This window comes from Gopherus evgoodei, chromosome 1 (genome assembly GCF_007399415.2).
Source record: "Gopherus evgoodei ecotype Sinaloan lineage chromosome 1, rGopEvg1_v1.p, whole genome shotgun sequence".
Taxonomy (NCBI): Eukaryota; Metazoa; Chordata; order Testudines; family Testudinidae; genus Gopherus; species Gopherus evgoodei.
In genome coordinates, this window is record NC_044322.1 from 279,343,779 (window position 1) to 279,487,957 (window position 144,179).

The window sequence follows — 144,179 nt, forward strand, 5'->3', positions numbered from 1 at the left end:
ACGATTTAAAACCCAAGGTGTACAACTTAAAGAAGGATTTTGCCCGTTTGGAACCAATGATAAATGAGCTAACATTAAGAATAGGAAGGTTGGTTGATGATATATTACAAAGAGAGAAAGAAATTGTTTTCTTGAATGAAAAACTGTCCAATTTAACTACAGTTCAGACTGAGATCAAGGATATGAAAGATGAAATAACCAAGATTTTAGATATAAATTAATTACTTCCTGAAACTATAGATGGCCTAAAATGCAGTAGCATTTGAAGAGCGATAACCTAATCAAGCTTAGTACTAAGACACTGAAAGAGAGGTGTAATTTAAAGGCTTCTTTTCAAAGCATACTGAAACAAATTTAGAGGTCAAGCCTCCTTCTTTTGAAGTGATGAAAGTCCCATTTACATCAGAGGGACCCAGAACAGGTTCTTCTTAGCGAAGCAGGGTTTTTTTCATAACTAAAGTAGAATATTTTTACATAATTTTAAAAATGTAAACGATTTAACTGATATTTTTGTTCTTACCTACAAGTTTGCTTTCTTGTCTCAGATAGGCCTACAGATTGACAAGTGGGTCTTCAACCTTCCCTACTGCTTTGAAGTCAGGGATAGAATTGTGGATTCCAGATTCAGGCTTAAACACAAGTTCACAAAACTGTAGCTTCATTTGATTTTCCCAAAATGTCTGGGGTTTCATTTTTATTTTAAATCGATCAGTGTGTTATGGATATAGAAAGGAGTAATGGCCAGAAATAAATTAGTGTTATCTCTGAAAAGGGAAGATGGTTAGACATTTTCCATGTTAAATGCACAATATTATTTTTAGCAAACTAAATGGAATCCTTTATTCAGGACTGTAGTCACAACGGAGTAGAGCTCTAGGATTTCTTTCTACAGCAGAGCAGAACTCTGTGTAGGGACAGTGTCGTGAAAGAGGTACTAACCCTAGCAGAGGGCCCTCATTCCAATGTCTTTGGGCTCCCTGTCTGAGAGGCCTCTGCTCTTCATTTGTCCCCTACATGCACTATCACTTGATCTGTAAAAGTGCTAGACTGAAGACCAAATTTAGCACAGGAGACATTGTCTAGGCTCAGAAACATCAAAACATCCCCCATCCGATGTGATATTGCTCTGGTAAGAGAAGCATTTATAGAGCCATTGAGATTTGAGAAGGGCAGGTAAGAGTAAGAGATGGAAGAGGTGTACTAAAGGCAAGAGAATGTGAATAGATGTACCAGAGGCGAGGAAATAAAAAGCCATGGTATAAGAACAGCAATGTTTATGAAGGAAATAGATTGAGAGAGGTAAGGTACAGCACTTGAGAAAATCCTTGTAAGACCAAATCACAGCCAGAAGTCTTAGGGAATGCTAAGGCCCCCAGAACTTGATTGTTTAGCAGTTAGTAAGTGCTAGTTGACTTTTTTTGAAGTTACTATATATGGATCCATTGAAAATTCCAGTCATTCTCCCCCTATATTTTCATCCTCTTTCCATTGTCTCTGTCTTTTTTATTCCATGTCCCTTCCCATATGGTTGCTCCATCTAGCTTTTTCCTCTTTCACTGGTACCTCTCCACTACTCTGCTTCCCTTATCTTTCCTTCAAATAATACTCTAAATAAGTTGGTTATTTTTCCTAAAGTCATACAATAAATTATTTTGAAATGAAGGTTTTCATTCTTTGACCCACTCCAATCAAAAAAGTCATTGCTAGAACAAACACACACGATCAAAACACAAAAAACATCCTTGAAACAACAGGTAAAAATATAAAATATCTGGGTTTGTTTGACTTTGGGGAGTTCCCATCTGTTGATTTCTTGTGCAGCAGTTAGGTTCTCTTCTCTATAAAACCAATCATATATGTAGAAATCACCACCCATTGAAAGCCACTACTCTTGCCTCTGGAGGGCACCAAAGTCTTAAAGGAATTTTAAGATTTTTTTAAATTTTGTTTAAAGGCAATCACACAAGAGGAGTCATACCAAAAGAAAAAGGTCCTTGCTCCCAACAGGAAATTAAAATTGAGTATCTGTTATCCACATTAGCTGGAGAAAGTTATGTTTGTGAAGATCAAGTAAATGCCTCAGAAGTGAGGTGGCAGCAGCTAGTGTATAGTGAAACTTGTGTTAAAAGACTTTCTGAAAGAAAAACAAGTTGCTTAGTAGAAGTGATCTTTAACTAAAGGTTGATCAAAATATTAGATGCTCTGATAATTTTGTCAGGTGGTTACTCAAAGCAAAGGACTGCTTCTTAGACTCTGCCATATATGCATGTTCTATTATATTTTATCAAACTTTTTCATGTATATAGTCTCATGGCAGTCAGTAGTATTAGGACATATTCCAAAGGCTATGATCTCTTCCTCAGACTTATTTCATCATTTGTATTCTAGTAGTACCTCCAATATGCTAGGCACTGTACACACCCCAAAAGTGCAGCCCATACCCAAAAGACCTTACAACCTAAGCTATAAAGTGAGTGCAAAATTAATACACTGGGGACTTTTCTAAGCTGGCTCAGGTGGGTGATGAGGATTTCAACGCCAGACTTTCAGAGGTCACATGAGATCTATCAACAGTGTAGAGATACTATTCAATTCTAGATCAAATGTATTTACACAATCCCTTATCTTGTAACATACGTACAGTTCTCAGTGTGAAAGTGGGAAATTGTATGATCATGATGAAAAATTAGAAGTTCATTTGGGTCTGGGTTGAAGGAATATTGACAAGTCAGCTGACCTCTGAGACGCTTATCTAACATTTTGGTATTTGCTCATTGCAGATGGTAAGTGGAAAATAAAGAGGCTCAGGCAGATCCAGGGGGGACGGCATAGGCAACTATCTGGGCAGAAGAGAAAGCTCTCTGCAAGGGGTCAACAGTAGGACTATTATGAGTTGAACCAGGCATAGTCATATAAATAAGAAGAAAACAAAGAAGTGGGATCACTAAACACTGAGGATGGAGTGGGGGTTAAGGATAATCTAGGCATGACTCAATATCTAAACAAATACTTTGCCTCAGTCTTTAATGAGGCTAATGAGCTTACGGATAATGGTAGGATGACAAATAGGATACGGAAGTAGATATTACCACATCCACGGTAGAAGCCAAACGCGAACAGCTTAATGGGATGAAATCAGGGGGCCCAGATAATCTTCATCCAAGAATATTAAAGCAACTGGCACATGAAATTGCAAGTCCATTACCAAGAATTTTTAATGCATCTGTAAACTCAGGGGTTGTACTGTATGACTAGAGAATTGATAACATAGTTCCTATCTTTAAGAAAGGGACAAAACGTGATCCGGGCAACTACGGGCCTGTCAGTTTGACATCTGTAGTATGCAAGGTCTTGGAAAAAAAATTGAAGGAAAAAGTAGTCAAGGACATTGAGGTCAATAGTAATTGGGACAAAATACAACATGGTTTTACAAAAGGTAGACCATGCCAAACCAACCCAATCTCCTTCGAGAAGGTAACATTTTTTAGACAAAGGAAATACAGTGGCTCTAATTTACCTTGATTTTAGTAATGCATTTGATACAGTTCCACATGGGGAATTAGCTAAATTGGAAAAGATGGGGATCAATATGAAAATTTAAAGGTGGATAAGGAACTGGTTAAAGGGGAGACTACAACGGGTCATACTAAAGGTGAATTGTTAAGCTGAAGGGAGGTTACTAGTGGAGTTCCTGAAGGATCAGTTTTGGGACCAGTCTTATTTCATCTTTTTATTACTGACCTTGGAACAAAAAGTGGGAATGTGCTAATAAAGTTTGCAGATGACACAAAGCCGGGAGGTATTGCCAATACAAAGGACCAGGATACCATACAGGAAGATCTGGATGACCTTGTAAACTGGAGTAATAGTAATAGAATGAAATTTAATAGTGAAAAGTGCAAGGTCATGCATTTTGGGATTAATAACAAGAAGAACTATTGTTATAAGCCAGGGAGGCATCAGTTGGAAGTAACAGAGGAGAAGGACCTCAGAGTATTGGTTGATCACAAGATGACTATGAGCTGCCAATGTGATAAGCTAATGCGGTCTTGGGATGCATGAGGCGAGGTACTTCCAGTATAAGGAGGTGTTAGTACCGTTATAGAAGGTACTAGTGAGATCTCATCTGGAATACTGTGTGCAGTTCTGGTCTCCCATGTTTAAGAAGGATGAATTCAAACTGGAACAGGTTCAGAGGTGGTCTACTAGGATGATCCGAGGAATGGAAAACCTGTCATATGAAAGGAGACTCAAAGAGTTTGGCTTGTTTAGCCTAACCAAAAGATGGCTGAGGGGGAGATATGATTGCTCTCTATAAATATATCAGAGGAATAAATACTAGGAAGGGAGAGGAATTATTTAAGCTCAGTACCAAGGTAGACACAAGAACAAATGGATATAAACTGGCTATCAGGAAGTTTAGACTTGAAATTAGATGAAGGTTTCTAACCATCAGAGGAGTGAAGTTTTGGAACAGCCTTCCAAGGGGAGTAGTGGGGGCAAAAGACATATCTGGCTTCAAGACTAAGCTTGATAAGCTATTGGAGGGGATAGTATAATGGGATAGCCTATTTCTGGCAATTAATTAGTCTGACTACTAGTGTAAACATTCCCAAAGGCTTGTGATGGGATGGGATCTGAGTTACTAGAGAATTCTTTCAGGGGTGTCTAGCTGGTGAGTCTTGCCCACATGCTCAGGGTTTAGCTGGGGTCAGGAAGGAATTTTCCTCCAGGGCAGATTGGCAGAAGCCCTGGGTTTTTTTTTGCCTTCCTCTGCAGCATGGGGCACAGGTCACTTGCTGGAAGGCTCTCTGCAGCTTGAAGTAAGTCCTCAAATCATGGTTTAAGACAGGTTTGATACAGGAGTGGGTGGGTAAGATTCTGTGGCCTGCATTGTACAGGTCAGACTAGATAATCATAATGGTTCTGTCTGACCTTAAAGTCTATGATTCTAGGGACAATAATGAAATGGTGAATATTAGGCTTTAGGGAATAGGTATCTGTCACAGTTAATGTTCCTGCCAGAGAATGGTTCTGGGTGTTCAAGGAGCTATTTTCAACTTAGGCCAGGTCTTCACTGGCAATGTTAAAGTGCTACCACAGCAATGCATTAACATGGCTTGCGTAGTGGTGGCATAGAGCACTCTCCCAGTGCTCTAAAGAAAACCACCTCCACAAGGGGAGTAGTTACCAGCACTGATGCAGTCTACACTGGCACTTTACAGTGCTGAAACTTGCAGGGCTCAGGGTTCCCCCCCCCCCCCCCCCCAGCTGCTACCAGGAAGAAAGTAGCTCAAATCTACCCCGTTCTTCAGCTAGTAACTTCAACTGGAGCAAGTTTCTTCCAGTTCTCCCACCACCACTCTTCTATTCACGTTTTGGAAGAGTATCATACAACAAAAAAATTAAAATTTTTGAGAGGTATTATTCACTACCAGGAATGAAGCTAGATGTTTATTATATTTTTATCATTGTGCACTGCATCATCTCTAGCTGAAAAGATAAATGAATTACAACTCTCCATACTGTCTGTAACCAGACTTATTCTTACAGTACATACTTTCAAATAAATACTAGCAGCATTCTTTAAGCAGACATCTAGTAACTTCAACACTGTGCTAGTGGAAAGCAGGCATATTTGACAGGTACAGCATAGTCTTTGATATACATAAAATGAAAGCAGTTTTCTGTACTTCTAAGCCAGCATATGCATAAGCAAATCTGGTTGCCATGCCCATGGTAGCAACAAAATGGGGCTAGAATTGCTCCTCTCCCCTCTAGACAGTACACAAGAAGAGTGGCAGGGAGAACCCTCCCACCCCTGGGTTCGCCCCTCTACTCCACAATGGGATTAGAGTTGCAGTGCTGGGGCAGAGGGTGCTACTGTGGGTGGTTGATGCACCTTTAGTGGAGTGATGAGGCAGTGGCAGCAACAGCAGAGGATGACAACACTGGCCTATGACTAAGACCCCCTCCTTAACTCCCCCCCCCCAATTGAATTCACAGCTGGGTGGGTTGAAAGAGAAAAATGCTCCTTACTGAAGTTGGGAATCACTGAAATAGGTAGTTGTGAGAGTCCACACATGAATTGTGCACCATTCCAAAAGCAGAATCTGGTCAACAAGCCAGCAGAAGTTACCTGGGCTGCTACAAGTGAAAGCCCTACTGGGTAAGTGGCTGATGACACTATGGCAATGAAGAGGTAGCCTCTATGCTGCACTTCCTTGGCTGCCATTTCAGTCAGAACTGCTGGATGCTCAAAGCTATGGTGTCTTCCTTCAGATCGCCATAAATTACGGGACAGTCTCTTGAAATCAGTCAGCAGCCCCCATGTCACGAGAAAGCAAAAATCAAGTTTATGCCACCTTTGTATCATAACAGCATTTGTGCTCAGACATTGCTAGTGACATGGTGCTTACCATTTCCCTCAAGATCTGAGAGAGACTCTTAGAGACCTTTATGAGATGCCAGTTCTTGCATTTCAAGAGCTAAGCTTTTCGCTCACTTAAGATTCAAGGTATAATATTTGCTCTTGCAAAAAGTTTTAAGTTTACATGTATGATACCAAAATGAAACACTAATCACTCTAGTTCCCATTTATTTAAACAGATGACAATAGAAGTTTTTGAATCCTCACTGGGGTAAGGACACAACCAATAATTGCATCAGATACATAATTTTAGTCTCCTACATGGTCAAATATATAAAAGTTTAATGAGCAAAGTTTCTCATTAATGCTGGTCAACCAGAAAAGTCAGTCCATGATTTGTCTATTCAGTTAGAGCAAGCTTCTTCTTTAGGGATTCTGGCATTTCAGGTGGTGGTGGACGAGGAAGTCTGAAGTAAACTTTAACAGAATCGTAGATGAACCACTGTAGTGCAGTCAGAGTACCAATCATAATAATACGGGCAAACAGACCCTTCCATACGCCTGTTGAGTAAAGCACAAGCATTAGCAACTGGGAGAGATTACTATATAGTAAAGTGAACATGAGTTTTAAGTTACCTCTGAATCCAAGCCTCACTAGAACCTGTGAAGCCGAACTGCCCTTTTCCTTGTTCAGCACAGACACCACAGAGTCAGCAGGATGAGAAACAATGGCACAGAAAACACCAGCTGAAAGAAATTTACCAATACAGTATTTAGTGTTTGCTGTAGTACCATCAAAGGAACTTCCATTAGCACAAATGCTGTTAAGGAAAACAGTGCCACATTTATGTGCAACTTAGTAGCCATGTAGCAGGGAGAAGGTGGTTGCCATAGCTCTTAAATCCTACCAGAGCTGTGTCTGCTCTTGCATGCCTTAGGAGCACTGGACTGCAGTCATATGCAAGCCTCACCTCTTGTGATAACCTCTACCTTATCCCAACAGTGGGACTCTGTGCAGATGATCCCCTACCTTATCCCAACAGTGGGACTCTGTGCAGATGATCCCCTAACTGGGCAGCCCTGTGCAATACTGCTCTGCTTCTGTGAATCTCCTCTGTAGTGCAGATATGGAGTGTCATTCTGACAACTTTAAGGGAGTCAATTATGTAGTCACTTCCTTCGCTGTGCTCAGCTAGTGCTCCTTCTGCCAAAACCTGCACCTCTTTCAGTTTCGGAGCCACAAAGTACATGATTGCACTTTACATAAGGAGCAATGTTCATGGTCTTTCATAATTCAGTTAAGAGTCAATAAAACCAAGACAATTTTTCATTCAGCTACTCATTCTTTTCAAAACTTCAAAAGCTTTGTAATTTTTCCCTACCTAATCTCATTAAGAGTATCTAAGTCCCTATGTTCAGTTACTACAGTGATTCCAGAAACTATGTAAAAACCCAGGACATAAGTTTCCTCATACTTGGAAGAATCAGCATTCAAAGGCTTCCTTACCAATATAGCCAGCTATAAATGTGACAACCAATTGTTCTGGCTTGGAACATTCACTCCGGGGCTTGGGAACGACATACTTGTAAAGAGCTTCAACTGTACGTTCAAAGCAGGCAAATTTCATCATTGTGTATGGAATCTGTCTCATCCATAAAGGAACAACGCCTTTGTAGAACCTTAAAAGTGGAGAGAGTAAAAATTGTAGCAAATACTAGCCTACTTTGGAGTGCAATTCTACTTGGAAAAGCAACTCGACAGCACTGAAGCTGTTTCAATTTACTCTCTCAGCAGCCTGTATATCTATCGAAGTTGTTAGATTTCCTAACTGTAAAAATAAGCAAACTGCCAGACCTGCAAAGTGAAGCAGTGTTTTTGGCTTGTGCCATCTGACAGAATTTAAACTATTGTACAGGCTCAAGTGTTTATCAGAAAGATAAGCAGCTATAACAGGAAGGAGAAAAATTAAGGTGATGACATTTTGTAATCATTTCCCTGTAAGTGCAAGTTAACTCATGTCTGCATACCAGCCAAGTCCTGATAGTGAGAAATGACATGTAGATCTACAGCCACTGATATCAGAACATAAAAGGCAAATGTGCAGGTATAATACTCTGACATGCCAATGACTCAAGCATCTTTGACTGTACAACAAAAAGTTGCTGAATATCAGTTGACTGGAACTACCAGAAACTAAAGTTTACAAGCAGAACTCAGCACAAAAGATATCCACAAAGATGGATCTAAGGAGCATGTCGATTACATTAATCAGGCTGGTTTGCAATGTAATGGTTTCCCGATATTCCATTTTGATATACAGAATCTTCAAAGTACCCTTCACTACTTGTATACAATATGACAAGGTAGAAAGCATCAAAGATTTTACTTAATGCTATAGCCACTATTAAGGCTAACCAGAAGAATTTTCCTTCACTAATAAGGATCAAGAACTTCTTATATTCCAGCAAAGAGAAACGGATACCAATACTTACGCCCATACACCTTCTTCTGCAAACATTTTTGGAGCAGCTTGTCTCAAGGTGTTAGCATACCCAGGCTGTGTCTGAATGCGAACCTTTGCAGCTTCCATTGGAGCTAGAGCAATATCAGCAAAAAACTCCGCACTGGCAGAGGCAGCCAAGTATAGTGATGTACGCCACAAATATGCATTCTCCTGAAATGCAAATGGAGCCAAAGATTTTATACTGAAGTATTCTTTCAAACTGAATTCAGTATTTCCATTCAACAGTAAAGCAAATAAGCCACACAAATATGCAACATACAAACTGGATTTCAAAAAAAGCGGTAGACAAAGCTTACCTCTCCTAGTAGGTTGCCATATAGGACTTTGAACACTTCATAAAAACCAAATTTGCAGAGCCCTTGCATAGAATATCCAAAGAAAGTTGGAGCCCATCCCTTAGCCAGACCACGAAAGCCATCTTCTTTAACTGTAACTGAGAATCCATTGAAGATGCTTTTGTATTTTTGTGGGTCCACCTAAACAAATCGGAAAGTTAGTTGCATGGTACAGGCAGTAGGATCTCTCACACAAACCCATCAGCAGTAAGCTTTCTACCCTCTTCCCATAGCACCATGATATAGATTTCTACAGTAAATTACCGTTACTTATAATCTTAATGGTCATTAGTCTTAATTATTAGGCTTGCTGCTGGCAGCTGAAATTCATAGTCTTCAGATACTGACATGAGAAATTATGCTTATTCCAGTTATTTTTACTGTTTGTTCTGCATATATATAGTCTCAGATGTGGCTCTGACTACATTAGGAATTTCACTTGGTAGCTTTCCACACAACCATTCATGTGTGTGAACATTTATACTGGCGTAACTGCTTATTTCAGTTCCCCCAACTAGAATAAGCAGTTACGTCGTCAGTATAACCATGTCCACACTTGAAGGGATATGCCAGAATAGCAATGTCAGTTAAGGATATGATTATTGGACATGGCTATGCTGGTATAAAATTTAAGTGTAGACTGAGCCTTAAAGCTCACCTCACCATTTGCTAAGCAACAGAAGTAGTATTCTTCAGTTACTAGGTTTTTTTTGAAACTACAAATCTTAGGTCTAACTTGTTGCTCACCTCACTATGGAGGTATCAAGGTCTCACCTTCCCTCTGTCTTATTTCCTGTTCCTATTTTTACCCAGAATTGCAGAAGATGTAAATTTTGTACTGTGAAAATATGTTTGAGTGATATTTCAGTAATAATCCAGTATTCAATTCAGTAACATTCTGAGAGCTAGTCTAGCTTTTTAATGTTGTAAATAACTAAAGGAAGCCAATCAATTTAATACTACTGCTACATCAGATTGATAAAGATTTAGAGGAAGTCTCACTATCTCTTGCTTTTGTGCACTTAACACTTGACAGTTTCTCTTATTTGAGACTCACGGCAATATGAAAGAAGGAAAATGCCATACAAAGCCACAGGAACTGATAGGGATGACTACAGGGCAAGTGGAGCACAGATCTCATACTGACTGTCCCTTTAGTATACAAGGGAATAACTCAGAAGTGTCAAGCATATCTATTTACTTTAAAATTCAGGATCTGATGCCTCTTTAGAGCCTGTTTTATGGAAGTGATTTCAGAGTACAATGTTACAGAAGTGTTGTTACCTGCATACTTTATAAATGACTATTCCTCTATTTAGAGTAGACGTTTACTTTAAGTAAAACATTTAAAGCGAATTGCAGGTTTTACTTGGTAAAACATGAATCTTTACTTGAGTCCAGTGGTTTCAACCCAAACCATTTACATGAGCTTATGATGCCTTCACCTGAAGCATAACTAGCATTCAGTCAAATGCATTAAGTTCACCATATCTTTCATAATGGGATCACAACTTCCCAAAACAGTACACCAGCTTCCAGCCTTAAAGGAGGTTTAGAGATCTCTGAATGACATGCAATTCTAAATGAAAGGATATCAAGACTGGTACAAAGTTCACATCCATTTCTCCCAGTCTCAGTTCTATCACCACTAGATGTCTGCTAGCTCTAGAAACGTTGCTCACCTCACATAGTAACCTGAAAGCCAGTTAATTTCTAGCAATTTAGAGATGCGCTTTAATCTACCTTGTTCTTGGAACATAAGCCTTTGGCCGAACAGCCACTTAGTTGTGCCATTAATCAATGAATGTGCAACAGATTCTTATATTTTTGTGTAAATAATTTAAACATTCAAATTGAATAGGCATTCAGTCTCCTCAAGTCTGCTTAATCATGTTTTACCATTTGACTGCTGGCCTATACCACACTTTTCTTATAGTCACTGATAGCTAACCATGCAAGCATTAATTTAATATTGCAACACAAGTAATTGCAAGTTTTAGTATCATTTTAACGTAAGTGTTGGCTTCCAATTGCTATGCATTTTCCATTTGTTCATAAGGAAGGCTCTAATTAAAAACTTAATCCAGAGTCCATGCACAGAGGTTCTCTATATTAATTTTCATTTCTCTTATATATGCACATCATGCATCTCATACTCTTAAGGTAATTTCCCCCTACTTCCAGAATGCTAAGAAACAGGTATCAGTCCAACGCTCCCCACAGAAGTGTGACCAAAAACTAGCAAAACAAGATACTTAAGACAACTGGTGGCAAACTTTTGCCATGAGTTACTCAAAAGCATGTTTCTCAACTGTAATTGAGATTTCAGCCTTGATTTGTTTTAGCCAAAGTGGTTAAAAGTTCTCTATTCACCTATGCTGTCATTCATCTGCATCACAAGGATGCAAAGTTTTTTATTAATCCAAATGGATGTTCATGTAATCCAAAAAACATTAAAGCTTGATTATTTTCTCTTTCCACCAAGCACTAGTGTTGAGTTTTACAGTGGGTATAGTGTAATACCTTATGTGACATACAGCCTCTGGACTAAATATGAAAATAGATTAAATTAAAGAAGATTTGGAGTTTGTTTTATTCAGATACAAACCTGGATACGACATTTCACTAAATCCAGAGGTACGACTGCAGTGTGCGTCAGGCCACAACTTAGGACCCCACCAAAACCACAGAGAGCATAAAACTTGAGCGAGCCATATTCACAACTGTATTCCTCTGTAGCAAAACAAAGACACCATGCTTTTATATAAAGCCCCATGCACAGCTGGAGAACATCTTGCATGACAGATAACTTACTCCTCCAGCTTCTGTTAGCAGACGTATCACACTTCATAACCATGCTTTATGAGTTTTCACCACATTCAACATGCAAAACAAACCTGAATTCTGCATTTAACCAGGTCTAGGGGAACCAATGCTGTATGTGTTGTACCACAGCTAATAATCCCACCAAGGCCACAAAGGAGAAAGAATCTGCCTGAGCCATATGCACAGCTATAGTCCTCTGTTTAATCAGAAAGAAAAGCATTAAAGTTTGTACACTTAACTGTACATGTCTGAAGACTACTTAGTATTTCATGTTTAAAATCCATTTCCAATAATCCTCAGGCATATTAGATAGAAATCATGGGCAATCACTTCAATCTTTTGATACAGATACTAGCTGGTTAATGGGTTGCTCAAATACTATGGTACTGGCTCCTGGCTTCACTCCTAATTTTCTGGACAAAATAAAGAGCAGCTAGGTTGAGTTCCAGGCCTGCCAACTTGAAAGTGTCCATTCACATTCTCATTTGTCAACGTTTTCACTGAGTGAGCTTTTCCTTTTAATGAAATATTGAGCCAACTATTTATGTTTTTAATTTAGTGGAGCACCTCAGTCTTTACATTTGACTTTTATTTAGGTGCAAGCACAAATTTAACACAGATCGAAGAAAGCCATTTGAAGAGATAGAAAGTGCAACAGTTAGGACTCTAGTCTGCACAAAGCTGTACTGGTCATTAGACCAGGTAAGTTGAATCAGTGCAGCTTTGGTAAGGACACTTACATAAGCATGATTAAACATATGTAAGAGAACCAATATACATGAAGTCACACTGGTTTAACACAATACCTCTAGTTCAGTGGTCTCCAACCTTTTCACACACAAAATCACTTTTGAATTTAAGTGCAACCCAGGATCTACCCTACCCCAGGATCTACTCAGAGGCTCTGCCCCACTCACTCCACCTCCCCCACCCCCAACCCAATTGCTTGCTCTCCTCAACTCTCACTGGGCTCAGGGTTGGGTTGTGGGATGAGGTGTGGGTCTGGGTTGGAGCCATGGGGTTTGAAGTATGGGAGGGGGTTCTGGGCTGAGGCAGAGGTTTGGGGTGCAGGAAGAGGTGAGGCGTGCAAGCTCTGGGAGGGAGTTATGGTGCAGAAGGGGGCTCTGAGCTGGGGCAGGGGTTCAGGTTGCAGGAGGAGTTATGGAGGGCTGACTCCAGGAGGGAGCTCTGGGCTGGGATCCCACCAGGCAGCACTTACCTCAGGCAGCTCCTGGTCAGCAGCACAGCAGGGCTGAGACAGGCTTTCTGCCTGCCCCAGCCTCACATCACTCCACGAAGCAGGCATCACACCTCTGTGGCCCTCCCTGCAGGGACTGCCTCTGAAGCTCCCATTGGCCATATTTCCCCATTCCCGGAAAATGGGAGCTGCGGGGGCAGTCCCTGCCAGGAGGAACAGCATGAGGCACCACAAGCACACCCTCTCCCCCCGCTTCGCCCTCCAAGGGGCCACAGGGACAGAAATACACAAAGTAGTCTTAAATCCAAAAGTTACACTTTGAGTCTTATTCTGAGATGTTTCCTTCACATGAAGCCATACTTAAAGTTCATTAAGTATTTTCATCTTTGTTACTGTATAATAAAATTATTCAGCACAGAGACAATGACAAGTGTTACATTTCTTCAGTTTACTTGGATGTGAAGAACCAGAGACAGTATCAAGTGGCATCCAAACAAAAGAAAGATGAATTTTTAACCTAACCTAAATAGAATAAAGCAAATAACTTAAAGGACAACTTTCCAGAAGAATACTGTTGCCAATACCACCACCTCAAAAATAGGCAAGTACAGTTTCTCAGGAATAATCCAGAGTCTTAGTTAGAACAAAGTCAAAGGTACACTAGTTACATTCTCAGGAACCAAATAAAGCCTCTCTGAAATGATAATAGGACAGAATTGATAAGCCAGTACTAATATAAGGCATATTCTACAAAAGTCATGTACTTCACTCTTAAGAATAGTCTTGACAGAGAAAGCATGATCTTATGCTAGGTGCACTTGACTAACATCAAGACTAATGGGTTCGGCTCCCAGTGTGTCTGTGTGCAGCCTTGGGAAAGCCACTGTTACTTATGCAGCTCAATTACATATCTATAAAGTGGTTAGTACACTTTTCTACATCCTGGAATATAAATTAGTATGTGAAGTGCTCAGTTGAAAAGCCTGTATTTATCCCTCTATGGCATTCTTAGTCTCTTTGCAGCCATTAATGTCTGCAGCCAAGAAGGGAGAAAAGTAAATAAAGTAGGAGACCATCTTTTCTTTAAGAAAAGATGTCTTCATTTTATATACTAAAGCCCAGCGTTTTTTAAATGGGAAACAGAGTGGTTGAGAGGCTAGAGCAGCAAGCCACAAATCAGGAGACCTGGGTTCTATTTCCAGCTCAGCTACTGGCCTGTCAAGTGTTCTTGGACAAATCACCTCACCTCTGACTTAGTTTCCCAGTCTATAAAATGGAGATAGTGATATAAACCTCCTTTGTAAAGAGGATGGAGATCTAATTAAGAAAAAAGTGCTGATATTAACCAGAAACTTTCCTGATATAAGAATGTGATTTTTAATTACTATTGTTACACACACAAGATTATGGTCGTGACATGATAGAAATTTTTCATTTGCCACACTGCAGAGTTTGACAGCACTTTATGTATAGGAAGATACCTTTATAATGATTTCTTAAAAAAGAAAAAAGCATGAATGAGACACATTGAAAATTTGGCTAGGATATTCAGAGAGAAGGGTGGTAGTACTTTGACTAATTGATGAAGTTGTCCAGATTTCCAGTTTCCATCCAATTATTTTTAAACATTTGCAGATTTTGTAATTCCTTCAAATGGAGTTCACAATACAGAAAAAAATTCCAAGCCATTCAGGATTTTCAATACAGGCCAGATCTATTCCCTTTATTAAAGGGAAGAGGAAGATCTTGCTAAAAGCTCTGGTGGGCACCATACGAGATTTACTTTTTACAGGGAACATGCCCTTGCTTTAAGACATGGATGGTGAGTACAGATGGTGATGTGTGCCAGGAAAATACCCAGAGGAAGGAATAAGTGACTGGCAGCCCTTGTAGTCTTTACCAGCGCTTTCCTAGGTGGCTGTGAACCAGCCGCAGCAACACTGCCCGGTGCCCCAGCACAGCTTTCCGGGGCTCACGCACTGGAGAAGAGGGCAGCTCTGGCTCTCCCAGAAGCGGGGGGACACAGGCCTGCGGCCTGGCCGCACCAAGGTTACAGCGGTAGAGCCAGGCCCGGGGCGCCCCGGCCGTGACGCGCTAGGGGTGACAGTGAGCTACCCGGGCGCGGGGCGGGGCAATCGGACCCGGAGCACCTGGGACCCGCCACAAGCCGGGAAGGAGCCGAGACTGGGCGCGTCTCCCCCGCCCTGTGCCCTTCCTTGCCCTCCAAACAGCACCGGAGAGGCCCGCTGGAGGCGGCCCCTCCCCAGCCAGGCCGACGTGCAGAGTGAGGGCGGTCCCCAGCCCCAAGCTCCGGCGGGCAGACCTCGTTCCACCCCCACGACTGAGGGACTCGGGACGGCGGCAGCGGCCTCCCTTCCAGCTGCTCCATTTACCTTCCGCGACAGCGGCGGCCGCTAGGCTCCTCCTGGGGCTGGGCGGCTCGGCGGGGTCCGGGCGCTTCCTCACGCCGTCCTGGAGCAGCTGCAGCTGGGGCGCGTGGAATGGATTGAGGCGGGCGAGCGGCGCGACGGACGAGAACATGGCGGCCTGGGGGGGAGAGGCGGACACGGAGCGGGAGTTAGCGGGGGCCGCGCGCTCGCAGGGGCACAGACCGCAGCCAGCAGGACCCAGAAGCCCAGTCCCGCGCGCTCCGGGGAAGAGCACGCGCCGGCTCGGCTCGGCCCAGCTTACTGACACTCACCCTCTAAAATGGCGGCGGCGCCAGCTCCAAGTTCCGCTGCTCCACCGGCAGCTCAGCTCAGAGACTGACTATCGACCCTGCTCAATGACTTTGTCCTTCTCCGGCGCAGGGGGCGGGGCAGCCGGCCAACAAGCGGCGATGTGATTGGTGGAGAAGCTCCGCGGACAGGCGTCACCACGTTGACGTCTTCGAAAAAAAAAACACCAATCCTGTCTTCTCACGCGTGCGCACTCCTGGCCGGTGGGAGGGGCAGAGCGAGTGATTGACTTTCCTCGGACCATTGAGGCCCTGGGACGAGCCCAAACTGTTGCGTGCGCGGGGCTGATGGGGTGACGCTGGTGGCGTCAATGGAAGCGGAAAGGAAAGTGTCGTGGTCCTCGTCCACTTCTGTGTCTACACGGGTGACATCTTCCTGGTGGTTTTAAAGCCATCGTGGCGCGGGCTCTAACGGGCCGTTCCTGCGGCCTTGGCCGGTTGTGACTTCCGTGTAGTTGGGCCAGATGTAGAACCAGGCAGAAAATGCCCCGCCCCTGCCGATTAGCCAGACTGGAAAGGCCGGTGCAAGGTACCCCAGTAAAAATGTACCTGATTGTTAGCTCCAGTGTCTGCCCCCCAGAAGCCCGTCTGGCCAGGCCGGCCAGTCCACTCATCCTGAGTATGGAGAAAACCTAGGACCTTGCTACCTTGTATACCTCTGGACTGGACAGCCCCTGAGTTAGGAAATGTTGAGTTTATCATCGCTTTTGTGTTATAACAATGTAATCATGCCCAAGGTGTTTACTAAGGCTGCCAGAAATAAGTTGCAAAGAAATATCTCTGTTATTTGAAGTGTGCGAGTGTTCTTGGGAACCTCCAAAACTAGAGCCTGAAGAGCCTAATACTTGGAGCACCACAGTATTCATCGCCAAGGTTGTGATAAATCTATCACGGTACCAGATAGCTACAGGCTGCCGTACTGTACTGCACGCACAGCAATGACCTGAGATCAGTTACAATATCTGTTATGCATTCCCCTTCCCTGTCATCTTTTATTGTCTGTTTCTATTATCCTCTCATATTTCTTTCTGTCCAGTTTATATTACTTCACTCTCTGGCCCTGTTTACACTAAGGGAAAAGAGCAATGAAAAAAAAAAAAAAACCAGAGAAAAAAAAAAAACACCAAACCCATAAGCTGAAACAACTTCATTTTGTGTCTACAGCACCTTGTATCAACATATAACTGTCAGACATTTTACAAGAGTCAATTGGAAGCAGTTGGTTCAGTGCCAAAACCAAGAGCCTAATTCTTCACTGCTTTGCACCTTGTGTGGTCATTTGCACCTGTGAAAAGTAAGTGTAAAATTAGAATTCTCCACTCACATATACTAGTGGTAGTATTTTACATCCACTTTGTATTCACTTTTGCACAGATGTAAATGACTACCTCAGGAACCAGTAGTGGAGAATCAGTTCCAATGTCTTTAGTTCATTTCAGGTCTGAAGCAATGCATTCTGCAGCTATTTCTGCCCACTGTAAACAGGAAGCTGTAAGCTGCACAATTTCAGATTGTCCTCCTGATCTCCTTGCCCCATCAGATCTTTTGGTAAACCACGCTTATGTTGACATAAGAGTATTCACATGAGAGGTTATACCAGTATAATTATATCTCTGTAACTTGGTAACATTTCCCCATATATACAAGACCTTATTCTAATGTCCAGAACATATCCCATGGATAAGAAAGAACTGTTAAATATTAGAGGCCAACTGAGGTGATTAAGAAAATGTTTTTTTATCACAAGGAAGCACTTTAGAGCTAACATTCTAGATTGGCTCTGGCACAGAAATCACAGTTATTGTGATTACAGAAAAATAGCTCATGGGCTTTAAGTGAGATGCATTTCCAGCTTTTTTATGGACCAAGTCTATGTAACCTATAATAAAATATATGCAAGTATCAGGAAAAAATGGATGAGACTGAGCTGGATTCCTTGACATATTGTACAGACTGAAAAATTCATAGTTAAAGCTGTTATAGAACACCAGCTTTGCAGCACAATTTACTGTTTGGTTCTATTAACAGAAGGTGGTGTTACATAAAGTAGGGAAAATATTCATATATCTACTGTGAACTAAATACACTGCAAGTTACTCAAACACTGAGAATTTCCTCCCATGTTTATTATTTTTTTGCCTCTACTGATAAATCTGTTTGGGATTTACTTTCTGTGTATGTAGCCAATTTGCAGACCTCCTCATTCTGTATATATTTTATTAAAAACAAAAAGTAAATATCTATTATAACAGTTATAGGTATCATCCTATTCAGCCTCAGCTAACCCTCACCTTCAAACTGGTGCACAATAGCAAGTACTGTAAGTACCAAGGAGGAGCACAAGTACAGTTGTGTTTACTGTTATGTTTATTTTGCTAGGGGAATTCTCCAGGGAGGGTAGAAACAAAGGGTAAGGGAAGGGAATAAAGATACACAAATACAATTAAAAATGGTAGGCACTGAGTACCTGATCCTGACCCACTGAAATCAATAGGAGATATATCAGTGACCTTCATGGTTGCAAAATAGAGCTCTAAGAGAGAGTGAAAAATAACAGGTGGAGAAATGCATAAGAAAGAAAGGGCAGAGAAGGGTAAAACAGAAATTCAAGAGGAAAAAGATGAGAGACTGCAAAGAGAGACAGCCAAAGAGCAACTGTTAATGGTAACTACTGATACTGATTTACTTTAACACGCACATAATTTGTGCTCCTCACAAAAAAACTGGCCTTTTGTGTTCAAAATGCATCAGCCTGACATCACTATTTGGTGACACCCTTCTTGCTCTCTGTCTGTCAGGTACAAAACTAGGCACGATGGTTGGTGAATCAGTTTTTTCAGACTTTTCTGCATTACAAATTTTATTTTTTTGGAAGCAACGTATTATAGCACAGTTTAGTTTTGCCGATATGGACAGACCAAACTTTTTTTAACTTATGAAACAAAAGACGGTTACTCACCTTTGTAACTGTTGTTCTTCGAGATGTGTTGCTCATATCCATTCCAGTTAGGTGTACGCGCCGCGCGTGCACATTCGTCGGAAAACTTTTACCCTAGCAACTCAGTGGGCCGGCAGGTCGCCCCCTAGAGTGGCGCCACCATGGCGCTCCATATATACTCCTGCCGGCCCACCCGCTCCTCAGTTCCTTCTTGCCGGCTACTCCGACAGTGGGGAAGGAGGGCGGGTGTGGAATGGATATGAGCAACACATCTCGAAGAACAACAGTTACAAAGGTGAGTAACCGTCTTTTCTTCTTCGAGTGATTGCTCATATCCATTCCAGTTAGGTGAATCCCAAGCCTTACAAAGGCGGTGGGGTCGGAGTGAAATGTGGCAGAATAAAACTGCTGAGCCAGAGGCTACAGCCTCTCTTGACTGCTGAACCAGGGCCTACTGCGAAGCAAAGGTATGGACCGAGGACCAATGGAGCTTCACGACAGATCTCGTGGGTAGAAACACGAGCCAGCAAGGCGGCAGATGAAGCCTGAGCCCTGGTAGAATGCATGTTGATGTGGCTTGGGGAAATATGAGCCAAATCATAACAAGTGGGGATGTCCGCCATCACCCCAGATGAGATCCTCTGAGAGGAGAACAAGCAAGCCCTCCCTTTGGCCCGCTACCGGGATAGAGCTGGGGCACCTTAGGAAATGGTTCTGTCAGCACAATATAATGCGAGCACTCCACAGATGTCCAAGGAGTGCAACGGTTGTGCCCATTGCGTTGAACTGTGGGTAACATGAAAAGCCAAAACCACCTTAGGGAGGAAAGCCGGGTGCGGTCATAACTGCACCTTGTCATTGTGAAACCTAGTGTACGGCGGAACCCCCGTAAGAGCTCTGATCTCAGAGACCCGTCTGGCCAAGACTAGGTTGAGGTCCCAGGTCGGGGCTGGGCGGCGCACCCGAGGGTGCAAGCGCTCCAAGCCCTTGAGGGACCTCGAACCCATAGAGCGTGAGAACACTGAACGTCCATCTCAGCCTGCTGGAAGGTAGAGATGGCTGCTGAGTGTATCCTCAGCGCTGATACCGCCAGGTCCTGCCGCTGAAGGCCAGAGGCAGGCCAAACAGAGGGGATCGAGACCTCAGCAGGAGCAAGATCGAGCGTATTGCAGCTGTAAAAGAAACGCTTCCACCTGGCCCGGTACGTTGACCAGGTGGAAGGCTGCCTGTCACCCCGACTCAGGTACGCAGCAGCCACCGTGAGGCGAAGAGGCTGCAGGTCCGAGTGACGAAGCCTGTCGTTGCCCTGAGTGATGAGGTCTGGGCTGACAGGCTGAGTAACGTGGTATGTCAGCGCTGCCTGGACCATTCTGGAGTGATCATGATGATGCACGCTCTGCCCCTGCGGAGTTTGAGCAGGACCTAATGAACCAGTGGGAACAGTGGGAAGGCATAATGCAGTTGGCCTTTCCACGGCATCAGGAATGCGTCCAAGATCGATTCCGAGGAGAGATCTTGGAAGGAGCAGAACACCTGGCATTTCCTGCTCTCGCGGTGAGCGAACAGGTCTGTGTGAGGAAACATCTCCACTTCCGGAAAGCGGGACGCCTCACATGGGGCAGAGTGATCACTCGTAAGGCAGGAAAGACCTGCTGAGGCAAAGAGTTAGGACGTTCCAAACGCCTGGGAGAAAGGACGTCGCCAGCTCCATCGAGTGGGCCATGCCAAAGACCCGGAAATGGATGGCCTCCTGACAAAAAAGGGGGGGGAGGACTATGTCCCCCCTGAATACTTATGAAGCACCTGGTCGTTGTGTTGGCTGTAAACACCGAGATACAACGGCCTCGCAGCTGCCGCTGGAACCCCTGGCATGCCAGGCGGACTACTCTCAATTTTTGGGGCATTGATGAGGAATGCCAGCTCCCTAGAAGACCAAAGGCCTTAAGCCCAGAGGTGACTATGAACACTCGAGCAGAGAGATGAGGCGTCCGCCGTCAGGGGCAGTGAGCCGGACTTGGAGAGGACGGAGGCGGAGCTTGGCGTGTTTGGTTACAAACTTGCGGGCAACCATGGACCCAGGAGACTGAGACAAGAACGAGCTGAGGTCGTTGGGAAAGCCTTCAGACCTCAGATGATTGTTGCCATCGCCTAAAATCTCAGTTGCGATAAGCAGGCTCCGGCTAGGTAGGAGACCAGGATAGCCCCTAGGGAGCCCAACCTCTGCGTGGGGACCAGAGTGGATTGCTCTATAATAAACAGCAGGCCTTGACCTGTGAATAAGACCGTGGCGATGCCCACGCGCTGAGTGGTTTGTGTCTCAGAGTCTCCGTGGATAAGCGAATCGTCCAGATACGGAAAAACGCATATCCGACATCAGCGACGGTAGGCGGCGACTATGGCCGTAAACCGGGAGTATTGACAGTCGGCTATAGAGCGGAGGCATCTCCCGTGCGGAGGGAAGATGGCATTGCGAAAGTACGCGTCCTTCATATCCAGGGCGGCACAGTAGCCCCCAGGAGGCAAGGATGGAATAATGGTTCCCAGGGATACCATGCAGAACTCCAACCTTATCCTAACCCGGTTGAGTCCGTGCAGGACCAAGAAGGTCTGAGACCTGTGTTCGAGTGGGGGACTAGGGCATAACGGGGGTAAAACCCCTTACCTCTTTCGTCCGCTGAAGTGGGACAGGGCTGGAGCAAATTAAAGGTGGTACCTATGCTCCATCGTGCGCAGGACCCAGCGATCTGAAAGTAACTGGGGCCATGCCAGGAGAAAGCGGGATCGGGATCCCGTCCTGCGACTGGTACACCGCCCTCAGGTGAACCTTGGAAGGTCCGACTTTGGTCCCAGTGGTAATTGCGAGGGACCTTGACTTTGGCTCTTTAGGGGTCTTGACGTTCGTCTGCGACCACCTTGGCCCTGCCGTTTGCCAGAGTTCTGCCTCTGGCTAGGCACAGAGTATGGCGGCTGGGGCCAGAAAGGCCTGCGTTTGGTCGCTGGCGTATACATGCTGAGACGCATTAGGACCCTATTGCCCACCAGACTTCGCAGTCTGGGGCTGTCTCTGCCGCGAAGATGCCTTTACCAACAAGGGGTAAATCCTGAATGGCATACCGCAGCTCCGGCCGGAGGTTTAAAACCTGAAGCCATGAAATGCACCTCACGGCGACACTCAAGGCCAGAGTGCTGGCCGCAGAGTCTGCTGCGTCCAACGAGGCCTGGAGGGACGCTCTGGGAACCTTCTTTCCCCCCGTCCTCCAAGACGGCAGCGAACTCCAGGTGGAAGTTTTGAGGGAGAAACTCCTTCACTCAGGTGCTATAATTATCGCAGCTAAGCAAGGCTTGTTGCTTTGCTACCCCGAGCTGCAGGGCCCCTGCAGAGTACACCTGGCGGCCAAGCCTGTTCATTCGCCAAGCCTCTTTCTGCTTCGGGGCTGGCGCCCGCTGGCCATCATATCAGGATCGTGGTCCTGAGCATAAAATCTGCGCATATGGGATGACACGGATGCGTGTCCGGACGGCCATGGAAGTACTAAAAGAAGGCACAGGCAGAGTCTCTGACTCACTCGGACCTTGCCCAACTCGGCACCGGGGACCGGCATCGGGAGGCGTATCGGTACCTGGAACGAGATCCAGACCCGCAACCAGAACGGTGTCGGGAGGTCGACCGAGATCTCGAGGCTCGGAGAAGGGCTACAGGAGTCAAGGTACCTGCCCCGGTGCCAGAGGTCGGAACGGTGCCGATAGCGGGTCGGCGAACGGGATACCGACCGGTGCAGCGAGTGCGACCAGTACCGAGGAAAACAGCACCGGGACTGCCAGTGGTGTCCGGCGTGCCGACAGGACTTGGAGTGTCTGCGGGACCGTGATCATGAACGGTGCCGCTCTGCTGTGCTGACAGGGGACAGTCCCCTGAAGAGTCTGTATTACCCGTACCGGCGGTGCCCGGGTCAGGCAGCACTGACTCTGTCATGGCGCTGAGAGCCCTCGCCGTTGGTAACATCTCCGGCGTGAAGGGAACAGCAGGCTCAACCACAGTGCGTACTGGGGAGCTGTCAGGCACCGGATTCGACGGCCCTCGTGGGACCGGGATCCACGGTACCGAGGTCATCAGAGCTTCGGTAGGTGTCGGTGCCGGGCGATCTGAGTTAGATAAGCTGTCTGGCCGCGGTGCCGTCAGCACTGAAGCAGCGGGAGTAATACGCTCAACCACGGCGCGTGCCGGGGAGCCGTCGGGCACCGGATTCGATAGCCCTTGTGGGACTGGAATCGACGGTGCCGATGTTGTCGGTGCCTCAGAGGCGTCGGTGCCGGGCAATCTGACTTAGACTAGCCCTCTGGCTGCGGTGCCGTTGGCATGGAAGCAGCCGGAGCAGGAGCTCAACCACGGCGCGTGCCGGGGAGCCGTCAGGCACCGGATTCTACGGCCCTTGCGGGACCGGGATCGACAGTGCCGACGTCGTCGGTGCCGGGCGAGCCATCTTAGACGAGCTCTCTAGCTGTGGTGCAGTTGGCACAGAAGCAGCAGGAGCAGTAAGCTCTACCACGGCGCGAGCCGGGGAGCTGCCAGGCACTGGATTCCGTGGTCCTGGGGGACTGGAATCGACGGAGCCGAAGTCATCGGTGCCTCTGCAGGTGTCGGTGCCGGGTAACGCAACTTAGGCGAGCTCTCTGGCTGCGATGCAGGTGGCACGGAAGCAGCGGGAGCAGGGGGCTCAACCACGGCGCGTGCCTGGGAGCCGCCAGGCACCAGCAGGAATCGTAGGCTCTCTCGACCTCGGAAGAAGGGAGCGGTGCCGAGTCGACATCGGTGCCGGCGACGGTCGGTGCCGAAAGGCCTTGGTAGTACCGGCGGGGTCCGGTGCCGAGGAGGCGCTTCTGCCCGCCGCTTGAACATCGCTCGGCGCCCAAGGTGGAGGGGTAAGTGAAAGTCCCGCACCTTTTTGTTCTCGGCTTAAAAGCCTTGCAAATGGGGCACTTATCTGTCAAGTGTGATTCCCTGAGGCACTTCAAACAGGAGTCATGTAGATCTCTCTTCGGCCGCGGCTTCTGGCAGGCCGGGCCCCTTTTAAAACCCGGTGAGCCATGCATGGCTCCGGCACTGGGCTCATGGAAGGGGCTACTTCCTGAACCCCGCTAACTAAACTAACCATGTTAGCAAAGAAAACACGTATAACCATACAAATATATATATAAAAGGGTTATAACTGCATAATTATATACGAGAAAACGAGTAGCTAGGGAAGTGGAGGTCAGCTAAGCCGCGCTCCACTGTTCCAACGACCGACACGGGCGGTAAGAAGGAACTGAGGAGCGGGTGGGCCGGCAGGAGTATATATGGAGCGCCATGGTGGCGCCACTCTAGGGGGCGACCTGCCGGCCCACTGAGTTGCTAGGGTAAAAGTTTTCCGACGAATGTGCACGCGCGGCGCGTACACCTAACTGGAATGGATATGAGCAATCACTCGAAGAAGAACATAACAATACTGTAAAGACTTGGGCAATAGCCTGAATCTGCAACATCTTTTTAACAGCCAATCCCAACCCCACCTCACCCCTAGTACAAACTGTTATAAACACAGTGGCCAGAAATGGTAACAGTTGTAGTACACAGACAAGTGTCACAGGAGGATGAAAGATAATTGCTAACCTTTCTTCTGAAAACTTCCAACTGGTTTGATTTTAAATTAAATTTAATGTTAATTGCCTTAGAATCACAGTGTTGTTGTTTTCTGTATTTCTTTTGATTGGTGTAAATTTTTAGCTGTTACATTATCTGGAAATACTATTTTGCGGAGGTATGCTCCAACATGAGCCTTGTACTTCCATTAAAACCTTGCAGGTTTCTCCTGGAGAGTGGGCAGAAGGTAGGAGCATGTGTTTTTATTATTTATGCATACCCTATATATTTCTTAGGTTTTAGGAGCAGATAGCTTCTCCTTCCATTGTCAGGAGGGGATATTGAGTTTTGGGGTATTTGAGCTGACCATTTGACTGCTTTAAGTGTGGATTTGGAAAGGCTGGTCACTGAATTTGAAAATTTCTGTCTGTATCTGCATTAACTTTGTTTATTACAAAGGCATTCCGTCAAAATGTAGATACAGGAAAGGAGGACACAGGAACAGCTATAATGCAAGATTTAAAATAAGATTCTTCTTTCTATTTGCTATTCTTTGTTAAAATTCATATTCTGATGTTACCTTTCACTCTTCTTCCTCCTCCTTAAAGCAGTTGATTTTCAAACGACACCCCTCTCAGAGGATTTCTTGGTTGTTGACCAAAATAACTAAAATCATATGTACTGAAATTTGATTGTCTTCAGAGATGGCTTTTGTAGACCTTAAAACTCCAGTCCTGTATCTCATACCCCTACCCCAAGTTGAAATGTAAAGGGAAAATATCACCTATCATGTTGGGGGAGGAGGAGGGTGAGAGAGCAAGAGAATGTTTCTAGCCCTTGCAATGATAACCTTGAACATGCTAAACAGTACAAGCCTGGGTCACTGATTTCCCTTGAGAAGGTTATTCACAGTCTCCTCACAGTGACTCAGGGCTGTCCTTTGGGAACTGGAAAAAACATAGTAATAGGTCCCTTGGTTTTTAGGAAGACCTCATCTTAGTTCACAGCTGCAGGAGGCAGTGCCACCCAGACTACTGCTGTGGTGGTAGTGCTGCCACAAACACCCTGCCAATCGAGGCATGTCCTCTGCTGAGCAGCTATATGACCTCCAGCCACAAACAGGGGCCTTTCTATAGGATGAGAGGCAGCATGGTCTAACGGAATAAAAACAGGATTGGGAACAGGGAACTAATCTCAGTTCTAATACAAATCCCCACTGGAGCCTTTGTGAAATCACGTAGGTCAAACTTCTCAAGCAAGGGAGCCTAAAGTTAGGAGCCTGAATTCAAATATGCTGAGCACCCATGGTTCCTATAAGTAGGTCTGATCACACTGGCCAAAATTCCTGTACAGTTAGGGACAGGTGACAAAAATGTTCTTTTTAATCCATTCTCCTGACCTTGACAGAACTATGATGCTAAGACCCCATATCAGCTTCACACTGATGCATTGCAGAGACTGCCTTGAGCCCTAGCAGTCACAGAGATGAGTGGGATATGGCTGGTGGAAATTCTAAGCCATTTCTTGGTATGGAGTGGTTCACACATCAGCCATGCAAGCTGCTGCAGTCCTGAGGGTGTAGTAACAGCAATGGCACACCTCTGTTGCCAATCTGCAGCAAGATCCTTTCATCTCACTGGGTCCCAGGGAACTTCCCAGTGTGCAGCCTGATTAACTCATAAGTGCCTTAACTTCAGGGCAAAGTCAGACTGCATTGCCGGAGCAAGATGACGTGTAGGTGAACAGCCAGCCAGAAAATGTGGTACTGTCAAGGCTATCTTGAGTGAACCAGATTGGGCAGGTTCCAGTGTGCTCCAAGTAAGGCAAGGTCAGCTGAAATAGAGCTGAATTCTGTGCATAGTTCACTTCTGGCAGGGGGATAGCGTGTCATGCAATTCAAATTGTGAGGTTTAAAATACAGCAGGCTGTTTTGGTACTCAGTACACGGTAAAGAAAACTTTGAAATGAACTCTTCTATCCTGTAATGAGTTCTCTTGCATGTCCTGGTGTAGTCATGTGCATCCCAGGAACTCTAGGAAACATAGTTTTATCCAACAGGGAAATGCTGATTTTCTCACTCACAAAACAGTGGAATAGTTTAGTAACTGCTAACTGTAATGAGTATTAGGGCTGTGATTCTATAAGTTACAGATAAAACAAACAAACCAAACCAGATCCACTTAATTTATTTGGAGAAGTTTACCTGTTAAACATGTTAATTTTGTCCATGATCACTCAGATTTAGTGTCTGATTTGATAAAAATATGGTGTGTTCTCGAAAGTTGTAATTTGAGCTTTATAAAAAATCCATACTATTCTTTGCTTTCTTACACACAGAGCAAAGGTAGTTATTTATGTGATGAGGACATGAAAACATATTAACTTGTGATATCAAAAGCAGTAAGGTTCACAGTGAGAGCAGCTATATTAAATCAAAATTGTATTTGTATCCATTCAGATATGTAATGAGCAGAGCCAATATAATTTAATATTTTGTACATGTAGATTTCCATAAACTTATCTTCTGATTAGTAGAGGTCATATTTCAACTGCAAAGGACATTCAAATTACTTTGAATGTCTTTACATTGAATATTATGTATTGCACTATGCAATTTGGTGGATCTATGACTAGGAAAAAATGGACATCCATATTTACAACATATACTTGGTTTAATTTAATACTATTCTTTATCATAGGTGTCAATAGGAAAGAGGAATTCTTGCGGAGTTTGCAGCTTAGTAGATTTTACGTTGTGGGCTTTGCCAAACACATGAGTTTGCAAACTTCCTCCTTGCAAACCTTTTTTTTCTTCCAAAGGAACATGATTTTCGTTACAGGAGCTCTGTGCAATGCATTCAAATCTATCTTCCCAAGTAGCCCACCTCTCACCTGTTGTATAAATACTTTTTAAGACATTCTCTCCCCTACTCCTAATTTTCCCACCCTGTGAGTTTCTCTGTATTTGTTTTTCCTACTCTGCATCCTTTTTGCTTCATCTTCCTCCCTAATTTTATACTGCATTTTCTGCCATGAAAAAAAAGGAGTCTTGCCTAGCTTGCATACAAAGTCAAGACGGTTATACCTTAAGTCAAGCTTTTGGACCCACAATGTTAGAGAGTTTAGTTAAGCAAATGAGTTTGACCATCCCTAGTAATTTGAAAAATAAGGTTTGTTAGATGTTTATATGAAGCGTATGGGTATTCTATTGTGCCACATTTATGGCCATTTCAATGTCAGTTAGACTTAGACAAGTCCTAAGTTATACCTTTGACCGTGTTTATGCATCTGTGAAGACTTGCTGTTCCATAGGCAAAAGGCAACCCTAGCTTTCTTCCTACAGATAAAATAGACTTCTAGCAGAAAGGAGAAATATATTTTGCTTATTAAGGAATAGCATAACAGGGCTTGTTTGTGATTGTTTTAAGCCGTGTCATTAAATCAGGCTGGTAACCAATGTTAATTGTGGACTCACATTATGGAATTGAAGTTTTGGCAATGTAGGGGTTATCCAACCTCCCATGGAGAATTAAAACCAGAAACAAATTGCCAAACACAAGTTTTGACCTGCCCTGAAAATTGCTGATTATACCTAGGTTTTTGGCCTACCTAGTGTGCAATGTTTTGAGAAATCACATGGCTTTTATCTACAGGGTTTGTGTTTGTAAAAATCTGCTCTCAATTTCACAAGATATTTCCTCCCTGAAATGACCTCTGAGGGAAGATTGAAAAAAAATGGATTTGTTTAGTCCGGAAAAGAGAAGACTGAGAGGGGACATGATAACAGTCTTCTAGTACATGAAAGGTTGTTACAAGGTGGAGGGAAAATTGTTGTTCTTAATCTTTGAGGATAGGACAAGAAGCAATGAGTTTAAATTGCAGGGGAGGTTTAGGTTGCACATTGAAAAGCTTCCTGTCAGGGTGGTTAAGCACTGGAATAAATTGCCTCTGGAGGTTGTGGAATCTCCATCACTGGGGATTTTTAAGAGCAGGTTAGACAAACACCTGTCAGCCATAGTCTAGATTATACTTAGTCCTGCCATTACTGCAGGGGACTGGACTCTTGAGGTCCCTCCCAGTCCTATGATTCCCCCATCTACATGCTGAAGACTAAATGAAAGAACCTCCACTGGGCAACTCCCTATCTTAGGCAGTCACTTTATTCTATGCTTGACATTTTCATGCCAGTTTTGACTTTGAGTACCTCTGTTTGCCAGAAGCTGGGAATGTGCAATAGGGGATTGATCACTTGATTACCTGTTCTGTTCATTCCCTCTGGGGCACCTGGCACTGGCCACTGTTGGACACAGGATACTAGGCTAGATGGACTTTTGATCTGACCCAGTAGGGCCATTCTTGTGTACTATATTATGCAATGAATTTTTCTGCTTTGTTTCTTCATAGAAGGTTTCTTTATAGAAGAGGCAATCTAGTATACGCTAATTGTCAGAAATTTACATTTTAGTACCCTAAAAAATGTTGTGGTACATTACCCAGTAGATCAAACAGATCAAGGCAGGAAATGAACTAGGGTGGCCTGTATGACAATGCAGCATACTAACAAGTAGCCTAAGGAACTAATCTCCCACCCTACAATTGACAAATGCCTTCAAGGCTTCAGGACCAGAGTGGGATTTGATCTGAGACCTCTTGGAATAGTAGAGTCCTGACCACTAGGCAATCTCCACACTCCTAAAGTTATTAGTCACTCTATATCAAATGTAGCAGTCCACAAAGTAGTTAAGTTTCAATACAAGTCTGAATATAACTTTTCAGGCTGGGAGCTGTGGGAATCTAGACCAATCATTAGTGAACAACACTGTCATGCATGAATGAATGAAAGCTACACCTTAAAGTGGTAGACTCCAAAGAAAGATACCCCATTCCTTTCATATATATTTTTGCAATAGATTTAGGAGCCTAGTCAATTAGCTGCTTTGGAAAATTTTACCCTAAGCCACTTTTGAAAATGGCACTTGGGCACCTAATACTTCTTGGAAGTCAAGAGGTCTGAGGAGCCTAAATCATTTAGCTGCTTCTGAAAATTTTATTGGCATGGAGACTTTCCCTAAAAGCTTGTAATTTAGGAAGTTTGAGGACTAGATCTACCAAAAACAAAAACTTAGGCACCTGCCACTTTTGGTGACACAAAGATCCTCAAAACACTCTCTCAGCTACTAACTCTGTAGGCAGCTAGAGTTCTACGGCACTTGTTTCTGCCAGTGAACATGCACACAGCCACTTCAGTTTAGGTGCCCATCTCACACATACATCCCAGCAGAATCCTAATTCAGTGTTTCTCCTGCCTAAGTAGTAGGCAAGCATTGCCCATTCCCATACAAAACAGCCAGAGGCTGTGCTTCCCTTATAGATCAGTGGTTAGAACATACATGCTGGTGGGACACCATAGTCAATTGGCCCACTGTCTGATATGGATAAAGGGTTTGAATTTGGGTCTCTTCCCTTCCCCCTCAGGAAAGTACGCTATAGCCCAGTGATTAGGGCATCATGGAGCAGGCCTCATTCTTTCTTGTTTCACAGTGTATAAAATAATCAGAGCACAGGGATTGGAAGCCCAGTCTTCCACATCACTTGAACCACTGGCTAGAAGTTTCTTAAAAAAAAAAAAAAAGTTTGTTGGTTTAAAGTGTACAGGTACTGGGCAGTGTTGGTGGCCTGTACTACATAGGCCAGATTACATGTTTCAGTGGCCGTAACTCCCTGATTAAGGCATTCCAAGATGTAGTAAGTGCTTAACTTCCTCAGGGATGAGGGCCAAGCCCTTTCCTACTGGCTACCTTAGGTGATTTCCCAATCAGTGTTCTGGCTTTCAGAAATCTCATTCTTAGGTGCCTAAATCTCTCCTTGCATTGGGCAAGGTGGTCTGTATATTCTACTGAGGAGCAAGGCTCCTACAAGTTAGGCATTGCAACTCAGCATTGCAGCACTTTAGTCCCTTTATGGATCTAGCCAATAGCCCACTCCTGCATGTTGGAGAAATGAGATGAAGTTGAAGTTGACTAGTATCGGTGTTACTCCTTTGATAGCTGATCTTTACTGGCTTATTTTTCTATAAGTGCTCAAGGACCTTCACTTCTACTGCAATCCTTTGCAAGTGCACATGGTCAGCACCTTTAGAAAGGTTACATGCTAGTTACCTGATAAAGAGTGACTCATCTCATAGATGAAAGTGAGTATACTTAATTATTTGCCTTCTATAAATACTGAATACGTGAAAGGATTCATTCATAATGCCATAAATGAGTGCCATTAATCCAATATAATGTACAGTTATGGTGTTTCTGCTGTAGCTTTAGAAGGTGTATATAAATCTCTAAAGCAAGCACAGCTGAATGAAACGAATTGTACATTCAGTGAATGTCATTTAATTAAAAAAAATTAAACAGTTTGGAGACAGATCAATACACAGTATTTCTTTTTGTAAAGCTACACCAATCCGTAATAGGTTTTCTGTGCCACAGCAAGTGAAGTTAGTTAAACCTCTTGGTTCAGTAAAAGCAAAATGGAGCAAAGCCCATCTTGGTACATATAGGTAAAGAAAGAGGCTCAATTAAGAATTACTGTAAACAAGACATTTCCCCAAAACAAAGAGGGAACTGGAATTTCTGTTAATGATTATTACACAGTGAAATTTTATTTTGGGAATGTTTAAAAATTTTACTTCAGTGGCAGAGAGCTTCAGAATGTTATATATTTCTACACATTTTAGATTAGAAGCAAAAGCAAAGCCCTTCATATAGAATATGTTCCAGCAATACCACAAGACAGCACATTAAAAGTGACTGATTTCAGTTCTTATGAAAATAAGCACTGAAGTACACATTACATCTTTATTTTTCCACAGTTTGACACCAAAAAATTAATGTTTTCTGTTACAATTTTCTAGAGGATGAACACAAGTTTTACTATTTCATTAAAAACAGAAATTAAAAGAATTAAAGCATTTATTTTAGAGACAAAACTAGTGCTTTGCTACCAAAAATAAGTAAAAGTTGCCTCAAGTACATAGCAAAAAAGTTTCCATAAGAGCAACTATGAACTAAATATTACATTGTATCTAGTTACAGTAAAAAAAGAAAGATACAACTATATTAATTTATATCTTAAGCTTTTTAAAAAGTACCACTTTTATAAGGTTACAATTGTAATTTTGTTTAGAATATGTAATATGTTGCAGACTTAAGTGCACCAATTTTATACATTCACTTTATATTCTATTTGTATTTCAGACTTCACTGGGTGTGGAAAAATCAGTTGCCTGTAACTAGGTTATGGAATTTAGAATGTTTAGACACATTTCCACTGAAAAAAGAAAATCAACTGAATCCAAGATGAGTAATTTTAACCTAAATTAAAAGTCAAAGCATAACAATGCCCTTTTCACATCAAACATGAAACTTCATGATATAGGGAGTATCCAAGATGAGTATAGAATCAAAGCATTTTTATGTGAACATCTGCAAGAGTATAATTCTTAAGCTGTGGGAAAGACTTGACAAATTTTGTTTGAAGAACCTAGCCCTGCAGTAATTTTTTCTGCAGTCTGAATCATTCTGGTGAAAGGTTTAAGATGTAGCACAGCGCTTTAGACTTTGAGTCCTTCAATAAACAAAAAACTGATTCACAGAATATTTTGGTAGCAAAATTATATTTGATGCAAATTTTATTTTCACACATTACTAATAAATAAGTTCCTCTATAAAGAGATCTGTTGCCAATTAGATCTGTAATTATTAGGTTCCTACAACAGTATTGAGCACTAAAATTAAGAGCTACAATTAAAAAATGGATGTTATTCTTAAGTGGAGTTAGTAATGTTACTTAGACCTTACAGAAATGAATACAGCAGGGTTAGTTACATTTACTAAAAAGTTACAGTATTACAGAAGAGTTTATTGCCAGACTTTCCCTACAAGCTACAATATATCAAATTCAGCTGAACAGTTACAATAAAATGCATTCAGGAATGCATTTCCCTTTGTCAGGTTAATAATATCTCCTCCCTCCTCACCCCCATGTTGTGTAGTAGAGAAAAAAAGTACAACCTCTTTTCTGTACGTAGTCAAAGCATTTAAACACAGCTTCACATTTTACTACATTTTTGCCCTTTTCAGCTTCCAAGTTTGCAAAAACAAATATACAGTTTTTCAAAAATGAATTTAAAGATGTCCACATTAAAAAAATAAAGACTACAAAAAGTCCCAGAGATCTAAAAAATGTTACTCATATGGCACAAAGTTCTACTAGTCCAGAAAAAGTTACTGATGTCCATTTATACTGTTTATTTATGCTTCATTATTCAATTTGTCAAGTTGCAATCACAGTTGTAAGCAGTTCTTGTGACAACAGTAGGGAAGAAGTGTTTTTTTTTTCCTACAATTAAAAAAAACTGAGACCAAGTTGGGTGTCCCATAGGAGATGATCAATCAGTTGGGATGTCTGCCTCAGAGACACCAAGATATTTAGAAAAAGGATTTCCTTGGTTGGTTTCCATAGATTGATACACCACAAACAAGAAGACTGACACAACAACAAAAAGCAGAATCTTTATCCACATGGGAATGGAGCGTTTTTTTGTTATTGGTTTCTCTGGTTTGTCATCTGCTGAGGGAACATATTTTGAAATATATTTAGATGAAAAGCTTTCCTCCATTCTGAAATCACTGAGCTCTATAGGTCGGCCAGCAGCTCCTTTGATTGGTCTGCGGCAGCTAGCGCTGTTAATTAAAAAGAATAAATTAGTCACATGTTTAAGTGAGCAATCTAAAGTATATAAAAGTTTTAGTTTAAATGGATTAAGGATCTGTTAAGGATCAGAATACATGTCAGATACTCGATGTTAAGGACAGATTTCACTACTGCCCCTGAGTAAGCTTTCGGGCATATAGTTCATATTTTACTTTCTCTCTCTTTCCCAGCACTGGTGAAGGAGGAGTGTCTTTCAAACCCATATGCAGAAAGATTGATAGGATATACAAATAGCCAGACTTAGGTATCACGCAGCGCTGTCAAACAATGGAAAAAAAAATTGTGATTAATTGCTGTTTTATGTTATGGTTAAACAGAATATTAAATATTTTTTGATGTTTTCTACATTTTCAAATATATTCATTTCAATTACACAGAATGCTTGCCAAGGTGGACTGGATGAGGCTCCAGGAGTTGGCAAAAAGATTTTAGTGATCAGTGTCCTCTCTACTTAAGGGACAAAGAACTTTGGTAGAGATCTTAGCTCTCATCACTGTCCTCCTCCCTCAGGGAAGAAGAGTAAAGAGGTGGAGTTAGTCAAACCAGCAGTGCAAACAAGAAAAGCTGCTTTGGGCAGGACTAGTCTCCTTGCCCTACAATGCTACCACAGCAAGCAGATGATTCCATACTGATAAAGAGGAAGTCCCTGATTTTAGGGACATGGGGGCAGACATTCACTGATATCATTTCCTAACTATTAGAACATGTGCTTCTAAGGCATGCAGTGTTTAAAAGTAACTGCCCCATAAGTCCAGTTGTCTCTGTTGGGACATTTTAACTTCCAATAACAATGTCAATGCTTTCTGCACACCAGCAGTGAATACTCAACACTTCATTTCAATGAAGTGCAGTAAAAGCTGTGTTATCTAGCACTTCACCAACTGTAAAGTTCTAGAAATGGGCATGTCTGATATCTCCATTAAAAGTCCAGTTGTTGCAGGGCCGGCGGGCTCCCTACCTGGTTCCTCACAAGCTGCAACATGTCCCTGCTGCTCCTAGGTGGAGGAATGGCCATGGGGGCTTTGTGTGCTGCCCCTGTCCCGCTCCACACACTGGGGCTCTGCAGCTCCCATTGGCCACGAATCGTGGCCAACGGGAACTGTAGGGGCAGTGTCTGTGGGCAGAGGCAGTGCGCAGAATGCCTGGCCACGCCTCCACTTAGGAGCTGCAAGGACATACCACCACTTGCGGGGAGATGCCTGAGATGAGTGCTGCCAGATTTGGCACCCCAAAGCCTCTCCTGTGCCCCCTCCTGCACCCCCTCCTGCACCCATACTCCTTCATCCATCTGAGCCCCCTCCCACACCTAAGCTCCCTCTCTCCATTCATAAATATAACTTAGTTAACCAGAATTTTTGACTAACCGGGACCACCACCACCCCCGCCTATTCCCCCAACATGCCGTAACAAAGCTTTTCCTGTACAACTATTCTTTAAGGAAGAGACATGGGCACCAATACAGGTAGCTCAATGAAAGTCTGTTACTCTGATCTCATTATCTTACACTTCCTGTCTGTGCAGTTGCCAGTGTTGTCTATTTATAAGAGCTCCTGGGCACAGACCACCTTTGTTAGGTGTTTGTAAGATTACTACCACAATAGGGCTCTGGCCTTTCGGTGTTACTGTTGAACAAGCCGACATCAAAAACAAAGCGTTTGGATGCACAAGAATGAGAGAAAAAGAGTATATTAATAAGTGATGGGAATCAGGAAGCATACAAAGTCTTTGGTATGTTGAACCTCAAAAGAGACTAGGGTTACTTAGTTTATAAGATAAATAAGAGGCATATGATAAAAGAATGCAAAATAATGAATGGTATGGAGAAGTCAAGTCAGACATTTCTTTTTACCTTCCTACGTTATACAAGAAGGAAAGGAGATTTAATGGAATTCAAAAGGCAACATACTTTTAGAGTAAAATCCCTTTTAAATTAAAAAAAACACATACACAACTACTGACTCAGGGAACTCTGTCTCAAGACATTGTGGCCAAAAGCTAAAAAGATTTAAGTAGGATTTAGGACTGGAAGTTCTATACAGATAAGAACATCTAGTTACATTAGACCGGATGCCTATACCTTCATGCTTCAGTGCATAAGGCAATCACTAATTGACAGATTAGAAAACAAAGGAATATTTCTCTCTTTTTTGGCACTTTTCCTTTGAAGCAGCTGGTATTGACCAACGTCAGTCCAGTGACTAGTCTCTATATGGACCATTAAGCTGATTTTGGCTACAGAATTCAGTGCTCTGCTGAAGCAGTACTTTTAAAAAATGTGTCCTGGACCTGTGCATATCTTTCTGCCTGGAACACAAACTAACAGGATATTTTTAGCCTCAAATAAGTTTTTAAAGTTTTACCATTTTTATTATTTAAAATCTCATGGTGGAATACTGGACTTCATTTCAGAAGAAAATGTGTCATTTTAAAAAGAAGATTCCTTATCTGAATTAATTCTGTTTATAAAAGGCTTATTTACTTTTAGTATCTGAAGCCTAAATCATACTACATTTCAATAATGTTTGTGATACTAGAGTAAACGCTTGTTAGCCCAGGTAAATTCAGTTTTAGTTCTAATGGGATAAGTTAATTTTAACAGTTATATGCAGAAAGGCATGCCACCTAGCTCTATGGTGTACTGTGAGGTTGAGCCACAGAATACTGATTAATTCTTAGAGATTTCCTAGCCATATAACCTAATTAAACCCAGAAAAAAAATAGTCTTTTTCTATCATAACTAAGTAAAACATAAGATGCTTTTATTGTACCTAATTCCTGTAGGTGTTGATACTTCATATGGGAACATTTCCTTAAGAATATCTCTTTCTACTCTTCGTTCTTCTGCTGGTGTTTTCTCCACCACCTACAGGAACAAATAGAAGAAGAATTATAAATCTTACCAAACAATAGCTTTTTTCCCCCCGTCTAGTATAGATATTTAGAGTGACCATAACCCTACGTGATTTGAAAGGGAGAATTTGGTTCACCCAGTGAATTTTAAGAAGTCTTTCCTGGATTTTAATTGTTGGTTTAAGCTTTGTTACTGGCAGCTGTCTAGTGATTTTTGGTGTCCAGATGCATTCAGCGTTGTCCTCAGTTTCCTTCAACATGAAGAATACTTTGTTGTTACTTATGCAGTACTTATACACCAATCAGACAACAATACAGATGATCAAAAGAGACTAGTCATCACCTCTATCATGGCTGTGTTGAGTAGATCACTGGATTGTGTGTGACCAATGTTAACAGTATGTTTATGAGGACGACCTGTTTCCTCTTGCTGTAGTAAGCGAAAGTGCTGCAATATAGCAAAACACTGACTGCAAAGGCTTATTGGGTTTGAGACAGTAAAGCAAAGCACTCGTTTTTAATAAATGTAATTGGTATCAGTTCAGTGCTCATTTACCAACATGGTGAAATGGTGTCTGATCTCTGTAAGCAAATGAGGTAGCCCATTTCACATGTGGACACGTGAAAGCAGAGCCACTAGTTTTTAATCAAAGATTTCTTATCTATTTTTAAGAATGAGTTGTATTCAAAATGAGCAATGCAAAAGTGATAAATCCTATTGATTTCTATTAGGAAAATAGCAATGCTGCAGAATAGCATACAATATCAGGTCTAAAATTTTTAGCATAGAAAAAGGTTTCCAGAGATAATATAGTCAAACACTCTAGAAGCAGGGGCATTTTAGCTTAAAAAGAAGAGGCAGATCTACTCCAGTAATGTTACACTGGAGGCTTTTGGTTTAAAATAATCCTGCTATTTGATGCTCTAAATTAAGCCACAGACTTGATCAATTTTTCAAAATTCAAGAGCCATGTACTTGACTCTGTCTCTGTTCAACTAACTTGACAAGGAATTGTACAAAAAACCCACACAACATGCTACATTGATGACAGAAGCAGCACAAAACTGCAAACATGACCCCAGAAATGCAGAATGGCTCAAAACTAAGCCAGTGTTTTATTGGCCAAACTTTTAAACTTTACATTCATCAGTCAAGCCATGATATAATGCAAGTTTGATCCAAATACCGTTGTGCCACCTGTTAGAGAACTACACCCTCATTCCCACTTCTGCAGGAATGAATAAATAAATACAAGAACTCTGTCCAGAAACAACAACAATCTAAAATTTAATTCATTTACTTCAGCTGTCATCAATGGTTTCTTTGGTGTTCTTCTGGGCAAGTCTGAGAATTCACTGATTGACAGTGTAGGAGCTGCATGCTTGAAATTTCCAGGCACCCTATTGACAACCTGCTGAGATTCAAATTGTTCAGACTCAATTAGCCAAAATACAAAAGAAAACAAAAATAAGACAAAATCTGTGTTAAACATTTGGGTACTAAAAGTTATCACTCACAAAAAAAAATGATGATTTAAGAGGAGCTACTTTGGAAGAACATTCTAAATACATTAGTGACAGTTTCAGGTTTGTTTTTTTTTCCCCTAAAAGCTGTTTAGTGACAGAACCTCACAAACCCTCAAGACAGGTTTGTTGCACGTGTTAACTAAAAATGGACCCTCCATGAAGGTTGTGGTACTGAAGTTCCCCAATCTTCCACTTTTAAGAAGATAGGAATCATCATACTGGCTCAGACCAGGCCAGCAGCAGAAGGCTTCAGGGGTTGGTGCAAGATCATATCCTTATATAAGACTGATAAAATGGAGAGGGAAGCATATCTTGACAAAGTAAAAATACATTAAGTATTGGGGGCTATCAAGTAGAGTTAGATTTGTTTAAAGTGAAAGCGCTTTCTAGTGTAAGTTAAAAGGTACATTACAGAAGGATATCACTTGTATAATTTATTAGATATATTTACTAGGGTCTCGTTGCTTGAAGCCACTATAGTTTCAGCTATGGGAGTACCCTCTGACATTACTGCATCATCTACAGGCAACTGTGCTGTAGTTTCCACCTGTTTGTTTAAAAAACAAAACAAAAACAGTGAGTGTAAAAAATAGTCTCTAGGGCCCTGACAATCTCAGGAAAAAGTAAAACGAGTCTAGATTGCAATAAGCCTCTCATCACCCTTTTCCTTGGTGTTCTTCTTGATACTCTTGTAGACTCCCTAGAAACTGCCTGAAGAGGTCCACTTTTTGAAGATCCACTTGTCCAGATAGCCTCAGTTACTCCATCTTGAGAATAGTTCTATACAAGCATCAAATACATTAGCAAGCATATAAAAGCCATGTCCCAACACTGAAATGTCCATAACTAAAAGCCACAGAAGTATGCATATTCCAGATGTAGGTGTGTAGCATACTTGCTTTCCAAATATCTTGCCTTCTAGAATACCTGCATTAATATTGGATATCAAGGGATTATACTCAACACTACACTTAAGAGGATTCTTATTTATATGGAGCTGAACAGACAACGTATTATGATTATCAGAACAAAAAGTGACGGCTATCATCTCCAGAAAGTGTAGAGTATAAATGGTTTACATCATCACTGGCTAAAACCTGATCTCTGGCTTGAACCTGGATAACCACTGATGAGCGATATGCCATTTTACATTTAACCCAGATATCTCATCTGCATAGGTAAAAAACAAACTTCTTGTGCATCTGTAGGAAGAGGTGTTACCAAAACCATTTACTCAGATAAAGTTTTGTCTCCTCTGAACACAAGATAGGGAGGTTTCCAAAGACAAATACAGCAGTTTGAAATTCATCAGAAATTGTTTGCCTAACCACCATTTGTGCCTTTGAAAGTCTCCCTCATAACTGTAACAAGTTTTATATCCATAAATTAAGCTTTGCCCATTCCTTATGGCCAAGACTTGAGAGACAATTAGTCAAACCTAAACCAGTCCATTAGATACTAAAGACAAGTGTCATACTAATGTTAGAATAAGATTTAACTTAGGAGTTTTCCCAATGGCTTTATATCCATTGAAGGAATGAGGTCATTCACCACAGTAATAGTATTGTGGGTTTAAGTAACTGGGAACATAATTTTCAGGTTAGGTCTCAAAGAGTGAGGAAAGACCCCAAATCTACAGAAGCAGCATAAAAAGCTGCAGTTTTACACTGGCAACTTGAAACACAATTAAAAATCCCAAATCCATAAAATAGCCAATATTAAACAGTTTAAAAAAAAAAACACAACCCCCCCCCCACCTACTTGAGGAAAAGAAGTTTACACTAGTAAAAAAAAAAAAAAAAAAAAACAACAAAAACCTGAGCAATAATCTGAAGCCAATAGCAAAACAAATGTAACGTGCACATTCTTCTTTTAATTAATTAAATAAATAAATATAAATTCAGGAATTTTGGTAGTTTGTTATCATTTATAAGATAGCTCTTCCTAACACATCAGGGGGCGCGTGGCGGCGGAATTGCTTGTTTATTGTTGCTATAAATTCAGTAGGAGTACAAGTTTTTATGTAGGTAAGACAAGTTAGTCTCCTAAACTTTTCAATTACTAAGTAGTGAACTTTTAATTGGATTTTGAGAAAACAACATCACTTCCCATTAGATCTTAAATTTCATGGGAGTACGCTAAATCTGAGCCTAAACTGTTTGCAATATTTCTGTAAATTGTAAGAAAAAAAAATTCTCAAATTAAACAATTCTTTCCTTCCAAATCTAATCCCATCTTCCTCGCCCCCCACAAATTTTGGTTATGTCCTTTCCTAAAAAGCAGATAATTTTGGAAGCTTACTGTACTTTACTGAAGTTCATTCACAAATCTTTGCCTGTTACAGGTTTTAGATTATATTGTTTGCAGCTTTAACCACTCAAAAGTACTTTTAGCTTCTACTGTGGGCATTCAGCATTTTCATTTACTAGATTTTAAAAGAATATTAATGGGCCAGGTCAGCCTAGCTAAAGAGAGGGTTATGATGGTTTAAACGATTATTTTAAATGATTATTCATCATTTTGAAAGGATGTGTGTGAAGAGTTTTACTATTCTCTTTGAGTCAACCTGGTGAATTGGATAAGATACCAGCTGAATTAGCACTGGATCATATAGGTGCAGATTTCAGACTCAGTGGAGTACTATTGTGGCAGACCAAATGCATTTGAACTACTTAGTTTGCGGTCTTAGATGCCTCAAGAGATCAGGCAAGAAAGTCAAATTAACACCTATTTGTTTAATGTAGGAGGTTGTGAAAGCAGGTTGTTTTCTGAGGGTGTTTTCATATATTTCTCCTGTTGGTTTGACAAACTGCTAAGATAAAAAGGCATTCAGGTGACACTGCAAGGTCTATTTGATCTCTTGGGGTCCTGGGAAAGAAAGGGTTTGTTCTGAGTACAGGCATGTTTATTTTGCCAAGTAGGTCCATTCAAGGGGCACATTTTAATAAAATGGACATTAAGGCAATGACTTCACAACACTTTGTCTTAACTTAGTTTCCCATTATGGTTCTATGACAGGATGCTACTGATTTCAACAAGATGGAGATGTCAGCGTGGTCTCTCTCGAGAAAAAAAAAATAAAAAAAATATGCACATTCCAGAACAGAGGCCCGATTTTTCAAGAGATTTGGGCACACCAACATCTGTCACATTGAAATTAGTGGGAGCCTGCTGGAAGAGCACCGATCCTTTTATTTATTTATTTATTTATTTTTGAGGGGAGGGAAGGAAATCAGGCACCTTATTTAGGAATCTAACTCGAAGTATTCATTTAAAAAGGATTCTTGGCTAACTGTTTAAATATCCTTTAAAATAATATTGTGCGGTCAACAATTTTGAATTTTTGCTTCAACTAGGAAGAGCAGAAGTGTTTGAGTAGGACTCCTTGATTTTGATTCTCATCAAAGTGAACTGGAACAGTTGTGACAATAAGTTACATTACCATATATCTATGTATGCCCCAGCCCAGACAAAAATTAAGTGGTCCTTGGATGTCTGTTTCAAAAAGGTATCAGACAAAATTAGTAAGAGTTAACCATTTCTGAAACAGGCATTGGTGACAAATTCCAGAGAAGGGAAAGATTCAGAGCAGCGTGCACTAGTATCAGTGGTTGAACCACCATTTTGAAGTAAATTTTTCTATTTTGTCCCCTCATACTGCCAGCCCACCCGATCACAAAGTTCTACAAAAGCCAGTTACTCAAATAGTTGCTCCACAAGGAGTCCACTACCTTTCTTCTGCAAAAAGAAATGTTAGTCAGGCCACTACACTACTACCAGCCAGAACTGGATCATCTGATGAAATACACTAATCTGGACAAAAGGATATTCACACTGATATGCTAACTTCACAAGGGTTGATTAGCTACAGGTATTTGATAAATCAAACTCCTGAAGTCCACATGATCAACTCATTTGTTAAGTAATGAATCTACACACCCTAAAACCCAAACACAAAAAGCCTTCATTAAGCAAGCTAGAGTGTACTAGCATTTCAAAGTGAGGCACTCAAAAGTTAGGAAGTGCCCATGTGTATGCATTGATAGTATTTGACCATACAACTGCAGACTGTTTTTCCCCCACATATGTTCTTCTCTTAGGATAAAATTAGTGGGGAGGTTAAGTCCTCACTCTAAAGCACAGAGGCCCTAAAGCCTCTCAAACAGATACCAGGATATTTTAATTAAGCAAACAATTATTTTCCTTAACTTTGTTCTAAGAGAACTTTACAGAGCTGGTTTTGCTGAAGGTTCCCAAAAAAAACAAAAAAGTTTCTTTGAGACATTCAAAAAGGACATTTCAATAATTTGGCAAATCTATAAGTCATTGAAAATGGTTTTATAATGGAAAGTCTTATGCAACCTTAACTACAGCAGTGCTGCCTATAATATCCTAGAAAAAAGCAAAGGCTAAGATTAGCAGCTATATTTTGCTAAAGTTCAGTGTTACTGAGTAGGCAAAATATTAACAAATAGCTCCAGGATTACCTAAGACTTGGGTTGTGTTTAATTACTGCACGATTCCTGGAAAACTTGTGATAAACAGTTTAGCTCACTTCAGATATTAACCATATGCAAATATTAGTCGAGCAATATTAAAAATTCAGCTACTGCAAGTATACTCACAATTACAAGTTGGTAAGAAAATGCCATTAAAATAAAGATACCTGATTATGTTCAACAACTCTTCTTTGTTTGAGTGTTACTGGTGTCTTTGTCTTGGCTTTCAGTGGTTCTCTCTTCTCAAGTCTGAACTCTACCTTGGGATCTGAGAATAAAAAAGTCAGTCACCATTACTCTTTGGCAACTGAAAGAGCCAAAATCAAACAGAAGAGCCTACTAACATTCTACCTAGAATATTAAAAAAAAAAAAAAAGTAACGGTCAAGACCATAACATAACCCAAATAATGCACTTCATTAAAATAGACCATTTTAGCTGCCAGAATGGTTGAGTTATAACTTGTAATATTCTCTTAATATAACTAATATGGGCAAGTTTGCATTGTGACATACCGCTTGCCAGTATGCGGGTCACTCCAGATGGGTTCGTGTAACCCCAGCCTGCCAGTCTCATCCTTGCTCTCACCAGCCATAGTTATACTGCCGGGTGACTCCAAAATACTCTCAGCCCTGGATTTTCCAGGAAATGTATGTCTTGTACACCCAGCTCTCCAGGGCAGTCCAAATATACAAAGTCCATTATTCCTTTAAGGGAATAATATACACAGACAACTTGCCACCTTAAATGGTGTTACCTACACATTTCAACTTAAACATGCTACATTAGATAAAACAAGTTTATTAACTATAAAAACATTTCTAGTACTCAAAATAAGGAATAAAGGTCAGAAATGATTTTAAAAGATAAAGTGCTTTCTAGTACCCAACTTAAACTATATAGTTTATTAGATTCAAAGCAAAAAGTTTTTCACTATACACTTCCAAGCAGCATTACTGACCAAACTCTTCAGGTCAGGACTCCTCCCCCAAAGTCCAACTCCTCCGCCTCCTGAGCAAGTCCACACTTAAAACATTTAATGAAAATGCTAAACTGACTAGAGAGAGCTCTCCCATTGGCATAGTTAATCCACCTCAGTCCCTCTTTGAAAAGTATTTCCAACTGAGAACCAAGATACCTGGGATCAAGTGAAGGAAGGAAACCTCATGCTGTTTCTTTACTAAGATGCAGATATTTTTGTCCCTGCTCTCCTTTCTTACCAAAGAATGGCCACTTGATGGGTGATGGCCTATCAGCTTTATTTTTAGTTGGCTGGGGTGTCAGTTTGCCCTTTGTCTTTGAAAAAGTGGTTTAGCCACTTCCCAGACTTTTTTAAGAAACACACTTGTCATGCTTTCAGCTGATGTTTGCAACTTCATACATAAGTGTTGCTACACATGCCTTTTGCCATATTAGTAATCAGCAAGTTATGGGTTTTCAAATGATTGTACAAGACATGCCTTATGAGCCAGCATTATTTCAACAGTGAGTCAGGTGTGAATACAGGGGTGCATTCCACCACATGCCTTCCAGCTAACAAGAACATACTTTAAGTGTCCAGACAAATCCTATAAAGCCTGTAGTTACACTCGGAGTACTGTCTGAAATGATGCATTTTCAAAATGTCCTTTAAAAGTCTTTGCTCTGTTGGACAGATTAATAAAAAAACCAAAAAGATGTTTACCTCAAATTATGATATGACATACAATTTTGTAGTTACATTTAAAAGTACGAGGATAAGAGTTTACAAGATGTCACTTGAGGGCCTGTATACCATATCCAGATCTACTGATAAAATACGCAAGTTACACAGTGTTAGAGAGGCTCACTTATCTGCTCTTCTAGTTTAATTTCCCTATTTAAAAGTGTAGGCTACATACTGTAGCTTGTGACATTAATTTACTAGTTGCAGCCTTGTTTCCAAGTTGAAGGAGACAAGGTGGGTGAGAACATCTTTTATTGGACCAACTTCCATTGGTGGGAGGAAGAAGATTCCAAGCTATACAGAGCTCTTCAGGTCTCGGAAAGGTCCTCTATGCTATACAGTTTTGTTGACAAGTCAGCTTTCGTCAACAACAAAAAACAAAACAGTGGAAGTGTACACAATGAAATGCTCCTGCCGATATAACTCCCCGGCTACACTGACATAATAAAATCTCCTCGGCAAGCAGCACAGAGCTTTTTGTGACATAGTTAGAGCAATGCAATGTCAGTATAGACGCTGTACTTGGCTCTGGCCCACAATGCCTATCTTGACTGCTCTGGTCAGCATCTGAACTTATTTATTGACAATTATTTGTGAATTTCTTAAAGGAAGAATTCTTGGTGTAGAGACTGAGTTAGATCCGTTTACATAGCAATTTACATCAGTGAATTTAACTAACCCATTCAGCATTGCTTGTATTTAGTTGTAACATACAACGAATTGGGATTAGGACAGAAGTCATCCAACAAGAAAAAGTAAATGTGACTTATGCAATTAGCCAGTATAATACAAGTTGTGAATTTTACAACTGAACATACAATTTAAAATTAAACTAGGATTATCTGAACTAAGCATTTACCCATTCCATGAGTATTTTTGCTCAAAAAGTTCAAATATTGGAGTCTTTATGGAAAGCAAACACAAGAGAGAGTTGTGAAGATGGTCAAATCCAAGCTAGTTTTTAAATATAAATGAATATTTAAGATGGTTTCCTCCCGCCCTCCCCCCCACTATTCAATCACCTCCAGTATTCAGAAAGATTATTGCATAGTCATTTACCACAAGCATAGCTACAGTACACACAGCAACATCTTAAATTAAGGTGTCATTTAACTATGATTATTTTTAGTAGCATCTTCCAAACTTTTTAAGTTGTACTCTAAGTGAACCAATAGAGACCATTTTATGGCATAGAAAAGATCAAAATATAATTGTTGAAGTTTAAGGAAATTGACAAAGGTAGGTTACAACTTGCAACTTAGAAAGTAGCACATACACTTCTACCCCAATATAACGCTGTCCTCACGAGCCAAAAAGTGTGTATATGTATATATACCTGTGTTATAGGTGAAACTGCTTTATATCGAACTTGCTTTGATCTGCCGGAAAGCACAGCCCCCCCCCCCCGAGTGCTGTTTTACCGCATTATATCCGAATTCATGTTATATCAGGTCGCATTATATCAAGGTAGAGGTGTAGTTTCAAGCTCAGACTGTACAAAAGTTCCCACGTGCAAAGGGTAAGCTCAAAGCCTATTCAATACTTGGATGTTTAAGTGGGACTTTGTGCTGGTTCTCTTCACAGGTGAATCACATCCAAAGTATATATGGTCTACTTTGAGAGGGAAAAAAATAGACTATAGCAATATATTTTAATTGTATTGCTGACACCCCCTTGTTTCATGTGTGATACTCATTTGAAAAGAGTGAAAGAACTGCTCCCTGATCGGATTCAAGTTTAGCATAATGCTGACATAAGTGAATTTACAGAAAGTCCATAGCTGCTCATTTTAGTGTGAACAAAAAGTTTATTTCTGTAATATTCTGAAAGATAATGGAGCAAATAAATAAGCAATCAATTTGAAACCGCCTAGAAGATAAGGTGATAAGCAACAGTCACATGGCTTTGTCAAGAACAAAAATTTTGTCAAACCAACCTAATAGCTTTATTTGACAGGGTAAAATGAGCCTTGTGGATTGGGAGGAGGGGGAGGGTAGATGTGGTATATCTTGACTTTAAGGCTTTTGATACTGTCTTGCATGACCTTTTCATAAATGAGGGAAATACAACTTAGATGGAGCTACTATAAGGTGGGTGCATAACTGGTTGGCACATCGTTCTGAGAGTAGTTATTAATGGTTCAGAGTCAAGCTGGAAGAGCATATCAAGTGAGGTCCCGCAGGGAATATCTTCATCAATAATTTAGATAATGGCACCAAGTACACTCAAAAAGTTTGTGGATCATACCAAGCAGGGAAGGCTTGCAAGTGCTTCAGAGGACAGGATTAAAATTCAAAATGATCTGGATAAACTGGAGAAATGGTTTGAAGTAAACAGGATGAAATTCAATAAGGACAAATGCACAGTACTCTGCTTAGGAAGGAACAATCAGTGGCACACACAAAATGGAAAATGACTACCTTGGAAGGAGTATTGCAGAAAGGGATTGGAGGGTCATAGTGAATCACAAGCTAAATAAGAGTCAACAGTGCAATAGTTACACGCACAAAACCACACAAGCAAACATCCTGAGATGTATTAGCAGAAGTGTTGCAAGCAAGACACGAGAAGTAATTCTTCTGCTCTACTCCACTGATTAGGCCTCAGCTGGAGCACTGTGTCCAGTTCCAGGGAGCATATTTCTCCAGTTTGTCCACATCTTTCCTGAAAGTCCAGAGAAGAGTAATAAAAGTGATAAAAGGACTAGAAGACATGAGGGAAGAAAAAAATTGGGTTGGTTTAGTCTGGAGAAGAGAAGACTGAGTGGGCGGGGTGGGGATGGGGGGACATAAGTTTTCAAGTACATTAAAGGTTGTCACAAGGAGGATGGAGAAAAAAAATTGTTCTCCTTAACCTCTGAGGATAGTACAAGCAATGGGCTTAAAATTGCAGTAAGGATGGTTTAGGTTGGACATTAGGAAAAACTTCCTAGCTCTCAGGGTACTTAAACACTGAAATAAATTGCCTAGGGAGATTGTGTAATCTCCATCATCTAACCTGCTCTTAAAGATCTCCAAACACCTGTCAGGGATGGTCTACAGTAACTCTTCTCTTAATGTTGTAGTTATGTTCCTGAAAAATGCTACTTTAAGTGAAACGATGTTAAGTGAATCCAATTTCCCCATAAGAATTAATGTAAATGGGGTGGGAGGGGGGTTTAGGATCCAGGGAGGAAAAAAAAAGTGTGCGCGCGCACACACACACACACACACACACACTACAAAGTTTTAAACAAATAATTTAATACCGTACACAGCAATGATTGTGAATCTTGGGCCTTGGCTACACTGGCGCTTTACAGCGCTGCAACTTTCTCGCTCAGGGGTGTGGAAAAAAAACAAACACACTGCTGAGCGCAGCAAGTTAACAGCACTGCAAAGCGCCAGAGTAAACAGTGCCCCAGTGCTGGGAGCAAGGCTCCCAGTGCTGCAAGCTAATCTCCACGGGGAGGTGGAGTACCTGCAGCGCTGGGAGAGCTCTCCCCCAGAGCTGGTGCCGCGACCACACTCGCATTTCAAAGTGCTGCCGCGGGAGCGCTCCCACAGCAGCGCTTTGGAGTTTTGAGTGTAGCCAAGCCCTTGGTTGAAGTGATGGAGTCAGATGGTGGAAGAGAGTGGGATATTTCCCAGGGAATGCCTTGCTGCTAAATGATGAACTAGCACTTGGCTGAGCCCTCAAGGGTTAACACATTAACAACAATGTAGCCTCACACTCTGCAAGGCAGCAAAAATGAGGGAGGAGACATAATAGATGCATGGCAGTGGCTACAAATATTCCCTGCAGAAATTGAATGTGATGATGAACCCATGCTATCCCACTGGAGAGCATCACTCCCTCCACTTTCCAAAATGCCAGGGGAAGGGGGAGAAGAGGGAGGAGGAATGTGTGCGTGCATGCGAGACACACACACACACACCCCGTATGTGGAGCACACTACCCCTTTAAGTACACTGCCTTTTTAAGTAGATCAGCAAGCTGAGACAGTGATTTCCCTACATTCCCCCTGAAATTCCCAAAACCCCTCCCCTCAGTTTTGTGAACTAGTTACATGCCAAACCTGGTGAACTTTGCAACTTTGTCCTCACCCACAACTATTTCACATTTAGGAGACAATATATACCTTCAAGTCAGCGGCACTGCTATGGGTACCTGCATAGCCAATAGGATGCCAACATTTTTATGGCTGACTTAGAACAACACTTCCTTAGCTCTCATCCTCTAATGCCCCTACTCTACACTGATGATATCTTCATAATCTGGACCCATGGAAAAGAAGCCCTTGAGGAATTCCACCACGATTTCAACAATTTCCATCCCCACCATCAACCTCAGCCTAGACTAATCCACACAAGCAGTCCATTTCCTTGACACTACTGTGTTAACAAGCAATGGTCACAAACACCACCCTACACCGGAAACCTACCGACCGCTATACTTACCTACCTGCCTCCAGCTTCCATTCAGGACACATCACATGATCCATTGTCTTCAGCCAAGCTCTAAGATACAACCGCATTTGCTCCAATCCCTCGACAGAGACAAACACCTAGAAGATCTCTATCAAGCATTCTTAAAAACTAAAATACCCACCTGCTGAAGCAGAAAAAAAAAAACCCCAAAACCGAAACAGATTGACAGAGCTAGGAGAGTACCCAGAAGTCACCTACTACAGAACAGGCCCAACACAGAAAACAGAACAGAACACCACTAGGCATTACCTTCAGCCCCCAACTAAAACCTCTCCAGCACATCAAAGATCTACAACCTATCCTGAAAGATGATCCCTCACACTCCCAGATCTTGGAGACAGACCTGTCCTTGCTTAGACAGGCCCCCTACCCCCCACAACCTGAAGCAAATACTCACCAGCAGCCACACGCCACAGAAAAGACGGTTACTCACCTTTGTAACTGTTGTTCTTCGAGATGTGTTGCTCATATCCATTCCAGTTAGGTGTGTACGCACCGCGTGCACGTTCAGAGAAACTTTTACCCTAGCAACTCAGGTGGGTCGGCTGGGCGCCCCCTGGAGTGGTGCCGCTATGGCGCCCAATATATATCCCAGCCGACCCGGCCACCCTTCAGTTCCTTCTTGCCGGCTACTCGGACAATGGGGAAGGAGGGTGGGGTTTGGAATGGATATGAGCAACACATCTCGAAGAACAACAGTTACAAAGGTGAGTAACCGTCTTTTCTTCTTCGAGTGATTGCTCATATCCATTCCAGTTAGGTGATTCCCACGCCTTACCTAGGCGGAGGGGTCGGAGTGAGATGTGGCGGTATTTAAAACTGCTATGCCAAAGGCCGCATCATCTCTTGATTGACGGACTAATGCATAGTGTGTGGTGAATGTGTGGACCGATGACCAGGTTGCTGCACGACATATCTCCTGGATAGGCACGTGCGCCAGGAAGGCCGCCGCCGACGCCTGAGCTCTCGTGGAATGTGCTGTGAGGTGGCCAGAGGGGACATGAGCTAGATCGTAGCATGCAAGAATGCATGCAGTCACCCAGGAGGAAATCCTCTGGAAGGAGATAGGTAGACCCCTCATCCATTCTGCGACCGCCACAAACAGCCGAGGAGACTTCCGGAACGGCTTTGTTTGCTCAATGTAGAAAGCGAGCGCTCTGCGTACATCTAAGGAGTGTAGCTGCTGGTCTCTCCGAAAGGAGTTGGGCTTCGGGAAGAAGACCGGGAAGAAGATGTCCTGGTTGGTATGGAAGGCAGACACAACCTTAGGGAGGAACGCCGGGTGGAGTCGCAGGTGTACTTTGTCCTTATGGAAGACGGTGTAGGGTGGGTCCACTGTGAGAGCTCTCAGCTCGGAGACCCGTCTGGCCGATGTAATGGCCACCAAGAAGGCCGTCTTCCATGACAGGTATGTGAGCGAGCAAGTCGCCAGTGGCTCAAATGGTGGGAGCGTGAGCCTGTTTAGGACCAAGTTAAGGTCCCAGGTGGGAGCAGGGCGGCGTGCAGGGGGGTGGGGGGGGTTAGAGACGCTCCAGGCCTTTAACAAATCTAGCGACTAGGAGGTGGGAGAATACGGAGCGACCACCCTCTCCTGGTCGAAAGGCGGATATGGCCGCTAAGTGCACCTTTAAGGAGGATGTCGCCAGGTCCTGCTGCTTAAGGTACCAGAGGTAGTCTAGGACCGTGGGAATCGGGGCCTGCGTAGGGTTCACCCCCTGAGTAGCACACCAGCAAGAGAAGCGCTTCCACTTGGCCTTGTACGTTGAGCGAGTGGAAGGCTTCCTGCTGTTAAGGAGGATATGTTGGATCGGTGCGGAGCAGCTGAGCTCCGCCACGTTCAGCCATGCAGGAGCCACGCTGTGAGGTGAAGGGCTCGTAGGTCCGGGTGACAGAGCCTGCCGTGATCCTGTGTTATCAGGTCTGGGTGGAGAGGGAGGGGGATTGGAGGGTCCACAGACAGGTCCAGCAAGGCAGTGAACCAGTGATGTCTGGGCCACGCAGGTGCGATCAGGATTAGATGCGCTTTGTCCCTGCATAGTTTCAACAGGACTTTGTACACCAGAGGGAACGGAGGGAAGGCATACAATAGGTGGTGGGTCCATGGCAGGAGGAATGCGTCCGTGATCGACCCGGGAGAGAGACTCTGAAAGGAGCAAAACTCCTGGCACTTCCTGTTGGACTTGGTCGCGAAGAGGTCTATGCGGGGAAATCCCCAACTCTGGAAGATGGAATGGATGACATCCGGTCTGACCGACCATTCGTGGCATAGGAAGGATCGGCTGAGTCTGTCGGCCAGTGTGTTCCTGACTCCTGGGAGGAAGGATGCCACCAGATCTATCGACTGGGCTATGCAGAAGTCCCAGAGTCGAATGGCTTCCTGACATAGGGGAGACGAATGGGTTCCCCCCTGTTTGTTGATGTAGTACATGGCCGTTGTGTTGTCCGTGAGTACGGAAACACGACGGCCATGCAGACGTCGTTGAAACGCCTGGCAGGCGAGGCGGACTGTCCTCAACTCCCTGACATTTATGTGGAGTGACAGCTCTTGGGACGACCAGAGGCCCTGGGTACGTAGGTGCCCTAGGTGGGTCCCCCACCCCAGGGATGATGCATCGGTTGTTAGGAGTCATCGACGGTGGCTGTGGATGGAACGGCATCCCCGCGCACACTAGGGATGGGGTCAGCCACCAGTCGAGGGAGCGGAGAGGGTCGGAGGGGACCGTCATCAATACATCTAGGTAGTCCCTGCCCGAGCGGAATACGGAATGAAGCCACGTTTGGAAGGGCCTCATTCGGAGCCTGGCATACTTCGTCACATAAGTATATGCGGCCATATGCCCCAGTAGTGTGAGGCAGGTGCAAGCTGAGGTGATTGTGGAGGCCTGCAAGCTCCGTATGAGCAAGACGATAGTCTGGAAGCGGGGCTGAGGTAAGTAAGCCCTGGCTTGAGTAGAGTCCAGGGTCGCGCCTATGAAGTCCAACCTCTGTGTTGGGACCAGGCTGGATTTCTCAGCATTGAGAAGCAGGCCTAGCTGGGAGAAGAGGTCCGTAACCACCTCGACATGTTGCCGCAACTGCGACTGGGGTCAGTCAGACTGGGACTGGCCAGTCGTCGAGGTATGGAAAACACGTGGATTTTCCGCCGACGGAGGTGGGCGGGGACTGGCCAGTCGTCGAGGTACGGAAAACACGTGGATTTTCCGCCGACGGAGGTGGGCGGCCACAACGGCCATGCACTTGGTAAACACCCTTGGGGCCGTGGAGAGGCCGAAGGGTAGGACTGCGAATTGTAAGTGCTGATGTCTGACCTTGAAGCGAAGGTACTTCCTGTGCGGGGGAAAGATGGCAATATGGAAGTACGCGTCCTTCATGTCGAGGGCGGCATACCAGTCTCCAGGATCCAGGGATGGGATGGGATAACGGTTCCCAGGGAGATCATGCGGAACTTCAACTTGAGCATCGATTTGTTGAGGCCCCGCAGGTCCAGGATGAGTCTGAGACCTCCCTTGGACTTGGGGAATTAGAAAATATCGGGAGTAGAACCCCTTGCCTCTCTCGTCTAGAGGTACCTCCTCTATAGCTCCTGCTGCGAGGAGAGAACAAACCTCCTGCAGAAGGGTTTGCACGTGAGAGGGGTCCCTGAAGAGGGACTGGGAAGGGGGGTGGAAAGGGGGGGAGGAAGCAAATTGTAGGTGGTATCCTTGCTTCACCGTGCGTAGCACCCAACGGTCTGAAGTTAACCGGGACCACGCCGGGAAGAAGTGGGAGAGGCGGCTGGAGAAGGTAGGGGAAGGATCCTGTCTTGAGGCTGGTACGCCGTCCCCGGGTGCACCTTCAAAAGCCGGACTTGGAGCCCGGTGGTGCCTTGGAGGGCCGTTGGTTTTGGCCTCCCTGGGAGCCGGATTGGCGTCTGCGGCCCCCCCGTCTACTGAAGTCCTGCCTCTGGCGGGGTGGGAAGTATGGGCGTCGTGCTTGGAGCCTGAAGGGTCTACGCTGGGTGGAAGGTGTATGCATCCCCAGCGAGCGTATGATGACTGGATTGTCCTTCAGGTTTTGCAATTTGGAGTCCGTTTTGTCTGAGAACAAACCCTTCCCGTCAAAGGGCAAGTCCTGGACGGTATATTGTAGTTCCGGGGGTAGGGTGGAGGCCTGCAGCCAGGAAATGCGCCTCATGGTGATTCCCGAGGCCAAGGTTCTGGCTGCTGAGTCGGCTGCGTCGAGGGAGGCCTGTAGAGAGGTCCTGGCCATCTTACCCTCCCCCAGGAACGCATTAAATTCCAGGCGAGAGTCCTGGGGTAGAAGCTCGGAGAACTTACCCACCTCCGCCCATATATTATAGTTATAACGGCCCAGTAGGGCCTGTTGGTTGGCCACACGGAGTTGCAAGGCCCCAGCTGAGTACACCTTGCGACCCATGATGTCCATTTGCCTAGCTTCCTTGGCTTTGGGGGCTGGTGCCTGTTGGCCGTGCCGTTCCCTGTCGTTGACCGACTGGACAACTAGGGAGGAGGGAGAGGGGGGACATATAGGTACTCGTACCCCTGAGAGGGTACCATGTACTTCCTTTCCACTCCCTTAGCTGTTGGCGGGATGGAGGCTGGCAATTGCCAAAGGTTATAGGCGGTGGACTGGATAGTCTTGATGAATGGGAGGGCTACTCGGGTAGGTGCGTCCGCAGAGAGGATGCTCACTACCGGGTCCTCAACCTCTGGGACCTCCTCCACAGGTAGGTTGATGTTAAGGGCCACTCTACGGAAGAGGTCCTGGTGGGCCCTGAGGTCTATCGGTGGGGGCCCTGACGCTGAAGACCCAGCCATGGCCTCATCTGGCAAGGAGGAGGAGGAGGGGGAGGATACTCCGGGGATGAGGGCATCCTGTGCGGTCTCCTGCTCCTGGACTGGTTCCTGCTCCAGTTGACCCGGGGAGTCTGGTGGCGGCTGTTTATCCGACTCAACCGCGGGGGGGTGGGAAACAGTGGCCTCTGGTACCCGATGTTCTGAGGTGGCAGAATGGGTCTGGGGCACGGGGCCACCCTGGGTCTGATGATATGCCCAGGGTGTCCAAAAACCCCACTGTTGGGAATTCACGTCCTGCGGGCGGGGGTCCTGGAACACTCCCAGCGGTACTTCGGGATCCTGGTGTCGTTCGTAGTAGCTACCTGCCTGGGAGGATGCCGACGTGCCTCTAGACGGCCATGGTGGAGCAGCGAAAGTTGGAGCCGAGGTTCTGACAGACCTTACACCTCTGGGTTGTGGTGACCGGTGTCGGTATTGGTGACGATGTCAAGAGCGAGACCGGGACCTGCAACCAGCTCGGTGCCGAGAGGTCGACCGAGATCTCGAGTCCCTCTGTCTCGATCTGCTCCTGGAGGTGTGGCACCCACTGCGGTGCCGTGAGACGGTGTTGTACCGCGAGTACTGGGTTGACGCTCAAGACGTCGACCGGTGCTGGGAGCCTGACCGGTGCCGGGAGCGTGAGCGGTACCGAGGTGATCGGTGCCGGGAGCCTGAACGGTGCCGAGACCGAGATCGCCGTCGAGAGTATGAGCGACGCCTCGATGCAGAGCGTCCGCGGGACCGCGATCTGGAGCGGTGCCGGTCTGCTACGCTGACCGAAGCAGGTCTGGTCAGGGTCGGTTTGCCCACTGAGTGTAGTACCCGCACCGGCAGTAAGGGCGGTGGCGCATCGGTGATCGCGATCAGATCCCTCGCTGCGGCAAATGTCTCCGGGGTAGATGGCGAAGCAGGCTCTATCGCGGTGGGCACCGGGGAGCCGCCAGCTGCCGGACTCGACGGCCCTCGTGGGGTCAGAGTCAACGGTACCAGCTTAGACGGTGCCGCGGCAGGTATCTGTGCCGGGCGGTCCGTCTTTGGCGCAGGCTCTGACTGCAAGGCAGCTGCTGGTGGGATGATTTGCGCCTTCGCCGTCTTCGACCTCGGGGAGAGGGAGCAGCTCGAAGCCGGTTTCGGCGCCGGCGGAGGCCGGTGCCGTGAGTCCTTGTTGGCAGCGCTCGGTGCCGTGGCGGTGCCCTTGCTTACCGGCTGACTTGTGCTCGGTGCCGCGGGTGGAGGTGTCAGGGCCGCTTCCATAAGGAGTTGTCTTAATCTAATGTCTCGCTCCTTCTTGGTTCTCGGCTTGAAAGACTTGCAGATTGAGCACTTAGCCGATAAGTGCGACTCCCCGAGGCACTTCAAGCAGGAGTCATGGGGGTCTCCAACTGTCATAGGCTTGTGACAAGCCAAGCACTGCTTGAAACCCAATGAGCCAGGCATGAGCTCCGGCTCCCGGTGTGGGGAAGGGGGGGTCCCCGAGCCCCTCAAACTACAACTAATAACTACACTATTAACACTAACTAAATAATTTTGTATATTACACACACACACACACACACACACACACCAATTAACTATAACTACTATATACAACGCTAGCGAAATGAGCTGCTAGGGAGTGTGGAGGTCAGCGAAGCCGCGCTCCACAGTTCCAACGACCGACACGGGCGGTAAGGAGGAACTGAAGGGTGGCCGGGTCGGCTGGGATATATATTGGGCGCCATAGCGGCGCCACTCCAGGGGGCGCCCAGCCGACCCGCCTGGGTTGCTAGGGTAAAAGTTTCTCCAACAAACGTGCACGCGGCGTGTAGACACCTAACTGGAATGGATATGAGCAATCACTCGAAGAAGAACAAAAACACTAACCTAGGATCCTATCCTTGCAACAAAGCCCAATGCCAACTCTGTCCACATATCTATTCAAGTGACAGCATAATAGGACCTAATCACATCAGCCATATCATCAGGGGCTCGTTCACCTGCGCATCTACCAATGTGATATATGCCGTCATGTGCCAGCAATGCCCCTCTGCCATCTACCAGACAGTCTCTATGCAAAAGAATAAATGGACACAAAATCAGACATCAAGAATTATAACATTCAGACACCAGTAGGAGAATACTTCAACTGCTCTGGCCATTCAGTAACAGATTTAAAGGTGGCAATTTTGTAACAGAAAAGCTTCAAAAAACAGACTCCAACAAGAAACTGCTGAACTTGAATTAATATGCAAACTAGATACAATCAATTAAGGCTTAAATAGAGACTGGAAATGGCTGAGCCATTACACACATTGAATCTATTTGCCCATGTTAAGTATCCTCACACCATCTTAAATGAGTCATCTTGATGATCACTACAAAAGTTTTTTTTCCTCCTGCTGAAAGTAGCTCATCTTAATTAATTAGCCTCTTAGAGCTGGTATGGCTACTTTCACCTTTTCACGTTCTCTGTATGTATATATCTCTCGTATTCGAGCAGGCTGCTCGAATAAATGTGTTAGTCTCTAAGGTGCCACATGTACGCCTGTTCTTTTTGTGGATACAGACTAACACGGCTGCTACTCTGAAACATGCCAATTTAGTGACTGTTTGGAAATTTGAACTGAAACTGAAACTTTAATACACACTTTAAAAGCATACACAGTGTATGATAAAATACATATATCTGAAAAAGTATAACAGATTTCAAAAGTATGAACATAGACTAGCTTCCTTATACAACTGTTTTTTATGACAATGTCAGTGCATTCATTTCGGTGATGTTGGCCAACCTAATAATTTCAAATGATTGCTTCTAAGCAAAGTCTAAATGGGCTCTCCCTGACAGCTAGTGATGAGCTGGGGAAAAAGGCTTCAGGACCAGATTGTATTTACATTCACACCAAGTCTACCTAGGTATCCAACAAACTGAGCTGTGTTGCTCAAGTGACAGATTTTGGCTGGAGTTGGGTTACAAATCACTTGAATGCGGGGGGTGGGAAATGAAATGATGTTCTTATTGTATGAAAAAAGATCAGTAGAACTGTACTTAGCCTGTGCTGATTGAGGGCATCAAGAGAGGGTGGGGATCTGCTCCTCTCCACTGTTTAAAGACAGAGCTGATTGGGCTCCATAGATAGTTTTTTGTTCTGTTAAGGGACCACTACAGCTGAAATCCTGAATCAGGTCTAAGTGCTTAGTCCCGCTGTGGGGACAGTGTTTCTGTGGAAGAGATGGCCCACCTGCACTAGCAGCAAGGTTCCCCCACTGAGAGCTCAGCTGAAATCACCGAGAGCTGAGTGGAACCTCAAGAGACCAACTTGCAGAGGTCACAGTGGCAGGTGGCAGCAGAAGGTGACTGCTCAGGGCCATTGGCAACAGAGTGGTAGAATGAAACAGTGGTACAATGAACAGCCGTGGCCAGAGCAAACAGCTGGAGGAATGAGCAAGGTGCCATCTTGCCCCCCACCTGAGAGGTGAAAACGTGTGAAAGCACCTCTGAATTCTGAGTCTCCACTGACCAAGGACACCACCAGTGAGTAGGGTGCGGTGAAGGGAAAGTGAGGGGCACGTTAAACATCTATTTGTTGGACTATATTTTAGTGACTTTGCTCCAGAATGCTAGATTTGTGACTGGGAACTTATATAAATGTTTCCTAGTAAGCCAAGATTTTAAAAATGCATTATGTGCCAAGGCTGTTATCTCACATCGTTGCTATATTGAGTAGTCAGTATGTTGGGGAGTTTCTGTACTAAAAACATTTATTATTATTATAATTAATTCTTACATAAGAATGGTCATACTGGGCAGACCAATGGTCCATATAGCCCAGTATCCTGTCTTCCGACAGTGGTCAAGGCCAGGTGCCCCAGAGGGAATGAATAGAACAGATAATCATCAAGTGATCCATCTCCTGTTGCCCATTCCCAGCTTCCGGCAAATAGGCTAGGGATACTCAGAGCACGGAGTTACATCCCTCCCCATCCTGGCTAATAGCCACTGATGGACCAATTCTCCAGGAATTCATCTAGTTCTTTTTTAAAATCTTGTTATAGTTTTGGGCTTCACAGCATCCCCTGGCAAGGAGTTCCACGGGTTGACTTTATGTTGTGTGAAGAAGTACTTCCTTTTGTTTTTTTTAAAAACCTGCTGCCTATTAATTTAATTGGGTGATTGCTAGTTCTTGTGTTTATGTGAAGGATTAAATAACATTTCCTTATTCACTTTCTTCACACCAGTCAAGATTTTATAGACCTCTATTGTATCCCCCCTTAGTGGTCTCTTTTCTAAGCTGAAAATTCCCAGTCATTTTAATTTCTCCTCCTGTTTCATATCCCTAATCATTTTAGTTGCCCAACTCTGAACCCTTTCCAATTCCAATATATATTTTTTGGGATGGGGTGACCAGATCTGCTCACAGTATTCAAGGTATACACATACCATGGATTTATATACAGGCAATATGATTTTTTCTGTCTTATCTATCCCTTTCTTAATGATTCCCAACATTCTGTTGGCTTTTTTGACTGCCGCTGCACATTGAGTGGATGTTTTCAGAGAACTATCCACAATGACTCCAAGATCTTTCTTGAGTGTCAACAGCTAATTCAGACTCCTTCATTTTGTATGTATAGTTGAGATTGTTTTCCAATGTGCATTACTTTGCATTTATCAACATTGAATTTTGTCTGCCATTTTGTTGCCTAGTCACCCAGTTTTGTGAGATCCTTTTGTAATGCTTCGCAGTCTGCCTGGAACTTATCTTGAATAGTTTTGTATCATCTCTTTACCCATTTTTCCAGATCATTTATGAGTATGTTGAATAGTAATGGTCCCAGTACTGACCCCTCAGGGATACCACTATTTATCTCTCTCCATTCTGAGAACTGATAGTTTATTCCTACTCTTTGTTTCCCATCTTTTAACCAGTTACTGATCCATGAGTGGACTTCCCGCTTATCCCATGATGGCTTACTTTTCAAAAGTCAATTTAGATTAAATACTTTTTTTTTTTTAAATTACATATTTTTTTTACAAATCTAGACCTGTTATGTGTTTTGGTGTAACTTGCATCATCCTTACGTTAAATTTGCATTATCCTAATAAAACATTTACTTTATTCATATCTCATCGGTCCTGACACCTCCTCTGTAAATTCAAACACCCCCTCTAATTTCAATTCCTGGGGAAACTACTGCTGAGATAGCAGGCTCCGGCCATGCCACCCAGGCCGGCCTGCTGGAGCAGACTGTGGCCAGGTCAGATACATTGTCCCTTGGCCCTCCCGCAGATAAGGTGGGAAGGGATGGGATGCGGAGAGTGTGGGGGTCTTTGACTAGAGGTGGGGTCATGGGGAGGGTGATCACAGAGGTTACTCTCTTGACTCCCAGCTCTCCCCCCAGTCAAGGTAAGCAGTTGGTGCGCTGGGACACTTTGTTTACTTAGGTTTGGCTCCTGGGCCATCCTGATGGCCCGGGAGCCGAAGTTTGCTGACCCCTGAATTATAGGGTCAGCTTATAAAAATTTTCCATTTTTACTTATCCATCTTGGGTGGTGTGTGTGTGTGGGGGGGTGTCGACTTATAAACGAACCGGCTTATAGGGTACTTATTCTTAACTTAACTCAAGCAATTTATATTTATTTTGAGTTTCCACTTTAGTTTTACCTTCTTCATTGTCACTATACTGGTCAGAATCATTATTTCCATTCTGTCTGGTGTTCTCAGCTGATGAAGAAACTGTTGGTAGAGGTGTCAAAGACCCCAACTCTGGCCCTTGTTCCTTCAGTTTCTGCAATTTCTTCTCATAGATCTTTCTTGTAGTAGCTGTAACAAGGCAGAAAATATATTCAAAGAATTAAGATAGATTGTGCACCTTTACTTGACTCTAAATGTTGGACCTTCCTAGTTTACAGACCCTTGGCAGTCTTACTGGCTACTTCTCTTACGACTTGCTTCTGTCTGTTTGGCCAAACAGGTTTAGAAAGTAAAAAGCTACTCAACACAGGATGTGCCTGCTTAAAAACATCAATCAACAATGTCAGAGCATTCTACTCACCTGTTTTATCTAAACTTAGATTCCTTGAGACATGCTATAATATGAAGAGAGCATGCTGGATCTTTGCCTGAGCCATAAGTGTCCCTTCCCCAATCAGTCATGCAAGTGACAAGTTAGTTTCATTGTTTAGTTGTTGGTGGGTTAAAAGGAGGATTTATTAATACTGAGCTAAGAATCTCTCTTTTCTTCAACTAGTAAGGCACACAGATCTGCCTGTCAGTCTTCAGCTTGCTCACAGGTTTGGTTCTGCCCCCAGAATTGGTCACTGGAAATCAAGAATGCCACTTGGGCAAATGCCTGACATCCATGGCATAAGAGGAGAAAGTGTGGAAGTATCAAAAAGAATTTGTTCTACTGTTAGGTTATCCATACACAAAATCAACCCCTAGAGGCACAATAATCAAAGGTATCAGAGGGGTAGCGGTGTTAGTCTGGATCTGTAAAAGCAGCAAAGAATCCTCTGGCACCTTATAGACTAACAGACGTTTTGGAGCATGAGCTTTCGTGGGTGAATAACCCACTTCCTCAGATGCATGTAGTGGAAATTTCCAGGGGCAGGTATATATACGCTAGCAAGCAAGTTAGAGATAACGAGGTCAGTTCAATTAGGGAGGATGAGGCCCTGTTCTAGCAGTTGAGGTGTGAAAACCAAGCGAGGAGAAACTGGTTCTGTAGTTGGCAAGCCATTCACAGTCTTTGTTCAATCCTGAGCTGATGGTGTCAAATTTGCAGATGAACTGAAGCTCAGCAGTTTCTCTTTGAAGTCTGGTCCTGAAGTTTTTTTTGCTGCAGGATGGCCACCTTAAGATCTGCTATAGTGTGGCCAGGGAGGTTGAAGTGCTCTCCTACAGGTTTTTGTATATTGCCATTCCTAATGTCTGATTTGTGTCCATTTATCCTTTTCCGTAGAGACTGTCCAGTTTGGCCGATGTACATAGCAGAGGGGCATTGCTGGCATATGATGGCGTATATTACATTGGTGGATGTGCAGGTGAATGAACCAGTGATGGTGTGGCTGATCTGGTTAGGTCCTGTGATGGTGTCGCTGGTGTAGATATGGATCAAAGGAACCATGGACCTCCTAAATAGCAGTTTTCAGCTTCTCCAGGATCTGGTCTGTACACAGTTGGCAGCTATTAGCTAGTTTCTGGGGGCAGGGGCCCTAACTAAACAACTTCCTAGAAGAGGGACAGGCAAATCATTTCCTATCAGGTGCCACTATCAGAAATATCAGCACTTTCATAAAAGTACTCAAGGAGCTGTGGCTAGACAGACAAATGCTGTTTAATGAAGGAACCTCCTGCAAGCGGTATAGATAGGTAGGTAAGGCATATCTCCTTCAGATCTACAGGTGAGAAAATCTCTGGGAGATGGCTAATAGGGTGTACATCAGTGTCTGCCTCTCAGAAGCTTGTTAAAAGTAATTCAGATAATTTATTTCTCTTTTCCCACACAATCAGTTATGAACCAAGATTAGCAAAAAAGAAGACAGTTTCTATTAGAAATATCTAAAGTAGCATTACTGCCTTCCTACTCGCTCTCTTTTATGGACTATGAAGTTTAAATCTGCATTTCAGAGTTTTGATCAATTTTTCTCATATTCCTTCTGGGCTATATCCAGAAGTCATTCATCTAATGTGGTAAGCATCCAGCTTTCTGCAAACAGAAGTATACTAGCAAATCATTCTGTCTGCTTCAAGGAATTTAGCGAGCATCTTATGAGTTTGCCCTGAATCTATTTACCCCTGTTGCATGAGTTCTCTTGTATTTGTTTGCTAAGAAACTTTAGAACTATTGGATTTATAAGATTTTGAGTACGGCTTATATTCTTCTTGTATTGATTCAGACATTACGGCCTTCCTAACTTCTTGTCCAGAGAGCTTTCCCACTTAATACTTAGTAGTGCCAACTGTTTGGCCTGGATGCCCACTTCCATTAGATATAGTATAAATACAAGACAACACTATAGTCCGTTATTCCAGCTATGAAACACAGGATACCTAAAGAGGCAGCTGATGTTATTGTAACTACAGAGATCTTTCAAAGTGGAGTTTCTACCCACAAAAATTTTATAGCCTGAAAATGTATGAGGTCTAGTGCATCTCTTCCATATCAGAGCTACTCATGCAAACCCCATGGAGCCTGTCAATGCCCTGAAAGTAGCTGACGTTGCTTTGTTTCTACTCAAGCATGAGCCTACCAAGTTTTCTGCCAAGATGGAGTGGCAGTGACTTTCTCAAGACAGCGTGATCCATTTTTGGTAGGTCACCATGTCTGTTCCAATTCAAATTAAAGAATCTTCTCAATTATAGGTTAAGCATTTAGATTTTGCAGGTGGCTCTTCCTCCAGCGTTACCTCAAGGGTTTTACATATGTTTTTGCATACTTTGGGACAGAAAATCAGCACAAAAAAAATCTGAGACAGGCCGTGTGGACTAACATCTCTCTGTAGCTAATAGTTCCATTAGAGCTCTGCTGCAGAGGATACGAAACAGGCTGGTGTAGGTATATACTTAGCAATTCAGACGTTTGAACCTATTCCCTATCGACTGGGGAAGGAGTCTTCCAACAGCAAACAGTTTAGAGTACGAAAGTTCAATCTTTGGTGTTTTAAAGAGACTACTGGCACCATCTCACTGCAGTTACATTCTGCGATTTGAATATGCATCCCCAAGACTAGTAAAGGGATTTTTCAGGGAGAGGGAAGGAAAAAAATACAAAAACAAACTTATAACAGGGAATTGCAGTGTGAAAGTGTTTAAATTTGAGTTTCCACCTCTGCTTTCCCAACAGCTCCCTAACATTACTGTGCATCATGTTTTCTTCAAGTCAGCTTGCTGAGTAATGCACATTCTCTCCTGACTGGTCAGTTTGCTGTGCAGGTGACCAATGAAAGTCATGAGCCACAGAAAGATATCTAAATTATTGGATATATGGAGGTCTAATACCAAGTTTCTCAAACCTACTCCATGAACTGTATTTGTTCAGACTATGGGGAGGGGGAGGAAGTGTTCTGAACAAGGCAGATGAAAGTGATTTTTAAAAATCAGATCTAAATATTTTTATAAAAATAAGCCCATTTAAAATTAAATTTGAAAGTATGACAACTTATGTTTAGGCCTAAATTTACTATAATCTATTAACATAATTTACATTAGATAAAATATTATGCAGTAGATGTTTGATGCTGAAGTTTTCAAGGCAGTCAAACGACTGACCTGGTGGAAGTCGCTGGCTAAGCACTTGGAACCAGAGTTTTTTGAAGTACTGAACTATCTTTTGACAACAAGAGCCTCTTCTGCACATGCTCTCTTCATGAATTTGTCAGCTTTGAAGTAGTAACTGAACTGAATAAACTGAAATGGAGTTGAAACAGCAGGAAAGTTTATCTTCCTCTTCCAAACTACAAACATGAACTAGGTGGGAAAGGATGAGAGCTACAGTTCTAAAAATCTTGGAAGGATCTGATGACCAGAAACAAAATCAATTGACCTAACTATAGTCAGTTTTAAATGTAAGATACATTTTGATAAACTTATTTTACCTTGTGTATCCAGCACATTTAAGGTAGCTTTATTTTTTAAACAAAAAAAAGCAAATACTGTGGTTTTGTGCATTTTTAATTGCATTCCAGTTTTCATCCAAACAGAGTTTGACACATATCACAAGTAAAAATAATCTGGCAAATAAATAAAGCATCAGTCACCAAAAGATGGATACAGAGTCTGACTGGGAAATGAAAGGAAATGAGACAATATCAGTCAGCATGAGAGGCAGCACAACAAGAGCCTAACCATTGTCAAATTTTTTTGAGTGGGCCTCTTGGCAATGTAGAGCATGTTTTAATGGATTACAACCAATTAGCCTCTTTTTAGGGAAGTAACTAAAGTACAAAAGCAAAAACAAGATTAAAATAGATTTAAATCAAGGTATGCTAGCTGTTGATTTAAAATCAATCCACTAATTCTAGGGTTGTACAATTAGTCTTCTCATTAATGTAAATTGTTTAATTTTACATGTATGGATATTTTTAAGTTAAATTACCTGTTTGGAGTACAAACTCTGTTTAGCAATGGTTGTTTTAATTACCTTCTGTTAAAGAACCAGAAGTGTATTTTATTTTACTTAAATAATACTTCTCACAGAAAATCTAGACTACCATATTAGCTCTTTACACTGTAAGCTCTGCAGCACAGACCATATATTACTTGTGATGCAACAGTTGTATTTAATTATACATAGTAAATCAGTAGTATTTGATATCTTTTACCTACCTAAAATTGGACCAGGGGTCACTCCATATTTTACAAGTTGCTCTTGAAGGTCTTCATTACTGAGCTCTGTTACATCTAGGTCATCTTTCTCCTCCAGCCTGGGCTTGTCTGTTTTCTTCGTGGCTTTCTGTAAAAAAAGAGGGGGGGGGAGGTACATAATTTCTCCACGCATTACAAAACTGAAGTCTTTGTCCCTATTGAAGGAGTAGAGGGAATGCATGTGGGCTGTGCTGAAGCAATAGAGGACAGCAGTTTTGATATTTACTCTTGTTTAGTAGTGTCACCTTTATCAATACCAGATAAAAATATTTCACACAGCATGGAAGTCTTAAAATGAATATAAGCCAGTTGTCCAGTTTTAGACATGAAAGAACAGTGTGTTTTAAGAGCCTCGGAGATCAGATCCTACACATTTTTCTTATCTCCTATGCTGACTGAGACTAGCACAGGTCATCACAAGTCTTATCTTTCCTACAATGGATAGATCAGGTCTGGAAACTTCCCCAACGCCTATTTTCTTGAAGACTACACTTACTAGCCCACCAAGCTGAAAAATACCCTTGCCATCACACCCCACAAGCTTTGTATTTAGTTTCCAGTGGCATATCTGCACACCCACCCATCCTGACTTTGCAGGACTCCACTACCCATGTGGACACATAGGAAGTCTTGGGCATTCGAGCACCTCTTTCCCCTTTCAGTAGTAGTGGGCTCATGAGCTACTGTGCTCCTGCCACTCCCCACCATTTTTTTTTAAATCTACATTATTGCTGCCACTATTGCTACCATTGGTAAAATTCTAAGTTGGTCACTGCAGACAAAGTCCGGGGCAATCAGCAAACAGTTATAAAAGTTGTAGACAGTAACTCTCTGCCAAGTTGCACTATTCCTCAATAGGAAACGTATTCATATCTCACCTGAAAATGTCCTTTTTTGGAGTAACGAAGCCTGCAGAGCCATAACATTGGGAACTCTGCTCTCTGCAGCCTTGGAGGCTGACTAACCCTGTCAGAGGCAGGAGAGGTGTGGCTTCACCTCTGAAAAACTGCCAGTTGCTACACTTCCATAGCCTAGGAAAAGCTATCTGAGGGGAAAATTAAGTAGTAAGACTAAACAGAAAAAAACCTCCTGCAAAGCGAGGATTTCAGTGAACAACTAACTGAATTCCAATGAATAGCCCATTCAGGGTGGGAAGGATGTGCGGACCTCCTTACTCCAAGAAAGGAAGTTTTCAGGTAAGATACAGATAAATTTTCCTATTCTTGCTTGTAATGAAGTACATGGCAGATCAGTAAAATAAGGATTTTATAGCTGTGTCCACTCAGATGGGGAAAAGAGGACAATATACTACTATGTACAGATGTTAAAGGGGATAACCCTTTCCTGATAGTTTGTGACATTACAGTGAGGAGCACCTATCTACCAAACCAGCATCCAGTGACTGGATGTCCAGTTTGTAGAATTCAAAGGTGATAAACAGATTTTCTTGTGTGAGGCAAATGATATTTCTGCTCATGAAGTTGCCACAGCTCTAGTGGAGTCAGCTCTGATATTGGAAAATGGAATTAGGCTTTTTGACTTTTATAGTATGCTTACGAGATGCAGCATCTCAGCCACCTGGGGGAGGGGAACCCCTAAAAGAACAAAAAAAAAAACCCCTCTTCCCCTTTCACACTGAATAATAAAGTACAAGAACATTTGTCTTTCTGACCTGACCTGTGTGATGAATATGCACTTGAGAGGCCTGCAGCCATCCAATACCAAAATTTGTCTTTGGAGTGCAATAGAGCTGGACAGAGTTCCTAACTCAGCTATCCTGTGCTCAGGTAAGATCATCATCAAAAAAAAGGCCACTTTAATGGTTAGATAATAATGAGACACCTTAATGAGTGGTTCAAATGCAGGGTCTACAATGGCACTGAGATGACCAGGTAAGATTCAGTACGACAACTTTATGCAGATCAGGAAGATGTTGCTCTTGTTAAGAAAAGTGCTAAAAAGCTGGACATCTGGGGAAGATGAAATTCACTACTTATCTACTGCATTAAGGATTCTAGACAAAGCAACAACCTGATCTCTGAGAGCCTGAAGTGCCAGGCCTAATCTAAATACATTTTGAAGGAACCTGAGAAAATGATGCAAATGAGGGGGGCAATCCTAGCATCAGTAGTTTAAACCTCAAATGGGTCCATAAATATGCTGAATTAGTATATTTATTTCTGGAAGCTAAAGCTGTGGATATTGGCACACTAAATAATCTCTTTGGCCTCAGAGGCTCTGTTCAAGAACCAGGCAGCTAGGCTCGGACTGTCTGGATTCTGATCCAGACCTCTTAAAGTGCATATTCACCACACAGATCAGGTCAGAAAGATAAAATGCTCTTGTACTTTATTATCTAGTAGCCCTTGTAAGATCATCTCTTTCCTGAATGGAAAGCACATGGGAGGTATTCATACCTTGTCAAGGAGATCAGAGAACCAGCCCTTCATGGCCAAACTGGGGATACCAGAATTACCAGTGCTACTTTCTCTCCTGAAGCATTCTGGTGAGGAGAGGAAAAGTGGAGGAAAGGTATAAAAGGAACTTTTTGGTCATCTTTTCAACAAAGTATCTGTTGCCTTGGTTGTGAACCAACCAGAAAGAGATCAATGCTAAAACTCTGTGATTCCAGTTGGAGGCAAACACAGCTACTGCTAAGAAACTAAATTTCTTTACCAGGAGATGACACCCTGTCATAACCTTAGTCCCAGATTTGGACCTTAGCGTCCAAAATATGGGGGTTAGCATGAAAACCTCCAAGCTTAGCTACCAGCTTGGACCTGGTACTTGCTGCCACCCCCCAAAAAATTAGAGTGTTTTGGGGCACTCTGGTCCCCCTGAAAAACCTTCCCTGGGGACCCCAAGACCCAAATCCCTTGAGTCTCACAACAAAGGGAAATAATCCTTTTTCCCTTCCCCCCTCTAGGTGCTCCTGGAGAGATACCCAGACACAAGCTCTGTGAAACTACACAGAGTGACTCCCCCTCTCTGTTCCCAATCCTGGAAACAAAAAGTACTTTCCTCTTCACCCAGAGGGAATGCAAAATCAGGCTAGCAAATCCAACACACACAGATCTCCCCCCTGATTTCTTCCTCCCACCAATTCCCTGGTGAGGACAGACTCAATTTTCCTGAAATTTCCCAGTAAAGAAAACTTCAACAGGTCTTAAAAGAAAGCTTTATATAAAAAGAAAGAAAAATACATACAAATGGTCTCTCTGTATTAAGGTGACACAATACAGGGTCAATTGCTTAAAAGAATATTGAATAAACAGCCTTATTCAAAAAGAATACAAATCAAAGCACTCCAGCACTTATATTCATGCAAATACCAAAGAAAAGAAACCATATAACTTACTATCTGATCTCTTTGTCTTTACACTTAGAAACAGAAGACTAGAAAGTAGAAACTACTTCTCCAAAGCTCAGAGAAAGCAGGCAGACAGAAAACAAAGACTCAGACACAAACTTCCCTCCACCCAGAGTTGAAAAAATCCGGTTTCCTGATTGGTCCTCTGGTCAGGTGCTTCAGGTGGAAGAGACATTAACCCTTAGCTATCTGTTTATGACACACCCCTGTGGGCATAATTCCCATTCTCAATTATCTAATTGTGCCTTCAGAGCAGTCAGCTGCAACATTCTATTTTGACTTTAATGTTTAGGGAGCAAATGGGCAAAAGGAATGCGCAGTCAAAGGCATCAGGAGGTGAACTTCTCTCTGGAGAACTGTATCTGCCATTATACTCCATGGATGTGAGCAGGGGAACCAGGTGCTCAGTATTATTTGGCCTGCTACACTCTGCAGAGTTATGCAGCTTGAGGGAAACTGATTTCACTGTATGCCAACTAGAGGAATCTCATGAATCAGACTCTTCAGAAGATGGGATAAGAAAACTTTTTTTTTTTTTGGAGTGTTTTATGTTGGGGCAACTAGAGGGGTCTGAACAGCTGAGAGACCGCTTTCTTATGCCTCCCCTAGATCCTCCTCCTCCTCAGGAGAGAGAAACTTCAGACTTCTGGTTCCTGGGGGTTGGGAAGGGGAGTGGGTGGTCCTTGTGGTTACCCTTTTGCACAGCTGTCTTTTCCTGTAAAAGAGGTTTGTACTGGACTGGGTCAAAAAGGGGGCTTCCCAGGATCTCATGCTTTGTTCAAGTGAGATTCCTGCACATGGTCTAGAGATGTGATGTGTACCAGGCTCCAACCCTGAATGTTCAAAGGGAGTCCTTGGTCCATTTGCTGCAATGGACTACACTGCTGGTAGGATTGGAGGAAGGGGTTGGGCTCAGGGGCCCCGTACTAGGCACACCTTGTCCTTGGATCCCCGTGTCATAAACAGATAGCTAAGGGTTAATGTCTCTTTCACCTGAAGCACCTGACCAGAGGACCAATCAGGAAACCGGATTTTTTCAACTTTGGGTGGAGGGATGTTTGTGTCCGAGTCTTTGTTTTCTGTCTGCCTGCTTTCTCTGAGCTTTGGAGAAATAGTTCTGTTTTCTAATCTTCTGTTTCTAAGTGTAAGGACAAAGAGATCAGATAGTAAGTTATATGGTTTCTTTTCTTTGGTATTTGCATGAATATAAGTGCTGGAGTGCTTTGATTTGTATTCTTTTTGAATAAGGCTGTTTATTCAATATTCTTTTAAGCAATTGACCCTGTATTGTGTCACCTTAATACAGAGAGACCACTTGTATGTATTTTTCTTTCTTTTTATATAAAGCTTTCTTTTAAGACCTGTTGGAGTTTTTCTTTACTTCAGGGAAATTGAGTCTGTACTTACCAGGGAATTGGTGGGAGGAAGAAATCAGGGGAGATCTGTGTGTGTTGAATTTGCTAGCCTGATTTTGCATTTCCTCTGGGTGAAGAGGAAAGTGCTTTTGTTTCCAGGACTGGAAACGGAGAGGGGGAGTCACTCTGTTTGGATTCACAGAGCTTGTGTCTGTGTATCTCTCCAGGAGCACCTGGAGGGGGGAAGGGAAAAAGGATTATTTCCCTTTGTTGTGAGACTCAAGGGATTTGGGTCTTGGGGTCCCCAGGGAAGGTTTTTCAGGGGGACCAGAGTGCCCCAAAACACTCTAATTTTTTGGGTGGTGGCAGCAAGTACCAGGTCCAAGCTGGTAACTAAGCTTGGAGGTTTTCATGCTAACCCCCATATTTTGGACGCTAAGGTCCAAATCTGGGACTAAGGTTATGACACCCCGTCAGTAGCTCTCTGCCACTGCAGCAGCGTGCAGCTGCTCCACAGCCAGACAATGTGGCCGAGAACGTGGACTTTGGTGACTGGGTGTGAAGCTTTGCTGACTCTTTGATACCATGCTTCCGCCTGCTGTGGGGGAGGGAAGAGGAGAAAGGGAGCCACCGTGTGCTGATCTCAGGCCGATGCAGTCATCTGTGCCAGGCCTCAGGGATTCTGCTATTGAGGTACTGTCACTGCTTTCTGGGAGCTGCCCCACTGAGGGAGGAAGGCTGCAGAAACCCTGCTCCTGCCTTAGAACTTCAGAGGCCTGGGTCTCCACAGAACAGGCACAGATTCCATGTAAGCACTTAATCAGCAGAGGAGATGCAGGAGACAATGTCTAGTTTTCCCCACTTAGCCTTCTCTGCCAGAGTCCAAGCAACTGTCCAGCTGTTGATTCAGAGCAGCTTTTAGCTTTCTATAAATTTGCTAGCAAATCTGCTCTTATTTTAGGGATCACACTACTTTAAATAAAACTAAAGGAGGCATTAGCGCCAGAGTTTGATAGTTCTAGCATCTCAACTGAAACTGGCTGGTAATCAGTTGCTCTGGATTTTCCAGAGAGTAATATGTATCTTCTTGGGCTCTGGAGCGGAGACTTGGACTCTTTTAGCCCAGAAATTCCCATGACAGGCGGCTCTCTCTACTCATGCAAAAAATGGAGCTTCTCAAATGTCTAGTTTGAGCCTGATCAAGCCCACAGCAAGAATGGAAAGGTAACTCTTTACACTTTCAGGAATTAAAGGACTCTAAGCAATCTAAGGAGACTAGATTAGTGTACAAATGTAATCCAATTAGGGGATTAGTCATATCCCTAAACCACATGTACCCCATTTTGGTTTTCCATATGAACATTTTAATTGCCTCAATAACTAGTTCCAAAACAGCTGAAAAATATCAAGCCTACAACATAAGAACTTAAATATATTTATTTTACTTTTTTAATTAAAAAGAGGCCTTTTTAAAGTTTACTTATTGGTCTGTCAGCCACACTTAGTTTGTAACATTAAACATTGCATTTATCTTAACCTATTTCACATTTGCTCAATTTTTCTTACTTATCCGTAGTGGTCAAGGCAATGAAATAATTAAAGACTTAAACTCTAGTCAGCATGTTAAAACTCATGCTGGATTCTCTATTAAGCATCTGTTTAGGCTAGTACTGTATTGTAATGGCATTAAGGCACTGGCCACTGACCAGAATGACATTACAAAACAAAACATCCTCAGCATGCCAGAGGAGTACAGCTAGGTGTGAGGGAAACAATTACAGATATTTAACATTCAAAGAAAAATTTTAGAATGTTACCAGCAACAAAACATGATTTACCATGACTTACTGTTTTTCTGGACAGATATCAATTCATCTAGGGCAAGTAGGAAACTTCCCCAAGCAACTGCTATTAGCTTCTCCAAATTCAGAGCTTTCATTTTGAAAAAAAAGTTTAAGATGTTAAGTATTCAAGAAAAACCTTGCAGCCACAGAGGTTAATCTGGTGCACAGTTCTAGGCCATGGCTACACTAAGGAGTTGCAGCGCTGGTGAGGGGGTTATAGCGCTGCAACTTAGGATGTGGCCACACTTGCAAAGCATGGCCAGCGCTGCAACTCCCTGGTTGCAGCGCTGGCTGTACACCCGGTCGAGCCTCAGGTGTAGCGAATCCAGCGCTGGTGATCCAGCGCTGGTCAGCAAGTGTGGATGCCCACCAGCGCTTTTATTGACCTCCGGGGTATAAGGAGGTATCCCAGCATACCTTTTAAGCCTCTCTGGTAATCCTGCACACTCCACTGCCCTGGGCTCAGCTGACCCCACCTTTAAAATGCCCTGGGAATTTTAAAAATCCCCTTCCTGTTTGCTCAGCCAGGTGTGGAGTGCAAATCAAATCAATCAATCAGCGACCATGCCTCCATGCCCCAGACGGGCCCCAGCATGGAACAGTTCCGAGCTGCAGGACCTCATCAGTGTTTGGGGTGAGGAAGCTGTGCAAGCACAGCTGCGCTCCAGCCGGAGAAATTATGATACCTATGGGCAGATATCACAGTCCTTGCTGAGAAGGGGCCATGAACGGGACGCGTTGCAGTGTAGGGTAAAAATTAAGGAGCTGCGCAGTGCTTACTGCAAGGCCCGTGAGGGAAATCGCCGCTCAGGAGCTGCCCCCACGACCTGCCGTTTTTATAAGGAGCTGGATGCCATACTTGGGTGTGACCCCACTGCCAATCCTAGGAGCACGATGGAGAGTTCAGAGCAGGGAGAAGTGGGGGAGGGTGTACAGGAAGCCGAGAGTCAGGCTATGTGGTGGAGGGAGACACCCCGGAGTCCCAGGAGGCATGCAGCCAGGAGCTCTTCTCAAGCCAGGAGGAGGCTAGCCAGTCGCAGCAGCTGGAAGTTGCTGGTGAGGAAGAAGCAGAGGATCGTGCTCGGGGTAAGCATTTTTTTATGTTTTGGGAGGACGGTTTGGGTTATGGCTGCCTGCATGCATGCCTAAACGTGGAATAGCCCATTGATTTGCTCTATCATGTCTCTAATCTGCCTCGGTAATCTCTTGAAAAGTTGCAGCCAGAGCGTGGGCAATGTGCTTTCGCAAGTTTATAGGGAGAGCCACCGTGGTCCTTGTCCCGGTCAGGCTAACTCGTCCAATCCACTGTGCAGCGAGGGGTGGGGGTACCATGGCTGCACACAGGCAAGCTGCATAGGGGCCAGGGCAGAATCCACATTGCTGTAGAAGACCCTCCCTCTCTTCCCAGGTAACATGCAGCAGTGATATATCTGGCAATAGGAAACCCTGTTGAGAATTTAGGGATACTTGAGTGCAGGGCGCCAGGTTCGCGGTCCCCCCCCCAGCCCCGCGGTGCATTCCGGTCTCCCCCCCCCCCCCACTTCCAGCAGGCAGCCAGCCCCGCGGTGCGTTCCGGTCTCCCCCCCTTTTCCAGCAGGTAGCCAGCCCCGCGGTGCACTCCGGTCTCTCCCCACCCCCTTCCAGCAGGCAGCCAGCCCCGTGGTGCGTTCCCTCTCCTTCACTAGCAGGCCGGCAGTTCCACGGACCGCCCCCCCCGCCAGCAGCTTGCCAGCTTCATGTTCCCTACTGTCCCCTGTGCAGGCCACCAGCTACCTCCTGTACCCAGTGCAGATAAACCCCAGTGAGCCATCACTCAGTTCCCCCTCCCAGGTGAAGTTGGGGCAGAAACACACCCCATTGCTCGCCATGCCTTCGCTTCCCTGGCCTCTGTGTGTTATGTTAGGTATGTGGGAATGATGCTACAAAAAGTCTACAAACTCCTTCACTGGGTGATAATAAATAATGTAGCCTCTGTGTATTACATGGTTTTTTTTAGTGACCTTGACTAACGCAGCCAGATCACCGGCCTCACGTCGGTTGCAGAACTTGAGAAAAAATCCACGAAAATCAAAAGAGGAGTTGATCAAAGCAGTTATGAATCACTGCAACACAGAGAAAGCAGGAAGACGCAGGAATGGAGAGAGAAAATGTATGAGTGGAGGCAAACAGAAAGCAGGAGAAAGGAATTGGCTACCAAAAAAACCTCAAAGCACACGATAAGCCTCCTGGCTCGCCAAACTGACTCTTTCGAGTCTCTCGTAGCCATGCAGGCAGATCTGTACCGTGGTAACCCACACCCCTCCCAAAGCTCTCTTTCTTGTTCCCCAGTATTTGCACAAAACACCTTTCTCAAGCAGCCAGTTTCTTATTACCCCCAGCTACCCCCAACACCTGTACGATCACCTACCAGCCCTGATAGCTACAATTCTTACCCTGTGCACTCCACCCCCATTACTCTGCAGCATAGTAATCCTGAAGTGCAGCAGACATTGAACAGTAATCCAAACAGGACATATTCAGACCTCTGAATGTACAGTCCATCACCCTAACCCCCCTGGCCTTTTATGTACTGTACTTTGAATAAAGAATTTTATGGCTTTTACAATACGTTTTATTATTGCAGGAAGTGGTAAATATTGTACCCCAAGGTAGAAAGGAGCACAGCAAAGGCACCAAACATTACTGTTGGCTCTCAGCATCAAATTGCTCCCTTAAGGCATCCCTAATCCTTGAAGCCCTTTCCTGGGCCTCTCTAGTAGCCCTGCTCTCTGGCTGTGCAAATTCATCCTCTAGGCGTCGAACCTCGGAGGTCCATTCCTCACTGAATCTTTCACCCTTCCCTTCACAAATATTATGGAGGGTACAGCACGCGGATATAATAGCGGAGATGCTGCTTTCCCCCAAATCTAGCTTCCCATAAAGACACCTCCAGCGGCCTTTCAAACGGCCAAAAGCACACTCCACAGTCATTCTGCACCAGCTCAGCCTGTAGTTGAACCAGTCCTTGCTCCTGTCAAGCTTCCCTGTATACGGTTTCATGAGCCAAGGCATTAAGGGGTAAGCGGGGTCTCCAAGGATCACAGTGGGCATTTCGACGTCCCCTACTGTGATCTTGCGGTCTGGGAAAAAAGTCCCGGCCCTCAGCTTCCTGAACAGGGCACTGTTCCGAAAGATGCGTGCATCATGCACCTTTCCAGGCCATCCTGAGTAAATGTCAGTGAAACGCCCACGGTGATCCACAAGCGCTTGCAGAACCATGGAGAAATACCCCTTGCGATTAACGTACTCCGATGCCAGGTGGGGTGGTGCCAGAATAGGAATATGCGTCCCATCTATTGCCCCTCCACAGTTAGGGAAACCCATTTGTGCAAAGCCATCCACAATGTCCTGCACGTTCCCCAGAGTCACAGTTCTTCTTAGCAGGTTGCGATTAATGGCTGTGCAAACTTGCATCAGCACCATTCCAACGGTGGACTTTCCCACTCCAAACTGGTTCGCCACCGATCGGTAGCTGTCTGGAGTTGCCAGCTTCCAGATTGCAATAGCCACCCGCTTCTCCACTGGCAGGGCAGCTCTCAATCTTGTGTCCCTGCACCGCAGGGTAGGGGCGAGCTCAGCATACAGTGCCATGAAAGTGGCTTTTCTCATCCGAAAGTTCTGCAGCCACTGCTCGTCATCCCAGGCTTGCAGGACGATGTGATCCCACCACTCAGTGCTGGTTTCCCGAGCCCAAAGGCGCCGTTCCACGGTGCTAAGCACGTCTGTTACTGCCACAAGCAATTGATTGTCTTGAGCGTCAGGCGTTTCAATATCATCGTCTGACTCCTCACTGTCACTTTGCAGCTGAAGGAATAGCTCCACTGCCATGCGTGATGTGCTGGCAACATTCATCAGCAAGATCCTCAGCAGCTCAGGCTCCATTTGTAACAGAAATCTCAGAAATCGCGCTGCAGACTCACAATGCCGCCAAAGTGCTCGGAATGTGTAGCAAAGCACCACGGGGTGTTGGAACAGGAAGTGGAAAGACCCGCACACTTCCTTCCCCTTCCCACAAGCCACAGCGCCAAAATGGGACGAGGTGCTCTGTGGGATAGCTGCGCACAATGCACCACTCCCAACAGCGCTGCAAGTGCTGCAAATGTGGCCACACTGCAGCGCTGGCCCTACACAGCTGTACGAACACAGCTGTAACTATGAGCGCTGCAAAACTGTAAGTGTAACCATGGCCCTAGTGTCTCCGCAGCTATCCTGGAGATTCTACAAGCAGCAGCGGAGTGAAAACTGGCTCCTCTTGCTAGTTTTCATTGCTGTTTATTCAGATCTCTGTGGGCAGCACTGAAAATGATAAGAATCAATTCAATTTCATCCTGCGGAAGCTTCTGAGCAACAGCAATTCCATGGGAAGGGGCACTCAAATAAAGGTGTGGACAGAAAGATGGAGTTAAATCGTGGAAACAATACCACCCTTTGACAAACCAGAAGCTTTAGGGAGGAGTAATGTGAGAACTCTCTACCTACTTTCATGGCAACCAGAAGGCTCTGGGACAAAAGAACATTTTCTTCCTTCTCCCCCACTTCCAGAAACATGAGCGGGGAGTGGAAAGACTTCAAGTTTATCAGATAGCCAGAGGCAGAAATTAAGCGCCCCCGCCCACCCCTTCTTAAGCAGGGCTCAAGGACAGTGTCCCTGTAGGAAATCTAAGTCTTCTTCCAACAGCTAAAAGGGTACAAGGATTGGTTTCTCACAAACTGCACCTGAACAGTCATCGTTCCCTATCTTTCATGTCCTCCATAGCACAATGCAAACATCCCTAAATTCTGAAGTGTTCATTTGTTCTATCATCCCCCTGCCTTTACAAAAGCAAAGCTATGGCCTATTGAACAAAAATAAGTCAGTCACTGTTATAAAACTAGTCCTACAATCATCATTTTTCCCCTGTGTTCTCAGTTGAACTATCTCCATAGGCATTATTAGCTACTGTGATCCAAGAAAGGAGTGGGGGGTCAGGCAGAGGAGACACTGGAAATCTGATTCTCCATGTCTTGGCTACTGACCTCTTGAATATGCAATCCAGCTGCATTTCTGGTTCTTTCCCCTAACTGCAAACTGGATACTAGCTTTCGCTCCCTAAGCCCCTGCTGCCCTCCTCCACAGAACAGTGCAGACAGTATGCACTATAATCCAGTTAACTCTCCTCATGGAGAAAGCTGGAGAGAAAGAGGCAGCTGCAGGTAGGCAAAAATAGTTGGGTGCCTGGCTGCAGCAAAATAGCAAATTCCACATGGACAGCAGAATTCTGTCGTTTGTGTCATCTTGGAAACACCAAATTCAGTGGCTGTACTCAAGAGACCATTGGCCCCTCACTCAGATAAGAAGAGCATATCATGGGGTTGTTTAATGCTCTCTGCAGACCTTTTCCCATAATTTTGCACTTGGTTACCATTTTCAGAGTTATCTTTGAAACAGGGCTGTCAGGCAATTAAAAAAAAGTAATTGCACTGTTAAACAATAGGATAACAATTGAAATGTATTAAATATTTTTGGATGTTCTTCTACATCAGGGGTCAGCAACCTATGGCACGCGTGCCAAAGACGGCACACGAGCCAATTTTTAATGGTACGCTGGAGCCTGCCAGGACTCCAGCATGCCATTAAAAATCCTGCCCAGCCCAGCCTGCTTTCCTCTGCCCTCCACTCTCCCCGTGGGGGCAGAGAGCAGAAGCATAGTCGTGCGCACATGGTGGGCAAATGGCCCCACTCTCCCAGCATGGCAAGCCGCGGGGTCCGCGCTCCCGAGACGGAGCACTAGGCTGAATGCAGCAAGCTGCCGGCCCTTCCCCCGCCTTCTCCCTTCCCCTGGAGCCCTGCTGTCGTGCACAGTGCTCTGCGGGTTGGGGTTGTGCGCTCCCGCAGGGCAGCATTTGGTTCTGCAGGGAAGCAGACACACTCCCCGCTCAACCGGAGCTCTGCCGTCGCTGCGTGCAGGGCTCCGAGGGGCCGGGGCTGTGCTCTCCCATGGGGCAGCGTGTCTGGCTCTGCGTAGAGCCTCAAGGTAAATGGCCCAGGGCTGGGGGTGTTGGATAAGGGGTGGAGGCAGTCAGGGAACAGGTAGGGTCCAGTCCGGGGACAAGGAACAGGGAGGCTTAGATAGGGGGTGGGGTCCTGGGGGTCAGTTGAGGACAGGGGTCCCAGGAGGGGGTAGTCAGGGGACAAGGAGCAGTGGGACTGGGAGTTCTTAGGGGAGCAGTCACCTAGCCCTCTCCCCTGAGCCCTGACACTTCCCCCCCACCCCCAACACCACACCCTCTGCCCTGAGCCCTGCATCCCCCCCAGGCCCCTGCCCTGATCCCTGTACCTCCCATATACACCCCCAGCCCTCTGCTTGACTCTTTCATTCCCTCCCCCGCCCCCCACAACCGTAGCCCTGACTCTGGCACCCCCACCCATTCCTTGCCCCCCCCCCCGCCCTGACACCTCCAGTTCCCAGCCGTGACTCCAGCCCGCCCCCAGCCCTCTGGGTCCTGGCTGCCAGCCCCGCACAGTCTGCTGCTGGTCTGGGGTTCTGGCTGACAGACCCTTGCCAGACGGGGTCCCAGCTGCAGGCCTCGCTCAGCCCGCTGCAGGCCTAGGTAAACAGAACCCCAGACCAGCACCAGGCTGAGCGGGCCAGCGGTGTAAGATCAACATTTTAAATTTCATTTTAAATTACGCTTCTTAAACATTTTGAAAACCTTGTTTATTTTACAATACAACACTAGTTTAGTTATATATTATATAGATCTTATAAAAATCATTAAAATGTATTACCGGCACACAAAACCTTAAATTAGAGTGAATAAATGAAGACTCAGTACAACACTTCTGAAAGGTTGCTGACCCCTGTTCTACATTTTCAAATATATTGATTTCAGTTACAACACAGAATACAAAGTGTACAGTGCTCACTATGTTATTTTTGAATTACGAACATAGTTTTTAATTCACCTCATACAAGTAGTGTAGTGCAATCTCTTATCATGAAAATGCAACTTACAAATTAAGGGTTTTTGTGTGTTACATAACTGCATTCAAAAAAACCAACGTAAACTTTAAAGCCTACAAGTCCACTCAAAGTCCTACTTCTTCAGCCAATAGCTTGTTTACATTTGCAGAAGATAATGTTGCCCACTTCTTGTTTACAATGTCACCTGAAAGTGAGAACAGGCATTCACATGGCACTGTTGTAGCTGGCATCACAAGATATTTATGTGCCAGAGGTACTAAAAAGATTCATATGTCCCTTCATACTTTGATCACCATTCCAGAGGACATGTGTCCATGCTTATTAATAAATTTCAATTGGTATTCTATTGTTTAACAGTGCAATTAAAACTGATTAATCAAGATTAGGGAGGCTTTGAGTTAATTGCAATCAATTGACAGCCCTACTCTGCAACCATCACATTTTTTTTTTTTTAAATAAAAAGGAGAGGGGAGCTGGGATTCCGGGTCATAGTTCTGAAGCGAAAGAGTGAATTTCAAGACTATAGACTCTGTAGCAAGGGTTCTCAACCTCCCCCCTACCCCAACCAACAGGCTATAAAAACTCCACAGCTGTGCCACTAACGTTTTTCTGAATATTAAAGCCAGGCCTGGTATTAGGGGAGGGCAGCAAGCAGGGCAATTGCCCAGGGCCCCATGCCACAAGGAGCCCCGCAAAGCTAGAGTCACTTAGGCTTCAGCCCCATGCAGTGGAGCTTTGGCTTTCTACCTTGGCCCCAGCAAGTCTAATGCCACCCTGCTTGGCAGACTCCCTGAAACCTGCTCATGGGTTCCCAGGGAGCCCTGGGCCCCTGGTTGAGAACCACTGCTCTATGGCATCCTGCTAGTAGGCCCAGTTCTATGAAAACCAAGTGTAAGATCTCCAAGCCCAAGGCATAGGTGCATAGATGGGAGTGGGCAAAAGAGACTGACAAGTTAAAGAAAACTACTACAGAGGAGTTTTCGGGAGAGAAGTGGGGAAATGATAGGAAGTAGAACACAGAGAAAGAAAAGACTGACAGCACCTCAGGAAATAGATATGCCATGATTATGATTGGCAAGGGAGAGGAAAAAAAAAGTAGAATATGGCAGGAAGAGAATGAAGCAAGAAAAATTAGGTTTAGGGCTGTCAATTAATTGCAATGCAACTCAAGTGATAAATGCAAAACAGATTAACTACATTAAAAAAATAGTTGCAATTAATTGCAGTTTTAATTGCAGTATTATGGCCAGTCAACAGGACAGCAAGTAACCAAACAGTAGCACAGACAAACAAAACAAAAAAACCGCAAATACCATACTGTGCCTACATTGCATGTTAAATGTAGGCACATCAGGGCTGCCTGTCCCCAGTGTCTCCCCTTACTCCCCCAAAAGTGTGCTGGGGCTGTCAGCCCAAGGCAGCAGGAGCCAGCCAGCAAAGCAGCAGCAGTGCTGGAGTCTGCACCGCTTTAACCCGCCCCCCACCCCCTCAGGAGGGACATGAGCTGTTCTTACCCCACTCCCCTGGGAGGGGGTCATGCTGTTTTCACACACACCTGCTGAGAGTGGGACAAGTTTGCAAACTCATGTCAGAGCTGAATAGGGAGCTCAGCTGCTGCTGAAGCCTGGCCTGGGGTATCAGTTGCTGGATCTGGAGCCCAAACTGCACTTTGTTCACAGTTAGGAACACTTCAGAGTTATGGACAAGCTTCATTGCTGAGGTGTCCATAACTCCGAGGTTCTATTGTAATAGAATACCAAATTTACATTTATTATAAAATTTTTGGATTTTTTCTACTTTTCAAATATTTTATTTCTGTTACAGCACAGACTACAAAGTGTATGGTGCTCACTTTTTTTTAAAAAAACAACACCCAACAACAACAAATATCTGCACTATAAAAAACAAAATAGTAATTTCCAATTCACCTCAAATACCATAGTGCCATATCTATTGTGAAAGAAACTTATGTCATTTTTGGGTGGTTGGTTTTTTTTGTTTTTTTACATAACTGCACTCAGAAACAGAACTATATAAAACTTTACAGCCCACAAGTCCCTCAGTCCTACTTCTTGTTCAGCTAATTGCTAAGATAAACAAGCTTGTTTACATTTATGGGAGATAATGCTACTTGGGATGTAAACGCTTAACTGGTAAACATTAGGCTTACTGTTAACCAGACCTTAACTGCTAATCATGGTGGCAAGCCGACTGCGCCCCAGCCCTGCCGGTGGGACCACAGCCCCATCAGGACCCCAGCCACTGCTGCCCTGGCCCACAGAGCAACCTTGGTTAATGGTTTACTGGTTAAATATATAGTTTAACTGGTTAACTTTAACTGATACACCTCTACCCCGATATAACGCAGTCATGGGGAGCCAAAAATCCTTACTGCGTTATAGGTGAAACACCGTTATATATCGGGGTAGCGGTGGCAGGACTGCTGCGGTGATTTAAAGAGCCTGGGGCTCCGGGCGCAGAGAGCCCCAGATCCTTTAAATCGCTGGCGGAGTCCGCTGCTGCAGCCCCGGGGTAGCAGCGGCAGGGCTCCAGCAGTGACTTAAAGAGCCCAGGCCTCCCCACAGCAGCCAGAGTCCTGGACCCTTTAACGCATCACCGGAACCCTGCTGCTACTGTGCTATATGCAAACCCATGTTACAGCGGGATAGAGGTGTATTTGCATCTCTAAATGCTGCCCGCTTTTTATTTACAATATTACCCAAAAGAGAGAACAAGCATTCTTGTCTCCAGTGCTGCAAGATATTTATATGCCAGATATGCTAACTATTCACATGCCCCTTCATGCTTCCATTCCAGTGGATATACTTCCAAGATGAATTTTAATTGATATTCTATTATTGTTTAAACAGTAAAAAAATAATCAATAAGTGATAGCTTACAAATACCAAAGCTTAAAGAGGCGTGTTTCCACTTCACATGTCAAAACAATCAGTCTTTCTAGTGCTAGACAGATGTACAACACTAGTGTTCTCTGTACATTATCAGCTTGTATTAATGGACTAAAATATAGGAGCATAACGTTTATCACAATCCACAGAATTGGTTACATCCTTAGTAACTTAAGGATGTAACTTAATTGGTTACATCCTTAGTAGCACATATTAAAACACAGATACACTCAGCCTTTCACTGCAATGTCAGCCTTTCATTACGATGTCGACTGGAATTTTATCACTCACTGCAGCTACTTATTCCTCAGATTACTGTATATTTCAAAGAAACACAATCCAATATCACCCTTTCCAGAGCGATACCAGAAATACCAGCAAGGGGGGGGGCCCTCACATATATTATAGAGCACTAAAAATAGACTGTCAAGGAACTATTTAACAGGTAGACAGAAAAAAAAAAAGAGTCAGTTGTCTGCAGGTAATATATTATTTTTATTTCATAAAAAGGGAGACAGATGTGCTGAAGGTCCCAAGCAGCAACTTGTATTAAATTTTTTTTTTTGGTGGGGCGGGGGAGAGGAAGGGAAGGAAGAGAGAAATACCACCTCTCCTAAAGTAGCATGGACTGACTTTATCTGTGCAAAACACAAAGCTATTATGTCACAGCCGTTATTAAACTTGACAAAGTATGGCATCGATTCTTAGATGCACAGGTACAAGATGTGTTGTGTTACAGGATGCCGTTTTTACATTCAAAGAGACCTTTGACATTATATATGAACTGTAGAATTTTTATAACCTAGTAATTGTATACAATATTGCAACAACATAATAGTAAAGCAAATCTTTAGCTTTAGGAGCAAGAGTCCACACAGTGAAAATCCACTTCTTATCAATGTTCCATAAGAAATGGAAGACTCTATCCTTAGCGGCAAGGCCCCACTACATGTTCATTAGTTATTTGTGCAAAGGATCTGGAACCTGACAGACTGGAGAATTGGGCCCTAAATGTCCAAATAAGCAATTAAAAAAATCAGTGGTGGTTCCACAAATTTTTTCTAAGATTGTTGTATTAGCCTTACATCCACACTATAACCAAGTTACAGCTTATGACTTGCAACCTCTCCAAGTTTTTGAAGGACCTGTTGCTGTTCACCTTGAAGCTTTACCAGCTAGTCTCACTAAGATAGGGGTGGGGAGGGTGAAAGAATGCAAAAGAGAAAAATTCAGTTCTGCATGTTGTTTCACCCCCACTTTTGCTGCTGAGAAAAGATTCAGCACTGAATTGCTAGTCACCAGGACCCTCACTGAAAATAAAATGACTAGAAGAATTTTGCCAAGAGTTAAGATCCATTGTATTAGGTCAGATCAGTTGTTCTACTACTCCAGTGGCTTGTCTTCAACCGTAGTTAGTATCACATGCTTTAATTAAAGAGGCCAGAAATCATTTGGACAACTATGAAATAACCTGCTAATAAGGAGCATGTTTCTTCCTAAAATGAGGACAGTTACGCTGAATTTACACGAAGATTTTCTAAAGCCTTAATCCCAAACAGGTGCAGCTCCACTACTGGTAGTGACAAGGCTCAGGCATCTTTACTACTACTCAGAACGGGGCTCTCTTAATACCTATTTAATACAAGTCTTGTCAACACCACATGTCTGCTGCCAAAAGTGAAACTATGTACACTTGGAATTATTAATACAAAAAATGTTAATATATTATGACAACCACTGAGGGCTGGTCTATGAAGCATGTAAATTTGTATTCCTCCTATATTTTTTGTTTAACATGACTAGGATGTTTTTATCCTTAAGTGTCTAATCCTTTATGGAGTCTAAGCTCTTGATCTCAAATACCTTGCAGCAATGATTATTCTAGGTTGCATTTACACTTGGTGTAATTATTTCCTTGCCATTACTTATTGTTTGTCAGGGTGGATAAAAATCAATGATTTTTAAAAAGTTTTACTTAAATTGGAGTTTTGATAAAATGCTTTTTGAGAAAAACTTATCTAAAGATGCATCTTAATTAAAACTATTATATATCAAAGATATCATCATGGAATAGGGATTATAATTTCTGTAGTAGGAGACAAACATTACATTAATATATTAAGAGAAGTTTTGTAAATGAGTTCCAGTAGTTCATGGATTAGGGACCCAATTTTATGGGGTTCCGCATGCTTCTGCATAGATTTAGGTTAATCTTTCTATCTACCCAATGGGACTCAGTACTCCGTCTAGAAGATACCATCAGAGATGCTTAGTTTTGCAGTTCGCAAACTGGATTTGTGTGTCTCCAGAGCTAACATGCTTGTTAACAGCAAAAATGTTTTAAAAGAAATATACAGAGGTGAGAAATAGCAGCTATATTGTCCCTCTGCAAATTTGTGTACACAGAGTCAATCCAAGCAATCATCCATTTTCTGATATAGCTGTAAAACTAATCTGAAAAGTTTTCAAAATAAATCACTGTTTAAAAATGTACAGTGTGTGCCTTCTAAAAATGAAACCTACTTCTGAGTTGTGAAGAATATGTATTACGGTTTAACAACCAACAAGAATGCATTTTTATGTAGAAAACCATGATTAAATAGTCTTCCTGACTAATGATTTAAACCAAATCCACCCTGTTGGTATACCAACATTACCTAAAGGCTCTAATCAGCATAAGTTCCTGTACTGTACAAAGATTTTACATATTCTATCACACACGAGAATATTGAGAACATTAAAGTTGTAAAGTCAAGCACTCAAAAGTTAAGAAATGCCAAAATTAAGGTTACTCATGCAACCTTAATTCAGCCCTCGTGTGTATTCATCATTATACAGTTTTTAATTACATGATCACATACTCCCACTCCAAACCCCTCAATCCCCTACACTGCCAGTATAGACTAGCCTTAAGTATGCCCACTCCCCAAGCTCCTTGTCCTAGTTTTTGTTCAATTGGGCTCAGTTCTCCATCTATACCCTGACTCTTCGTAGAGCACTCTATCCTCCACCCCAATAGTTCCCAGTCTTTTTCCAAATCTTCCAGGCTCCTCATCTCAATCTACTCTCCTCCCAACCCTCGGGCAGGCCTCTCTCTTGTCCCCTTTGCATTAGAATCACAGGCCATGTCTACATCTAAAATTTTGCAGTGCTGGTTGTTACAGCTGTATTAGTACAGCTGTATAGGGCCAGCGCTGCAGTGGCCACACTTACAGCAACCAGCGCTGCAAGTGGTGTTAGATGTGGCCACACTGCAGCGCTGTTGGGCGGCTTCAAGGGGGGTTCAGGAACGCGAGAGCAAACCGGGAAAGGAGACCAGCTTCGCCGCGGTTTGCTCTCGCGTTCCCGGAGCCACCCTGCAAACCGCAGGGAAGGAGACCAGCTTGATTACCAGAGGCTTCCTCCTTCCACGGAGGTCAAGAAAAGCGCTGGTAAGTGTCTACATTGGATTACCAGCGCTGGATCCTCTACACCCGAGACAAAACGGGAGTACGGCCAGCGCTGCAAACAGGGAGTTGCAGCGCTGGTGATGCCCTGCAGATGTGTACACCTTCAAAGTTGCAGCGCTGTAACTCCCTCACCAGCGCTGCAACTTTCTGATGTAGACAAGCCCACAGTTTCTTCCTCCAAACTGCTTGAGCCCAGAAGTTAGGGAAGGCTCACTGAGAACACAGGAGACAATTTCCTTGCTCTCAGCCTGAGGGAGTCATCCAGCATGAAAAAATTCAGCCCAGCTGATTAAAGTTCAGCAAAAAATTATAAGCAAATGGAAGAAGTGGTCTTATCATGGATAATGCTGAACCTTAACAAGCAGTACTTGCATAGCTGCCTGTGAAATGAAAAAAATCCCTGCCCCAAACACCAAGATTAATTTGAAACAAGATGCAACAGTATGAGGGAAAAGAGGTAGAGGAAGAAGGAGCGTAATGAGACCACAGATAAGTCCGCTGTAGTCACAGCTTGATACTGTAAATGTAGATTTTAAAGAAAAGAAATCAAGGATTCTCAAGTGCTGCTCAAACAGCCATCATTAGTTGACAGTTCTCTTTTTCCTACATTTTAAGTTTGTTGCCTTTCCACTTTGTGTCCCCCCCCCTTGTATTACGAGAAAGTGAATAGGCACACCTGACTGATCATACACAAATCAAAACCCTTGAGAGCAACTCCAGCACCCATAGCACATTAGAGATCCAGAAACTCACTATGTTAACCATGCACTGAAGTCTTGTATTGAAGTTTGAATAGGGAATACAGCAGAAGGCTTCCACACACAGTCTGCCTCTTATGGCTAAACAGAGCTCAAGTTATTGAGTTAATATTAGGGCTGTATGTTCTGCAACTGCGTTAGAAAGGCTGCATGGCCCTAAGACGTTAATTTCTAACCAATGCTATTAAAAAGCAACAATTTCTTTTGAACTGCCAAATTACAATTATTTATCTCTAAACAGTTAATATTTCGGTTATCTCCATGATGAATCCTCAAAAGCAGGAGATCATTACTTATATAGCTCCCCACTTCAAAATAATGAAAGATTAGTATGCTATATCAGTTACCAAGCACTGAAGTATCAATACCACTATGTAAGCCACAACCAACTGTACCATTTTCAAATTGGACAAGCTCCCAGTAACATACAATTACAATAAATTAAGTAGTACTTAATCAGACACAATAAACCTCTAGTTTATTGTTCTTGCAATTGTTACATAATCCATGGCATAATATTCTTCACTGTAGTCATGGCAGCAGCGTGGGGTTTTTTGGTCTTTTAGGAAAAGTGCTGATCTGTGTGTTTGGTTTAGAACGTGGTTTTAAAAGGTCACCTGCAAAGAATTTTTTTTTAAATTAGGTTTATACTGCATTTGTGTTTCCTCATAATGTACAAGAAAGGTCCAAAAAAAATCTGTCTACATTTGATATTTTCCTGCTGGGTTTTTTTGGTGCCTCAGAATTGTGAAATGTATGAAGTCTGGCTTTCCCTGGTTTTGCAGGAAATTTTCTTGAAGAAACATTAAGCTTTAAAGAAAGACAGTCTGTCAGGATTCCTTCTTCACTCTGAGGTACCGATGTGGGGACCCACATGAAAGACCCCCTAAGCTTATTTTTACCAGCTTAGGTTAAAACTTTCCCAAGGAACAAATTCCACCTTGAACAGTATGCTGCCACCACCAAGTGAATTAAACAAACATGCAGGGAGAGCCACTTGGAGCCCTGCCTTCCCCAAATATCCCCCCAAACTCCTACACCCCCTTTCCTGGGGAGGCTTGAGAATAATATCCTCACCAATTAGTACAGGTGAACACAGACCTAAACCCTTGGATCCTAAGAACAATGAAAAAATCAATCAGGTTCTTAAAAGAAGAATTAAATTCAAGTAAAAAAAAAAAATCACCTCTATAAAAATCGGGATGGTAAGTTCTTTACAGAATAACAAAAAGACTCAAGAACATAGAGGATCTCCCCTCTAGGCAAAACCTTGAAGTTACAAACCCAGGGATAAACCTCCCTCTTCCTACAAAGGAAATCACAAGCCAAAATAAAAGTAAGCTAACGCATTCATTCGCTAAGACTTACTAAAAATAATAGAGTTGGATTGCCTGCTTTCTAGATCTGTCTCCAGCAAAAGTCACATGGAACAGACAGACAAAGCCTCCCTCCAAGATTTGAAAGTATTTTGTCCCCTTATTGGTCCTTTTGGTCAGGTGTCAGCTAGGTTACCCGAGCTTCCTAACTCTTTACAAGTAAAAGAGAAATTAACCCTTTACAGTGTAAAGAGGGATTTTATGCTACTCTTAGTTGTATGTTTATGACACCACCTCTCAGCTTCTACTCAGGCATTTGATTTCAGACTGTTAAATTTACTTTTTGTTCTAATGCTGAAATAAAAATCCCTTCGTCTTTCAATTGCTCGGCTTTCAGTTTTTTGACCCAAGATGTACTAGTTTCACCAGTTACTCACTATACTACATGCCTGAATTTCTAGTGTTAGAAGAGTGACCAGAACACTCTCGTTTCCCCTTTTACAAGTCACCTTTAAAAGGTACGGGTTTGTAATCACCTGGATTGTAAAGATCAAAAGAACTACAACTCATAGAACTCAACACAGCAATGATTATTTATTACAAGTCTTTTATATGGAGGCCCATCCCATAATATTTGGCTGTATTTTAGATTACAAGCAAAATTATTTCCTCTCAAATACTGTTTAAATAAACTCTACCCAGTATAGGCAAAGCCTGCATGTCCATAACCCCACTTTCTCCTTGCATGCATACTTAGGGGGTGAACCAGCTTTCTTAGATTGTTGGTTGTTAGCCAAACACGTGCACTGAACAAGGCACTTCCCTATAGCATAGCCATTTAGATACAGGTAAGTACAGTCACACTTAGTGATTCAATCTAAGGAATGCTTTAAGCATTTGTTTCCTTCATAAAGAATGAAAAGACAATGGACTTAGTAAAAATCCACCAATGTGAACATAAATAGTCACACTTGTCTGAGTTATTTCAATGCAACTGAAACACCCTAGGAGAGATGTAGGTTTGTTTAGATCACAAAGTCAGTCTTGTGGACAGAAGCCTGAATCTCTCTTCCTTTGATGAAGTTTTTGGACATTCAAGTCATGGACAAATTGGTCTAAAGATTAGTAACTTACTTAATTCTATTTCTTTTTAAATACTTCACGCACACAAAGGCAACTTCTTTAGCCAACTTGAGTTACAGCATAAGAACCTGGCATGCCACAAACATGGAAGATGCTTATTTATAATATGCAGAATAAAATAATACGGTAATAGCATCCATCAGATGATTTGCCATCCAGCAACTTCACCACTAAAGTTTACAGAGACACCAACAAGACACCTCGATCTCCCAGCCTAGCCAAACATCTTAGTCGCAGGTGCTCCTTGCGCTGGCCGCCGACACTCAGGGAGCCCCCAAGCTGCAAGGCGAGGTGGGCTGTGCCAGACACAACGGAGTACGCCCTAGTTTGAAGTTACCGGGAAAGGAAATCCCTCTGGCGGAGCGCCCCTCTTCCTGAGCACAGGGCAGAGACCCGAACGCCCCGCAGAGTGAAGACCCCCGGGGGGAGAGGTCTGCGCCGAGGAGCTCGTATCGGCCACCGAGAGCCGCTGTTGCCCCACGCGGCGCTCGCCAGGAACTCTGGGTGAGAGGAAAACACCGAGCTCCCCTCTATACCGAGTTAAACCTCCGCAGAGAGGCCGGGGCCGCCAGGGCGCGCTCCGAGCGAGCTGGAGGCGGCGCACGCCGCCTGCCTACGGCCAGCTCCCCGGGGGCGGGTCTGCATGCGCGGGAAGGGAAAGGCAGAGGAGCGGGAGCGCGGGCGGCGGTCAGTAGCCGTCACAGCCCTTTGTACTGCAGCGCTGGGGTCACCCGAGCGGCAGGGGGACGGTCTCCTACCCGGCCGGGGGCGGCTCCTCCTCTGCTTCTGGCGCTGAGCGGGGTGGGCTCCCTCTCCTCGTCGCTGGAGAAGTCGGGCTGGGCGAGCGCGGCGGGCGCGTTGCGGGCGGTGAGGTGCTGCAGGTAGAGCTGCACATACACGTCCTTGCGCTGCTCGCCGCCCGGCAGGCTCACATTGTTGGCGATGAGCTCGCTCTTCAGCTTCTCCTTGGTCAGCACCGACGGGTCCGCCAGAAACTCGGGCATCGCCGGCCTCTGCCGCCCTCCCGGGAGAGACACCAACAAAGGGGGGGGGGGGGCAATCACCTCCCCTGCCCAGCGCAATGAACCCAACAACTCGCGGCGCGCTCGGCAAGAGATTCGCCCGACCTCCAATAAAGCGTGTCCGGATTGGCCGCGCGAGTCACAAAGTTGGGCTGCTATTGGCTGCGGGCTTGAGGGAGGAGCGGCGCAAGGGTTCGACCAGCATTAGTGCTTTGCGCGAGGAGTAGTAACGCAGTTTAAATTCGGCTCAGGCGGGAGAGGCGCTGGCGTTATGCCGTCTCCCTCCCCCGGCGGGGAGGTGCCATGGTGCAGACACCTCCCCCAGGAGAGCAGCTCCCGCCGCTGCTAAGTCCCTGCCCATACGAAAAGGAGGTTGAGATCTTTGCAGCTGCAGAAAGGGAGGAGCGAGACACTCTGCCTGGGGAGGATATGCCCGACTCTTCTGTAGTCGCTCTCTGGGAGGGGAGCACAGGGTTTTGCTGGCTGTGTTTCAGTGGGACATTTAAGAACTTCACATAATTGGTGTCTTGGAAATGCTTAAGAAAAATAGAATCCCTGCCTCAATTTAAAATTAATAATTTAAAATGTAAATACAGTGAAACCCTGCTATAATGTGATGTTTGGGGTCCAAAAAATGCCATCGTGATAAATGCGGGGTGGCAGTATAGCAGGGTTTCAAGCCGGTCAGTTTAAGTCAGTGGTCCCCAACGCGATGCATTGATGTGCGCTGCCTAGTGCCCAACAGGGGAGAGAAGCCGCAGCCCCGCACCTGCCGGGGGCAGAGAACTCTGAGGCTGCGGGCACTGGTGCTCTCTGTCCCCGGCAGGTGTGGGGCCGCAGCTTCTCTCTGGCTTCAAGAAGAACCGCTGCCCCGCATCTGCCAGAGACAGAGAACTTTGAGGCTGCGGGCGCCAGTGCTCTCTGTCCCCAGCAGGTGCAGGGCCGCGGCTCCTCTCCAACCTGGAGAAAAGCTGCGGCCTTGCACCTGCCAGGGACAGAGAACTCCAGGGCTGCAGGCACCAGTGCTCTCTGTCCCCAGCAGGCGTGGGGCCACTACTTGTCTCCGGCTTCAAGAGGAGCCGTGGCCCCACGCCTGTCAGGGAGAGATAACTCCAGGACTGCGGGTGCCAGTGCTCATTGTCCCCAGCAGGCGCGGGGCCGCAGCTTCTCTCACCTGCTGGGCACTAGGCGGGGGCACATCAATGTCCTGGAGGGCGCCATGGCATTGGGGACCACTGGTATTAGGCCTTAAAGGGGAGCCCACTTATTATCATGTTATATGCAATGTCGCGTTATGGTGGGGCGCATTATTGCGAGGTTTGACTGTACTGGAATAATTTCCCCATGTAGGGACTCATCCCTGGTTTACACTTAAAATTTAGATAGACCTAGATACATCACTTAGAGGTGTGAAAAATTCAGACCCCTGAGTGCCATATTTAAGTCTATTTAACCACCAGTGTAGACACATCTAGACTGATAGAAAATTTCCTCTCTTGACCTAGGTACTGCCACTTGGGTAGGTGGATTACCTATCTCAAAGGAAAAACTCCTGTGCTGCTGTAGTACCTGTAGACATGCCCTTTATTCTGTGACAAGAGTGGCTTTTTTGGTTTAGCTTCAACTACTTAGAAGGCAGTATAAGCTAAGTTGGAAAAGGGTACTCTTCTACTGCATTAAGAGTGTCCATATGGGGTGTTATACAGGTATAACTATAGCACTTTAAATCACATTCTAATGCATACCAGTAAAACTTCCTCATGTAAGTCCTTAGGGCCAGATCCTTGGCCCCTGAGATGCACCTTGTACAGGGGAATCCCTGGATGGCATGAAGATGGTATAGCCAGCTCTACACCACCTAGGTGTAATGGGTGCTTAGAGGCATGCCAGGGATAGAGAAAGAGTAGTAGGTGATATGTCTAGAATCTCCTGCTTCTATTATAATTTATACTGGAGGCCTTGAAGGCCTGTGGCTACTTCTGGGATTAAAGATCAGGTCCACTTGAGGATCTGGCCCTTATATTTTTTTTAATGAGAGCTTAGATTCTGGAGTACCAGACGGTAGCTAGAAAAACGTACGAAGTCACTACAAGCCAGCCCAAATGGATCCCTGCTTCCAATTTTTTTATAGGAAAAAACTGCCAGTATGGTTTATTAGCTAACTCATATCCTATAGAGTATTGAATGCAAAGCTATTGGCTGGTGACATCTTTTGTGAAGCATTATGTTATTTGAAATTAAGGCTAAATTTGTATCTATCAGTGAGTTCTGTTTTTCAAGGGCTGAATCAGTAATCATCACATTCTCCACTGTCTCTACCTGAGAGATAGGTAGTTGAATTTTACTTATTGTTGAGACATATGCTGATGAGAAGAGGAAAACAGAAGAGAGGGATACAAGTGTGAGATTGTGTCCATTTTCAACTGCTGAAAAATTACTGTAAGCCTGCCTAAAAATGTGAAATATGTTGAAAGCAGAAGCCAAAAATACTTTCTGTACAGGACCCTTCCAAATCACCGGAATTCCTCAGCTTTCCAGAATGTGAGAAGAGATTTCCAGTCAAAGACATTTCTTTGATGCAACGGGGCTGAGGCCGACTAGTTTTTAAATAATCTCAAATCTTGAGTTTAGTGGGAGCTTCCTCTGCTTTATTGATGACCCTTGTTCTATAGCATTGTGAATAAAAACAAAAAGTACATTTCATGTTGCATTGTAATGTAAGATTTTTACTTTCTAAGTTTGTGTATTAAAAGATGATTCAGAATGCATTTCCAATGGAGATTTTTGGATGATGATTTAATCTGTCAGAAATTTTAAAGGTATTTTTTCATATTTAACTCTAAGTGCAAAGTAAAGATAACAATAAATGCAGAAGAGCTCTGTATAAGATAGAAACAGAAGTTGGTCCAATAAAAGATAATACGCCACCCACCATGTCTTACTGCTGAGAAAAGCATTTAACAGGGAGCTTCAAATTTAAATGTTAAGAATGTGACTTAAAAAAACCCCACCATGATTTATAAGATTTAGATATTAAAATGGAAATCCGTTTACCTAAAACACAACTTTAAAAAACATAAATTGAATTTTAATTTAATCCAGGTGTATGACAAAGTTTGGCAAAGAAAATAAAGGTATTTACCAAGTCTGCAACAGAAGATGGGAATTGCTATTATAAATAAGAGAAACAGTTGCCTAATCATAACTGTACACTGTAATTATACTTAGTTAAATCACATTGCTTTTCCATGTTCTTGAGTGAATGAAAGAGGAAACATGAAAAAATTACTTGTACATAATTCTAGTTTTCTCATCAGAAGGTTCATTTTTAATATACTTGAAAATGAGTTTGCAAAGTCATACAAAAGAAACATATCTCACTATAGTGGGACAAATTCATCTCTGGTGTAACTCCATTAATTAAAACAGAGTTATTCCATGGCTTAATTTGCTGAATCTGTTGACTCAAGCATAAAAATTAGCAAATGATCATTTACTCGTATGGAAAAAAATCACAACTGAATTGTATTAATATTTTAAACTTTTTGCTACTGGCATTTTGACAGACACAGCCCTAAGTGAATGAGGACTGAAAATAGAAGTATCAGTTCCTACTGTGAGTGAACTGACAGTTAGAAATTATGTAAAAAATGGTTACTTTATAGTTTTCCATGCTGAATCATTTCCAGATGTGAGTTTAAACTTGATAATATACAAACAATAGCTCAGAAATTCTAGTCACCATCTATAAAACTACTATTGTAAGCTTAAGGGGTCATTTCTTAGATTTTTTTTCCAGCCTAGAGAAATATTTTTCTCCTTATTAATATAACAAAACAAAAATGTATACAATAAGCTTTTCAGGTTGATAGCTATAATACATTAACCCCTCCATTCTTAGGACACATGTTTAGATCTGGTCACAAGTGACATGTGCTTTGTGGTTTCACCTTAGTTCCTAGGAGGTTTGTCTACATCATAGCTACTTTGCAGTCTGGCACAACACGTAGTTTCCGTTCCAGAGAATCTATGGACTAGTATCAGTTAGTTCAGAGGACTCGCTCACACTATGCCAACCTCCAACTAGTCCTAATCATCTCTCACTTTCATAAATGTTTGCAAATTCATTCCAAATACAATTTTATAAAAAAAGATTATCTATAATTGTTTTGTGAAGATGTGCATGTGTACTAGAATTTCAGTGTTTCTCAGCAACTGGTCTGTAGACTAGTGACGGTCCCTGAGATCTCCTTGACAGTTTAGGAAGGCAGCAAGCCAGTCCCTGATATCAAAAAGGTTGAGAAACATTGTACTTGATCACCATTCAAGTGTGTTCCCAGCACAAGAGCAGACAGAAACTTCCTTAGTTTAGTGTTCCAAAGCTGTTAGCTATAGCAAGGGGATATAGCCACCACAAGTATTCCCAAGCAACAGTTCCTATATAAGCAAGTTTTAATGTTATGAAATTTGGGGAAGAGTAACAGATTTACAGACCCTTAACCTCAGAAGAGGTGAGTGTAAGGGCATCCAACGAAGTGGGTATTCACCCACGAAAGCTCATGCTCCAAAACGTCTGTTAGTCTATATGGTGCCACAGGACTCTTTGCTGCTTTTAAAATCAGAATGTTGACTCACTGATACTCTACACCCAAGACAATTTATTCTGGGGCTCATGGATAGGGCTCCATGTTTGTCATGGAGGTCACAGATTCCATGACTTTCCGCAACCTCCATGACGTCTGTGATGGCCAGTGTGGCTGACCCCAGGGCTGCCCAAGCAGCTGGCTCCTGGGCCAGCTGTTCAGGTTGCCCTGGGGTCAGCCACTCCGGCTGCTGCCGAAGCAGCTTCGCAGCCTGCCACTTGGGCATCCCTGCAGCCAGCCACATCAGCCGCTGCTAGAGTGGCCCCGGGGCTAGACTCACCAGCCACTGCTCAGGTGGCCCCGGGGACTGCCCGAGCAGCAACCAGTGAGGCTGACCCCAGAGATTGCCTGAGTAGCGGTCCCAGGAGGGGTCAGAGCAGCCGCTGTTGGTGGTCCCCAGCAGCAGTCCCAGGGTGGCTGAAGAAGCTGCTGTTGACGACCCTCAGCATTAGCTGCTGTCAGTGGCCCCCAGCATTGGTCCCAGGGTGGCTGGAGCAGCCACTGCTCAGAGGTCCCCAAAAGCTCCAACAGCAGCAGCCTCCCCAGACCTGCCCCACCTCCCCCCAGTAGTGATCCCCTCTGCCAAGATTTAATCAGGGGTATAAGTCATGGATAGGTCACGGGCCATGAATTTTTGTTTATTGCCCATGACCTGTCCATGACTTTTACTAAAAATACCTGGGACTAAATCATAGCCTTACTCATGGATGAGTATATTCTGCAGTATAATAACTGCAAGGCATCATAACTTGGTCAGAACAATTTTTATTTATTGTCAAGCAAAACCTTTAACATACAGGTGAGGCTGGATACATCTCCAGGTGTGGACGCCCAAGGAGCATGTCTCTGCTCTATAAGTTTACAAGGTCAGTGCCTCAAAGTTATTATTTTTGCAGTTCGCAGTATTCAGATACCATTCATAATTTTAATAGACAAAGCCAGCTAACCAAACCAAACCAAACCATGCTTAAGTGGTGGCTGAGACGTGGCCTGCCAAAACAGCCCTTTTCCTGAAAATGTAGCTTTACCAGGAAATATTGATTCTTCTTCAGCTAGTGTCTTTGCATCCCCAATCTGAGGGCCAGGAATGTGGCTACACCTACAGTGGTGCACTCATAGGGGGACACATCTCGAAAAACCATCGTTACTGTGCCAGGTGAGTAACCTTTTCTTCTTCTTCGAGTTGTGTCTCTATGAGTGCTCCACTGTAGGTGTATCAGTGAGCCTCAGATCAGTGGACGCAGACACCTAAAGTGGAGCACCCAGGGGCGGCCTTAGGATTTATGGTGCCCTAGGCGAGATTATTAAACTGGTGCCCTTGTGCCTGATCTGCTTTTTGCAACACAAACATAAGCTTACAGTATTGGAAAACTTGCCACATTCACGTTATTAAAACCAGTTTAACTTAATTAAGCACACTGTAATGCTGATGGACTAGCACTAAAGAAGCAGCACTATAGAAAAAATTCTGATGACAGAATGATGCAAATTTTTTTTTAATGTATCAAAATTTTATTGGAAATTTATATGAAGAGGTATTGAAACAAAGATTTGTTTTTAATTAAAAGCAATCTTTCTGGCTTTTTTGGCTGCAAAATCAGTAATAATGTCATCGTATGACAAAGACAAAGTCGTGTCTTGTTCGATTGCAAGAATAACAAGACCAGTTAAGCGTTCCTGACTCATTGTAGAGCGGAGATAGTTTTTAATGAGCTTTAGTTTTGAGAAACTCCGTTCTCCTGACGCTACTGTTAAAGGAATTGTCAGTAGAATACGAGTGGAAATGTACACATTAGGATATATGTCAACAAGTTTGCGGGTATGAATAAACTGTACAATGTCCATCACCGATTTTGCATGTGGCAACATTGATGACAGTGTACTCAATTCTTTGTACAGTTCAAGTCCATTTAAATCAAAACTATCACCGTGCTTCAGGAGGCTCTCTAGGTTCTTGCAATTTGTCATTAGTTGCTCTTGTTTTCCTATTTCGTTGAATTTAGTTATGTCATACAAAAATCCAAACTGTTCATGGTGTACTTGCAAGGTATTAAACCTTTCATCAACAGCAGATACTGCTTTATCCATCACAACATTAAAAAATTCAACCTCAAATTTCTTTTCTGGATCGTCTATGGGCATGATCTGTTGTACAGATACTTCACAAAGAAGTGTCCCTGGCCTTTTTAACTCATATTAACTATGTATTTACTTTATGAAAGTTGGAGAAAACATTGTGAAAACGTAAAACATTGGCTGCCCAATTTCTGGGCTGGCAAAAGTTATACTGACTCACAGGGAAAAAAAAAAGCAGGAGAATCTTAGTACAACATATGGTCACTCTATACCAGGGGTCGGGTCGGCAACCTTTCAGAAGTGGTGTGCCAAGTTCACTGTAATTTAAGGTTTCTCGTGCCAGTAATACATTTTAATGTTTGTAGAAGGTTTCTCTCTATGTCTATATTATATAAATAAACTATTGTTATTATCTGAGGTCTTGGCCACCGGTCCTGCTCAGGCCACTGCCAGCTGAGTAAATGAAACCCCAAACCGGCAGCGGGCTGGTGGCTGGAACCCTAGACAAGGATCCCAGGCCCTGCTCAGCCCGCTGCTAGTCTGGGGTTCTGACCACCAACTCCTGCCAGCCAGGATCCCGGCCGCCAATCCCCCCTCAGCCCGCTACCAGCCTGGGATTCTGCTCACGCAGGCTGGCAGGAGGCAGAGTGGGGCTGGCGGCTGAGCTCCTGACTGGCAAGGGGCCGGCAGCCGGAACCCTGGAGTAGCAGTAGGCTGAGTGCTTCTGGCACCCCAGACTGGCAGCAGACTGAGCCACTCAACCCCCCATCGGCCCTGCTCAGCCCGCCACCAGCCCACTCAGCCCGCTGCCGGCTAAGTGAATGGAATGACAGCAGGTTGAGTGGTTCGGCTGGTCTGCTCAGCCCACTGCCAGCCTGGGGTTCCTTGGGGGTCCCCAGGCCAGCAGCAGGTGCTGAGTGGGGCTGATGGCTGGTATCCCAGCTGGCAATAGGGCAGCAGCCAGAACCCCAGAGCAGTGATGGGCTGAGCCGCTCAGCCTGCTGCTGCATACCATCAAAAATCAGCTCACCTGCCACCTTTGACACGTGTGCCGTAGGTTGCCGACCCCTGCTTTATACACTAGTAAGGAGATGAGCATATTACAGTTGTTGGGCTCTTATCAGGAGTAACACGCTATAGGAAAGTCAGTCAACATTTTTTGTTTCTCTGATGAAAACTGGCCCACTCCCTGCCTCAAACCAAACCTGTCACTAATAATTGTCAACAACTTAATTTTCTGTTTTTGGCTAAGATATTGATTTTTTTTAAAATAATATTGAAATTGGATTCAGGATTGTTAGCAAGAATTTTTGGCAAACAAAGTTGTTAAATGACAATCTAAATGGCAACACAGTACTGCTTTCATGCTTGGCTCACCCCCCAGCCCGCTGGTCCAAGAGCTGCAGTAGAGGAGATAGGTGGAAAACTGCAGGACCCCAAAATCCACCTCTTGGGGTGCAGAGTGGCAACAGCAGCAGCGAACCCTCAGGTCCAATCACACACCAATGGGCACCACCACCAGCCTTATGGACCATGGTGAAGTTAGCACAGCATCTGATCTCAGGGACAGGGCACCCATGGAGCCAGAGCAGCTCATCCTGCCTTATGCAGCTCCCCCCGATGAGATGGATACAGCCCGGGGGAGAGGCGCTCCCCAGCTAGGGTGGCCAGATCCAGATGTCCTGATTTTATAGGGCGAGTCCCGATATTTGGGGCTTTGTCTTATATAGGCACCAACTACCCCCACCTAGAGTGACCAGACAGAAAGTGTGTAAAATCAGGGGGGGGGGTAAAAGGAGCCTATATAAGAAAAAGACCCCAAAATTGGGACTGTCCCTGTAAAATAGGGATATCTGCTCACCCTACCCCAATCCCGATTTGTCACACATCTGGCTAACCCCATCCAAACCCTGTGTGACATTCCAATTCTGGCTGCCTGCCCAGAAAGTGAGTTACTTTCACTTTCATTCCTCAGCAAGCAGCCAGCCTCGCCTCCCCCCCAGCACTTCACCCAACCTAGCCCTGACGGAGGGGAGGGAGGAGAGAGAGATGGGTGCTCCTGGGGAGGAGGGAGAAAGGAGGGGGTGCTCCGTGGGGCGGGAGGAGAAGAATGGATGTTATGGGAGACAACAAAGGATACTGGTTCCAGAGCCACAGCCTCACCTGACCTCAGCCGGGGGGAAAGAGTCACACTCACAGGTGAGCTCCTTTCCCAACCCCCACCCTCTCCCCTTCCCAGAGACCCCAGCACCAATCCCGTCCCTCAGACTGTGCTGCATTCGGCTCTCTCTAGGACCCAGCAGCCCTGCTTCTACACTGTCTGGGCTGCCTGCTGAGTGGTGCCCCCAGGCAGTGTGGGGCCCTACGCCCTTGCCTATTCTGCCTATGCCTAAGGACGGCCCTGGGAGCACCCAACACCCATACGAAGAGGGCATTCACCCACAAAAGCTCATGCTCCAATATGTCTGTTAGTCTATAAAGTGCCACAGGACTCTTTGCTGCTTTCACCCATAGGGAGACACTGCTCAAAGAACCACAGTTACTGCACAATAACCTCTTTCTCACACTCAAATCTTCTTTGAACTGCTCACTCCTCATTAACGTGCCCTTGGGTCCCCCAGTAGGGAGCTGCGTGAATGCGAGATAGGCTGCGCACTGTGATTGATGTGAAACAGGGGAAAGGAAATGGGGATTTTGATGTTTTGTTTTATTGACTACAAAAAAATCCTTCTCCTGGTTTCTTGTCACAGAAATGCAGACAGCCCGTCTCCTGCTCTGGACGCTCCCCATTTTGTAGCTGTGTCCCCACCCGTAGCACTTCTAATGGCAGTGAGCAGATCAGGGTTAAGGACTGGGAGGCAGGTAACCTCATGCAGAGCAGGAGGTTAAAGAACGTGTCTGACGAAGAGGGTTGTCACCCACGAAAGCTCATGTGCCAATACTTACGTTAGTCTACAAGGTGCCACAGGACTCTTCCTAGCTTTTACACAGCTACTACCCCTCTGATAAAAAAAGTCTCTTGACCCCGACGTGATTCGAACACGCAGCCTTCTGATCTGGAGTCAGACGCGCTACCGTTGCGCCACGAGGTCCTGCTGAGCAGTGTGGCGCCCAGCGTTAGAAATCACTAACCGCCACAACCTAACGGCTGCTTCGTCGTAACTCCCCCGAGCCCTAATTCGCGGAGGCGAAGCGGCCTGGGGGCACGGCCCGACAGTGACTGGCTCTGTCCTAGGCGCCCGGACCGCGGCAGGGAACTGGCCAACTGCCTCACGCTGACCGGCTCCGACCCGCGCGGTCAGGGCTCCTAACGGCCTCTTGCCCCCAGCCTTGCATGTCCGCCCCTCCCCCACCCGCACGTGGCAGGGCGGCCGCTAATAGCCTGAGAGCGAGCAGGAAGAGCCCGGCAGCCTCCCCGAGCAGCCCCCGCCCCCGCCCCCACCTATCCCTGGCAGGAACTCACCCACCGCCCCCCTCAGCCCCCGCCTCCCTCCCTGACCCAGCAGCTCCACTTCCGCTCGCTGCCCGCACCCTCGAGACGCCCACGAAGGCCCCCCAGTACCTCGCTGGGTTAATCTCGTGGCTCTCCAAGCCCAGCGCCCTCACCCGCTCCGTCCGTATCGGCGCCCGGAAAGCTCCCGCTCACCTTTGGCTTAGCACCGCCTTGCAACCCGCGCGGATTCACAGGCAATAACGGTTCTTTTCCTTCAGCTAGAAGTGAAGCACCTTCGAGCTGCTTTTACGTGGCTCCTCGTTAGTATAGTGGTAAGTATCCCCGCCTGTCACGCGGGAGACCGGGGTTCGATTCCCCGACGGGGAGGCGGTAAATATTTTGAAATGCTCAGTTTTAGCCTTTTTAAAAAAAAAACATAAAATAATTAAAGCATGTTTAAAATTTTAAAGAAATGAACGTTTTTAGGTGTCAACGACATTTTAGTTTTTGTTACCTTAAAAAAATAAAGCAGTTCGGGTAATAAAATACACATTACCTCCCCGTCGGGGAATTGAACCCCGGTCTCCCGCGTGACAGGCGGGGATACTAACCACTATACTAACGAGGACTTGGTTAGTAGGTTGTTTAGCAAGGAGTCTATTTCACATAACTTAGCGCGATTGCTGTAAGGCCTGTTAAAGTCAATTGTGAGACTCCTAGTGACTTCACTGCAATTTGGATCAGATCTTTAATGCACAGTGACCTTTCTGATCCCGCTGAGTGAAAGAATTTGCAGAAGATGGTGCAGCCTTTCTTTCCTCAGACTTTATTATCCCTTCCCAGCCAGTTGCCTAACTATGAAAACCACAAGGAAAAATGGCTGTTCCACACACAAGGGGAACAGTGAGGGTAATTGCAGAGAGGGAAAGGCGTGTGATCCGCAAACCATGTAAAATCCACCAAGGATTTTTAGGACGTCTTGTCCTGCCCCAGCCTAACACTAAAACAACGAGGAGTCTGGTGGCACCTTAAAAACCAACATATTTATTTGGGCATAAGCTTTTGGGGGTAAAAAACCCCACTTCTTCAGGCCATGGAGTGAAAATTATAGATACAGGCATAAATATACTGGCACATGAAGGGAGTTACCTTACAAGTGGAGAACCAGTGTTGACAAGACCAATTCAGACCTGGTCTACACTATGCGTTTAAACTGAATTTCGCAGCGTTAAACCGAATTAACCCTGCACCCATCCACACAACGAAGCCCTTTAGATCGATATAAAGGGCTCTTAAAACCGATTTCTGTACTTCTCCCCGACAAGGGGAGTAGCGCTCAAATTGGTATTGCCATGGTGGATTAGGGTTAGTGTGGCCACAATTCGACGGTATTGGCCTCCGGGCGGTATCCCACAGTGCACCATTGTGACCACTCTGGAAAGCAATCTGAACTCGGATGCACTGGCCAGGTAGATAGGAAAAGCCCCGCGAACTTTTGAATTTCATTTCCTGTTTGCCCAGCGTGGAGCTCTGATCAGCATGGGTGGCAATGCAGTCCCAAATCGAAAAAGAGCTCCAGCATGGACCGTACGGGAGATACTAAAAGCAGCAAAGAATCCTGTGGCACCTTATAGACTAACAGATGTTTTGGAGCATGAGCTTTCGTGGGTGAATACCCACTTCGTCGGATGGGAGATACTGGATCTGATCGCTGTATGGAGAGACAAATCTGTTCTATTAGAGCTCCGTTACAGAAGACAAAATGCCAAAGAATTTGAAAAAATCTCTAAGCTATGATAGACAGAGGCCACAGCAAGGACTCAACACAGTGCTGTGTGAAAAGCTTAACAGAAAGCCAAAGAATCAAATGGACGCTCATGGAGGGAGTGAGGGGGGACTGAGGACTCCAGCTATCCCACAGTCCCCGCAGTCTCCGAAAAGCATTTGCATTCTTGGCTGAGCTCCCAATGCCTGAAGGGTCAAAAACATCTTCCCGGGTATTTCAGGGTATATGTCGTCAATTTACCCCCTTCCCCCCCGAAAGAAAAGGGAAAAAAATAGTTTCTCGCCTTTTTTCAGTATCACCCTATGTCTACTGCATGCTGCTGATAGACGGGGTGCTGCAGCGCTGAACACCAGCATCCCCTTTTTAATGGCAGACGGTACAATATGACTGATATCCGTCTTCATCATCATCCAGGGAGTGCTCCTGGCTGGCCTGGGTGAGGTTGGCCGGGGGCGCCTGGGCAAAAATGGGAATGGCTCCCTGTTATTCCCGGCAGATGGTACAGAAGGATTAAAAACCATCCTCATCATAGCAACTGGAGACTGAGCGCCTCCCCTGCCCACCTTCATGTCTAATGAAGATTCTGTACTCCCTTGACTATCACAGCAGCGGGAGGCTGCGCTCCTCTCCCCCGCCACCCTTTAATGTCCTGCCTGACCATCATAGCAGCTGGAGGCTGCCTCCCCCTCATTTTATCTCACTAAAAAGTCAGTGTTTCTTATTCCTGCATTCTTTATTACTTCATCACACAAACTGGGGGATAACTGCCACAGTAGCCCAGGAGGGGTGTGGGAGGAAGGAAGCAACGGGTGGGGTTGTTGCAGGGGCACCCCCTAGAATGGCATGCAGCTCATCATTCCTGTGGGATATCTGGGGCTCTGACCCGGAGTGGCTGTGCTCTCTGGTTCTCTAGCAGACTTGCCCCATATTCTAGGCAGGACTGACTCTATTTTTAGACAAAACATAAAGAAGGGAATGACCCGGGGAGTCATTCCCAGTTTTGTCCATGCGTCCCCGGCCGACCTCAGCGAGGTCAGCCAGGAGCACCCATGACAGCAGCAGAAGGTACAAAAGGATTGATAACCATCATCGCCAATTTTCAATTGCAGATGGTGATATAGAGCTGGTAACCATCTCTGCTACCTTGAAAAGGCGAATGAATGCTGCTGTGTAGCTCTGCAGTACCGCGTCTGTCAGCAGTATCCAGTACACATATGGTGACAGTGACAAAAGGCTAAATGGGTTCCATGGTTGCCATGCTATGGTGTCTGCCAGGGCAATCCAGGGAAAAAGGGCGTGAAATGACTGTCTGCCGATGCTTTCACAGAGGAATGAGTGACGACATTTACCCAGAATCACCCACGACACTGTTTTTGCCCCATCATGCACTGGGATCTCAACCCAGAATTCCAATGGGTGGAGGAGACTGTGGGAACTATGGGATAGCTACTGGATAGCTACCCACAGTGCAAAGCTCCGGAAATCGACGCTAGCCTCGGTACATGGACGCCGAATTAATGTGCTTAGTGTGGCCGCGTGCACTCGACTTTATACAATCTGTTTTAAAAAACTGGTTTCTGTAACATCGGAATAATCCCATAGTGTAGACATACCCTCAGTCAGGGTGGATGTGGTCCACTCCCAATAACTGATGCGGAGGTGTCAATACCAAGGGCTTCTGCACATTGCATCTGTCCCTCTCCACAATGTCCTGTGTGTTGCCTCCAGCCCCGGAAGCCTGCTTGGTTTTGTGGCCATGCTGGTCCTGCTCCCAGTCAGGCTGGTGCAACCTATTAGGCGACCTAGGCAGTCGCCTAGGGTGCTAGGATTTGGGGGGTGGCATTTTCTTCGGTGGCGACCGCGGCGGCAGGATCTTTGGCCGCCTCAGTCACCGCCAGCATTTAGGCGAAAGTAGCTGGGGCAGGAGAGCACGGGGAGGGCCGCCTGCAGCAAGTAAGGAGGATGGGGGGCACTCAGGGGAACTCCCTGCCCCAGCTCACCTCTGCTCCACCTCCTCTCCGAGTATGCCGTGGCAGCTTCACTGCTCACACCTCCCAGGCTTACGGCGCCAATCAGTTTAGGTGCCGCAAGCCTGGGAGGTGGGAGAAGTGAAGCAGCAACAGCATGCTCGGGGGGGAGGTGAAGCAGGGGTGAGCTGGGGCGGGCAGCTGCCACACGGCTGCGCGGGGGGCAGGGAGCCACCGCAGGGCTCGGAGATGGAGGAGGGCGCAAGGTGGAAGTTTTGCCTAGGGCGTGAAATATCCTTGCACTGGCCCTGCTTCCAGGAGCACTCAAACCAGCAGATTAGCAATTAATGCCGTGGGCAAGAACACTAACTTCTTCAGGGAAATGTACCGACAATGGTGTCGCTTTCCTAGGGCAGGGAGGGCACCCCTACACCTTGAATTCCCGTAATACCTGAACCAGTAGCTGCTCCCAAAAGAGGCTGACTCAGGATGGGTAGCACACTATGCACCAGGCAGCTCTCGCTCTCCTCCAGCCCCGAGTTTGGGTAGGTGATGCACTTTTGCCCCCTTAGCACTGCACGAGGTGGGGTGCAGAGGGCTCACACTTGGGTTGTGTTAGAAGGAAACTGCAGCAGTTGCTACCAGAAAGCACAATCTCCTCTGCATCTCTTGTCACGCACCAGAGTATGAGCATTTTTTTGCAAGGCTCAGCATTAAGCTAGGTTTTATTTTCAGCTGAGGCCCCTAATGGGATGGGTGCAGGCAGCAATGGCCAGCTTGAATATGTGGCTGTATGTATGGAGCCTGTTGCCAGGAGCGGAAAGAGGGGAACCCCAGTGGGCCATAGCTAGTGTGCAGGCTAAAGACCTGTCATGGACAGGGATGCTGCAGTACCCTCTCCCTCCTCGCACCTCTTGTTCCAGCACCTATGCTCATCGATGGCTTCTCTGGAATCATTCTGTTTGGGTTGGGGTGGTGTTGTTTCGTGTTCTTATCCATGGATTAATTTCACAGTTGCCAACTTTCACACGGTATATAAGCACCCCAACTTTCACAATAAGGCAAAAATCAAACTAATCCCATTTCAAAACAAGGCCAAAACAAGCCAATCCCTAAGAACCCCAACACTCTATGTGACTAGATCCCCCTGGTGTGCAGTCTGGGACTGTGATGGGCCCACTGTGCATTCTCTTCTCTCCTTGCCCCTGCTTCCCCCCCACCCCTTGTCCTTGCTTGCCAGGAGCAGATCAAAGAAAAAAGAAGCAACAAGCTACAACAAGCAACAAGCCACAAGCCAAAAACCAGCCAACAAACAACTCACAAGCCAATTAAGCCAAAAACAAGCCCAATTTCTGGATTTTTTTGTGCAGGTTTGGCATATCTGGTTAATTTATCTTCCTCCCATTCCCTAATGGAATAGTTTGGGGGTGGGGGGTCTCTTGAGGGGATCCACAGAGATTTCCTCATTCAGGCATTGCCATGGGAGAAGATGATTGGAACCAACTCAATAAAGATAAAAGAAGCAGTTCAGGGACATTTGAAACTTGAGATGTGCTCTGGTAAGGGTGGAAGAGGATTTTGTAATGAGAATTTGAGAAGCAACTTGAGTCAGCAGCCACTGAGGCGAAAGAAGGTCAAACACCTGCTGCCTGACTTTCCAAAAAGGGAAAGAGAAATGGAGACCAATCACTTAGGGATCTATGAGTGCAAAGTTGAAGGACACTTACAGAAATGATACTGACTCAGTCAGCAGTAGGGTAGTTATAAAATAAGTGTGCTTGTCTGTATCATAGTGACATTAAATCAGGAACTATATTTAACTTACCAATTTGTGTGTCTGATCAGATGTACAGTAAACATCATATACAAATGGTTATAGGTATAAGCAAAGGTACTGTCTGATTGCAATAATGGAGACAAATATCTCTGTGGGTAAAAAGAGCCTAGGCCAGATTATCAATCATGGTGGCTAAAGGGTGGCTCATTCATATTTAGGCACCTAAATAAAAAAGTGATTAGCAGGTCCCATTGAAGTACCTCTGAAAATCAGGCCAGTAATTTAGGTGTTTAACTAGGGTATCCAGATGTCCCGATTTTATAGGGACAGTCCCTATATTTGGGGCTTTTTCTTATATAGGTGCCTATTACCCCCCATCCTTTGTCCCAATTTTTCACACTTGCTGTCTGGTCACCCTATGTTTAATCCTTTTAGGCAGCCAAGTTTGAAAATTTTGAGTTGACAATTGAAAAATAAATTATAGTCAGATACTAATTACATTCTACTATAGGGATGCCCTGTTTAAGATGAATCATGAAGTCATCCTGTATCTAGCATATCAGAAAAAAATCACATGAAATTTTTTCAAATTTCCTAGGCTGCTTTTTCCCCCTTTCTGCCAGCTCTGTGCCCCCACTGTATGGCATTCTGGGGACAGTTGGTATGGGCCGAGTTTTTCTAGGTGTAGTGACTCAGGGCAATCCTGCTCATCCTGGCTGCTACAGGCACATAGGAGCTCTACTCAGCACTGAGGGCCAAAACAGTCCCTTGAAGGCCCAGGATTATGGGGTGGTGGAGAGGCAGGACAAGACATCTGCTCTAAGTCCCTGTAGCAGGCTGTGCGCAACAACCAAGATTTTCACTGGTGCCATAACTTAAGTGTGACCTGAGGAGCTCCTCAGAGCAGACTGCATTTGAATTTGTTTACATTTTTACAAACATTTCTTTGAACACCTGATTTGATTCTAATATGATTGCCACTGATTAACATCAAATCCCACTCTGTGTATACTCTTTGTGCTGTTTGGATTTTACTCTGTGCTCTTACACTACAAAATCTGTAGGAACAGGACTCTTTGGCAAGGTCTTAATACTTACATAATGGCATATTAATGTACAGCACTGAGGGCCGGCTCCAGGGGTTTTGCCACCCCAAGCAGCCAAAAAAAAAAGCCGCGATCGTGATCTGCGGCAATTCAGCGGGAGGTCCTTCACTCTGAGTGGGAGTAAAGGACCCTCCGCCGAATTGCCGCTGAATACCTGAAAGTGCCGCCCTGCTCAGGAGTTGCCGTCCCAAGCACCTGCTTGATAAGCTGGTGCCTGGAGCCCGCCCTGACAGCACGGTCTGTGTAATGAGTAGCATATAATTATTAGCCTTGAGTGGTTGCTGTACAGTGCAATGTACACCCGTGGTACTAAATGATTCCCTAATAGTTTTATGCTCATAAGAAAAACACAGGATCTTTTTCAGGGAAAAAAGGCAATACGTGGCATTTATTGAGAATACAGCAGTTAGAATTATTGCTTTTCACACACACACACACACACACACACACACACACAGAGAGAGAGAGCCGGCTCTGGCTTTTTTGCCTCCCCAAGCAAAAAACAAAAAAGCAAACAACCCCCCCCTCCCCCGCGGGCCAGCGGGGGGAGACACAAACCTGCGGGCCAGCCGGAGTGGCAAAGGGGGCTGGGGGGGAAACACAAACCTGCTGGCCAGCCGGAGCGGTGAAGCGGGGGCGAGGGGCACAAACCTGTGGGCTGGCCGGAGCGGTGAGGAGGGGAGGACACACAAATCTGCCAGTCTGCTGGAGCGACGAAGGGATAAAAAGTATAAAAAACTGCCGGGCTTGCTACAGACCTGGCATCGCTCCCAGCAGGGTGCTCCCCTCTTCCGCATGCTGCCCCCTACAGGGCAGCCAGAGTGGCGAAGGGGAAAAAAAACCCTGCGGGAATGCCACCCCTTGGTATCTGCTCAGCTGGTGCTTGGAGCTGGCCCCCTCCCACACACACACGCACATACACACACTCTCCTGCCAATTGATGTTTATAGTTACCAGTCCAGAGTTTGGATCGATCTAATGGCCAGCCAGATTGGTTGCAGAGGGGAGCCGGCTCTGTTGGTTGCGATCTGATGCTCCTGGAGTTGTGGCAAGATGAACCCAAAGTTCCATGGCCAAGCACCCTGTTCTTATAGTCTTTTTTCTCTGTTGAAGTCTATGGATTTTTCTGTGTCAGTTTGTGACCAGTTACTCCTTAATTGGTGTTATCTTTTGATGTTAACATTCCAAAACACCTCCAAGAGGGTCATCCTGTCCTGGTTTCGATTCAATCAATTGTCTTGTCTTTAGGGGTGCCAGCCTCCACCCCAGGATTGTCAATCTGTCCTTCCTCACTTATGGATATGTGTTGATGTTTCTCTGGTGTGCTTAAGTTTCTTCACTCCTCCTTCCTTGACCATCTGGCTATAACAATGGCCTTCCTCATTCACACAAACAGTCTTTTACAGAGACCTTCAAAGGTATACAGCAGTTTTTATGTTGAGCAAGAAAGGCATTGTAAATTAAACCTTACTAAATCTTGTAATCAAAACAGTTCACATTGTGGCCTGGGCCTTTAACATTTCTCTAATCTCCTTAACATAGACACAATACAAGATACTGTCTCTTACTTACTAAACCTTAAAACAAATAAATGTATATTTAACTAGAGTGCCTCATTTATAATGCATATAGGAAACCATAGTAGACATTATAACTTATCCTAAAACAAAAAGGTGACCATAATCAGTTATAAGGATTATTCTGGTCTGTCCCTGCCTTAACATCAGTACAGACGCTGACAGTCTGTCAGATGCGTTTCTGCCAATGTCCCAGAGGGTCATTCCTTTCTGCTATTCAAAAAGGGTGGCTGGCAGGATGATCAAATCATGCATTAATTTTTAGAGTACAAATATAAAATCCTGCTCCTACAATAGCAATGTTTCAATACTGCTACACTTTGATCAGGCTGCAAAATAAAAGTTTTTGGAAATAATTGCAAATGATTTTTTAAGTTTTTTAAGAGAGAAAGGCTGAAGCACTGTGGCAAGTTAACCGTTCAAATGCATTGACTGTTAAACTGCAATGCATTGATAAAACACTTGTAGTATTTTGTTTTTAGCAAAAAGTAAGCACACTTTCTTTTTAATTTATTTCAGTGTGCATTAACAGATGCTATTAGTTGATGGAAAGAAGATTAGAAATTTACTTTGAAGGTAAATACTGTGTTAAATAATAAACATTTTTTATTTCTACTGTTTTGTATGATTATCTTTTACCGATCTCTTTGGTAAAAGAAGCTGGCATTTCAAGTTATCAACAGTACAAGCCCCCTCTAGTGGTGCTCGGAACTGCTCAACTTCTTAGTTAGTGAATTTAAGAATTCAAAACAATTTGGAATTCAGACAATAAGGCTATTAATTTATTTTAGTTATTGTGAAAAAGAAAACTGGGAAAAATCAACCCCCTTAGACCCAAACGTATACTGAGATTAGAGCAAATTAACTCCCCCTTCTGCCCCCGGTGCTTTGTCAAATTCTAGACATCTGGGAAAGAGAATAATTGAAACATCACTAACTTCCACACTCACATTCTATGCACTTAATCAATCCATAAATAGCAAACATTTTGTTCATGCTTTCATTTGGAAATCGGGGAGAGGGAGGGGAGAATATAAAAAAACACTTTCTGATGGAATTTGAGGTTTTACTTTGCAACATAAAGCATTAAGGGTTTTCTTTTCTTTTCTTTTTTTTTCAAGTTGCATTTTTGTGAAAAATAGCCCTTTTGGAAATTAAGTCCTTGTCGCATGCGTCTGACAAGGGGTCAGACTGGTTCTTGCCAGATCTAAAACAGAAGCACATTGAAGCCTGATCTTTTCCACGTGCAATTGATGAAAAATGGGGAAGGATTAGAGTCTTTCCTCTACTTTTGTGAGCAGAAGGGACCCAGTTTTAGGGTATTTTGCAAAGGGTGAGGCCAGTTCTGCAATATCGTCCTTTTGCCTATTCTGCCACACATTTTCAGCCCAGCAAAAGCGCCTGCCTGATCGCATAGTGTTTGGATGTACATCACCAGAGCCTCCAAACTCTGTGGGGTTCATAGCCATCACCATTGTACACTGTATGCCCCACAAGGCACTGAAATCTGAGCCCGCCTCCTCCCTGAGGCTGAGGAGAAGAGCAGCAGACAGGAAGCAGGGCTGTCAATTTTGGACCCTGTTACACTCTGACACCCCAATATTCACTACTGTCATGTAATTGGGATATGTCTTATACAAAGTATGCTTTGTGAGGTGTCATTCTAAAAAGTCTTGATCTGCTAGACAGTAATGTCTCGTTGGATTGTATGTGCTATCATTGTATGTGAAGTTATGAAGTTTGACTATATATGTGTTGCTGAAACATCTCCTGAGGTCGAAAACACCCACAAGCAGCCTTTCAGGTCTGACAGTAAAAAGGCAAAACAATGTTAATGGTTTATTGAGGAAATGCACACAAGCACAAGGATTACACCAGAAACTGTGTACAATAGAAACCTCTCAGATTTGGCTACAACAACACTGCATACAAACTTTGCAGACATATATGCTTCTGAGCTGAGAGAGCGCATGAGAGGTTTCAGCCCAATGGCTCCTTTCATTTAAAAGTTAAAAATGACTGTAAATGGGAGTGTTGTGTCAACCATAACTATAGTTGAGGAGCTGAGACAGTGTATGTGTAGTTAAGTAATGCCCAAAGCAATTTGTGTTAATGAGAGAACCTAACTCTTGCTATTCCTAAGTTAGGGGCATGCTAATGAGGCCTTTTCAAAGCCTTGAAAGAGATGAAGAGTGAGCATTGTATTTAGAAGCATGAAAACATGCTTAGAATCTGAATTCATATTATTGTGTATAAACAGAGAACTTAAGAATTTAAGAACAGCTATACTGGATCAGACCAAAGGTTCATCTAGCCAATATCCTGTTTTCTGACAGTGACAAATGCAAGATGCCCCAGAGGGAATGAACAGGACAGAGAAGAGGAACCAGAGCGTTTTAGGAATACAGAATATAAATTTTCTAAACCCTGGTGATTAGAAGAATATCATCAACAATAAAATCAAAATACAAAGAGGGACTAGTAACCCCTAAAGGAGCAGCGGAGTTAAACAACTAACACATGCTCAGGGATTTATTATTTTTAAATTCTTACAGATGATTGGTAAATGATGCTACCATTCTTGTCATTTCCACCTATTTTTTAAAACCAGAATTTGTTTGCAACATGAGGAAGCTCAGATGCTTTGGAAATAACCTATTTGTCATGTATCACACACTAGTGAGTTTTTAGAGTGGTGATAAAAGAATCAGATATTCTGAATATCTTGGTCCTGTGGCCCAGCCCCACATTCCCTACAATGGAGCAGCCAATGTAGGAGATAGGAAATTATGTGAGATTGTCCTTGTGGAGTTTCCTCTGGACTGTCCACTTCTGGAAAGCAGGGTTCCTCACTCCTATGGCTCTCAGGGGATCTTTTGGAGGTAAAGGCTATCAGTGAGAAATTGACAAATTTCCATAAGACCTTGTCTAGATAAGTAAATTGTATAGGTTTAATTTATATTAGTTTTTAAATCAATTAGATTCATAATAGTTTTAAGCTAAAGTGAAGAAAGCCTGGTTTTAAATGAAATAAGTCTCCACACAGCCTTTTGCAACTTCATCCCTGGCTTTAAACATTCCCCTTTTCAGAGAGGAACCCCTAAGCCATGTCACTAGGTGATGTCAGCCCCTCCATCACCCTGAGGTACTTACTTAGCAAGGACTTTTGGATGCCCAATAGCTGTGCTTCCTGTCTTTCCTTCAACTGTTACAGAGGGGGACTGCAAAGATGTTTATCAGAGACAAGGAAAAAGTGGAATCATCCTCCTAGTAGAGGATTCTTTTGAGAATTGTTCAATATGTCAAGGCTTGAAAGGATTAGATATTTATTGGTAAATGTCAGTAAATATTGATTTCACTGTAACACATAAACTGATGGGAAAATATTTCTATTGATAATCAAAATTTAGAGATAGGTAAAGAAAGAAAAATGTTTATTGAAAACTTATTACAGTTTAAGATATTTACTTTGTTTATGTTTACATGTGACAGTCTGTGTTTTATATTGCGTTGTTATAGCCATGTTGGTCCCAGGATATTAAAGAGTCAAGGTGGATGAAGTAATATATTTTATTAGACAAACTTCTGTTGGTGAGGGAAACAAATTCTGGTCCCCTATGTGTGCTTGAAAGCTTGTCTTTCTCACCAACAGAAGTTGGTCCAGTAAAATATATTACCTCACCCACCTTCTCTCTCTAATCTCTTTTAACATTTAAAAAGATTTAACTTTTTGAATCTCAATGTCCATTGACATTACATAATTATTGCCTGCCCCCCCCAGTGTTTGCCTCCTCCTAATTTCCTACAACTGTGAAAATTTAAATCAAATATAGAAAAATGCTTAAAATTATCAATATTATCCATCAAAATTATTACAAAAATAAAGATTAAATTTTGCCAAGCCTAAATATGACTGTTAACATGGATACAACACACAGGACTCATGCAAAGTGGATACGAAGGTTGGAAGGAGGAGACTGGTGCTTATGCAGCCCCTCTGCATTTCCCTCTGTGTTGGGGCTTGAGGAATATCTTGTGCAGCCCATGTACTCCACTCAAAAAACATCAGAGGATTTTCCTGCCAAAAATCCACTGGATACTAATACTGCCATTGACAGTAGTAACTTTCAATACACAGGTTCTTTGAACAGGCAGGAAGCAATATGTAACTATGAACCATAATTGTTGCAGGCCTATTGAGCTGGCCATGGGACTGGGGGAGGAGAAATGTTAGAGAAGTACAAAGGGGCAGGCATCCATGCAGATTCTCCAAGATCCACAGGGCTGGAGACAGAATGGATTCGTGGGCGCTGCATGATGAGGAGGCCATGCTCCCTGTCACCTTTTGTAATGGCTAACTCCTTACTCCGAGAAATTAATGTTCCACAGTTTCAGTGCCAGAGAAGTGGTGTATTCATTCCCCCACCCTCATTTACTGAGTTTTTCTATGGAAGGGGATGAGACTCAGTTTTAATTTGTATTCTTAATGTTTCATTACTACAGAGATGACTCTATATGGTCTAGTTACTTTGAGAATGAGGAGTCTTTTATAAAAAAAGGCTTTTTATTAAACTGTAGGTTTGATGCTTCCAAAATGAATCCAGCTCCCAGGAAAAGAGAAAGTTTTGACTTAGTGTATTATGTCCAAATATTGTTCAAACCTAGCTCGATAACTTTTTATAATTATATTTGAAGCAATGGCCTTTTGCCAAAGCCTATCAGTTATTATTCCAGTGGGCATGTCTGGGTAAGATCTGTCTCTGGTTTACCCTAACTGAACTATTGAATGAATTTATTGTGGCAGTGAGGTCACAGAGAACATTATTAATAATAGTTTGGTTCAGTACTTGGAAATGGAAAATAATAATGATTCTATTTGTCAAAGGGACACATGAACTCTGGGCTTTCTGGATTCATTGTTTTCTGAAATCAATAGCTTCTCCAGCACAACAGGTGTCTAATAGCAGAATTTGGGGATTCATTAAAGTGCACCACTGTCAGGGGAAAGAAAAAAGATCTTGTAGTAGCAGTAAATTGTAAAATATCTAATTGTGTCAAACTTTTGCAGTGGAGAGTCTTTTCCAGTAACTTTAGGAGTAACCAGGACTATGAAAGACGACTATTTTATATAATGACTGATTACTCCCCATCAAATGGAGATAAGCTGGGTGGAGAAGGGAAATTTTATAGAGAGGACAGCATCATATAGAACAGGGGTTCTCAACCTTTTTCTTTTTGAGGCGCTCCCCCAACATGCTATAAAAACTCCAGGGCCTGCCTATTCCACAACAGCTCTTTTTCTGCATATCCAGTAGATTAAAATCCAGGGCTGGCATTAGGGGGTAGCAAGCATTGCAATTGCCTGGGGCCCTTCACCACAGGGCCCGCAAAGCTAAGGTGTTCGAGCTTTGGCTTCAGCCCAGGACGGTGGGGCTCGGGCTTCAGCTTCAGCCCCAGGCCCCAGTGAGTCTAACACCAGCCCCACTCTCTGGTTTATTTTGGCAGACTCCCTGAAACCTGCTCGTGGCCATCCAGTGGGCCCCCGACTCCTGGTTGAGAACCACTGATACAGAAGAGTATTTAAGACCCTTCCTTATGTAAATATAAATGCTTGGATTCCAAACAAGTTTTTGTTCTACCATATAGGCAACTCAATGGTGGGGTCATAGACACCTTGATTTCTCTGCTGAGCAAAAGGGTTCTTTCTCTTCTAAACTGCTGTAAAACAAATTACTCCCTACATATATGGCATCTGCTTTTCTGGGCTTTAAAATTGATGAGGCTTTTTGTGGTCACGAAGGAGGTTTTCTGCTCTGCTAACTGCCCTGAGTACCTACCTAGGGTCTTGGAAGGGACGGGTACGTACTTGAGTGGCTATCCCACATGCCACAGCCACATTCTATTTTTAGAATAGAGCTAGTGTGGCTGTATGTCCTTGAGCTGGGAATCACACCCCCAGCTTTAAGTGTAGGCATACCCTAGATGTAGCAAGATGCCTGGAACTTGGAGGATGCACCAGCAAGCTTTGTCTGTGCGCACATGACTGGAATGCTAGCTGCAGTTGTAGTCTCTCTGCAGATAGTTCTCTTAATACAGTGTCAGCTTAGTTTTAGAAGGACGTAGTCCACTCATGTTATTACCACGCACATGGTGCATGAAACAAGGTCTTAGCAGTCAGTCTAGCAAAACCCACAGCAAGGAAGAGAGTGTGATTATTGGGCAAGTAAAGCAGTACATAGAAAACAGAGCAAACAGGCAGCACAGAGGGCTCACCACCAAGAATGCTGGATTTCCGGGGGCGGAAGAGACTTGCACAAGCATGGAAGCAATGAAAGCAAAAACTGTGCCTATGACAGAGCTGACGATGGGGGATAAAGATGAGAAAATGAAGGTAAAAGCTCTTGTGCCATCTCATTGGAAAACAAAACCAAACCAAACAGAAAACAAACAAGAAGAAGAGAGGGTTTGAATGTTGCCAGGCATAATGCTCAAAACACTGGAACAACTGATAAAGGTGTCTGACACGTACAGTGAACCGCAGGCAGTAAATGAGACTGTGGAGAGATACTGTTTTTTTACCTGAAACCAAGAAGCAGAAGAGGGAATAGATACTTTTGTTACAGAGCTGAGAACTCTGGCATCCACATATAACTTTGGAGGCATTAATGATTTCTTAATTAAAGTCAGGACTGTGGCAGTGGCTCACTAGCTAGTGTTCCACCATGTGGCTAGGTGCAGCATTGCACAGTTTTTCTCTGCTGTCCTGCCAACCAGGTCCATTTGGGGTCCCCTTTTTGCCTTCTGACTTGGTCCTCTGGCTGAATCACCTTCTGTCTCACCCTTTTTGGGGAGAACCAGGGTTTTCACCTAACAGTCCCAGAACCTCATACCAGGTCAATGGCTCTTGTTCAGACCCAAATAGTCATTCTGACTCTTTGCATCTGGGGTCTTTCTGATAGTCCCTCCCTCTACCGTAGGCTCCAGGCCAGGGACAGTAGCAAATAGAGGTCTGACCAGACAGACCTTAACCTATTTCCTTGCTGGGTAACTTCCTACATCAGCCCACCTTCTCCTCAGAAGACCCATGTTCTCAGTGGGGGTTTGCCCTAGGGTCAAGCCCTTAGTTCCAGTTGTCAGTGTAACAAAGGAAAGGGAACTAAATCAACAGAAATGAATGGCTTTAGCTACTCTGTCTTTCTGGGATATTTCAGCTGCTTTGTGCTCATGAGAACCCTAAGGTAGTTCGCCCTCTCCGCTGTGGTCCTCTGTGAGGGGCAATAGGGCTGTCCACCTCCCCAGGCAAGGGTCTTCTGAACTGAGTTTCTCCCTTTTTAAGGGTCCTTCTCCAAGATTGGCATGCCTCGCAGGCACGGTGGCGTGAATCTGCTTGAGCCCAAAGCTGCTCTTTAACCCCTTCTTGCCTGGTATGGGATTTGGGCACCTCATCACAAGGATCATTTGTGGGACATGTGATTCCAGTTTATGGAAGCAGCAAAGAATCCTGTGGCACCTTATAGACTAACAGACTTTTTGGAGCATGAGCTTTCGTGGGTGAATATCCGCTTCTTCAGATGCATGTTTATGGAAGAGATTGTTCAGAGAGAAAGAGCTTGCTTAGAGAAATCTATGAAAAGCAGCTGAACTGTCCAGGGAAAGGATCTAACCCATAACAGCCACTAGTGAAGAACAAGGATACAAGATCAAACTAAAGGAACTTAGGAAGCAAGAGAGAAACAGTCTGAGAGTGCAGGCATCATGGTCCAGTGTATATATTGTGGAAAGCAATATGAAAGGCAGAAAGAAAAATGTTCAGCCTAAGGGCAAAGGAGTGCACCCACGTGACTACAATGCATGGTATTGAGGCTCCAGCATTGCTCCAGTGGAATGAAGGCAGCAATAGGATGGAAGCAAGCCTCCCATCAACACAGATAACACAAACAAGAAGTGCGAAATTGGTTTGAAGACCAGTACACTTAAAGGATTCTGAGGTCTAACAGGCAGCAATGGGAGGGTGATAAAAGCCATGTCCCTAGGAATGGGCTATGTGCTAGTAACCTGTGGCCCCAGCAAGTCAGCAGATGCGCACAAAAGTGCACATGTGCACACAGACTGTTAAAAGGAAAGATGTTGCAAGCTGCATGGAACTTGGAAAGAGGAGCAGAGATTGCAGGAAGGAATAGTTTGGAGAAGGCATCACATAGCCAGACTGTATGCACATGGCTTGAATGATAGCTGCAGTTGCAGCGTCTCTGTAAATAGTTCTTGCAGTAAAGAGCCTGATTAATTTTAGAAACATAGAGTCCTTTCCTGTTGTTAGCCAGCACAAAGTACATGAAGCACAAGGAAGGACATAAAATGGCAGACAAATCTCCAAAGAAGAAAACAAACCACAAAATGGTTCCTTGTCCTCAGAGATCCCAACCAACATGGGGAGTAAAAGATAGAAAGCCGTCAAAAATAAATCCTCTAAGCACAGTCTTCCTCTTTATCCTTTGCAAGGCAAATTGTCTGCATTAGAATCTGGAAAAATCCAAGAAACATTTTCCACTAGATGCCTTTGAGTTGATGCCTTTTCAGAGCTTCCTGGATGTTTAACTGGAACCTTCTGATTCCATACTAATTAACTGTCTTGATCTTCCAATTGTCATTATTAGCTTTCAAAGTTAACATTCCATTAAGATGAATGGAATAATTTATGCCTCCCTTAGAACAGGGGTTCTCAAACTTGGTTCACGGCTTGTTCAGGATAAGCCCCTGGCAGCCCACGAGACGCTTTGTTTACCTGAGCGTCCGCAGGTATGGCCGCTCACAGCTACCAATGGCTGTGGTTCACCATTCCCAGCCAATGGGAGCTGCAGGAAGCCAGGAACAGGAATGACGAACCGCAGCCACTGGGAACTGCGAGCGGCCATACCTGCGGACCCTCAGGTCACAAAGCATCTCGCGGCCCGCCAGGGGCTTATCCTGAACAAGTCATGAGGTTTGGGAGCTCCTGCCTTAGAATTATTGTTTCAGGCAAATATCACTGCAGAGATTCACTTGGAGAAGGTTTTCTTTGTGATCATATAACCTATAAGGCAGGGGATAAATATGTTGGTGTCATTATTTAATTATTGTTATGCACTTACTGCATCTGGGTCTAAGTTATAGGCCATGTCTACATTATAAAATTAAGTTCACTGAACATGTGGCAGCATACAGCCGCCACAGTAATTACATCACTTGTGTGTGTCTACACTTTGCTTCTCATGTCAGCAGTGCATGTCCTCACCAGGTAGGTTGGATCAACTGTACTGTCAGTGTGGGGCATTGTGGGACAGCTCCTGAAAGCCAGTAACAGTCGATGTAAGCAACACAGTGTCTACACTTACACTACATTGACCTAATTACGTTGGCCTTACTCTACACCCCTCATGGAGGTGGAGTTAAGTTGGCATAATGAGGCAGTTAAGTCGGAAGGAGCAAAATTTAAGTCTAGGCACTTCCCTAGTTAGATCGATGTAAGTTGCCTTACATCGACCTAACTGCAGTTTAGACCAGACCAAATAAAATTGACTTAACATGTCATTCAATATGTGTCCCTGGCAGACAACATAAACAGTCCCCTGCCTATACCCACCCTAGCCCATCAGAAAAAAACCCTTTCTAGTGATGATCCAGTTAAATGCTTGACCCAAAAAGAAGCAAAGTGCATTTTGTTATATTTGTTGCATTACTAACTCTTGAAAATGTCTCCTCATTCACCTTTGTTGAGAGAGGCACTGTGCATCAATTTTTCACATTTAAACAATGAGTTAAATTCAATATAAATGAAAAGGATAGAATGCATCTGTGCTTCTCTTACAGGAAGTCTCTCTTTAACAAGATAAAGTGGAATGTGACCACACGTCTTTATTTTTTTAAAACGAGAAACCCAACAGAACAGTATTTTGCTAGAAATTGGCTAAATTACAGGATTACCCTCCTGCCAAGTTCCAGTTTTTACTGTTCAACCTCTGGCAGCTTCTTTTTAGAGCAAAGGAAGCAGCTGTATGGCTAGTATTAAGTGCTGAATTAATGCCTGAGAACAAGACAAGTAAGATTGTGTTGAAAGGGAGAAATTACTTATACAGCTCTTTAGAAGGAAAAAACACGAGGCTACAGAGTTATTCAGACCGTTAGCATTTTTGATGTTTTAATTGTATTGCTGCCTTTCTTCTGCAATACAAATGTTAATGAATAAAGTAGCTGCAAATACATATCTTCAGCCCGCACCATTGGTCCAAAATGTCATTTCAGTGATGGTCTGCAAGGAGCTCTCACTAGTCGGTTTTTTTTTTAAAAACTTTCTTTCATATCAGAAACATTTGCTGCACTACCCACCTCTTTTGTAGTCTTTAAAATTCATTACATTGTTCATTGGAGGAGTCAGAAAGAGAGAGCAGAATGATGAGAAATCAATAGAGAGTTTGGCACACGGTTAGAAATAAAATTCATATCAATACATGTACAGCGTTTCTCAAATCAAACCCAGTCACTACTAAAATTTGTCCACAATCAGCAAGGAAAAAAAAGTGCTAGGCAGTAGATAGAAAGTAATGTGTTTTTTTTTTTGATGTAAGTATCACGTCTACTTTATTGTCAGCACAGCTCTAGCACCACCTATTTGTGGGCACACAAATACACCTTTAAAACAACAGTCTTGTATTTTACAAAATAGCTACATAGAAATATTTCATAATTATGTCTCAGGACATACATCATAGTTGGATGTCATCATTTTATGCCACTGCAGGAATACTCTGAGGGAAATGAAAAGTCTAAGCTGCTGAGAAGAATAAGTGTAAATGATACTTAAGGAATCCTATTTCATTCTGACAAGGATTCTCAATATTAAAAATATCCCAATTAGATGCCTTGAGGAATCATTAAAACCTGGCCAAAATATGCTAAACAGGCTTTATCATTAATAAGTGGTTCCTCAGACAAAGTATATCTGCCTGAGCGTAAGGCTATTTGCTTCCAAAACATGAAAGAATTTTTAGCTTTAGCGGTTTCTTCAAAATCCTCCCACAAAAATTTAAGATATTCTTGGATTGTGGTGGGTTTTTTGGTTTTTTTTTTTGGTATAGTGATTCCTCCAAACCTGCTTCTTTTTTATCTAATTCTAGCACAGCTGATGTAATGAGGAATCCCCTTTTTGATTTACCACTCTGGCCTCTGGTAACAGGCAGAGAAGGTCAGTTATTTATTTTAACCCAATGACAGAAAAAAGCTCCAAGGAAAGATTTTCTTCCTGTGGAATTTTTCAGGAGACTCTTGATTGGTGGTTCCTAGTCTTGACTAATTTATTTATCGTCATCAATCACGTGGGATGAATTCCATCTGGCTGGAAGTTTAGTATTATAGTTTCTATTTTTTAAAAAGGGGACAGAAGGAAACCTGCTTCATATAGACATATTAATCTATTAGATGTGACAAAGAAAATGTATTTCAGATTTTTACTATCTAAACTTGAAATATGGGTTGTAAAGGATAATTTGTTACACCATGAGCAGTACAGTTTTAGGGCTGCCAGAGCCACACTTCCTATTTGTTTTATTGTATCTTATATGAGTTATAGATATGTTGGATTAAGGGTACTAGACTGTATGCTGCTTTCATAGATCAAAAGATGGCATTTAAGTCTATTAACAGAGATAAACTTTGAGCAAAATTAAGATGGATGGGTATTGATATAAGACTTCTGCGTATTTTGGAGGCTTTATATCAGGGCAATACAGTTAGCATACAAAACAAAGGCAATAAAGAATGTACTGAGTCCGTTTTCCTTACCTCTAGAGGAGTACACCAGGGATGCCTTCTAGTGCTACCTCTTTTTAATTTATATATTAATGATGTGGTGGATGGTTTAAAGGAAGATAATTTTTCTCTGATGCAAATTAAGGGTAAATCTGTCTTGGTGTTATATGCAGTTGACATGGTTGTTTTATCACAAGCTTCAGGAGTCCTCCACTGGTTATTATCCTATTTTTTCCTCATATTGTAACGTTCAAGACCTGGTTATTAATTATAACAAGACCAAGGTCAAGATTTTTGGGAAGAACTCTCTGGAAGAGTAGAAGGCATTTTGTAGAAAAAGTCATGGCTTTCACTTATTTACGGATAAAGTTCCATTATTTGGGTCATTGGTCCCCCTATCATAAAGATTTAAAACAAAAGGCCTTAAACTCTGCTCAAGGGGTGGTCAAAGGTCAGTTTAGGGGCCAAATTTTGGATATTGTTCAAGATAATTTTTTAATTCTCCCAAATTCTATCTTGGCCTCGTCCTTGTATGCTGAACTGTGTGTTTCTTCTGGCAGTAGAAGAGCATGTACTGCTTTTCACAATTTTTGGTCTAAAATCTGCATGCTTCCAGGATCTTCTGGAATGTAGAATTTTCTGTCTTCTGAGAGCATACTGCATTTTATACCTTTTGCATAAAAAAGCTTTATCACCATCTCAAAAGATAATGTTTTTTAGTATTCTCTCAATCTCCAGCAGGAATTAAATCAGTGGCAATTTTCCCTTGTTTAGCATCGCACAGAAGAAGAGAATTTTTATGAAGTTCGTGTATTATATGTATGTTACTGTTGGTTTAGATTGTACGTTTTTTTCCTTGTAGTTGCAAAATACAAGTCATATGTGATCTAATAAAACTGATTGATTTGAGTGCCTTGATTTCTTTAGGAAAATTTGAGACATGAGAAATTATGTTTCTTAGAGTAACTGGGATGGCTTAATAAAGAACAAGAACTAGGATCTGGAGGACTTAATGATCTCAAATTCAGGCCTGGTCTACACTACACGTTTAAACCAATTTTAGCAGTGTTAAACCGATTTAACGCTGTACCCATCCACACTATGAGGCCCTTTATATCAATATAAAGGGCTCTTTAAACCGGTTTCTGTACTCCTCCCCAATGAGAGGAGTAGCTCTAAAATCGGTATTACCATATCGGATTAGGGTTAGTGTGGCTGCAAATCGATGGTATTGGCCTCCGGGCGGTATCCCACAGTGCACCACTGTGACCGCTCTGGACAGCAGTCTGAACTCGGATGCAGTGACCAGGGAAACAGGAAAAGTCCCGCAAACTTTTGAATTTCATTTCCTGTTTGTCCAGCGTGGAGCTCTGATCAGCACGGGTGGCGATGCAGTCCCAAATCCAAAAAGAGCTCCAGCATGGATCATACGGGAGATACTGGATCTGATCGCTGTATGGGGAGACAAATCTGTTCTATCAGAGCTCCATTACAGAAGATGAAATGCCAAAGCATTTGAAAAAAATCTCCAGGCTACACAGTGCTGCGTGACAAGCGTAACAGAAAGCCAAAGAATCAAATGGACGGTCATGGAGGGAGGGAGGGGGGACCGAGGACTCCAGCTATCCCACAGTCCACAGCAGTCTCCAAAAAGTATTTGCATTCTTGGCTGAGCTCCCAATGCCTGTAGGTTCAAACATATTGTCCGACGTGGTTCAGGGTATAGCTTGTCAATGTACCCCTCCCCCGCCCACGTGAAAGAAAAGGGAAAAAATTGTTTCTTGACTTTTTTTAATGTCACCCTATGTCTACTGAATGCTGCTGGTAGACGCGATGCTGCGGCAGTGAAGAGCAGTATCCGCTCCTCTTCCCTTCCCAGTGGCAGACGGTACAATATGCTTGATAGCTGCTGAATACCCCTGGCTGGCCTCAGGTGAGGCCGGCTGGGGGGGGTGCCTGGGTAAAAATAGGAATGATTCCTGGTCATTCCCAGTAGATGGTACAGAATGGCTGGTAACCATCTTCATCACAGCAACTGGGGACTGAACTTCAACCAGCCCCGTCCCTTTCATATGTAAAGAAAAGATTCTGTACTGCCTGGACTGTCGTAGCAGTGGGATGCTGGGCTCCTCTCCCCCACACCGCTTAATGTCCTGCCTGGACTATCATAGCAGCTGGAGGCTGCCTCCCTCATTTTATCTCACTTACAAGTCACTGTTTCTTATTCCTGCATTCTTTATAACTTCATGACACAAATGGGGGGGACATTGCCACAGTAGCCCAGGATGGTTGGGGAGGACGGAAGCAATGGGTGGGGTTGTTGCAGGGGCACCCCTCCCTCGAATGGCATGCAGCTCATCATTTCTGCAGGATCTGACACGGAGCAGCTGTGCTCTCTGGTTCTCTGATACACTGGTTCTCTAGTACACTTGCCCCATATTCTAGGCAGGACTGACTCTATTTTTAGATACCATAAAGGAGGGATTGACTCGAGAAGTCATTCCTAGTTTTGTCTTTGCACCCCTGGCCGACCTCAGCCAGGGGCACTCATGATAGCAGCAGATGGTACAGAACGACAGATAGCTGTCATCTCATTGCCAATTTACAATGGCAGCAGACAGTACAGAACAACTGATAACCATCTCTGCTATCATGCAAAAGCACATGAATGCTGCTATGTAGCGCTTCAGTATCGCCTCTGCCAGTGGCATCCAGTACACATACGGAGACAGTAAAAAAAAAGCTGAACGGGCTCCATGGTTGCCATGCTATGGCGTCTGCCAGGGCAATCCAGGGAAAAAGGGTGCGAAATGATTGTCTGCCATTGCTTTCCCCGAGGAAGGAATGACTGACAACATTTACCCAGAACCACCCATGACAATGATTTTTGCCCCGTCAAGCACTGGGATCTCAACCCAGAATTCCAAGGGGCGGGGGAGACTGCGGGAACTATGGGATAATATGGAATAGCTACTCGCAGTGCAACGCTCCTGAAATCGACGCTAGCCTCAGACCATGGACGCACACCGCCGAATTAATGTGCTTAGTGTGGCCACATGCACTCGACTTTATACAATCTGTTTTACAAAACCAGTTTATGTAAAATCAAAATAATCCCGTACTGTAGATGTACCCTCATTTAAATAAATGAAAAGACTCCCATTGACTTCACTGGACAGAGGATCAGGCAAGAAGCAAGCTGAATTCTAATTAGTGGGAGAAGGGAATTTTTTTCTATAGTCATTCAATGTGATTTCCATTATGCAGGGTTTGACATGGATTTTTATTTAGGAAAATATTTGCTTTAAAATTTTTGAATTTAAAATTTTTCTATTTCCTTCCCTTTCTTCTGCCTGCCCCCCTTTTTTTCTTTTTCTTTCCCAAAAATAAAACAATGATGTGTAAGGTTTGTTTTTCCCTGACACTTCTTCATTTTTCTTCTCCTTTTGCTACTTTGTAGTAGCAGAGTTAGAGTTTTGTTAAAGAACATTCATCTATAACTAAATCCCAAGTTTATAATTGTTAATCATGTTCTTGGTTAATTTTTAAAGTATATAGTTTTTCCAAAATATTTTCATGCAGCCATTCAAACAGACATGTAGACCTATCCCACTACATTTGAAAGAGTAGAAGAGCTCCCTTTGGTGTCAGCAGCAGTAGGAGCAGGGCCCTCCAAAGGGTCTCATGCTGCATACAGCAATTATCTTTTTTATTGTTTTAAAAGAGAGTTATGGTAACATGTTCAAGTTGTAGAATCTATTGGGGACAAGTTCAGAGTGAATTATTTTATTTCTAGAAGGACACAGTAGAAAGTTATAATATCTATAATGCAGCTTTGGAACTGAAAGAGATTCACAGTCATTTTTCATACTTCTGTACTACAGTGTACTTCATCCCTGTTTCAGTTTCAGGGACCGTAGAAGATTCCTCATGGGTGCTCCCAAGTCAGTAGACATCTACCTGAGTTGAGTGAGACAAGAAAGTTGTTTTAAAGACTCTGGGGGAAAAAGCTCCCCCTGAAGAAACCAAAGCCAGCCCCTAAAACTAGAGATGCCATAACAAAAAAAGAGACCAGATCCTCACCTAGCCCTGGTCTCTGCTTTAAATTAACACAATATTTCACACCCCTGAGCAGCGTAATTAAACTGACTTATCTCTCAGCATAGATCCAGCTAGGTCAACAGAAGCTCTGGGTGATTGTTTAGCCCAGGCCATTGAGCACCTTGAAGATAAGGGCCAAGACCTTGAACTTGAGTCTATATTCTATGAGAAGCCAGTGTAGGGAGTGGAGGACAGGTCTGATGAGCCAGAGTTGCTGAGGAGACACCCTGCAGAGTTCACTACGATTGGAGATTCCTAATTGCTAAATGCTTCTTGCCCAGATATCCTGCATTGCTGTAGTCCAGAGTCCAGTCAAGAGCTTATGCTTGAGCTTACATTGCTTTGGAAGCAGTATAAGCTACACTGGAAAAATGTACTTTTATTCTGCAATAAGAGTGTCCAGAGGGAGTTATATTGGCATAATTAGAGCAGTATAATGTCAGTAAATCTCCCTGTGTAGACAAATCCTTAAACTGTCTTTGTCAGTATTTCTCTCACCTTACACTAACTTATCACTATTACAGCACTATTCAAACCCATGCCTTACAGCACTGTGTAATGTTGAAAAACATAGTTCTTCGGAGCATGATTTGGCTGCCAGGTGAACTAGAGTGATGCAATCAGCATCCTCCCCATGAGAGCTAGGGATGTCAGCTCTGCTGCAAACCTGCTCTGGGACTTCAGGGTTGTTACTTCATAGCACTTGAACCTCTACAATGGCAATGCAGAGAATCAAGCTGGCTGTGCTATATGTGCTTTATCCAAGGAAGGGCTGAATGATTCAGCACTATTTTTTAGTCAGATCTTGAAGGAGCAAGCTGGGAGGATTGCATTGTCCTGCCTGCAGATAGCCTGTGATCCATGATGATGGATTCAACTTCTACTAATTGCCCAGGGCTTGAAATTGAAGACAGTTTATGATACTCTCTGCAATTCAAGAGTGGCAATGGGCTGGTTCACATCAGTGACTCAGTTCTTTCTTCTGATGGCTGCTGCCGTGTGGTACAGAATCCATGCTTTCATGTTAAAAACATTTAAGTCTCCCTCCTTCATGGTTGTGAAGATAAAATTCAAAATGCAAACCAGGTGATGTGATGTGTGCTTCTCTCTGCAGATAGCCTGACACACTAGCTCTGAGGAGAGCTAGCCAGAAATTGGAACTGCCTTTCTCTAGGGAATTCTGAAATTAAAACAACAAACAAAATTTTAGACCTGACCATAAATTTGAACTTTCAAAATTTCCCAGGGAACAGGAATTCTGAAATATCCATTGGAAAGCATCAAAATGACATTTATCTTTGACCTTTTCTAAACATTTATGAGGCTCTCTGAGCTGCCTGGTGCCCTAGCAGGCTGCCAGGAAACCTACCTGGCTTCCATCAGAATTTTTAACAAAAGTCAACATGTTCTTGGAGAACACGTCAGTGTTGATAAGTTGGCATTATCCAATGGGGAAAAAAATAATTTAATAGGAAGATTTCTGACCAACTCCAGCTCAGAGATAGATATAATGAGCCAGTTGACATTGACCAGGCTCAATGATGACGTTTAAAAAAATTCTCAACAGCTGACAAAAGCAAGTCTAAGACAAAAGTGTGATCTGTCCAATTTACAGAGTGGTGCCACAAGTAGTAGAAACTGGGAGTGTAGGTGAAATTTGGGAGTGTATGCATGTCACTGTCATGATTTGGGGTTCAACCTAGACCAGTAAATCATTGTGTCAATAGCTGCCTGTAACCTCGGTGCCTTAAATGCCCTGCTGCTGTGGCTCAGAACCCAGACACAAACAACCAGCAGACAAACATGCAGTTCCCCATCTGTCGGTGTGTTGGGTAGTGGTGGATCATCACTCTGAGCCCAGCAGCTTGCCTACGACACAACAACCCCACCCTTTTCTCTACCAGCTTTGGTTACTATTTTCAGCTCCCTTCTCATTTCTGCAAGTACTGTATGTGGATTACACACTTTATATTATGAGTGTGAAGTTGGTAACATTGTTTAGCTCGAGAAAGTTTTCAAAAATTGCAAGGAAGTTGCTTCTTCAGAAGAAGCAAAACCCATTATTGATGATGATATCATGGACCAGATCCTGGACCTGGCTGTGTCATCTCTGCACCATTCTAAGCCATCTTTCCATCCCCTTTGGGATGCTAAAGAGCAAACCAGGGTTGCCCTGGTGTAAGTGAATGTCTAAGTAATGTACCACTGGCATAGCTGGCTCTAGGCCAGGCCCTGATCCCCTTCTAGCTTAACACATGCATGGCTAAAACCGCTGGCATAGCCAGAATGCACTTTACGACATAGAGATTTCCAGCTAGCACAAAAGAGATCAGTGCTGAGGCTGATCTAAACTGGGCCAAAGACCAAACTGTATCCTGACTACCACTATTGGGAGGGAGATATGGAAAGGTACCAGAAAACCAAGCGTAACTCAGGCACACCTGAGGATATGGCTTGTGTACTTGAACGTAGGTTGGTAGGGCAAAGTTTGAAGGGTTGTACAATAAACTGAGCAGGTTTGTATTTTTGTGTGAGCTACACAGGACCCAGAGCTGAGACATTTCCAGCTGAGCTGATTTCCTTTACTCAGACACATAGTAGTGACATTAGTTTATCATGGTATATAAGTGTACCTAAAATTTGACATCTTATTTCACATTTATCAAATCCAGAATGCATTATACCCTTCCTTCAATTCAAGATCTTAATTGTAAAGTGCTTTGGGGTTTGGCTTAGCATCAATATTCTCTGCGGAGCAAGTTCTCAGCCGAGTCCAGGTAGATGCACCTAGGGAAAGGAAAATAACTCTTCTTTTCCAAGAGATGGAGCAGCTCAGCCTATCGATGGAAGCTATAGCAACCTAATGGCTGGTCACCCTGCAGGAGTGAGGGCTGGAGGAATCACTAAGCACTAGATACCCTGCTCCCTCCATCCTCCAGTCTGTCAATGGCCCATCCTCTCCTGTCCCATGTGTGTTACTCTGCAGGGGGCCAACCACTTCCTCCACCAAAGAAGCTCATGAAGCTGGAGAGGTGGGGGTGGGGAGCAGAATTTGCCCAACGGCACATATTGGTATAATGAGATGAATGTCTTTCTTTCTTTCTTTCTTTCTTTCTTTCTTTCTTTCTTTCTTTCTTTCTTTCTTTCACTACTCTCTGGAACATTTTGTCACTCTCCTTCTCCTCCAGCATGTTTGCGAATTCTTCCTAACTTGGTACTGTCTGCAAATTCAAACAATTTAATTATCCCTCTGCAACATTTATGAAGATATTAAACTTTGCAAGTTTCAGTTAAGGAGGGAAAATCTGGTTCAGGAAATATAAGAACCAATGCAGTTTCAGTGTCAGGCTTTGAAATCCTCCTTTGAGAACTGTTCAGAAAAAATGCTATATTAAAACAAACCAACAGAGAGCTGGCAAATCATTTAACAATTTCATATGCTAATTCTTTAAGAACTCTTGCTTTCATATTCTTTGGCTTTGCCAATAACTATGTCCATGTTAAATTAGCTCCTTAACATTTTCACACTTTCATGCTCTAATTACATTAAAACAATGGAAAATGGTTCTTATTCTTCAACCTTTTTTCTTCTCCCCTATTCCGTCTGGATTGATATCTAAATTTTAAGAATTTCCATTAACCTCATTAATTAACAATTCCTTTGTGTCTCCAGATTAATTTTGTCCTTCTGCTTTTGTTCTTTTTCTATTGTGTGACATTTTTCCTGAACACCAGCAATGTTCAGTTTTAACTCCATCCATAAATGCTCCAAAGTGCACACACATGGCAGTTTTAGTTCAGTAATTTCTACAGAAAAATACCAAGTTTAGAACAAATGCTCACCCATTCATATAATTTCCCCTAAATATCAGAGACTGGCAGCCAGTATTTGCCATCTGATATCAGTGTCTTACTTCCACACACCACGCTTGCCCTGTGGAGGTGAATAATGGAGAGAGAGGGCACAAGAAGATTTTGCCCCTCTCCCCACCCCGCCATATTCTTGCAGTGGAGAAGGCCATTGGCACAGTCTTTGTGCCCTCTGAGTACAAGGATCGAAAGAGTCTCAACGCCACTGATGACTCTAGACACCCAAAATGGGGTGAGGCTAGAGAAGAAGAATAACACTAGCCCATCTTAAACTGGCCAACAGAGCTGAGATGGTGTGGAGGCGAGCATGTTGCATTCTTTTAAGAGATCTTGTGTCCCTTGCATGTCCCCCTCAAGGCATTCTGTCTCAGCCAGATGAGGAGTATAACTGAAATTCTTAAACATAAACCAAGTCTACCAGCCAAAAATGAGATAAAGAGCTGTGCTCTCTCATCTGGAATCTAATAGGAATTAAACTCTCAAGATTTTGAAATTATGCAAGCAAAGGATTACGGCTCTTTGTGTGTGTGTATTCCATGTCATTTTAAAAAGACTAACAATTTAATCCTAAATAATTCTTGTCTTCAAGCTTTCACTTTGTAAACTGAAAGACAAGAACTTTCCACCACAGGACACAAACTACATGCTTATCATTAATTTGCACTGAGATAAAACTAAGAACCATGGGTTCAATCAAGGAAGCATGTCAGCTAGATTATTGACTTCACATCACAATTGTTGAATCCTGCTCTTTAGGGTGGAAATTGTATCAATTTGCTGTGTTGTGTAAAAGTTGTTGTGTGGACATCAGGCTAATATAAATGGGTCAGATGAGAGTGTTAAACACATTGATGTAACTGTAGTATTGACAGATCCTTACATTTGCTATTTTTGGTTGAACATGAACGTGGGTTTGTCTGGGCATCCTCAGAATCTGACCAACACTTTCTCCTTCTCAGGTGTTGTATCAGTAAATACCCAATGCCTTTATATATTTGCACTCTAATCAGGCACTGATCAATACATGTTTAGCATAGGTAGCCATTATGCTTTTGCCTTTGGAAAGATGGCAATAAGTGTACTATAAAAATTTGCTCTTGTAGGGGGTGAAACTGCTTTCGAAACCTTAATTGATTAAAGACCGTTTCTTCAGCCTTTGTGTGCATAAGTAGCCCTGATGTAAATAAGGGAACTATTGATTTCAGTGTGGTGAGTAAGCATTGCAGAAGCAGCCCCTTAATTCTCATCACTAACTATAATTGGCTGAGTATCAGAAACCTACGTAACTCAACTGTAGTGACTTCAGTTTTATTTCAAGATGTCAAGGACTGAGATTTCATTCTGAAACAACCACCTTTTTCTACATTTTTGGGAAGAGCATCTGTCATAACCTAGTCCCAGATTTGGACCTTAGTGTCCAAAATATGGGGGTTAGCATGAAAACCTCCAAGCTTAGTTACCAGCTTGGACCTGGTAAAGCTGCCACCACCCAAAAAATTAGAGTGTTTTGGGGCACTCTGGTCCCCCCAAAAAACCTTCCCTGGGGACCCCAAGACCCAAATCCCTTGAGTCTCACAACAAAGGAAAATAAACCTTTTCCCTTCCCCCCTCCAGGTGTTCCTGGAGAGATACACAGAAGCAAGCTCCGTGAATCTAAACAGAGGGATTTCACCCTCTCTATTTCCAGTCCTGGAAACAGAAGTACTTCCCTCTTCACCCAGAGGGTATGCAAAGTCAGGCTAGTAAATCTAACACACACAGATTTCCCCCTGACTTCTTCCTCCCACCAATTCCCTGGTGAGTACAGACTCAATTCCCTGGAGCTCCTCACTAAAGAAAAACTTCAACAGATCTTAAAAAGAAAGCTTTATATAAAAAGAAAGAAAAAATACATAAAAAGGGTCTCTCTGTATCAAGGTGACAAATACAGGGTCAATTGCTTAAAAGAAATATGAATAAACAGCCTTATTAAAAAAGAATACAATTTAACACATTCCAGCAACTACACACATGTAAATACAAAAAAAAAACATATAAATCACTATCTGATCTTTTGTACTTACAACTGGGAAACAGAAGATTAAAAAGGCAGGAGATAGAAATCCTCTCATAGCCGAGAGAGTGTACAGGCAGAAGACAAAGAACTCAGACACAAACTTCCCTCCACCCAGATTTGAAAAAGTCTGGTTTCCTGATTGGTCCTCTGGTCAGGTGTTTCAGGTTACTTCTTTCCAGGTGTAAGAGACATTAACCCTTAGCTAACTGTTTATGACAGCATCATAAAGTCAAGGCTCAACAACTGCGATGTAAAGTCACTAATCTAGATGACAAGTCCTCAAATGACCCAATAATCCTTAGATTTATCTGAGTGCATATTAATGATCAGCATGTAGTTGTAGAAATCTCATCACTAGAGGTTTTTAAGACCAGGTTGGGCACACCTGTCAGGGATGATCTAGGTTTACTTAGTGCTGCCTCACTACAGAGGGCTAGACTTGACGACTTCTCAAGGTCCCTTCCAGCCCTATATTTCTATGATTCTGAAGTCTTGAGTCCATTATATTACTCATTATTTTGTCTCAAGAAATTAACAGAAGTTCTCCAGCACAGATCTTGTTCATGTTCCTACATTAACAAGCCTATTTCGCAAAAACAATGAGGAGTCTGGGGGCACCTTAAAGACTAACAGATTTATTTGGGCATAAGCTTTTGTGGGTAAAAAACCCACTTCTTCAGATGCATAGCTACCCCTGATATTTGAAGCCTATTTCAGTTGCTGAGGTTTAATTGAGCAGCCTGGACTACTCCTTCAGCTCAATAGTGACCTCTTCAGAAACTCAGACTACAGGCCCTTTTCAAGTGACTTTCATCAACAACACTTGAATTCGTTAGTCAGTCTTTGTTTTGGTGTGTACTCATCATCAAACACCCTTCATGCCAGGAGGCAGTGTTTCAGGGGTTCTTCCATGCTATCACTACCTGGTTCTGCAGTCTTCTGCTGCTTCCACGGCCTAGCTTTCCAGCGAGGTCACCTCTCAGTCCAGTTCCTTTCTGGGGTCAACAGAAAAGTCCCAAAATAGGAATCTCTAAAGTCTAGTGACCTCTGAGACAGGCCCTTGGCCATCTGGGATGCATCATTCGTAGCATCTTTCAATCTTGAAGCCTGTACTTTCCCTCTTGGTCTGGGGGAAGTGGTAAGGGAAGCCAGGCTCACCCTTTGGGTTCCAGCTCAGGGATCCTGTTTTAGGCAGCTAAGGACTGTTTCTTCAATCCCTCACCACTTCCCTGGGCTGCTGCCACCTTTTCCCTGCCTGTCAGTATCCTCCCTAAGTCTGTGAATGGCATTACTCTCTCCAAGGATTTGTGGCTCCTTGTGGCTTCTCTCCAGCCAGCTACTGAGGAGATTCCTCAAAGCTGCTCCCAGCCTCCCAGGCACCAGCTGGGATATATTTCAAATAGTCCTTATTTCCTATCTTAACACAGGTGTCTTCTGACGGTTCATCCTTGAGGTGGGTCATGGTTAAGACTCTCCTTCTGTCTCTTTTCTTTAAGGCAGGAGTCCCTCACTTCTCCTCCTGGGAGGGTGTATAACTTAGGTTATTTATAAGTTTTAGCTAGCTTCCCCTTCAGCTACCTACCCCACAAAAATCAGTTCTCAGAGGACTCAGCAGGCTGTGATTCTCCTGCTAGTGACTCTCTGCAATGAGGAAGGAGACAGCATATCTGCTTGGTCCCTTCCTAAAGCTCATCTTAATTGGCTGGAAATGAGGGTCCCTTGCCCTGTCCACTCTGCAAGGCTCCTGGTTCCAGGCTGTTAAGAAACAGTTAATAGGATTTCCTCCCAAACACTATTTTTAATCATGGGAGTGTTTCCTCTCTCCCAATATCTCCTAGCTGTTGGATATATACAACCTCCCAAAATCTTAGAGGACTGTGCCATGTGAGGGGGATGGGCTGAACTCTATCACCACTACCCTGTTGCATTCTTCCTCATATTAACCATCAGCTTAGCTCAGTAACAAAATGGCTTTATCTAGGTATATCAGAAGGAAGATGCAATGGCTGGAGTAGACTGCATTATCCTTAGTAGATCCGATATAGTTAATATAAGAACTTAATAAAAACCCCTTAAGAAACAGGGTAGTGTTAGCTTGGATAAAGTGAAGTTTTCTGAGTGATTTAATTATGATCAGATCTTCATCTAAGTGACATTTATTTTCTGCTGCGATTTTATGAATAAAGTTCTGTATTTAAAGTATAGGACCTTAAAGAACTTGAGCCTCAGTAGGAGTTCATTAATAAAACTTCTCAAAGGCTTTAAAGATGGATATGACTTCGCTTACTACACAGCTCATACCTAATTGGAAAAAAAGAAAACCCCTTCCAACATTCTGCTTTTATATACAATTGTTCCTATTTGCTTATGAAAATATAGTAACCATTTCTGAAGGAAGCAATTCACAAGCATTTTCTGTAGGCCGGTGTGGCTAAAGGTAAAACAGTTCCTGCTAAGTTTGAGTACAAAATGGATTAATTTTTTAGAAACTTAGTGATTGTTTGATTTTTGTGCATGCTGATTTTGGTGAAATTCAAGAGCATCTTTACAAGACATGTATTTCGTACATATTCTGCAGACCAGCACTTGTTATAGACTAGCCATAGTAAGAACAGATTAAGAATATCTATGACCTGGATCCACTAAAGACTGACTGGTGGCGAGAGGATGTGGACAAAGTCACATCCTTTTTCAAACTGTGGGAACCATTTGGAGTATGGAATCTGGGTTTGACAATTAAACTTTTTGTCAATGGAAGCTCAGGTTTCAAATTCCTTGGGGCAGAACCTCAGCTGCTATAAATTGTTGTAGCTTCAGTGAAGTCAGTGGCGCTACTCTGCTTTACACCAGGTAAGAATCTGGCCTCTTGGTTGCTATGGGTTGCTTTAGTTTTGTGGTCTGGATTTGGTTTCTTTGATACAAATCATACTCCTAGGATTCTTTAAAACAATTTCGTCTCACTCAACTCAGGTGGATGTCTACTGACCCAAAATACTTGACAACACCCACAAGGAATCTTCTGTATCTTTGAAATTCAGGCAGGACTAGAGTATACTGTAATACAGATGTATGAGAAATTACATCTTTCAGTTCCAAAGCAGCATTATAAATACAACTTCTGACTGTCTCCTTTCTGGAATAAAATGATTAGCTCTGACTTTGTAAAATTATCCACTGCAGATAACTTGGACATGTTGTAACTAGGGCTGTCAAGCGATTAAAAAATTTAATTGCGATTAATTGCACTGTTAAATAATAATAGAATACCATTTATTTAAATATTTTTAGATGTTTTCTACATTTTCAAATACATTGATTTAAATTACAACACAGAATACAAAGTGTATAGTGCTCACTTTATATTTAATTTTGATTACAAATATTTGCACTGTAAAAAACAAAAGAAATAATTTTTTTCAATTCACTTCATACAAGTACTGTACTGCAATCTCTTTATCATGAAAGTTGAACTTACAAATGTAGAATTATGTACAAAAAATAACTGTGTTGAAAAGTAAAACAATGTAAAACTTTAGAGCTTATAAGTCCACTCAGTCCTACTTCAGCCAATCACTCAGACAAACAAATTTGATTACAATTTGCAGGAGATAATGCTGCCCGCTTCTTGTTTATAATGTCACCTGAAAGTGAGGACAGGCGTTCGCATGGCACTGTTGTAGCCGGTGTCACAAGATATTTAAATGCCAGATGCGCTAAAGATTTATATGTCCGTTCATCTTCAATCACCATTCCAGAGGACGTGTCCATGCTGATGATGGATTCTGCTCAATAACGATCCAAAGCAGAGCAGATCGATGCATGTTTATTTTCATCATCTGAGTCAGATGCAACCATCTTTTTTGTTGGTTAGGGTTCTGTAGTTTCTGCATCTGAGTATTGCTCTTTTCAGACTTCTGAGAGCATGCTCCACACCTCATCCCTCTCAGATTTTGGAAAACACTTCAGATTCTTGAACCTTGGGTTGAATGCTGTAGCTATTTTTAGAAATCTCACATTGGTATCATCTTTGCGTTTTGTCAAATCTTCTGTGAAAGTGTTCTTTAAACAAACGTGCTGAGTCATCATCCGAGACTGCTATAAAATGAAATTTATGGTAGAATATGGGTAAAACACAGCCGAAGACATAGAGTTCTCCTCCAAGGAGTTCTGTCATAAATTTAATTATTGCATTATTTTTTAATGAGCATCATCAGCATGGAAGCATGTCCTCTGGTGGCCAAAGCATGAAGGGGCATACAGATGTTTAGCATATCTGGAACATAAATACCTTGCAACGCAGACTACAAAAGTGCCATGTGAATGTCTGTTCTCACTTTCAGGTAACATTGTAAATAAGAAGCAAGCAGTAGCATCTTCTGTAAATGTAAACAAACTTGTTTGTCTTAGCAATTGGCTGAACAAGTAGGACTGAGTGGACTTGTAGGCTCTAAAGTTTTAAATTGTTTTGTTTTTGCATGCAGATATGTAACAAAAAAAATTGTAAGTTGCACTTTAATGACAAAGAGATTACATTACAGTACTTGTATGAGGTGAATTGAAAAATGCTATTTCTTTTGTTCATCATTTTTGCAGTGCAGATATTTGTAATAAAAAATATAAAAGTGAGCACTGGACACTTTGTGTTCTGTGTTGTAACAGAAATAAATATATTTGAAAATGTAGAAAAATATCCGAAAATATTGACTACATTTCAGTTGGTATTCCATTGTTTAACAGTGTGATTAATTGTGATTAATTTTTTAAATTGCAATTAATTTTTTTGAATTAATCGTGTGAGTTAACTGCAATTAATTGACAGCCCTAGTTGTAACCATAATTTTGTTCAAAAGAACAATCAAGACAATTGCTGTATGGAACATGAGGCCTTTTCACTTCCTAAGTAATGCTTGCTCAGTCACATTTAGATAATTCCCTGTGACTAGTTGAATTCTGGTTGTTTTTTTCCATCAGTCATTTTAAATATGTAGATTCAAGAAACTGATATTGGACACAAACGGAGCAGGTAGTCCTGAATTTTATCCCAAATTATAAAATGATTATTCTGATCTAAACATGCTGTAAAAATATTGGTAACATGACTAAGTGGTCCCTTTTCTTTCCCAGAATACTGAAATCTATTTTTTAATACTGTAAAAGTCATGCTGAGCTGTCTCCCAGAAACACAGATAATGACTATCTGTCCTGAGGTTCTTTTCTTAGCTGTGAGTGACTCGTCTAAAATGGAAGATTGCTCAACTTGTGTTTGTGAATTGGTTTTAGGATTGCCTAAGCAAATCTAATTAGTGCAATCCTTCATTTCGAGTCTAACCCTGAAGTGATTTGCAAGGTGGTGTAAATTAGACTCCCTACTGACACTCTCCAATGTATAAGTGAATATAGGAGACAAGTTGTTTTAAGTAACATGCCAAGGAGCCAAAAGGAGGTTTTAAGAGTGTCAATTTAAAACAGAGGATAGCCTACTTTAAACCTATACCTCCTTACCCTCTCCTGTGACATTTCTTGCTCTGTTCTTTCTTTCTGGCTTCAGTGCTGTGAGTTAAACCTGCCTTTGTATAGCTGAGTAGGAAAAGCGCTGCAGTCTGTCCACATTGACAGCTGCCGGCGCCCTGTCATGGCCACATTTGTGGCACTTGCAGCAGCACTGGGAACGGTGCAGCTATTCCACAAAGCACCTCTTCCCATTCTGGTGCTGTGGGTTGTGGGAAGGGGATGTGGGTGCAGGGCATTCTGGGTCCTGTCCCAATGCCCCGTGATGCATCACTTCGCATTACAGCAATCCCTGTGTTTCCGTCCACATTTGGTGCCATCTTTCAATGGTTTCTGTACAGCGCGATCTGTGTTATGTTTCGGTCTGCAGGAAATGGAACCCGAACTGCAGAGAAGTATGCTGATGAGTCTCGCCAGCATGTCACATTTGGCAGTTGAGCTATTCCTTAAGATCCAAAGTGACAGTGAGGAGTCCAACGATGATACCAAGTCGAGTAACATACAGCACGAAATTGCTTGTGGCATTCACAGACATGCTCAGCACCATAGAATGCTGCTTTTGGGCTTGGAAAACAAGCACCAAGTGGTGGGATCACATCGTCATGCAAGTTCGGGATGACGAGCAGCGGCTGCAGAACTTTTGGATGAGAAAAGCCACTTTCATGGGATTGTGTGAGGAGCTCGCCCCCCATCTTGCAGCGCAAGGACACGAGACTGAGAGCTGCCCTGCCGGTGGAGAAGCAGGTGGCTATTGCAATCTGGAAGCTGGCAACTCCAGATAGCTACCAATTGATCGTAAACCAGTTTGGAGTGGGAAAGTTGACCGTTGGAATCATGTTGATGCAAGTTTGCAAGGCCATTAACATTAGTCACATCCTGCTCAGAAGAACCATGACTCTGGGTAACGTGCAGGACATTGTGGATGGCTTTGCACAAATGGGTTTCCCTAACTATGGAGGGGCGATAGATGGGATGCATATTCCTATTCTGGCACCACCCCACCTAGCATCTGAGTACATTAATTGGAAGGGGCATTTCTCTCTGTTTCTCCAGGCACTTGTGGATCACCGTGGGCGTTTCACTGACATTAACGCAGGCTGGCCCAGAAAGATGCATGCCGCACGCATCTTTCGGAACACTGCCCTGTTCAGGAAGCTGCAGGCCGGGACTTTTTTCCCAGAGTGGAAGATCAAAGTAAGGAAAGTCGAAATGCCCATTGTGATCCTTGGAGATCTTTCTTACCCGTTAATGCTGTGGCTCATGAAACCCTACACAGGGAGCCTCGAGAGCAGCAAGGAACGGTTCAACTATAGGCTGAGCTGGGGCCAAATGACTGTGGAGTGTGCTTTTGGCTGTTTAAAGGGCTGCTGGTGATCTCTGTATAGGAAGCTGGACTTGGCCGAACACAGCATCCCTGTGGTTATATCCACGGGCTGTACCTTCCACAATATTTGTGAAGGGAGGATAAAAGCTTCACTCGGGCATGGACCTCAAAGGTTCAACACCTGGAGGCTGAATTTGCACAGCCAGAGAGCAGGGCTATTAGAGGGGCCCAGCGCAGGGCTGCAAGGATTAGGGATGCCTTGAGGGAGCAATTTGAGGCTGAAAACTAGCAGTAATGTCTGGTGCCCTGCAGAGGAGTGAAGTACAGTGGTTCCAATGTTAGTAGGAGTCTGTGTTTGCTACACTGACCTGCGGTAGCTGTTTCTTTCCTGGGCTATGGTATCTTTTACTTTATGTAATAATAAAGAATGTTTTCAAAGCCCAAAAATCCATTTATTGAAAAGAAACACAACTGCTTGGGAATCAGAAAGGGCAAGGGGGTGGAGTGGGGAATGGTACAATCACAGATTTGCATATGTCCTGTCTGGAGTGCTGTGCAATGAGTGCTGCACTTCGAGATGGCTATACTGCATGGTGATGGGGGTTGAGTGCAGAGGGTAAGGGTCGTAGTTTTCAGGGCTGGATGATGAAGATACAGATGTTGAGGCAGCTGGTGGTGGTAAGAAACTGGATGTTGGGGAAAGTGGGTTGGAGGTGACATGGGAGCACAAGGGAAAGAGTTTTGGGACAAGGGCTGCAGGGGACAGGGCACGGTAGTACTTCGCCTGCATGGCTACGAGTGCCTGGATAGAGTCCGCTTGGTGCTCCATGATGCTTATCAGCTGATCCATGCTTTGCTGCTGGTGCTCCGTGCTTTGTCGCCAGTGTGCTGCGTTTTCCTAGCGGATCCTGCTTTCACTGTCCCTCCACTCCTGCACTTTAATTGATTTTCTTTAAGAGATTGCTGCATCACTTCTTGCAGCATGTCTTATTTGCTTTCTCGCGGCTCTTCCTGAGTCTTTGCAGTCTCTCAGCCGGTGATAACATGGATGTCTGAGATCTCAAGGTTGCATCTGTAAAGGCAAAATGCAACACTTAACAGAGGCAGAATTGTTTATACCAGATAGAGTAATGATTCCACCTCACTTAAGGAGGGCACACACAGTCTACACAATAGCATAATTTTCCCGTCCCAAAGAGACCGCACATAACCCACGGGACCCCAAAATGGTGAGTAAGGGGGACTGATTGTTTCAGGGCTGTACTGTCCTCTGGGTTTTTGTGCCTTGGGGAGAGCCAACAGCTGCAGGGGGCACCTACACTGAACACTGTCCCCACATTTTCCACAGCAGTTCATCCTGGAAGATATCTCGCTGCTGAGGGTGACCTGGGAAGCAAGGGAGGGTCTTCTACTGCAATGCGGCTTCTGCCCTGGCCCATTTTTAGCTTGCCTGTGTGCAGCAATGGTCCCCCTGCCCCTCACGGCACAGTGGCACGGGCACATTAACCTGACTGGGACAAGGACCATGGTGGCTCTCCCAAGAAACCTGCGCAAGCGCATTGCTCATGTTCTGGTTGAGACTTTAGAAGAGATTACTGAGGCCAATTACCGCAATGTGATAGACCACATCAATGTGCTATTCCACATCTAGGCATGCATGAAGCCCTAACCCTCCTCTCCCAAAGAGACCGCACTGAAAAAATTCCTTTCCGAAAAAAAGCTGCTTACCGGGAACCTGCTCTTCTGTTTGTCCTCCACCAACTACCGGCCGCTGTGACTGGCTACTTTCCTCCTGGCTTGAGAAGATCTCCTGGCTGCATGCGTCCAGGGATTCTGGGGTGTCTCCCCACAACCCCCTCTCTCCCACTTTTCTCCTCCTCCTCCCTCTCTGAAGTGTCTATAGTGGTGCTTGGAGTGGAGGTGGGGTCACCCCCAAGTATCATGCCCAGCTCTTTATAGAATCGGCAGGTCGTGGGGGGAGCACTCGAGTGATCGTTTGCCTCGTGGGCTTTGCAGTAGGCACTCCGCAGCTCCTTGAGTTTAATCCTGCACTGCAGTGTGTTCCGGTCATGACCTCTTTCCATCATGTTCCTTGATATCTGCCCAAAGGTATTGCAATTCCTACGGCTGGAGTGCAGCTGGGACTGGACAATTTCCTCCCCACAAACACTGATGAGGTCCAGCAACTTGCCATTGCTCCATACTGGGGATCACCTGGCGCGTGGAGACATAGTTACCTGGAAAGATTCGCTGATAGCACTCCACACCTGGCTGAGCAAACAGGAAGGGGATTTTTAAAATTCCTGGGGAATGTTAAGGGCAGGTCTGATGGCTGGTCACCTGAAGCCAGGGCAGTAGAGTTTGAGCTGATGACCAGAGTGACTAGAACAGGCATTATGGGATACTGCCGAATACTTCTGGAGGCCAATCAGAGCACATTGGGTGGCCACATTGGTGCCATAGCGCAGCAGCAGCGGCGCAATAAACTTTATTCCTCTTGGGGAGGTGGAGTACCAGCAGCACTGTAGCTGCAGAGATACAGCTCTGTACGTGCCTTGCCAGCGTGGAAGGGGAGTGAGGTACAGCACTGTGGGCGGCTTTATTGTGCTGTAACTCTCAAGTGTAGCCAAGGCCTAAGTTACACCAGTGTAGACTCCTGTACAGTCACTTAGGCTCAGTAGGTCAATTCAGAAGTAAGGGGGAAGGATTATAATTAAGTAAATATCTCTAGGATGGTTTAGACTAAGGGAATCTAAGCTGGTAATATTTTATATAGAAACACAGGGATTCCCATACTGGATGTCAGTGGCCCATCTGGTCCACTGTGTTGTGTCTGAGAGTGTCCAATGCTAGCTGCTTTACAGTAAGGTGCAAGAAACCTGAAAAATGTCTAATCCTCTTTTGAGCTGTGCTAAACTCCTGGTTTCTGATATTTTGTGGCAATGGGTTCCACAGGTTATTTTGTCAATGGATAAAAACATCGAGGGGGCCAGAAAAAGGAAAATTATTTTCATTTAGTCTCCCCTCTAGATTCACCTCTGAATTTGGAATGTGTATCCTACCATATCTGACTCTTTCCAGTGTCCTACCAGATCTGAAACTTAGATGGACTCTTAGGAACAGATAGCACTTCTCACAGATCAGCTAGATGTAAGCATCTCCTGTTGATCCACTAACAGTCTAATTTTAACTGAACTTCTATAGACTATATATCACAAGATTCATTTTATAAATAAAATGGGATATAATATTATAATACTTACTTTACAACATATCTTCATAAAGTATTCAAAGTGGCATTCTATACCATTATGGAGCTACAAGAATTTAGATCATCATCTACAGATTGCTTTTACTGTTGTAGGTGAGGAATTAGCCAACTGAAATAATCCATATAGTAACCTTTTCAGTATTGTTCAGTAATACACATGAAAAACTAAGTTAGGCACTTAAACTAGGAAATGCCAAAATTAAGGCTGCCTATTTAACCTTAATTCAGCCCCTTTGTGTCTATGGATTATAATATAGTCTTTAATTACACTTTCTCTCTCTTGCTGCCCTTCCCATCTGATCCTTCCCTTATGCCCCCTGCAGCTATCCTCCGTGCACTTCCATGACTCCTAATACCCTCGCACTCTACTTCTATTTCCCACCAGCCACACAGTTTTACCCACCCTCCAGATTTGACCTCCTTCCCTCACTGTTCCTATCTAACTCTCATCCCCTTCTGCTGTTCCTGCACAGGCTCTTGTCTCCCACTACTTCTCCCTTCTTTCCAACTACTGTTGCCCCTCCTCTACTTCTCCACACCCTGTAGTTCCTCCAGCCCCTCTCCCATGTATTCATCCTGCCCCCCAACTCTTCATTTCTCTGCATTGTAAGTCAGTATGCTTCATTCTCATCTTCCCTGCCTGAGTGTCAACAGGGGAGCACTGAGAGAACAGACAGAGGCTCCCTGATCTCAGTTCTGGTGCCCAGCATCACAGTGGCCCAGAACAGCAGTTGCAGAGGAAGTCTTCTTCAGCCAGTGTAGACCAAGGATGGAGAATGCTCAGTTGCTCTGTGAGGATGGTGTATGGGCAGCCTGTTCAGCTCAGAGATGCTATAAGGGGAAGGTGCATACTCGGTACAGATTAAATCTTTAGAGATTTTAGCTGCCAGACTAAAGTCTGTACTGAACATGCTCGAAAGCTCATTAGTTGGCCAAATTTTGGCACTTCTTCATAGGAACAGCAAAAGACATGTCCCTGATGCAATGGCACTGTCCCTGCCAAATTTCATGTCCCTACTTGAAAGCATGGAGGTGTTAAAGCGCCTAAAAAGAGTTTCTACAACCAATTCATTAACTTGGGCAAAGAACCATATTTTCCTCTAATCTCATTCTTGGAAACAGCTGAACCATTTTTGCTGAAACCTTTAAAAAAACAAAGCCTTCAGCCTGATGCAGAGACCTGGCATAGAAATTTTCAGCCCAAACAGTTAAAGTCTGGAAAACATTTAAGCAACTGTAAACAGGCTCTTATACTGGGAAGTGTTGGGCAACCTTAGCTATAGGTGCTGCACCACCCATAACACCTTATTTGTATCTTTTAGCAGGACCATAGTTACTTTTTACACTAATTGTTAATTAACACATTTTGGGCTGGATCCCATCTAGAAAGACCTCTTTATGCTTGACAGAGTGCAGAAAAAAAGAAAAAAGCTTTTGTATGCTATTATTCATGTCTTCATGTTATTTTTTTAAACCGTAAGTATTTGACAACTGCTGGATCCTCCTGAAAGTTTTTGTTAATCCCCCAAAAGTTTCATTAACAACATGATTCATTGTTTGCCTGAAAATTTGAGGCAGAAGTATATTATTTGTTATTCATCCATTTTCTGGGATAAACATTTTAGTTATCTAATCAGGGAACCCAAAAAATATCATGTGATTTACATTAGCGACACCACCACATTCTGACAAGCAAGTAGTCAAAATGAATGGTTCCTACAACCTGCAGGCTGACAATTGTGTGTCCAGACAGTCAGCATATATCTACACAAATATATTGAAAATACAGAAATCAGGATTGGTGTGTGAATAATTTACAAAGAGAGCTAATTCACTACAAATACTATTCACAATGAATAATTCAACTTGCTCTGATCACATCTACCCTATATTTCTGTATGCTAAAGCCAGTTGTAACTGGCAGATAGTGTGCACCTACCCTGAAATACCCACTGCTGGACAGTATCTCTGCAGCAGCCCTGCATCCATGTTTCCAGAACCGGTGCAACCATTTAGGCGGACTAGGCGGTTGCCTAGGGTGCCGAGATTTGAGGGCGCAAAAAAGCACCCCCCAATTTTTTTTAAATGGTTGAGCAGCAGCTGCTGCTGGGACAGAGAGGGAGTCTGAGCTGCCGGTGGTAGTCGGCAGCCCAGGGTGTCCCCCAGGTCAGGGCGCTTCTGCGCGGCAGCCCGCAGTCCAGGGTGTCCCCTGGGTCAGGGCGTGTCTGCGCGGCAGCATGCAATCCAGGGTGTCCCCCGGGTCAGGGCGCCTCCGAGGCAACCGGTAGCCCAGGGTGTCCCCTGGGTCAGGGCGTCTCTGCGGCAGCCGGCAGCCCAGGGTGTCCCCCGGGTCAGGGCACCTCCACGGCAGCTGGCAGCCCAGGGTGTCCCCCGGGTCAGGGCGCCTCCGCGGCAGCCTGCAGCCCAAGGTGTCCCCTGGGTCAGGGCACCTCCACGGCAGCCGGCAGTCCAGGGTGTCCGCGGCAGCCGGCAGCCCAGGGGCGGGGGTCCCCTGGCCCAGGGAAACCCCGGGCTGCCGGCTGCCATGGAGGCGCCCTGACCCTGGGTCAGGGCGCCGCTGTGGCAGCCAGCAGTCCAGGGTGTCCGGAGGGGGTGGCAGGCAGCTCCCATGGAGCTGCCGCAGTCATGCCTGCAGACGGTCGGTTGCTTGTGCGGCTCCGGTGGACCTCCTGCAGACACGACTGTGGCAGCTACACTGGAGCCGCGGGACCAGCGCGCGGGGTGGCGAAATTGCAGTCCGCCTAGGGCGCTCAAAACTCTAGCGCCGGTCCTGCATGTTTCCCTTCAATCAACTCTTTACATGAACTCCACACAGGCTTTATTTTTGTTCAATAATTGCCACTTCTCCCAGGGCCTAATTTATTGGTCTAAAACAGAAGAAAATGATCAGTTCTGGCACTTCGCTTCTTCCCTCCCTACCCACCTCCAAGTCTGGTCTTCTCCCTGCCTTGACAGATCATTCTCAGCCCTTCCTGGCTGGAGTCATTTCTGCTCCCATAGAGTCTGCTTTCCCTGTTCCTCCATTCTGGCTCTTAGGCCCAAATCCTTCCCCCTCCCAAGTCCAGGGTGGTCTAGGAGACCTGTGTAACTTCTCCTCATACCAGTTCCTCCAGTAACTTCCCCAGCTGCTTCCCTCAAGCCCCTTTCAGCAGTTCCTTGGGTGAGACAGGTCCACAAGTAACAGCTCTCTGCAACCTGCAGGAACTGTTCCCAGTGGCACAGGTGCCTGCTTTTTACCTGCTGCCAGGTGGGGGTTTATCAGTCCAGAAATATAGGTCCCTGCTTGCTTTTAAAGGGGCCAGTCACCTGGTGACACTGGTGTATCAGAATACTGTTAGCTGGATTTGTGTTGGATGAGTGAGGACATCTTGTGGCCTGTCTGAAAAATTCTAGGTCTCTATGTTTTCCCCTCGGCCCAGGGATATATTTAATACTTAATGCTCCTTCTTAAAGGATCAAGTTAGAACAAAACTCAAGTAACTTGTACACCTTTACCTTGATATAATGTGACCTGATATAACATGAATTCAGATATAACGTGGTAAAGCAGTGCTCCGAGGGGGCAGGGCTGTGCACTCTGGTGGATTAAAGCAAGTTCGATATAACGCGGTTTCACCTATAACATGGTAAGATTTTTTTGGCTCCTGAGGACAGCGTTACATTGAGGTAGAGGTGTACTGTATCTGCATCATCTCCATCTTTCATCTTGTAAATAATATTCTAATTTAATATTTTTAGATCTATTTAGGAAATTAATAAGTTTACAAATCCTTGACTGTAAATATCAGAACCAAAAGAACCATTACAATAATTAGCTTTTGTTTAAAGAGACATTATACAGGACTATAGTCAGATATTTCTACTGGATGGGATGTTATCATATTGTAGAGTAGGTATCGTTACAACACTGTCATTTCTAGTGATTTTTAATAAATGGAGTGAAATCTCTATAGACACATATTTAACAGACCAGATAGGTCTATCAAATGTTACTATTCAAAAAAATTTGACATGTATGAAGAGTTTTCTTTTTGGCAGGTGAATATACTTTGAGTATTGAATAAAAAGTAACCAAATATCTAAGGATCTATTGGTCCTCTGTCTCTTTTGTTGGGTATGTAATTGGTGTATTAATTTTTCCGTTACCATAAAGTCCCATTTTCTTTGAAACATTTCTCAATGGTTGGGCTATTTTTCCTTTTTTCAGTGAGAGGCTATCAGTAGCTGAGCAGCTACTATCAGATAAGAGATTAATTCTTCATTTTCTTTTGTGTGACCATCTCCTTGAGGAATATCCCAGGAGGATTACCAAAGGATCAGTTGGTAATAAATGTCCAACAATTTGTGATATTTGGTTTTGGATTGTATCCCAGTATTCTGACTGGACATGTCCATCATATATGCATAAAATCCCTTCTATCACCACAATTTCTCCAACATTTATTGCCATTCAAGCTGTATATTTTTTAACTTGACTCTTGTTGGGTACCATTGAAATAATATCTTAAAGGAATTTTCTTTTATTGTGCTACAGACTGAGTTTGCTGGGCCTCTTTTCCAAATCAAACTCCATTCCTCCCAAATAATTCATAGCCTTTTCCCAGTGTACCATATATGGACATGTTTGTTAGGAAAGCTGTCTACAAAGATTGATATAAATTAGCTATAATTTTCATTTCCTAGTTGACCAGATGCCACTGCTGTTATATAGAAAGCAAACTTTAGTAGAACAGTGTAGCGGTGTGATGACTCACCGGCAGAGTGCCTCCTGCTGGTTGTCTTGTGAATTAGCTCTCCAGCTCCAGAGTGCCCTCTACTGGCCAATGTTCTGCTTGCCCCCATGTCCCTCCTGGACCCCGGTGCCCCATACCTCGGGGGTCTGCCCTCTGCAGTATCCCTACAGTCTTTGGGTCTCCACTTCCCAGGAAACCCCCACCTCAATCCCCATCTTACCTCAGTAGCTGCTGCCAGTCATTATCTAGCCCCCCTGCTCGCTGGGGCAGACTGCAGTCTGTACCACTCATCATTGGCAAAGATGGTTTGTACCTGCTGCCTTTGCCTACCCTGGGCTGCACCTCTGCAACCCCAGTACCTTTCCCGGCCTTTAGCAAGGCCTGTAGCCTGGGGGATTTCCAGGCTGGAGTTCCCCAGATCCTCTGGCCTTCCCCCAGCCCTGCTCCACTCTAGGTACGCTGCTCAGCTCCCAGGCAGCCAGGTCTGCCTCTCTCCACAGCTAGAGAGACTCCACCTGAGCTCCTGGCTAGCAGCCCTTCTACAGGGACTGCTGTGGTCTGATTGGGGCATGGTCCCAGCTGTGGCTGCCTTCTCAATCAGTCTAGCCTTTTTCAGTCAGCCCTGGCCCCTCCAAGGGCTGGCTTTTAACCCCTCTTAGCCAGAGAGGAGTGACTGTCCAGCTACAAACGGGTTGTCTAGAAAGTTGAGAAACAACGCCTGACTTGAAAGTACTGGTATCAGGGGAGAATGGGCCAGTTAAAGTAAGTTTTGATCTCTAAGTAGGTTTCTTTACTGACTAGGAGGCCAACCGTGTGTATGCCATGGCTCTCGCAATCTTTGAAGCTCTCTGATTCGTGATTTGAATTAAGATCTGGCTTATTTGTAATGAGTGTCATAGGTGAAGGAAAAGAACTAACCTTATCATTAGTTCTATCCCAAACTCAGAATAGCCTTTGTTAAAGGATGTGTAAGTTTTTGGAGGGTGTGAATTTTTATTAACCCATGGTAGCCTTCACTTTTTACACTACCAATTTTCTTGTTCAATAAAGGCCCACTGCTTGGCTGGGTAAGAGCAAGCCCAATCCACTACTGCTTTGAGCAGACTGGCTTGACAGTACCATAGAACAGTGGTTTTCAACATTTTTTCCAGATCTCTAAAAAATTTCAGATGGAGGTGCAGATCCCTTTGGAAATCTTAGACAGTTGGCAGACCCCCAGAGGTCCATAAACCACAGGTCAAAAACCACTGTCATAGAGTATTTGGAACAGCTAGTTCACCCTATTTAATGGGTCTACTCAAAGTATCTGCTCTCACTCTTGTTAGAATGTATATGGAATAAGACAAGACCAACATCCTCTGCATTCCTGCTAAGGTTTTATCTGGGATAACCACAGAAGGATTTTGAAACAAGATATCTTTGGCAGAA

The 144,179-nt window shown here is 43.9% G+C and overlaps 3 protein-coding genes and 4 non-coding genes across 15 annotated transcripts in view; 2 read left to right on the forward strand and 5 right to left on the reverse strand.

Moving 5' to 3' along the window:
• The window catches only part of IKBIP (IKBKB interacting protein), a 29,237-nt gene extending 27,575 nt beyond the window's left edge, over positions 1–1,662 (forward strand). The window contains exon 4 of the mRNA XM_030548494.1: positions 1–1,662. This exon is cut by the window's left edge and continues 535 nt beyond it. Coding sequence (XP_030404354.1) covers positions 1–221 — 221 coding nt within the window. The 3' untranslated portion in view covers positions 222–1,662.
• Positions 1,663–5,441: 3,779 nt separating this feature from the next.
• SLC25A3 (solute carrier family 25 member 3) lies at positions 5,442–16,052 on the reverse strand. 2 transcript variants are annotated; one of them, XM_030548504.1, is made up of 8 exons: positions 15,956–16,052; positions 15,648–15,801; positions 12,128–12,252; positions 9,192–9,371; positions 8,864–9,045; positions 7,878–8,050; positions 7,007–7,117; positions 5,442–6,931 (listed from the first exon to the last, which is right to left on the reverse strand). In XM_030548504.1, exons 2-8 carry the CDS (start codon positions 15,793–15,795, stop codon positions 6,771–6,773), a joined length of 1,080 nt encoding a protein of 359 aa, XP_030404364.1. In that variant the 5' UTR covers positions 15,796–15,801; positions 15,956–16,052; the 3' UTR covers positions 5,442–6,770. The 2 variants fall into 2 exon arrangements, with proteins under 2 accessions (XP_030404364.1, XP_030404363.1); XM_030548503.1 differs by lacking the exon at positions 12,128–12,252 and adding an exon at positions 11,839–11,963 and having other exon boundaries at positions 15,956–16,051.
• Positions 8,386–8,628, reverse strand: LOC115644629. Its single transcript, XR_003998564.1, has one exon. It is a non-coding gene; the product is annotated as a small nucleolar RNA SNORA53 (small nucleolar RNA).
• A 15,334-nt stretch (positions 16,053–31,386) lies between the features above and the next one.
• TMPO (thymopoietin) lies at positions 31,387–88,273 on the reverse strand. 8 transcript variants are annotated; one of them, XM_030548496.1, is made up of 10 exons: positions 87,458–88,273; positions 63,513–63,639; positions 58,848–59,006; positions 42,362–42,462; positions 38,356–38,475; positions 38,147–38,242; positions 37,470–37,580; positions 36,512–36,616; positions 36,087–36,181; positions 31,387–33,287 (listed from the first exon to the last, which is right to left on the reverse strand). In XM_030548496.1, the coding sequence occupies exons 1-10, from the start codon at positions 87,701–87,703 to the stop codon at positions 32,993–32,995; spliced, it is 1,455 nt and encodes a 484-aa protein (XP_030404356.1). In that variant the 5' UTR covers positions 87,704–88,273; the 3' UTR covers positions 31,387–32,992. The 8 variants fall into 8 exon arrangements, with proteins under 8 accessions (XP_030404356.1, XP_030404355.1, XP_030404359.1 ...); XM_030548495.1 differs by having other exon boundaries at positions 37,470–37,583; positions 87,458–88,272; XM_030548499.1 differs by lacking the exon at positions 38,356–38,475 and having other exon boundaries at positions 37,470–37,583; positions 87,458–88,270.
• A 9,187-nt stretch (positions 88,274–97,460) lies between these two features.
• On the reverse strand, positions 97,461–97,532 carry TRNAW-CCA. The gene has a single exon. It is a non-coding gene; the product is annotated as a tRNA-Trp (tRNA).
• A 656-nt stretch (positions 97,533–98,188) lies between these two features.
• TRNAD-GUC lies at positions 98,189–98,260 on the forward strand. The gene has a single exon. It is a non-coding gene; the product is annotated as a tRNA-Asp (tRNA).
• Positions 98,261–98,429: 169 nt separating this feature from the next.
• On the reverse strand, positions 98,430–98,501 carry TRNAD-GUC. Its single transcript has one exon. It is a non-coding gene; the product is annotated as a tRNA-Asp (tRNA).
• Between the last annotated feature and the right edge of the window lie 45,678 nt (positions 98,502–144,179).

Coding starts and splice junctions, on each gene's coding strand:
- SLC25A3 (XM_030548504.1), bottom strand. CDS start 15,795: ATGTTCTCGTCCGTCGCGCCGCTCGCCCGCCTCAATCCATTCCACGCG. Junction 8,051..8,863: donor GCAGAAGAAGGTGTATGGGC/GTAAGTATTGGT, acceptor TCCACTTTTAAG/GTTCTACAAAGGCGTTGTTC. Junction 6,932..7,006: donor AGTGAGGCTTGGATTCAGAG/GTAACTTAAAAC, acceptor TTTACTCAACAG/GCGTATGGAAGGGTCTGTTT.
- TMPO (XM_030548495.1), bottom strand. CDS start 87,703: ATGCCCGAGTTTCTGGCGGACCCGTCGGTGCTGACCAAGGAGAAGCTG. Junction 63,640..87,457: donor GAGGAGCCGCCCCCGGCCGG/GTAGGAGACCGT, acceptor CTTTTTTTACAG/AAAGCCACGAAGAAAACAGA. Junction 38,476..42,361: donor GAGTTGTTGAACATAATCAG/GTATCTTTATTT, acceptor ATGCTTGTATAG/AACTATTCTCAAGATGGAGT.